At 43.8% G+C, this 144,179-nt stretch overlaps 4 protein-coding genes and 1 pseudogene across 11 annotated transcripts; 2 read left to right on the forward strand and 3 right to left on the reverse strand.

The window, feature by feature from the left end:
• Positions 1-1,386: 1,386 nt before the first annotated feature.
• Positions 1,387-18,960, reverse strand: elac2 (elaC ribonuclease Z 2). The gene is made up of 24 exons (XM_015977262.3): positions 18,475-18,960; positions 16,996-17,046; positions 16,845-16,915; positions 16,477-16,541; positions 16,325-16,382; positions 16,183-16,251; positions 15,978-16,088; positions 15,600-15,658; positions 15,460-15,518; positions 15,300-15,372; positions 15,108-15,220; positions 14,265-14,363; positions 14,034-14,172; positions 5,120-5,205; positions 4,850-4,971; positions 4,660-4,756; positions 4,138-4,276; positions 4,036-4,074; positions 3,841-3,950; positions 3,345-3,444; positions 3,117-3,237; positions 2,652-2,730; positions 2,425-2,569; positions 1,387-2,120 (listed from the first exon to the last, which is right to left on the reverse strand). Exons 1-24 carry the CDS (start codon positions 18,804-18,806, stop codon positions 1,878-1,880), a joined length of 2,580 nt encoding a protein of 859 aa, XP_015832748.1. The 5' UTR covers positions 18,807-18,960; the 3' UTR covers positions 1,387-1,877.
• Positions 18,961-36,007: 17,047 nt separating this feature from the next.
• Positions 36,008-47,871, reverse strand: map2k4a (mitogen-activated protein kinase kinase 4a). 5 transcript variants are annotated; one of them, XM_015977257.3, is made up of 13 exons: positions 47,511-47,871; positions 46,363-46,398; positions 45,618-45,650; positions 42,681-42,783; positions 42,433-42,607; positions 42,242-42,361; positions 42,045-42,164; positions 41,903-41,954; positions 41,689-41,816; positions 37,801-37,878; positions 36,522-36,670; positions 36,334-36,379; positions 36,008-36,251 (listed from the first exon to the last, which is right to left on the reverse strand). In XM_015977257.3, exons 1-13 carry the CDS (start codon positions 47,638-47,640, stop codon positions 36,138-36,140), a joined length of 1,284 nt encoding a protein of 427 aa, XP_015832743.1. In that variant the 5' UTR covers positions 47,641-47,871; the 3' UTR covers positions 36,008-36,137. The 5 variants fall into 5 exon arrangements, with proteins under 5 accessions (XP_015832743.1, XP_015832745.1, XP_015832744.1 ...); XM_015977259.3 differs by lacking the exon at positions 45,618-45,650 and having other exon boundaries at positions 42,681-42,771; XM_015977258.3 differs by lacking the exon at positions 45,618-45,650.
• A 6,514-nt stretch (positions 47,872-54,385) lies between these two features.
• Positions 54,386-56,230, forward strand: tmem220 (transmembrane protein 220). The gene is made up of 6 exons (XM_054734664.2): positions 54,386-54,584; positions 54,666-54,695; positions 54,768-54,828; positions 55,051-55,174; positions 55,735-55,794; positions 55,882-56,230. Exons 1-6 carry the CDS (start codon positions 54,477-54,479, stop codon positions 56,012-56,014), a joined length of 516 nt encoding a protein of 171 aa, XP_054590639.2. The 5' UTR covers positions 54,386-54,476; the 3' UTR covers positions 56,015-56,230.
• sco1 (synthesis of cytochrome C oxidase 1) lies at positions 56,028-62,891 on the forward strand. 4 transcript variants are annotated; one of them, XM_070551515.1, is made up of 8 exons: positions 56,449-56,768; positions 57,012-57,122; positions 59,229-59,319; positions 59,403-59,600; positions 59,697-59,789; positions 61,444-61,559; positions 61,644-61,811; positions 61,951-62,891. In XM_070551515.1, the coding sequence occupies exons 1-7, from the start codon at positions 56,553-56,555 to the stop codon at positions 61,776-61,778; spliced, it is 960 nt and encodes a 319-aa protein (XP_070407616.1). In that variant the 5' UTR covers positions 56,449-56,552; the 3' UTR covers positions 61,779-61,811; positions 61,951-62,891. The 4 variants fall into 4 exon arrangements, with proteins under 4 accessions (XP_054590642.1, XP_015832750.1, XP_070407616.1 ...); XM_054734668.2 differs by having other exon boundaries at positions 62,095-62,891; XM_054734667.2 differs by having other exon boundaries at positions 56,028-56,768; positions 61,644-62,891.
• Positions 62,892-79,019: 16,128 nt separating this feature from the next.
• Positions 79,020-106,835, reverse strand: LOC107397306 (myosin heavy chain, fast skeletal muscle-like; annotated as a pseudogene).
• Positions 106,836-144,179: the final 37,344 nt, after the last annotated feature.

The raw sequence follows: 144,179 nt of genomic DNA on the forward strand, positions 1-144,179 counted from the left end.
TTAAAGCTAAACTTTACACCTATTTTATTACATTTGTTGTTGCCCTGTCTGTTGTTTTCTGGGGGTAAAACGGCTCCAGTGCGTTTATTTGAGGTCAGCCGGAGGAGAAAGTCACAGAACATGACCGGATTCTGAGCCTTATTTCCTGATATTTGGACATCTCACCTTTGATTGGCTAACCGCAACGTACCACTGACTCTGTTTGCTCTGCAACACTGATGTTTTATCTCCACAACTAACACAAGTCTGGAGGAGTTCTACTGTGTGGTGGAGTTGCTCATGCTAACAGTTAGCTTCTACTAGTCAAGATGTTCTCTGCTGTTTCCTGGACCCTAAACCAACAACAGCCTTCCCCGTCGTGAGTCAAGATGGGCGAGTCCATGAATGCTAAATGACCATGTGAAGTAGATCTGTCTGGATTTTTAAATCCTTGAGTTTCACCGTTCATTTTCTATCAGAAGCTCATGCAGAAGGTAGGTGTAGGAGACTATGTTCATGTTCAGCCTGCATGAAAAACCCAAGTGACTAATCATTTAAAAAACAAGACATTGTTTTTCAGTGAACCTCCTCTTTACCATGTTTACATGATACTTTTATATTTTTGCACCTTAAACTGGCTGTGTGTAAGCGTGTGTGTGTGTGAGTGTGCATGACTTCTATTTTAGCCTTATTTTATGTTCCTCATATTTTACTACCTCTTACATTAGCTGTCTTTAACGAGTGCTAAGTCAATGTCGTTTTACACCTGTGCAACGACAAATTATCTAGAATATTCGAGCTGCTTCAATATGAAAAAAATCATGATCAAGATACTTTAAAGTTAAAAATCTAAAATATTTAACATTGTTGAGAAACCCACATTTATATTTTTTTCAGACAAAAACACACCAGACTGTAAAGCGGCTCATCAAAATAAAAGCCTCAAAGGCTACCCAGAGCACCAATTTTATTCTGACCCGTTTACCAAAGTGTTTCATTCCCATAGATACGATGAATAGAGACCTTCAAACTTTGATCACAGCTTTTGCCTTGAAGGTTTAATGTTTTGTGAGAGAAATCTTCTATAATGTCCAGAGTTCACATTTTAAGAAACTGACATTACCAACATACACCCATGGGTGGTAGAGAAGAGCTGGTTAGTGGTGAACAAACGGTTTTATTAAATCAGAGAAAAGATGTTGCTGAAGCTGAACTTTTCAGCCTTTGGAGGGGAGGAAGTAGAGGGGCAGGAAGTGGAGGGGAGGAAGTGGGTGTTGTTTGGAAAGAAATGATTGAGCAAAATGGTTCTTGCAAAGATAAATGATGAAATCTTGTCAGGGTTTTTGTCCATTACGTTTTTTCATTTATCTGCAGTATTCTTAAGAATAATCACAAATCCCATTGAGGCACATTTTAAAAAGTTTAATTTTAAAAAGTGTAGCAGACTGTTAGTAAAGGAGAGGTTGAAATTTGTGTCCATCTCCACTTCATATTCCCAACAACTGTTTTCCACTTTATCTTTAGTCTTCAATATGGCTGAACGCTATTGGTTTGTTGTAGCTGCTTTAGTCGATCGCAACCACCAACAGGAAGTAGAGGCTTCACATGTCAAACAGCATCACTTAGTTTTATCCGAGTAGATTTCTGTTTAAATCAGATTCCTACAGATATTTAAAATGATGCTTAACGAGTTTATGTGAATCATGTTTATACAGCACAGTGTGATGTTGCTTTAGTCTGTTTAATCAAGAAGAAAAACCATAATCTTTTTTTTTTGCACTTAAGAAAAACTCTTCTTTCAAACCAAACAAGCCAAAATAAAAACCAGTGCTTGATTTAAATAAAATAACTAAGAATGCTGAAAGTCTCTGAACTGATCTTGACAACTTCCTGTGGAATCAGCTGGTTTTCCGCCTCTTCATGTTGACGTTGTGCGTCGCTGCCTCCTCCTGGTCTCTCTTGAAACCTCGCTCAGAACCAGCAGCTGGGGTCTGATCACTGCCCAGCTCAGTGAAGCCTCCTCTTGGATTTCTCAGCTCCCTCTTCTCCTTTCTCTCCTCCATCTCCTCCAGCACCTCAGCAAAGAGGCTCTTCAGTGCAGGAAAGAGTTTGGGGATCATTTTAAAGTCTCTGAAGCGAACCTGGAAGAAGAGATATTTTTGTTGAGTTGTTTTTATGTCTTAATTTAACAAGTTTTAACTTCAGTTCCCATCAAAACTGTCATTAGGTGCTGCAGAAAAATGAACGATAGGCTAATCAATGAGTTGGGTTTCCTTCTTCAGTTTCAGGCAACAGTGACCCAGACGTGCAGCTGTAGTGATGATGTTGTCCAGGTGGTTTGCTCCTGCTTGGCCCAACTGTTGCAGTGTGAAAATGAACCTAACCAAATGAAAGGACTCCCAGCCCCATCACACAGGCACTATCCTGGTCTTGAAGAGCTCTTACCTTCATGTGGTCAAAGGATATGCCCACTCTGTCGTTGAAGTCTTCACTGAAGAGAGGGACTTTAGCGTAACGTTGGCTGAAATGATTCAACATGATGAAGTCGGCGTTCATCTTCATGCCGATGCCAATGGCCTGAGAAGTTGTGCTGTCAGGAGACAAATGATCCAACTGCTGATTAAAGAAAAGACAAGCTGCCACCCTAAAACAGGACAAACTCGTTCCCTCACCTGTGTCTCTTCTCCAAAGCTTCCTCCTCCAGCTCATCCTCCAGCGTGGCCTCGTGGATCAGCAAAGTCGAGTTCTTTCCTAAAAGAAAAAAGTTCCCCTGAATTACAAACACTTCCAGCTTCTTCCTGTTCCACAGGAAATCGATGGAGTCATAATCAACAGTCAGCATGACTGCAGATGCATCCATAAAGAACGGGTCTGGGATTCGGCTGGATTTGGACCGAGTCCAGCCGAGCACTTTTAGAAGAGCCAATAAAGCTGGACCTCACGGGGATCATTAGAAGGCAGCCGGCCACAACAGTGAATCTGATCAATTATTCAGAGCGGCCCGCGCAGCAAAGCTACAGTTAAGGTTCTGACCTGTTATGAGTCACTAAAATATTGAAACTGTGCGTTTAGTTTAAGTGGTGCACACGCCTCGTCTGACTGATGTTTGGGCTTTAATCTAAGAGAGTGGTGCTTACCGATGTTCACGAAAGCATCGCAGGGCATGGTGTCCCCCGAAAAGGCCAGCTTCCAGCCTGATTGGTGTGTGATGCTGCAGGCGAAGGCGTTCTTACAGTGACGCACCAAGCATGTTCGGAACTGACACACACACACACACACACACACACACACACACACACACACACACACACACACATAAGAAAAACTTTAACTCTACTTCAGATGAAGCTCAGCATGAGGCAGACCTTCTGCAGATCACTCTTCTTCAGCATTTCTTGGATGAAGGAGCTGGTCTTGGGGTTTTGCTCCTCAGCATCATCACACAAACTTCTGTTTGGGATGAGGCTGAAAAACAGAAAAAGACCCATCACCAAAGAAAACCATCCCGCTCAAACCTTCAAAACCTGTTTAGTGGAAGCTGAGGATAACATTTAAGAGTCTGTTTATTTTGTCACAACAAATTAGTTGATGTGAAATTCAAAATCATTAATATTGTGCAGATTGTTATCAGTTATGTTGCTCTGGTCATTATTATCAATACATCACCTGAAGACGCAGTATTTGGTGAAAGAGCAGAACAAGGTGCTCTGATATTAAACTAATAAAATATTTAGCACAGTTTAATTGTGTTATTCAGGGTGGAGGTCAAGGTGGGGTCATGGGTAACTGCTGTGTTTGTATTCAAACCAACCATGTCTGATGCAGAGCCCTTATTCACAGAGCTGAGGTGCTTTTACATACTTGAAGTGACCGAGGATCTCCTCACAGTGGTCGTGATACTGCCCGAGCCAGGTCATGATCTGGACCGGAGCCACCAGGGAAACGGGGCTGAAAGCTTTACCTAAACTGGTCTGGAAACATGAAGTTAAAGAAGCTTTTTTTAAGTCTTCGAAACAAACACTCAGCATTCAAACGTAGAGGTTTCCTTTGACGTACCAGCGCTCGTTGCCTCTGATACAGCAGCTTTAACAACCCCTAAAACAAACAGCCAGTCAGGATTCTGTGGGAGCTGGTTTTTGGTTCTGCACGGCTGCTTACCGTGTGATGGTCAGCATGCAGGTGTGAGATGAACACCGCTGAGATTTTAGACAGAGCTTCTTCTACATCGTTCCCATAGTGTCTGCAGAGCTGTCCAAAGGTTCCCTCTCCACAGTCCAACAGCACCGACTGACTCGGACTTCAGGCAGGAAGAAACAAAACAATAAAAAAAGAAACTGAAAGAAGAATGTTTCTTTAACAGCTGCAAAGGAAAATAATTCAAATGCCACCTTCTGCTGTTAAACACTAGTGCCAAGCAGTTCTCTGCTTTGTCACTGGGACACATTTTTAGCACAACACCCCTGATGTGATGCAACACTGCTGACCGTCCTGGTTTTATTTGAAATAATTACTTGTAATTTAGTTCATATGACTTATGACATATCATTTGACTTTAAATGTTTTCCTTTAACAAAAAGTGGTTGTGATCTTATGTCTTTAGTGTTTCTCTACTCTTAAGATACTGAGCAAATATATTTGTTACCACCAAGGTGAAAGAACAAGCATAACCATCCGACGTACCTGATGTTAACCAAAGTGCCGCTAACGTTTCTGATCTTCATGGGCAGAGCTGATCCCGTTCCCAGAAACACCACCTCTGGGTAGCTTTCCTTTGGACCTGCAGGAAAAAAAACAAAAGTTGCATTGTTTAAACCATTGTTTAACATGACTGATCCTCTAAATGTTACAGGACTACCAGAACAGAACCGACCAGAACGTTCTGCAGCTTCAGCCGAGCAAACCTTCCTGCACTTATCCACTTCTTCCAGAAAGTTTGGCACCTCCGAAGCTTCTTTAAGGAACTCCTCAGTGTTGCAGGAGGGGATGGCGTCCCTAACAAAGGAAGCAGACAAACACCGCTGCTCATCAAGCTGCACGCACTCACTCACTCACCTGTGACGGGGTCAGAGAGAAGGAAATAGACCGTTTCTGTCACCAGGCAGAGCATGGAGCTGCTCACTGATGTCAAGGACAAACTAACCTTTGCCACTCTATTACAGGTCTGAGTTGGAACTTCAGCAAACACTCGGCTCTGACATTTGGGACATGCAGCGTTGCCGGAGTCTCCTGAAGACAGAACAAGAGGAGCTTTGGTGTTCGGTTCACACACACGGAGTTCTTAGTCAGGTTTCTTGTTGCCACAATCATACATGATGATCTTCTCCCTTTAATTCAATTTTACTCTGGCTGAACTGACCGGGTTTAGCTTCTTTTCACAGAGGAGTTTACACTAACCCTTTAGCTGACAGGTCAAAAGCTTTGAAGATCCCATATTTGTAATACACTAAATGCTAAACTGAAAAAAATTATAAAAATAGGGAGAAGTTTCTATGAAAGTTACACATTAGCAATAATTATTATTAAATTAATATTAATTTCATTTAACTTCCTGTCTGTCTACTAACTAATACATTTACCGTCAGTGAAGGAGACAGTCAGGTGAGTGGTTACCATGGTGACCCCAATGAGCCACTGGCAACAGCTTTAACATTCATGTCGTTCTTGTTACTCTTATGCAATTGTTACATCATAGTTATGTACTTTATTTCAGTTTGAATTATTAAAAAAGTTGATGTTTCGACTTCCGGTTTGTACGTCACCAAGATGGCAGCGCAGTAGACCTGAGAATATAATAACCTTTACCCCGTTAAAACCGTGCAAACTCGTCCTCGAAGATGGAATAATGCTGGGACAAGAGGACTACAGTGCAGTAGGAGCAAAAGGGAGGGCGCTATCGCTAGCTGCTCGGCTACAGCTAACTAGCTTAGCTGCTTTACATGAAGCTCCGCACTGAGCGATTTAATTCCACCGAGAAGAAAATATGACCGATATGGAAGTGATACTCAAGGAACTGAGGGATTTTCGACAAAGAAAGTAGGGCGAGTTTGGGGGTGATTAAGGAAGAAATGGTTAAGATGAGCTCTAGAATGCACGAGGCGGAAGTAATAATAATAATAATAATAATGCATTGAACTTATATAGCGCTTTTCTAGACACCCAAAGACGCTTTCACACACTCTCACATTCACACACTGCTAGTGATGGTGAGCTACTTGTAGCCACAGCCGCCCTGGGGAGGTCTGACAGAGGCGAGGCTGCCATTTGGCGCCGTCGGCCCCTCTGACCACCACTAACACAGGCAAGTTGGGTGAAGTGTCTTGCCCAAGGACACAACAGCAGGATACCCCTGGCGGGAGCTGGAATCGAACCCATGACCCTCCGATCATGAGGCAACCCGCTCTACCACCTGAGCTGCTGCTGCCCCAATATAATAATAACAATAGATTTTATTTGTAACGCACTTTATATTTCAATGCAATCTCAAAGTGCTACAGTAGGAAATCAGAATGTAAGGAATAATTAAAAACTATGAATAAAAACAAATTTAAAAAAATACATGAAGCCATACAATGCTAAGTTAACACACAGTAAAACAACAGCAATACCAATCAGTTTGGAAAAGCTTGTGTAAATAAAAATGTCTTCAGATGTTTTTAGAACATTCAACACTCTGAGGTGCTCTCAATGTTTCAGGGAGTGTGTTCCACAGGGGTGGGGCTGCTGCTTGAAAAGCTCGATCTCCCATGGTACGAAGTTTTGTTCTGGGCTGTTGCAGGAACTGAGAAATTCTAGAGCACAAGTACGCATTGAGAAGGCAGACAGAGAATTCAGAATGCTGAGGAGGCCGTGACAGAAATGCTAAAGCTACAAGTGAAGCTGGAGGACAAACTACTGGACCTGGAAAGTCGGTCGAGGGATAACGTTCATATCTACGGTGCGCCAGAGATGGCGGAGAAGGACTCCTCCACAATGAGTGAGTTTGTGCAGGGTATCTGCACGTTTAAGGGAGCCAAATTTAAGACTTCTAAGACATTTTTTAAGGCCACTTTAACCAAATTTAAGCTATTTTTAAAATTAAATTTAAGCTACAATTTCCAGCTATTGCCTGGAACCGGTGTAAACCACGTCGCGAACGTGGGATTAGCCATCCAGTTACCATTAAACTTGCACTTCCCCATGGCGCATGCTCCCGCTAGCTTAACCAGCTAATGTGCCAGGGTTTTTCCTGCATTCTAATTTGCGTGGCGGCCGCCTCCAGCTAATTTTGTGCTGCCCCAGCCTGATTTCACTCTGCCCCAAGCTATATGGTTTTTATTTTAACAGCAGATGCAGCATTGCGCCACTAGGGAGCTGTATCAGCAGCGGTGCACCGAAAAGCGCCAAGACCGCAGCAGACAAAGATCAAAACTTGCTTTTCTCGCTGGTTGGTACAGATCTATGGTTGGTGCTATTGACGTCCTGATGTCCCCCCAGGCTCTTTCATATCAGAGCAGGGCTGTAACTGTCTGTGAGTGTCTGTCTATTTTTAAACGTAGCGCTGTTGCAACATCTTTGAATTTCTATTTTCCCCAGAACTTTATTGAGCAAAAGTAAGTTACGTGTAAGAAAAATGCTTTTTACTGGCGCACAGTGTGGAAATCTGGATGCAGTGGAGGAAAATAAAGGAACCAGCAAAGGCACAAAGGCAGAAGCGGTCCAAAGTTTGGGATCAAAAATGCAGCTACACGCAGACTGGCAAATGCTAAAGCTAATGGGTGGCAGTCTCGCGATCAACTGGCATACAGAAAAATATATGATGATCGTAAAACTAAGAAAAATTAAACTCTACAAGCGGATGAAAAGTCCCCACCATCCTGTTTATTCTGCATCCTGCAGCGCTACGGATCAGAACCGCTGCAGGTACGAGTCACTTTACTGCTACAAGTCTGCTCCACACACAGGAGTAGGAAGTACGGCAAGCCGTTGTAGTATATAACTCACAAACGCTTCTATCTTTGAACATAATTTGAACTGGTTTATTGCCAACCCGTACATAATAGACATGCTACCGTTACATTGTTAGCAGCAGAAATTAAATGTTATTATCATTTCCAACACAAATGCATGTTAATGAAATGCATTATATTTTACTGGATATATGTATGTGTTATTTTGACTAAGATGAGTTATTAATACAAACCTAAAATGTTACTGAAATGTAGGTCAAACATTTAAAAATATTTTAACTATAAATATCAGATGGGAAAAAGGAACTAAACACCAATCTAATGCATATTTTAGAGCCTTTCATAATAAGAGTCTGTTATTTCAGACTGACAATTTTGTTGTTTTATTTAATAATTTTTAGCAGCAAACCAGTTTTGTTTCACTTGAAACTTTATCAAATGGAATATTCAATAATCAACAGAAGCGTAGATTAGAACACCTAACGAAAACATATTTGGCCTTTAAAAAGGTAAGGCAGTTGAATGCACAGAGTGTGCATGTGCTGGCGCATGGTCACGAAGGTACCACCTCTGCCTTAATTTGGGCCAGAAAAAAACCCTGAATGTGCTCATCTAAAAATAGCCCCCTTTCACAACAGACTGAATGTGTACGGTTCCGCTTACGCCAACATCATACACAAAAAATGCTGAACACTAACTAGAAATTCATGATTTTTTTATAGAAATAAAAGAATCTTTTTTATTGGGTCTTTGGTAATTTAAGACCTTTGGAAACTGTATTTAAGGATTATTTGTAATTTTTAAGGATTTTTAAGGGCTTAAATTTGGAAAAGCTAATTTAGGACTTTTTAAGGACCCGCGGATACCCTGTTGTGGAGAAGTTGTTACATGAAGGGTTGGAGATTCCCCAGAGCGAGCTAGTTATGGGTATTGAGCGGGCCCACCGCTCACTGGGTCCACAACCACGGGATGAGACACCCCCTCGCTCGATTGTTGTGAAATCCCTCAGCTTCAGGAGAGGGGCTGCATGACTTAATTTTTTTTAAAGTCGACAGTCAAGTAATGAAAATCGAGTCGACGTTGTCTAGTCATTGATGACGTCATACACCTGAAGCGGCGTGGGGGGCTGGGGGTCGGTTGGTTCGCTGGAGTTTGACAATTAAAATTGCACCCATATTTTCAAAGTTAAACACATCTCCTTTTAACAGCGGTAGTTTCTGCATTTATACTGCTCCACTTCAGCCCTCTCCCCCCTCCCCCTGCGCAGCGGCCGCAAACTCACTGATGCGCCTGCAGCCTCTCAGAGTTCCTGCTGCTCTAAACATTAAAATAATTATTTCATTTTCTGTTCCTCACTTCTGATTACCTTCAGTGGTATTTGTTGCAACCAGCAGGTACAAAAACTAACTTGTTTTTATTTGACTATTTTTCTGTCCTGCCAGTTTATTATCTTCCTGCATCTCCTCTCAATCCTAAAGAAAAACTGCTACCTGGGTTCATATATATTCACCTCATGAGTTACCTTTGAACTGCAGTTCTAAAAGATCTACCGACCGCAGAAACAGCGGAGTGCTCGCTGCTCGCCGGCCGCATCAGTGAGGTGCGTCACCGGTGGACAAAACAGGTAATATGCCCCGCTCCACAGCAGCGAAAAGCATCAGGCACAAATAAAAGACAGAAAACATAAAAAGGAAATGAGGCGACATGAACGATCGCGTGTTAAATTAGTTTTTGAGGTGGCGACACCTGATTTGATAATGTTACTGTGGCCGTGCTCAGGACGCAGATGTCTGGAGCGCGTCAACAATCAGAGCTTTGCATGCACAAGCTGGTTAAAGTTAGGATGGGGTGAGAGGAAGGTTAAATTGCAAGAGGGTAAAGGTCACAATTTGGTTAAATGTCCGTTTTACCGCAGGTGTCAGTACTGAGCTCTGGCACAGCGCATCGCCTCCACCTCCCGACGCGCAGGTGCTCGTCACCTGCTGGCTTTTCCGAGGACTGCGTCTTGTCGCTCATTATCACGTGACAGCGACTAGTCGATGACAGGCATAAAAAGTCACTATAGAGCAGTGAAGTCGACTAGTTCATACAACCCCTACTTCAGGACCAAAGAACTCTTGCTCAGTAAAGCATGGCAGAAAAAAGGTTTTCCCTGGAAGGGCAACCGAGTAAATCTACACTATGATTACCCACCTCTCATTCTAAAGAAACGTAGGGAATACGCAGAGGTGCGGAAGATCCTGAAGGAACAACACATCACATTCAAAACTCTCTTTCCAGCCAGACTGAAAGTAAAATATGCCGAAGGAACCAAAATCTACAACACTGTGGTAGAAGCTACGGCAGACATGGCCAGGATGGGATACCCGGTGAAGGTCGTCAAATCCCCCGAAACAGTGCTGAGCACCTGAAGCAGCTGTCGTGGACTAAAGTTGGTAAAGGAGCAGCAAACAAAGCAGCGACCGACAGATGAGATCCCGGTTACAAGGAGAAACTCAGAGCTTTCAGGACGACCTCACCAGCGTCTCCTGAAAATTTAGGTTTAACCCGCCATGTTCCTTGCTCTTTAAGAATAATTTTATTGAGACTTCTGTATTAAGTAAACAACTTAGGCTTAGGAAGATGTTCTCGGCAACGCCATAACCAGTGAGGACCTCCATCAAAGACTGATGAAGAAGCCGCCCCTACAGGTGAAACAAGGTCCACTTTGAGGACCTCTACCTTGGGAGTTAGATTTAGGTTGGTTCGATTTAGATTTATGTTATTTTTTTCTTCTTTTCTCTTTTTCTCTTCTTTTTTGCACGTTATTTGTTCAGAGTTCACAGTGGTGTGTGGGGAGCCTGGGAAAACCGGTATGTATGCTCTGTAATTTGAATGAGTAGTGGATTAACAAAATTGGTATTGATCAACATTAATGGCTTAAATAAACCGGTAAAGAGATGGAGAGTCCTATCTAAACTTAAAAAGGACAAAGCGCAAATAGTTTTCATGCAAGAAACACACCTGTTAGATACTGAATGTGTTAAACTAAACAAGCTTGGCTATAAACACGTGTATTATTCTTCACACAGAACGGGGAGGTGGAGGCGAGTGACGATTTTGGTGAATGGGAGCCTGAATTATGAATATTTGTCAGAGTATAAAGATGAGGCAGGAAGATTTATAATGGTAACTGGCAAGATTGATGGAATTACTTTCAGTTTTTTTAAAGTGTACGTACCACCAGGAAGTGGCTGGTTTCTCTACAAGCGAATTCTAGAATTGACAACCACATAGAGTGAGGGAATTTTAATATGCGGGGGCGATTTCAACCACACGTTGAATGGGGCTCTCGACTACCCCACCGGGAAGGGAGATAGAAGAAAAATCGGGAAAAGATTGGTGCACCTTATGGGGGAGCTGGGTCTGGTCGATGTGTGGAGGGATAGCCACCCAACAGACAGGGAATTTACTCATTACTCATGGGCACATAATGTGTAATCAAGATTAGATTAGATTTTCATGTTTAAAAATTATTTATTTAGGTCGAGAGACTGTGAAATAGGCCCTTGTACCATGTCTGACCACAACCCAATAAACATGAATATTTGCCGGCTTAGCAAGGAAAGATCCACACTATGGAGGTTGAATTCTAACATTCTTAATGACCCAAATATTAAACATCGATTGAAAATGGAAATAGTGGAATACTTACAATATAACGGCAAGAATGAGGTGCCTCCGGCGATAGTATGGGATACATTAAAAGCTGTGATTAGAGGTAAGATAATTAGTATTTCCTCTTTTCTGAAAAAAGAAGGCCAGCAAAAGCCCCAGCTCCTAGAGGACAGGTTGCCGGACCTACAACTATTCACAATCTCTTTCCGGTGATATCAAATCCGAAATACAAAGAGTGAAAAAAGAAATAGAGGACCTGAACACTAAAGATGTACAGAAAAAATTACTCTTCACAAAACGTTACTATGACGCAGGAGGGAAATCACTGAAATATTTGTCATATAAGCTTAGGAAACAACAAGCAGAGAGGACCACTCACAAGATTAAAAAAAAAAACATAAATGGACAAATGGAAGTTGAACAGGATAAGATCCAATCGTGTTTTTTGGACTACTATAGACGACTATACTCCCAGCCCTACCGAGATGATAATCAGGGACAGAATGCGCTTCTATCAGAGCTCGAGTTACCAAGGGTGACAGAGGGACAAAACAAAAAGTTCATATCCCCCATAACGAAGGAAGAAATTAATTCGGCAATTAAAAGATTGAAAGGAGGGAAAATGGCGGGGACAAGGTTAATGCAAACAAAACACAAGTACTAACTTTGAACTATGACCCACCAAAAGAAATAAAGGACAGATATGATTGGAAATGGGACAGGGATAGTATTAGATATTTAGGGGTGACCCTGCACCGAGAATTTTTTAAAATGTATGAAGTTAATTATGGCCCCCTGAATTTAGCGCTAAAAGCAGATATACAGAGATGGAACATCATACCTTTCTTGGAACTACATTCCAGAATTGATTCAATCAGATTAAATATTCTCCCCAGACTGCAGTACTTATTTCAGTGTCTACCAATCTCCATACCCAAAAACAGTTTGTGGAATGGGATAGAATGTTATCGAAATATATCTGGAAAGGGAAAAAGCCCAGAATCAGATACAAGACCCTACAATTGAAGAAATATATCGGTGGTCATGGTCTTCCCTGTTTGCAAGAATATTACTGCGCGGCTCAGTTGAGACCTCTGATATGTTTATGCTCTCCACCCTACTCTGCTGGAAGGAAGGACGTGGAAGGGACAAGCATCAAAAATGTTCCTGTAAAGGCACTCTTGGCGGGCCATAAATTGCAGAATAAGGTCAACTTGAATGAAGAACCCATCCCAAACGTAAATAACGACATGGAACGAAACAATTCAGATCTGTGGTTTGGAAAACGCTATAAAAATCCTAAGATGGTGTGCATACGATTCAGATTTTATCCCTAACCAACACCATGACAGATTTATGAAATGGATAGCGATGGGGTTGTCTGTTAACTCTCTTTTCCACAAGGGGGCATTACAATCTTTCGAAAATCTACAAAGACAACAAGGACTAGGCCCAGCAGCTTTCTTCCGATATTTACAGGTCAGACACTGTATTTACCAGGATCTGAAAGTGGTGATAGACAATCAAGGACTCATAGAGACATTTGTGTCACTAACTAGGAAATCAGGAACCCACGACAAAATTATTTCAAAGTTATATAACTGCATCTCGGAAAGCAAACAAGGTCGCACACTTTACATTAAAACAAAGTGGGAAAAGGAAGGTAATCTGACGATTACGGATGACAACTGGAGAAATATACGTGAAATACAATGGGCTACAACAAGATCTAATGGGTGGCGTGAATTCTGTTGGAAAAACATAACGCGATTTTTCATCACCCCAGAGAAGAATAAGTATAGGGGCCTCGGCGACTCCTGCTGGAGATGCGGAGTAGATGGTGCCAACCACTTTCACATCTTTTGGAACTGCCCAGCGCTGTCTCAGTACTGGTCGAGAATACACGAACATGTACATAATGTCTTTGCATTGGTTTTCCACTGTACATTTGAAGCCCTGTATTTGTGTAATGTACCAATGGACAGTCTGGATTCAAAGGATAAGAAACTTTTATACATTTTGGTGGCAGCAAGCAAGAAGGCTCTAACAAGGAAATGGCTCAAATCTGAGCCTCCAACGATTGAAAACTGGATAAGCATCATCCAAGAGATCTACACTAACCTTGCAAAGAGACGAACCCTAACCCTTCAGGATATGGTCCAAATGGACAGAATATATTAAGCCTGTAACATCTGAATTGTAGCTGTAAAGGTGTATTAAAAGCACAAATAATATGGCAATGACTTGGCTGCCCCGCCACCCATACAGTTCCGATGTTCATGCAACAAGTTAAAAATGGTAAAGCGACAGAACATATTCAATGTCATGAGTAAATGTACAACCCTATGTGCTTTTTTTCAATAAAAGATAATAAAAAAAATACAAATAAAAAGTTTGTTTCCTCAGCACCCATCAGAGCTTGTTTACAGATGTTCTGGTACGATTTGTTACCTCTGACTCATAGGTTTTAAGCTGTGGAAAGATCTCTGGGTGAATCATGTTGAGCTGCGTCTGGATCTTGTGACTCCTGATGTTATGAACTGTGCAGGCATTTTCATTAAGAATCAGGTGTTCTGTTGTGGACGGAAACCTGCAGAAACATCACATAGGCTCAGACGTAGACTACATGAGAAACAGGGTGAAAGTGCTCCAAGGTAGGTTTAAAAGTGGAACAATGCAAACCTCTCCATCCACTCTTTGTACTGGTTTGTTTTCAGGACAGACTCCGGAGTCATGTGGACCACCAGTGCAACTGAGTCTTCTGTCCCTTCAGCCTGGTACCTGAGACACAAGACAGACAAACTAACTGAAGCAGAGTCTCTCCCATCATTTTAAGTACTGATAGTAGGAATGGGAGATATAGCCTAAAATCTATATCGCTTTAAAGCACATGCTGTAACGATATATTCTTTTCTTCTGTTTATACATGTAAAAATGTCTGACGCAGGCACATTGACCCTCCTGAATCCGTCCTTCGGGAGTATGGGGTACCAGGCCCTTTGATACAGTCCCTGTATGTCAGAGCTTGGTCCGCATTGGCGGCAGTGTCGAGCTTGTGTGCAGTGTGAGTCGGACTCCGTCGAGGATGCTCTTTGTCATCGATTCTGTTCATAACTTTTATGGACAGGATTTATAGGTGCAGCCAAGGTGTTGAGGGGATCTGTTTTGGTGGTCTGAGGATCGGGTCTCTGTGTTTTGCAGATGATGTGGTCCTGTTGGCTTCATCAGAACGTGATCTCCGCTCTCACTGGAGCTGTTCACAGCAGAGTGTGAAGCAGCTGAGCATCTAGTAGGATGCACGTCCAACCGGAAGAAGACCTAAAGAAAGACTCACAACACACTGGCAGAATTATGTCTCACGGCTGGTCAGGGAGCCGGCCCAAGCGGCTGGGGAGAGGGAAGTCTGGGCCTCCCTGTTTAGGCTACTGCCCCCACGACCCGACCTGGATAATCAGCTGAAAATGGATGGGTGGATAGATAATACGGGTTTTATCTTCCACTGTGCATTACTATGCGATAATTTACCTTTGGAGCTGCAGATTGGTGCAAACAGCTTCAACAAACTCCTCAGATGGACACTCCACTACAATGAAGACTGGCCCTGGGTCAGTGGGGGTGCACACCTGCTCAGGTCGGATCTGTGAGACAACAGCAAACCGTTTCAGCTGATGCAGTCTGGAGCTGCAACCCGATTCCTCTCAGGGACAAACACAGCACCTCTTTTCCTTCATAGATGATACTTTTTCCATTTTTTAAATTGGAGATGAGAGGACCGATGGCTGCTGTGCCTCTGTGAAGTGAGATTTGATCAAAATCAGAGCGGCAGGGGATTTTAAATCTTTATGGAAATTGTTTTTGTACAGAAAAGCAGGCTTACACCGGCAGTCCGAGCTCTTTGGCTTGAGCAACTAAAAAGTTTCCTTTCTTGGGGTGAAGCTGTAAAGGTGTTTAAAATGAAGAAAAGGTCAGAGAGTTTACAAAATAAATTCTCACAAAGATATTTTTACGGTGTGTTACCTTGCAAACAAAGGCAACCACCAGCGACGGATCTCTAAAGGCTGCTCCTGCTTCACCAACTACAGAGTTGAAACAAATAACTGAACGCTTTACAGCAAACGTCTCGTTTTGACGGAGGAAATGATCAGATCACAGCTTTGCTAACAGTCGGATTAGTGTGCAGATGTCAACCTCTAATGGAGGTTAATAACACATCCTTTTGTTAAACAACAATTATGAAGACCAACCTTACCAAAAAAACTCTTTTGAACAACAAAATAAAGAAATAACAGAAATTATTTAGAAAAAATGTCTCCTCTTAATATTTTCTAATTATTTATTAATAACATATTTTCTGGCTTGTTTTCCATTCGTGGTCTGCAGCCCAAGTTAACTCACCTGGATCAAATCTGCTACTACTGTGAAAATGGTCTTTTCTTGGATAACTCTGGGTGGGGCTGCTCCTGCCGGGTCTGGGGGAGCGTTTTCCTCCATCAGCCTTGGACTGTGCTACAGATGCACAAAAAATAAAAGTCTGATATTTTTTATCCCTCCAGAAGATAAAGTAGAGCTTTAACAACAGGTAAAAATCATTTAAACTCACCAAATATTGGCACCTGATAGACCTTCATGGTTTCATCTTGGTACGTCTCCTCGGAGTAAGGACGCACCGCTGTGGTCGCATCAAACATTTATTATCACACAAACACACACGAAGCTAATCCAGAACAAAAAACCCAACCTACACAGCTTGATGTCCTCCAGAGGGCCAGAAAATGACTTGATGGCATGCAGATAGTTCTTCTGTAGAATGAAAAAAAAACAGGAAACATTCAGTGAATTTGTGTTAAAGGTGTTGAACACAAATGTGTTTTAAACCTTTAATCTGGATTCTCACCAGCTGTGGAGGCCCAGAGAGGACACATTCAGGTACACCCGTGTCTTTTAAAGTCAGTATCATTCCTGAAACAGAGAAAGAATGCACATATATTTTTAAAAGGAAAATGTTAAAGAGGAAAATGGGATTTAAACCCAAACCAACACTAAAGAAATGTTTCAATTCAATAAAAAGAAAAATCACTAAATGAACAAGACTAAAATTGTTTTTTGCTGCAAATTCTTGTAGGAAGTACTTCCTGATCTCCTGTAGCTACTACGACGTGTTAAACTCCAGACACGGTCCAAGAGAAACTGGGAGGCTTTTGACAATATCAGTAAAGTTACCACCGTTCTAAAACATCTAAATGTCAAAATGATTCCTCTGACCTGATAAACCTCCCACATTCTCCCAGCTCAGCCGGGTCAGGAAGATGTTGTCCAACCGGGAAGCTTTCAACCTGCCACATGGAGACACGTTACTGGTGTTCGCCTGTCCAGCAGACCCACTGAGAAGGCAGCAGAGTCAAAACCAGCTTACTTGTGCTCCTGCATGAGTCTCTGAGTGCCTTCGCCACAGTTGAACAGGTACCTGAAAGCAGAGACAGGAAGTGTTTCGTGTTCACACAAACCGACAGGCTGATGCTGGGTCGCATGTAAATCATTTTATGTTTTTGTTTCATATTCTGTTTAGGAGTCTAATCAGAAGAGTTTTCAAAAACGTGGGACATGATTCGGCTAGAGTTTGGTAATAAACCCGCTGAAAACAAATCCCACGTCTGTTGGTAGAGTCTGACTCAGTACACTGAACTTAGAATGTCCATCTGCAACTTACTGTAGTCTACTAACCCAGCGGTTCCCAACGTGGTGTCCCTATGCTAAAGTTGTGAGGTTACAAATATTACATTTGTAAAAATTACATTCATAAAATCATAGTAGCATACCCAAACTGTAGAAATAGAGTGAATAGAGGGTGTAGTACCAGGGAATCGTGAGAGAGGGCAAGTGTGTTTAGGTGTTCAATTGTCTAAATGATGACACGGCTGATCAGTTTTTTCTTGCAACAGAAAATCAGATCTGAATTTTAAATTTACATTTTTAGATTTTATGTTTGACTGGGTCCCATTTTCTTCTGATGGATAAAATGAAAATATGTTTATTCAATCCAAAGATTTTTCACCGTCATGCCGCAACAGGACCTCAGGAAGAATAGCTCCACACTATGGTGGGAGCTAATGAGGCTCTCAATAAATAAAATAAAATAAAAATAAACAGGAACAGCAGGTAATGGAGTCAAATAAGCCTAAAATCAGAAATAAAAAACAAACTCTAGAATGACAATAGGTAGTTCTGGTGAGAGTTAAAGAATTTATAAAACCGTGAGTCAAACGTACAGAGATGATGTAAGAAATAAAGACAATTAATGTGGGTTGGAAAACAAACGTACAGCAATGGAGGAATGAGATGTGAAAATAAAAGCCATGGCATAAATGATGTTTGTAAATCTGGAATGCAAAAGAAAAACGCAGTACAGTAAGTGCAAACTCACTGGTGAAAATTAAACATTCGTGTTTAAAGTTTACAGTCTACTAAAAATGTTCACGAGTATTTCATTTAGTACTTTTAAATGATTCCACGTAAAGTCGACTTATATCAGTTAAACACTGAGCGAAAAGCGAGTTATTAGATCATTTCTGTAGCTATGAACAGAAGCAGACGATGGTGCGCTAACATGGACGTAATTTTCACTTTAGAAGTGGGGGGACACGGGGGTGGGGGGGTGGGGGGTATCTTTACAGTATGCTCTAATGGGAAACAGGCTTCAACACAAACGGTTGTTTTCTGCTTGGTCCTAGGGCTCAACTAGTGTCAATTTAATATAGCGTAATATTGTTTTTGGATGGTAAAAAGTGCAGGGGTCAAACCTTGACTTTGGAAAAAGTGGGGGGGACATGTCCCCCCTGTCTTCCCCCCCCCCCCCCCCCCACCCCCAAAATTACGTCCATGTGCGCTAATGTACCTGTTAAAGTCGGAAAACACGTAGATTCCCGCAGCGTTGTCTCTGCTTCCAGCACCGATCACCTGAACGTACACGGACGCTGGTCCATGAACGTCTCCCCGTTTACCCCGGTTCTCTTTGGTTTTGACCCTGCGCAGTGGCTCCTTCGGTTTCTTCGAGCCCAGCGGCGGCCTCTTTACTGGCAACTGGTTGCTAACCGTCGCCATTGACCGGACAAACTGAGCGAGAGTCCGGCGGAAACAAGTGTCACGAAGTGGGACCCTCGGAGCAGCGGAGAGAGCTCTGCCTTTGACAACCAGCAGCGTAAGTAGCCTCACGTGGACGCTGTTCATACTAAACACATCGGCTGTCTTTAAATACCAGAACCCGGCGGTAACTACATCCAAAAATGGGATCGGTTTATGTTCAAAAGCACTTGTGATCGGTTAACTAGCCTACATTTGCTCCGTGTTCTCACCACTCAGGACATTCACCGCACGCGACTCTTTTTCCGGCATCTAAAGATGACGCATTTTTCAGCTCTTCACGCTGATTGGACGCTTGGCACGATAACTCATAAACTAACCAATCCCAGCGATGAACTCCAATGAATGCGGGGATTGGGAGTGTGTTGGTTACCTCTGTCAAAAAACAGCCCGGATGCAGTTAAAACTCTGTAACAGATCACGTTTAGACCGTTGAGCACCTCTTCTGGATCTGTTCACATGCTACAACGTTTTGGAGAGACTTCGGACAGCTCTGCAAGGACTTCATTTTAAAATTGGAAAATGTTGTATTTTGTTTTTTCGCAAGCACAGAAAGGAAGATGTATACTTTGTTATGAATTTGTTAATTATTCTAGCTAAATTCTATCTCCACAAATGCAAGTATAGTAACCAAAACCTAATTTCAAGCACTATTACAGTGACACTCTATCTTTCATAAAATTGATTAGTGGACCACTAAACAAAAAAGCTTTAAAAACTATATTTGCACCACCTATAATTTATTTGGATGTGTGTAACATTTCTGTAGTGCACCCCCTGGCATGTTTCATCTTCTTTGTTCAATTTTGTATGCAATGTGTTTGTATCCTTATCACCTTGTTCAATGAAGTTTTGAAAAAAAAACAGATCACGTTTAGCGATTTTAACACCAGATACGATCACTCAGAGTGTTGAATAACTTTATTTAACAAAGTGCAAGCATACATCAAGAGAACAAGTGAATACATTTAAAGAGCAAGTAACGCCTAAATTAACTTTTTCTTGCTGATAAGCTGCATAGATGAGTGTCTAATGGTGTTGTACACATGTGTAATCATTAGTGTGGCAGTTTATCCTTTTGATGCATGAATTATGAAATCTTCAACCATGACATTTTAACAATTTTTTCATTCATCTTTAGGTGTGAATGAAACAACTTTCAACAAATATTTTTGTAACATTTAATAATTTACTAATAATTTACTACATGTCCACCTCAGTGGACAGCGTGCATTCTGAACATGAAACATGTTGGCTTGACTTACTGAAGTTCAAATGGAGGGGCTCAAATGCAATAAAGTCTTCAACAGTTGTGCTTAATAGCAAAAAATAAAAATAACAATTTTGAGTGACCATTATGCATCAAAGGGTTACGTGCAACTTACTCTAAATGTAATATTTCAGCCCAAAATCATAATTACATCTCCATCTTCGGGTTAAAAACTCTGCTCCACATTTATGTAGAACCAGCTGTGGTTGGTGGCTAAGCTGAAAAACGTGACGTTATCTGCAGATTACTACGTTGCTGCACCGCACTGGTCTCCAGGTGAGGCAGCCGCACCTCCACCTGGCTCAGCCACTCACCTGCTGAAATGACACATTAGTGCTGGGAGCCGCTCTCCTCCTTGAAAAAAATGCCCTCCTCCCCTTTTCATCTAATGATCGTGGTTAACAGGAAATCCTCCAGAATGCTGCAGAATCTTAGCCTGGCAAGCCAGACTAAATAAATGTATTATTTGACTGTATGTATCAAACTTTGCAAAGCAAGAATTTGGTTTAGTTCACTAGGCTAGCAGAATCTGTGTTTGCTTTAATCCTGAGGGGTAAGTCTTGTGTGAGTGCGTACTTGCGTGCACGCGTGAGTATGCATGCACTCGTTAGCAGCTAGTTTTTAGATTGAGAAACTCCGACAGCGCACGCGGGGGGGTTGAGGGGGGTGCGGTCTACCACTGCCTCAGTGCCGCTCTGTCAGTCCGCCAGGAGCATAGACTGTACATACCTAACCGCCTCTCTCAGAAGCGTTTTCCTAACAGGAAGTGTGGATGAAATACGTCTCCACCCAGGCCTTGACCCTCACTTTAAATGAACATTCGGCCAGGGGGGATTAATTATACAAATATCTGTAAAAAGCCACAAACATCAGTTGTTTTGAGAGTCTTTTTGGTAGAAGAGTGAGAAATTGCATTTATACATCGTTCTACATCTTTTTAAAAATATGGAAAAAGTGGCTTCTTATTAGCAAATTTACATTTATGGATATGGAATTTAGCCAAGAGAAAAAACAAGTTTATTACAAAAAATATCTTATCATACATCTTGATGGTTTATAAAAACAAAGTCAAACACTTTGTCATCTTCAAGAAAAATCCTTAAACATATGCTGAATAATAAACCAGCTGAACTCCTGAAACCTTTCCGTATAAGAACAGTGCCAAAACAGTTGAGTAACAGTTTCTGGATGACCTTCACAAAAACTGCAGTTAACATTAATATCTCTTTCAAATTTCACCATGTAGTGCTTTGCAGGGTAAATTATTTGAATAATTTTAAATGACACTTCTTTTACTTTATTTATTGACAAATATTTATGGGGGACCATCCATATTCCAGTTGATCTCTGGAACATAGTGATCCCAGCATGATGGGACATATCGGTGCGAAACAATATCTTTTTGAAACAAACTGCAACTTCGTTTATTGCTGTTACCATGTCTTTGTAAAAAGCTAATTTTCCCCACTGCTGATTCAGTTGGACCTGGTTGTGTAAATTGAGTAGATGGTAAATTATCACAATTTTTAAACAGCATTAAAGTTCCTGAGAGTACAGCATTCAGCACCACTGATAATTCCTGGGGACTGCAGGAAAGCTATATCTTGAAAAGAATTTGTTGTAGCTGAGAAGCTGCCCATCCTTATTGAGTAGTTGTGCCACCAGCTGGACCCCGTTGTGCACCACAATGGACAGTGGTGCGCTGCCAGGTCTTTTTTGCCACTGCAGAAGTTTCCCGTGCTGCATTCCCAGGGAAGCTGCACAGATCATCACTTCTTTCACTGCAAAATAAATAGTAATTGTATCAGACATTTGTCTAAGCATCGATAAGATTATCCTTTGTTACTTTCTGTACAAGAGAGTAGCAATATAAAAAGTATTTGGAAGAAAAATATCATGATTAAATTGTATTTCCAACCTAAATATTACTAATAATAACATAGCTATTTATAATACTAATGCTTTCATTTAGTTGTTTTTGTTTTAAAAGGGGTTTTGATTTAATGTGATTTAGTTCTGTGCTTAAACGCTGCTGGAAAAACAACAATAATTACATAAATGGCAATTTGTTAGTTAGCATTGTTTCTGATAAAGTTATTGTTGTTTCAATTTTAGCTACCCCAGCTTTTTAATTACTGTAAACAAGGCACATCTGTGCAAATAGTTCAGCATGAGATACGTTTAACCTTGTGGATCTAACGTTATTATAAAGAGCATGCTTTCATTTGAACATATCACAGTTTAAAGAAATAGTTTATGTTAGCACGCATTGCCATGGGTGGAGGAAAACATTTGAGGAACAAAAGGAGCATGGTGTGAAGGTAAACATGGATTTACTTACTTGGAATTTGGATTTGCTCAGAGATATCTCTCCAATCTTTCACCTTTTTGGAGCGATCGTGGTACTTCTTGTCATTTGTGTCAAACAGACATGGTCTTTGCTGCCAGAGCTCCCCAGACAGACTCACTCAAAAAAAGCTGTGGCCAATTGTTCAAGAAGCCAGGAGCTGGGGTGAGTGTGCTTATCTGAAGGAAGGGTAGACGCTGGCGGATAACAAAAGAGTGGACCCTGACTAATTGCTCCTCTCTGTTCGGCTCTACGATGTTGTTTTTGTTCTGATCTATAGGGCTGTTGCATTTTGCCATGACTGTTATCGGCTAAGTTAGTTTTCTCATTCCTGCGCATCATTCCTGAGGTTTTTGCGCATTTATTTTATTATTTCATGCAATCCTTGCTATCTTTAAACTCTAGGGGACTGAAGGATATTGTAAAACATATGGCTATTTTTCTATATTGTAAAGAGCAAAAGGCAAACTGTTATTTTTTGCAAGAAACAGCTAAGGAGGATGAGAAATTTTGAAAACTTCAATGGGGAGACGCTATTTTTTCAGCCATGGTAGCCTACTTCTCGTTCTGCGAGGGCTATGATTATGTTTCATAGGTTTCCTGGAGATGTTTTGGGTCATTCAAGTGATTCTAATGGTCATTGGTTAATGGTGGCTGTGGAAATTGATGGAGTTAAAATCATTTTTGTTTGTGTCTATGGTTGTAACAGCAAAGCAGTTAACAGAATCTTTTTTGCAGATCTTTGTGACAAGATAAGACAGCGGAAAGTCACATTTTCGACAGATCAGGTTATTTTAGGAGGATATATGAATATGGTTCCAGACAGCTCTGTTGATCGTCTTCCCACTAGAGGGCAGTATCACCTCTTTGACTATATTTTCAATGATTTAGTCACCAAAACTAATCTGACTGCTGGAGGGTTAGAAACCCCAGAGTTAGACAGTATACCAGGTTTAACGCTTCTAATAATGGTCAATGTTCTCGACTTGACTACTGGTTAATTCCCAAAAATATGCTAAATAATATCTCAAATTGTGAAATTTCAATTGCACCGTTAACAGATCATTGTTCAGTCAATTTGCTCCTCTCCTTTCATCATTGCAAATCACAAATGTAATAGTAACCTTTTACTGAACTCGGATTTTTGCACAGAAATCAGGAAACTTATTGAAGAGGTTTCATTACTTGAACTTTCACCTTTGAATAAAAGGGAATGGTTTAAATTTAATGTTAGGATAACAGCAATTAGAACTGGTAAACATCTGTCTAATCTGATGAAGGCCAGACAGTAATATCAATCATTTGTGCTCAAACGCAGTGTTATCAAAAGAAAAAGGCCAATTGGAAATTTTTAAATGTCAATGAGACAAGTTATTTTTAGACAAAGCACAGGGAGGATTTATCCGCTCCCGGGATCGTTGGATTGAGGAAGGCGAGAAAAATTCCTCATATTTTTTTTATCTTGAAAAACAGACAATCCAGAAAGAAAATCTCTAAACTGAACATTAATGGGTGTGTTACTGAGGACGCTGATTTAATAAGTCAAACAATTAAAGATTTTTACTGCAAACTTTATTCTTCCAACTATTGACTCTCACTGTAAGTACTTTTTTAGTGAAATCGGCAATTAAATTGAAACAATTGACTTGGATTTTAAGACTGAGTTGGATGGCAACCTAACACATGAGGAGTTAGATAAAGCTATCCAACTAATGGCTAAAGGGAAGTCACCAGGCCTCTATGGCTTAACTGTTGAGTTTTATGTTTTCTTATGGAAAGATACGAAATATGCTTTTTGAAGCTCTTTTGGAATGTATCTCAAACAACAATCTCTCACCTACTGTCATGTTCCTGGGAAGGTGTTTAACCCACGACATGAAGAACCATCACAGGACAAAGGCAGAAAGTTCAAACAATGATTTATTAACCCTAACTAAAAGTGTCCTGGAGATATCCAAGTGTGAAGTAGTCGGCAAGAGTCCAAAAGCCAGCAGGGAGGGCAAACAGTGTGACGGGGTACGTCCAGGAGAGGGAGCCAGATGATGGCGGCAGAGGGCAAGTGAAGCTGGAGGAGAGGTGAACCTTGAGTGTAATCCAGGCGGGTTATGGTGACTTCCAGGTAGGTACATCCATCTGTGGTTCAGCAATTCCAAGTATCCTGAAGATGAAACAGACTTGAGTCCAAACACCAAAAAATCCAAGCACAAAAAACCAGATAAATCCAAAAACTGTGACAGCACAAATGTCTGAGCAGAGACCAAGTAAAACCTAGTACTGAGTGGCAAGATTCTACCGTGAGTAGTTAATCATCCAGCGATGTAAAGTGGTTCCCTCTCCTCTTAAATAGAGCTCTGCTGCGGTTGATTAGAGGATCTGCAGCTGCCGCTGATCGATAATGCCCCACAGCTGGTGAATGCCCTCTCCTGGAATGACAGTCTTACAAAGATGTTGTGGAGAAGAGGGAATACTCACCCCGTCACACAACACCTACTATCCATGCTTTCGTTCTTTTTTAAACACAGAAACAGTTTTGTTTACCTGTTTGTAGCTACGGTTTCGCCGACAGCTGCCGGCTTCTTCAGGCTGACGCTGATGGTGGCGCGTCACTTCCTTCTCCGTTTATCTGCGGGCAGCAGAGGACGTTGTCGCCCTCTACTGCCCGCTCTCCCCTCTCCGACGATGCAGAATGGAGACCCTATGGCTTTGGCGATTTTCCCCTTTATATAACCTACATGTGATTTCCACGTGAGACTCTCATCGAACATGACTCCAAGAAATTTGGTTTCTTTTACCCTTTGAATTTCCATTCCATCTATCATTAAAGATACATCACAGCTTCTTCTGTTATTAAACAGTATATAGTTTGTTTTGTTCAGGTTCAGTGACAGTCTATTTATATCAAACCATTTTTTAACTTTAATCAATTCACTGTTTATCACTTGAGTTACTTCATGTATATTTAATCCTGAATAAAACAATGTAGTATCATCCGCAAATAAAACTGTGCCAAGTAAATTTGACACATTTACCAGGTCATTAATAAACAATATGAACAGTTTAGGTCCGAGGACTGACCCTTGTGGCACACCATAATAAATATCTTTTAATTCAGATTTAGCATTATTTATTTGAACAAACTGTTTTCTATTGCGTAAATAACTAGTAACCCAATGATGTGCCACCCCTCCTATTCCATAGCGTTGTAATTTAAGAAGTAACCTTGAATGATCAATTACATCAAATGCCTTTTTTAAGTCAATAAAAACACTAATGAAATGGTTTTTATTGTCAATTGCTGATGAAATTTTATCTACTAAATCCATAACTGCCATTGCTGTTGAATGTTTGGTCCTAAAGCCATACTGTTCATGATTTAAAATTGAATTTTCGTCAATGAATTTGTCCAACCTTAATGCAAACACTTTTTCTAATATTTTGGAAAACTGTGGAAGCAATGACACTGGCCTGTAATTAGTGAAACTCTGTTTATCACCGCTCTTAAATAATGGAACCACCTTGGCAATTTATCAGGGAAGACTCCTGTAGATAGTGACAGATTACAGATGTAAGTGAATGGTTCAATAACAGATACAATTATAGCTTTTACAGTCACCATGTCCAGATCATCACAATCAGTTGATCTTTTGCTTCCCCAGTTTTTTACAATGTTTCTTATTTCTTGTTGATCTACTTTGTCAAGGAGAATACTATTGACATTTCTAGGTATTGTATTCATTGTATCGTGAATTATTGGTTTGCTTTCCACCAGACTCCTTCCTACATTTATAAAAAAATCATTGAATTCATTAGAAATTTCTTTAACTTCATAAATGTCTTTATTGTCCTTTACAAAGTAGTTTGGGAGTCTTGCATTTGTATTATCTCTGTTAATCACATTATTTATTATTCCCCATGTAGTCTTGATGTTGTCTTTGTCCTTATTCAATAGCTCACCATAGTACTCTTTCTTCTGTTTTCTAATTATTGTTACTAATTTATTTTTATATTTTTTATATCTGTCTTCGACTTCCTTTGTTTGTAACTTTAAGAATCTCGTATACAGACTATTTTTTTGGCACATGCATTTTTAATTCCATTAGTCATCCATGGTTGGTTGTCCCTTTTACCTGTTATTTTAATTAATTTACAACTACTGTTAAACGATTTCAGCAGTATTTTCATGAAGGATGTATGTGCATTGTTCACATCACTGACATAGACTTCTGTCCAGTTCTGCATTTTAAGATCTTTATTTAGGTCCTCCAGGGCTTTAACTGATTTATTTCTTTTATAATTAATAAAATTATGTTTTATGATATTTTTATTGTTATTGTGATATTTAGACACTACGAAAATAGGTAAATGATCACTAATATCTGTCATCAATATCCCAGTTTTAACAACGTCCTCCTTTCTATTAGTGAATATATGATCAATTATTGTTGGACTTTGGGTTGTGATCCTGGTAGGTTTGTTTATCAAAGGCACCAAACCTAAACTATATATCATATCAAAAAAATCACTTGATGTTCTCAGAGCCACAGGATGTTCTAAGTTAATGTTAAAGTCCCCACACATAAACAATGTTTTGTTTTTAATATGATCCACAAACTCATTTATTTTATCTGTAAATGACCTGATGCAAGAACCGGGTGCTCTATATACACAACTGATTATTATATTTTTTGATGCGTCATTGATAATTTCCACTGTTACCATTTCCATAACATTATCTTCCATCATAGTCATTTTCTTATCTAATTTACATTTTAAATCATTGTTAATGTACAGGGCAACACCACCACCCCTTTTATTTATTCTATTTACAAAATGAAGTTCATACCCTTCTATTTGTACTTCAGTCATCCTTTCATCATAAAGCCAAGTCTCAGTAATGGCAATGACTTTGAATTTACTTTTAAATTTACCTAAATAGTCCTTTATTGTTGACAACTTGGAAACTAAACTTCTACTGTTTATGTGTATGATTGATAATGAATCATTGTTAGTTAACCCACTATTTAGCTGATCTTCTGCATAATAATTACTATTTATATTTAACTCAAATAAACTTTCGTCTATTTTACTGTCAAGTTCATATATTTTCTCATGGGAATCCATTTATTCTTTATGAATTCATTTGTACTTCCATATCCATTGTTAAACTGTTTCCACTATCCATTATTTAGTCAGTGCTACACAATAAATCATCTTTTACCCTGCAACACTTCCAGATCTTTCAACTCTTTGATCATTTTTGCATTTAGACCTTCTTGCTCTCTGATCCATACAACACAATTTCTTGTCCACGTGGCTGTGATTTTTTTTTGTTTTCTCAGCACCCTTGCTTCTTTGGCTATTGTTTCATTCTTTTTCGTCAGGTGTTCATTTATGTACACATTTGTACCTTTCAGTTTTTTTGCTTGCCTCAACAACTCATTTCTGTACTTCCTACTGGTAAATCGCACTATGATGACTGGTTTTAATTTGTCTGCCTTTCTCGGAAGGGTATGACAGATTGATATTGCATCACTTTGGATATGAATGTTCTTACTGTGCAAGAAGCTCAACACTTGTTGTTCGACTGGAGTTCTTCCTGTGGAGCATCCTCATTTCAATTCTCTATTCAACTCTAACAGGTACCAGTCAACAAAAGGGGTCCCCAATAACCATGGATACACAACAGGAAAGACTATTACAGGTGTTATGAACCCAGAGGTTTCTGCTCTCTGCTCTCCCCCTGGTGACCTCCTGCTGCAGGCCTCAGTTCCTGCAGTTCTGCCATACAGCACCAGAGGCCAGTGGAGTGATGTGGAGCAGCTGCATCAAATCAGCAATCAGCTGCTCCTGAAGCCTTTTAAGCCTCCTCACTCCATTATTCAGGGAGACACAGTGACAGAGGAGACAGTTTTAGAGCTGAGTATCCAGACACCATCCCTCTGTATTCATCCCTTTTTATTTCCCATTATTTTATTTTTCCTCTGTCCCCCTCCCCCCACTACTCCTAGATGCCAGAGGGGGCGTAACAACAAAACATACTTTAATGGCATATACCTGACACTCTTTAGCAATTGTGGCAGTGTGAGCGTCCTGTCACAGTGTCCCAATTGATCATGCGCCCTGGCTACTTGGCAAAGGGGTTGTCTTTTTGACTGACTGGTAAGCGCTTGACTCTCACCCGGGAGTCTGGAGATTGAATCCCGCCTGGGCCCTCGTTTCTCTCCCTTGCCACACAATGATTCCCCTCTTTACCAAAATGATTCTTCTGACTTTTTCCATATTCCCAGAATTCCAAAAGTACCTCCTTTGTGGGATGTGTGTCATTGTGACTACTAAGATGCACCCAGTAATTCAACGATAATTGTTTCCTTCTAAGATCCAGAGGCAATTCTACCATCTCCACCTGTAGTGCACTGACTGGGGAGGTCTTAAATGCTCCGCAGCACACTCTTAAGAGCCTGTGACTGCAGAACATCCAGACACCTCAACAGCGACGCAGCTGCTGTCCCATATGCCACACATCCAAAATCATAGACAGATCTAATTAATGCCTGGTAAAGTCTCTTCAAAGCAGAACAGCTCGCACCCCATTCCCTCCCAGCTACACATTTCATAACGCTGATAACTTTCTTGCATTTTGTTTCTATCCTTTCAATATGCTCCCTCCATGTCAGGCGTGCATCAAATGCAACACCTAAATACTTAAAATAACTCACTTTTTCAATTCCCACATCAAAAATACGCAGTTTCAACATGTCACTCACTACGTTTTTAGTGAAAAACATCATTTTTGTTTTCTACGGCAAACCGGAATCCCCATTCAAGCCCCCATTCAACCACAATGTTTATAGCATCTTGAACCTTACCCATTAAATGCTTTATACTCCTTCCATTTTTCCATAAAGCACCATCATCCATGAACAAAGACCTTCCAATTCCCTCAGGAACTTTAGAAAAAAACATCATTAATCATAATGACAAATAGCAGAGGGCTAACCACAATTCCCTGAGGTGTACCATTTTCAACCACATACTGACTAGAAGTCGTAGTCCCAATACGCACCTGTATCTTTCTGTCAGATAAGAAATCTCAAATTCAGTTGAACATCCTTCCACCAATACCCAGTCTGTGCAACTTAATAAAAAGTCCATCCCTCCACAACATATCATGCGCCTTTCCTATATAAAAAAAAACACTGCTAAAACTGACTATTGACCTGTGCCCTCCTGATGACATTTTCAAGTCTAACAATAGCATCAGTTGTATTTCGAGCTTTTCTGAAACCAATTTGACAGTTTGCCAAAACCCCTCGCCTTTCCAAGTCAAATGGCAATCTTTCCTTATTCATACATTCCATCAGTTTACACAAAGTCGACGTTAGAGCAATTGGCCTATAACTACCAGGATCAGATGGATGCTTTCATGGCTTTCTTATTGGAACAATAACAGCCTGGTCTAGATTCTCCCCCAGTACATTTATTTCAAATGAGGAAGCTGTTTACCAAATAAAAAACAACAGCTTTAATTATGCATATCACAAAATCATAAATATGGCATGGCATGATAAAAAATACAACTAATTAAACAAGGTGAAAAAATATAAAATGTCAACAGGTAGGCTAGAAAAGTCAATATTAATCCCACATGATCGGTTTTCAATAGTGCGACGGTTTTTTGCCCCTACGCCCCCATGATTGCAATGAAATTGAAGCCAATAAGGAAGTGACTAAAATTGCAGTTCCAGTCTCATCCAGTAGGGGCTGCTACCAGAAGTGAGCAAATCCTCATTGACCCATGTTAAAAGCGCTAATTTCACAGCAGAAATAAACATGTTTACAGCTTGGTTAAAAATATATAATTTTATGTGTTTGTAGGTCTAGTTTATGACCACTCTTAGGGAGGTGAATTTTTGTGTAACTCTTCTGTTCAAGTGGAAATTAATGCTTAAATTTCTGAATAATTAATGTGCATCAGAGCCATGTGACTTCAGAGCTAGCTCAGGGAAAAGGCCTCGGCCTAACGTTAAGAGATCTTTGGCCATTTGGACTCTGAACTTTAGTTTTGTCTGTGTGTTTGTGTTTGAATGTTAATCATGGAATTATTTGGACACAGAGGCCAAACACGTCGTCGTCGTCTTCCTCCGCTTATCCGGGTCCGGGTTGCAAGGGCAGCATCCCAACTAGGGAGCTCCAGACCGCCCTCTTCCCGGCCACCTCCACCAGCTCCTCCGGCAGGACCCCCAAGGCGTTCCCGGACCAGATTGGAGATGTAACCTCTCCAACGTGTCCTGGGTCGACCCGGGGGCCTCCTGCCAACAGGACATGCCCGAAACACCTCCCCAGGGAGGCGTCCAGGAGGCATCCTGACCAGATGCCCAAACCACCTCAACTGACTCCTTTCGATCCAGAGGAGCAGCGGTTCTACTCCGAGTCCCTCCCGAATGTCCGAGCTCCTCACCCTATCTCTGAGGCTGAGCCCGGCCACCCTACAGAGGAAACTCATTTCGGCCACTTGTATCCGCGATCTCAATCTTTCGGTCATTACCCAAAGCTCATGACCATAGGTGAGGATTGGGACGTAGATCGACCGGTAAATCGAGAGCCTGGCTTTCTGGCTCAGCTCCCTCTTCACCACGACAGATCGGCTAAGCGTCCGCATCACTGCAGATGCTGAACCAATCCGCCTGTCGATCTCCCGATCCCTCCTACCCTCACTCGTGAACAAGACCCCGAGATACTTAAACTCCTCCACTTGAGGTAGGACCTCTCTCCTGACCCAGAGTTGGCAAGCCACCCTTTTCCGGTCGAGAACCATGGTCTCAGATTTGGAGGTGCTGATCCTCATCCCAGCCGCTTCACACTCGGCCACGAACCTACCCAGCAAGAGCTGAAGGTCAGAGCTGGATGAAGCTAGGAGGACCACATCATCCGCAAAAAGCAGAGACGAGATTCTCCTACCACCAAACTCGACACACTCCACACCACGGCTGCACCTAGAAATTCTGTCCATAAAAGTGATGAACAGAACCGGTGACGAAGGGCAGCCCTGGCGGAGTCCAACCCTCACTGGGAACAGGTCCGACTTACTACCGGCTATGCGGACCAAACTCACGCTCCTCTGGTAAAGGGACTGAGTGGCCCTTAACAGAAAGCCACCCACCCCATACTCCTGGAGCGTCCCCCACAGGGTGCCCCTGGGGACACGGTCATAAGCCTTCTCCAAATCCACAAAACACACGTGGATTTGTTGGGCAAACTCCCATGCCCCCTCCATCACCCTTGCAAGGGTATAGAGCTGGTCCACAGTTCCACGGCCAGGACGAAAACCACATTGCTCCTCCTCAAGATGAGATTTGTAGCATAGTAAATCTACATGACTAGGATTTAACGCTGTTTGCTGTGCAGCTTTGTTAGATCCTGAGAAAGATCAAACAATTTGGCCTATGAACTTGTATTTACATAGATATCCACGGATATTTATATAATTGATAGTTCATACACCAACTGGCTTGGTCTATATTTAATCCAAAGATTAATATTTAATTTATTTATTTAGAGATTTAAATTAACAGCAAAAGTTTATTTATTAAATCAGAAGATTTAAAGAAATCTTTGCTCGTTCAATAACCAAATATACACCACTCTGTGTTTCATTTCAAAGAAGAGTCAGGTTTAAAAAGTTAAGAATTCATTATTAACAATTTAAAGACTATTAATGACTATTTAAAAGACAATTTATAAGTGACAATTTAAAACTTGGTATTAAAAGCAACCTGTGTCTGGATGAGAACTAAAATGAAATGTGTGTGTGTTGGATGTGTGAATGGAACCTCAGAAGGTTTCTATCAGAGAGAGAAAATGCATTCTGGGTGAAAGAGTTGTTTTGCAGCTGAGCTGTTATTTCTTAAAGAAACAGGCATACGGACGCAATCTGTCGGAAGTGTCTACCTCACCCAGTTAGGAGACCCCCTTTTTGGATCTGAGATGTCAGGAGGAGATGATGACCCCCAAGCACGAGGTGGGTAGAAAAACCATATTGCGACCAAATCGGTCCTGAGATGTCTCCGGGTCACAACGACCGATGAAGTTGGTTGCGTCTCAAAAATCAATAACTCTGAAGGAGTTTTGTGTCAGCTGGTTGCAGGTGGCGTTTGTCGGAGCAGTTCTATCAGCGTGACAGAACAGCTTAGTGGAGGCTTCGAGTGGCCGTCTCGATCGTCTGGGACTCTCGTGCCACAGAGAGATTTTTGGTGAGCTCAAGAAAACTGAACTTGAACCGAGGAGTTTAGGTTTTAACAAACCTCGGGACATGCCCTCTCAGAGATAGAAAGCTTTGGTTATGGAGCAAAGACATGAGAGAGCAGTTCCCTTTAACCCTGATGTCCTGCATGGTCTGTATAAGTGCACATGACCTTCTGTTACTGATCAACATTACTGATTATCATAAATAATAATTATTATTAACCAAAGAATAATAATTCATTTCAGTAATTAAATACATTTATAATGAACCATGATGATTATTTATGAATGTAGGAGCCATATATGTCATTTCTTTTTATGCACTTGAGAGGAGGCTTTGCCTCATGTTATTGGTTAATTGCTTGTGGAAGCACCAGCCTACTTAAGCCAACACAGATTGGACTCAGGGTGGCTGGATGGGACAAACAATTTTTTACTGTGTGGCGAGGACTGTGGCTGTGTGTAATGGACTCTGCGGACTGTCATTGGGGCAAGTAACGCATTCACTGCAAACCACTTTAACTGCTGTAAATGGATCATCATGGACATTTTGGAACCAGACAAAATAATAAACATCGGAAATAAACTCAAGCTGCATTTCTTTAAGCACACGTAAAGACCACCCGCAACAGCAACCAGGTAGTGCCAGTGTATAGGGCACTGGTGCTACAATGAACCTTGTACTAGACAGTTAAAAGAGTTTATTAAAAATGATTCTTTTAAATCTTGAAGTGTCCTTCATCTTGCAGATGGAACAGCAGTCAGATTAAAGATGGTTTACAGCAGACTTTGTGTCTCCTGTGATGGATAATCTGTGAATAGAAGTGCACCCAGGACAGCGTGACCTAGCTGAGGAAGTGTGACCTTTGGGTCACAAATGAGGGCATTCATGTCGCTACAGACTCAACTATCGATCGGACCCTCCTCTCCAGTACCTTGGAGTAAACCTTTCCAGGGAGGCTGAGGAGTGTGATCCCCCTATAGTTGGAACACACTCTCAGGTCACCCTTCGGTCTACACTTCACAGGAACTGCCCCCGATGACCACGCAATGTTGCAGAGACGTGTCAACCATGACAGCCCTACAACATCCATAGCCTTGAGATACTCAGGACGAATCTCATCCGCCCCTGGGGCTCCGCCGCTGTGTAGTTGTTTGACTACCTCAGCAACTTCTGCCCCCAAGATTGGACAGTCCATCCCCAGGTCTCCCGGCTCTGGTTCCTCCTCGGAATGCGCGTAGGTGGGATTGAGGAGCTCCTCAAAGTATTCCTTCCACCGTCCGACTATTGCCCCAGTTGACGTCAGCAGCTCCCCATCCCCACTGTAAACAGTGTGAGCGAGTTGCTGCTGTGGTTCTTTTCCTTGTCAAAACACAGAGACCACAGAAACACAGCAGCTCTTTTAATTGACACTGCTTCAAATTTTAGTCGCTCAACCGCATTTTTCTCACTGATAGTTTGCTGGTTGAATGGGGGAAATTTTGTGTGTTTACACTGCTTGGTCTAAGATGGGTTGAAACAGATTGTGTTAATGTGGCTGCTGGGTAACAAAAAGCTAGAGCTACATATCTGACAGAGGATAGTGGAGGCTATTGGGCTTTACTGTTCCACCACGGTCGTTGTCGACTCAGCTCTCGGCTCCGTGGGGTGTCGACACAGCTGCGGACTTGCAGATCTTTGACCGCGGTGGACCAGTGAAGCTCGATATCCTCGATCAGCTTATCTAGTTCTGATTTTGTTACTAAGCAGGCCGGAGGTGCCTTCTCTTTGGAGTCGCTCTACTGCATCACAGTCTGATGAAGCCAACAGGACCACATCATCTGCTAAGAGCAGACACTCCATAGGCCACCAAAGCTGATCCCCTCACACCTTGGCTGCGTCTAGAAATTCTGTCCATAAAAGTTATGAATAGAAATGGTGATTAAAGGCAACCTTGGAGGAGTCCAACTCTCACCAGAAATGAGCATGACTTACTGCTGGCAATGCGGACCAAGCTCTGTCACTGATCTTACAAGGACCTTAAGGAGTCCGGATCTCCATACTCCTGTTGCACTCCCCACAGGACTCCTGGAGGGACGCGGTCAAACGCCTTCTCCAAGTCCACAAAAACAGATTTGATTGTCAAGCTTCTACACATCCTCTAGGCCTCTTCTAGGGCTCTAGATTGTTCCTCCTGAACCCAATGTTCAACAATCTGATGGACCCACTTCTGCAGAGCCCCTGAATGCAGGGAGGCTTAGGAGTGTGATCCCCCTGTAGTTGGAGCACACCCTGCGCCCCCTCTTTTTAAACAGGGGGATCACCACCTCAGCTGACCAACCACGTGCCTGCAAATCTGGTCAGCCATGTTGACAATGGAGGCATAAAACGTGGCCTACTCTGACTCAACGTCCCCTCCTCACTCAGCACGTTTGAAGTTCTGCATTTTGTTTTTAATGATATTCATTTGTTTTTATCTTTTTTTTGTATTTTAATCATGTTATAATTTTGATATTTTTGTGAAGAACTCAAGTGTTTTTTCTTTTATTCCTGTTTAAATAAAGACCAAATAAAATATCGACATCAATCTACATATCGAGATATTGCAATACACCTGAGCAGTGTCACAGGCTAATGGACTCCACGCCACGCCGTGTTGCTGCAGTAATCCAGGCCAAAGGAGCCCCAACTAAATATAGTGGTGTTCATGCTCATTCTTTTCATGTTCAAACGTTTCAGTTGGCCAACATTTCTAAAATTCCTTTTTATTTTTTGCTTTGGTCTTAATTGATTTCTAATTTGGGATTTTCATTATTTGTCAGTTATAATCATCAACATTTAAAGAAATAACATTTCAAATATGTCAGTACGTGTGTAATGAATTAATCTAATATACAAGTCTCACTTTTTGAATGGCATTACTCAAATTAACCAACTCTGTCATAATATTCTAATTTTATGACCAACACCTGCATACTGCTTCAGTGCTAAACTGGTCAGAAGTAAGGAGACAAAACACACCGTGCTCCTTCTCTTTCTCTCTCTTTATTCATCCATCAGCAGGAAGTCCACTGCAGAAGTGACTGGTATGACCACCAACACTTTAGACCTGCTTACACCAAGAGAAGCACAGCTCGATTAAAATACCACGATGCTTTCATTCACGTACATGTAAGAAGTGGAACAATTCACAAATAGGATGATTCCAGTATGCAGAAGTCTCCAAACCACACACGCAACATGGTTTTGGTTCTATAAATAGAAGATCCAGGTTATTTTCTTTAGGTTTCTGTCACTAAAACACAGATGCATCCTGATCACGATGAATCACGACTGAATGATTGAGGTTCTATTATGCTGAAGTGTCTGTGCGTTTGGGAACGAGAAAAACTGAAACGTGTTATTATTATTTACAGACTGAAATTAAACCACTCTGACACAAGTGGTGCTTTCCTTTCAGACTTTACAACTGTCTTTAAACACTGCGATAAGGGGACCAAGCAAATGTACACAAGAACTTGTCTTTTTTTTCTTCTTTTTGCAGATTTGTGGAGATTATGTTTTGGTTTTGTCCTGCCATCAGTCCATGTAAGTGGGGGAGCTGGGAGAAGCTGGCATCTGATCCAAGATCCTGCAGACATAACCGGCTACGTCAACGGAGCGCTCCTCGTACATCTGGATGAACGGATCTCTCTGGTGTGAACAAAGAGGTTAAAACGTGAGTAAAAACATATAAAGTATTCAAATGTGACACGATGGTTCAGGAGAAACTCACCAGTAGCTCTTTGTACTTTGGCCTCTTCGATTCATCCTTTGTAAGGCTGCAAATGACAAGAGAAGCTTAATGTTGGATGCTGCTCACCAGTTTGTCCACTAGATGGCAGAAGTTCACAACACTGACATTAAAACGCTTGAAGTCAACTGAACACCAAGTGAAAAACCTTAAAGAAAGATGTTTCTTACCACACGTTGACAAAGGAGATGAATTTTGGGGAGAAGCGCCTCTCCTCGGAGTTGCTGAGCTGTGGTGGGTCACCTCGGACCACTTGGGTCAACTGGTCAAACACACTGTTCCACCTGGGGTAGGGGAACCGCCCCGTAGCCAGTTCATACTGAGACAAAAATGAAACGTTCTAGTTTAAAGGAATGACTACAAATGGACTAATTTATGCTTTAAAATCCCAGCAAAGAACATGAGCACAGTTTGGATTTGAACTACCCTTTTTTACCTCGGTATCGGCTGATGTTAGACATTTTTTAACATATCGGTCCAGTAAAAAAAAAAATTAGGCTGATATTATCAACCAATATTTTTTCCATCTTGTCACCATTTGTCTGCCAGTTTCAGAGGGTGAGGGAGGCGATGTGTAATCGTTTAGTCATGTGAACAGTGATTGTAATCATCTCAGAGGTGTAAATGTGTGTGGTGTGTGTACATAATGTCATTTCAGTTCTAATCATTTTTATTCTATACAAAATCTGCTGGTTTTAGAAGCATTAATGTCAGTATATCTGTAACAGCAAATATCGGTTATCGGCCATAACAGCGATCTTAATATCGGATATCGGTATCGGCCCAAAAATTTCATTACGGTGCATCCCTAAAATATAATCAACTTTTTGGCTGATAAAATGTATAAATGAGTGTCTAATAGTGCTGTAGACATGTGTAGTTATTAATTTTGGGCATTTTATTAAATGTCAAATAAATACAAATATTCTGCCTAAAACCATCGTCTTAAACGTCTGTCCTACCTAGGCAGAACAGTGTGACATTGGTGCATTTCCGCTGTGGAAGAAGCAGCCGAGCCACGGCCACGCCTCCAGCTGGCTCAGCCAATCATGTGGGGATACGAAGTGATTTGACTCAGAGCCGCTCGCCTCCTCCATAGAACCTTCCTCCCTTTCGTCTGGTGAAGGCGGTGGAGAGAAATCCTCCAGATTAGGACGTGTGCTGCCATTCCTCCGTCTGAGCGAGTTGTGTGTTGGGATGTGATTGCTAGTGGCTCGTCTCTTCAATGGAGAGAACTGCTATAGATGCGTAGGTGTGTGTGTGTGTGTGTGTGTGTGTGTGTGTGTGTGTGTGTATAATCACTTTTCTCCAACCTGGTTGAATGTTTGCATTTTCTTCCAACATATCTTTTATTGTTTAATTCCCAATAATTTGGGTTTTTGACACAACTCAGGGATTTCATGTGGTTTTTTCAATGACTAAAGAGAATGACGCAAACTTCAGACCCACCAGTGTGATTCCCAAACTCCAAACGTCTGATCGGACATCGTATCCCTGCCTGGAAGCACTGGGGTCTATTCTCTCCGGCTGGAAGAAAAACAAGATTTTAAATTTCCACTTCTGAAATGAGGAAAAAACATTTTATTGAAAATGTATGCTGCAAAATGTAAACTAAGTGTTTTTCCCCAGCTCTAGGTATCAGACTGGACTCTAAGACAGAATGAGGTGTTCTGAAATCCAAACTTGGTCTCCTTTGAGACCATTAAACTCGTTTTTTGATCAAGACAACAAGATGCCATCAGCTCTCCAGCTCACACCAATGTGCAGCTTCCCTCCCCGTCCCCATTCTTCAGCTTCAGCACCAAACACGAAGCAGACGTAGTAATGAAAGCGTGTTGGAGGGCTGCAGTGCGGAGCAAGGAGGCACCTCGCTGGCCCATTTACTGGCCTGAATTAGATGCTGATGTCATCCAGAGGAGCAGGACGGTCTGAGATGCAGCTCAGGGCTGCAGACCTGATCACATCTGCAGACAACAGAAACCTCCACAGTAAAAACTTCTGTTTAAGGAGAAGATAACTATTCCAATGAGAGAGGCATTAATAAAAACTAATAATCTACAACTTTTGAATCCTCGTCATATAAAGAAAATTAATTTCCCAGCAGCTGTGACACAAAATAAGCAAATAAAAGGCTGTAGAACAATAATGGTTACAAAACACCACTTTAGCTAAAATAGAATAATCCCCTTTTTTATCCATGTTGAAGCGTCTATTGTTATTTATGTTTGTAGTTATTCAAAGGTTTTTAAATCAAATTAGTCCAAGAATCAGGTTAGAACGTTCTATTTATTTATTTAACTGTCTGCTATGCTGTTGTGGATCATTGTTCTTCTAAAGAGTTTAGCGTCAGACACGGATCTCCAGAGCTGCTGATATTCAGATTCTGTTAAACCCCTCCAGAACCAGATACCGTAGAAAAACCTCACCATAATACAGCCTCCTCCATTCTTCACTATAGTCTACAACTATGGTGAAGTAGTTTTTGGGGTTGCTTTTAAATTAGTGATGAACCGATCTTGCAGACACTAAGGAAGGCTGGGAGACATTTCAGCTGATAGGTGTTAAGACCAATGCACAGCGAGGAGGTGGTTTTGGTTTCGGTTCTACAAACGAACACCAGGGGGTGCTAAAAGCAAGTCAAAAACTGCCTAGCCTCTAGCCAAGGGGTTGCAGGTTCACATCCTGCTTGGTCTGTCACAATCGTGTCCTTAAGCAAGACACATCACCCATCCTGCCTGCTGGTGGTGGTCGAAGGGACCGGCTGTGTACGGCAGCCTCTCTTCTGTCAGTGTGTCCTAGGGCAGCTGTGGCTACATCATAGCTCATCACCCGTATGTGAATGACTGGTGTGTTGTAAAGTGACTTGGGGGGTTCTAGGACTCTAGAAGGCACTATATAAACACTGTCATTTACCATGTCGGACTTTGACCGGCAGAGTAAGTAGTATGTAAGTTTTATTTATATCGCACTTATTACAGACGTAGAATCACAAAGTGCTTCACATAGATCAAAACTACATCAAACTAAGTCATCAAATTATAATAATCTCAAAACAGAAATAGATTAACATCAGATAAAATAGCTATAAAATTATAACATTTCATAAACAGAAGAAAGATTACATTTTTTTAGTTAAAAATAAGAAAATATAAGAAAACTAAAAGTTTAGGTAAAAGCAGCTGTAAATAAAAGGGTCTTTAGCTGTTTTTTTAAAAGGGTCCAGACTGTCAACGCTACATAAGGATAAAGGAAGTTCATTCAAAAGTCCGGTGCAACAGTCTGGAAGGAGCGACCACCTCGACTTTTATATCTGGTCTTTGGAACTTCTAGAAGGTTCTGGTGTGTGGACCTGAGGGCTCGGGTTGGCAGGTAAAGTTATAGTCAGGACTCTAAAATGAACTCTAAAGTTAACGGGTAACCAGTGCAGAGACGTCAGAATGGTCTCAGTCAGAGGCTCAGCATTCAGAGGAAACAAAGAAATCAAGTTTGAGGTTGCTTTATATTGAAGCACCACATGTCCTGTGAACCAACCAACATATTCTAAACCTACAAACAGGCTGCCCTCACAACCTCAGTGATTACAGGATGAAACCAAGAAAAGGGTCATCGGAAAAAAACTACCAAACAATACTTACATAATACTTACATAAACCACAGACAATATCATGGTACCAATAAATATTTACATAATTACAAATCATTCATCTTAAATCTAAGGTAAATCAACAGAATAAATCAAATTTAACATAACTTCTCTAAGCATCATCTTCTCCAAATGGTGAGCTCCAAGAGCCTTAAAGCAGCACTCTGACCACGTAGATGCAACGTGGACTGACAGTGCCTATTGGAGCTGGTGTGGCAGCAGCGCCATCTTGGGTGGGTCTCTATTAGCCCTCAGTGCATTTATTTCTACTAAGGAAGGTGCTTACCCAACTAAAATACACATTTCATCATGCTTTATCACAAAATCAGACGTACGGTTTACCATTAAAATGTAAGTATAACTACATTTAATAAATTACATTTTAAAATCACAACAGCTAGACTACAGAAGTCAATGGTAATCCCACATGATCACATCTCAATAGTAGGCTGGTTGTTGTAACCATTATATATATATATATATATGTTATATTATTTCATTACTATTTTTGTTGAAATTTACTTTCAGAAACATTCTCATGAGACTAAATCAGTTTGTGTGCAACTTTAAAAAACTTAGTCAGGGCCTTTGATCGAGCAGGGCCGTTGACAAGTTGTTTCAAACATTTAAGTTATTCATTACCGTCCCAATTTACAAACACAGAGAATATATATGAAAACATGAAACACACTCCAAACCAGAACCACAGCTCCTGTAGAGTCTAACTTGCAGAAAGATCAACACCTTCTTCCAGCCCAAGGCAAAGACAATAAATCAGCCTTCCCACATGCACCAAGATCAGCTGCTGAAGCCTGCAGAATAACCAGCAGCACCGTCCGCCACACACACACACACACACACACACACACGCGGTGTGTGTGCCAGCTGGAAAGAAGAAACTGGAGCTGAATTCCTGCAGCCTGAGCTCACAGGTGCTGGGAGCTGTAGAGTGACTCAGTTTAAGTCATGAATGGAGCGTCGTGCGAGCGTAGGTGTCGTACCGCTGGATTCAGATATCACCAAATTTAGATAGGAAATTGCTGTAAGAAAGGGAGGAGCCAGCGGCTGACGGAACCCGCACCAAAAAATAACCTCAGGTGATGCTGACACGGTGAGGTCACCTTTAAATGTTGAGGAAGATGCTGGATGATCCAGCCGTCCTGACTCATGGGCAACATTAAACAACAGCTAATGTTGTAAGTCAGTAGATGAGTGGTCTGTGACTGTCTGAGGAGTCTCAGAAATAATCAGGTCTTTATCTGAGGTGAATTAAAATGTCAGCGATGACTCGTTCGTTTCCAGTGACGCTACAAGCCTGTGGCTTCCATGTGTGGTCCAGCTCTGGGAAACTCCTCAGACCATAAACCCAAAGAGAACTTGTCAAACTAGATGAACATGAAATAAAAAACTAAAATTTGACTAATTTCAAGCACTGATGACAACGAATGAGCTCCATCAGTCAGGATTTGGGCCAGATTGTGATTGATAACACATCTGTGTGAACTAAGGAAGCAGCACTGCAGATATTGACTTCCTTTTCATCAGATGTTGTAAATCTGCAGAAGTAACCACAGAAATGTCTGACTGAAAGATGCAAGAACACTGAAGAAAGAAAGGTTTTGGCCACAAGTGTAAATCCCCAACAGTGTTAATAAAATTAGCAGAAATCAAACTCTCCCAGCTTTAAAACTCACCGCCATGTACGGCCTGCAGCCTGCGTCTCTGGTTTTGGCGATGGAGTCCACCAGCTGGCCGCTGATACCAAAGTCACACAGCTTTATGTTGCTGTTCCGGTCCAGGAGGATGTTAGAAGGCTTAATGTCTGGGTGAAGACAGAAACAAAAAGACAAATGAAGGAGAGAAAAAAAAAACACAAAATAAAAACCTAAAACTCTGGAATCCATTTACCTCGGTGGATTATCTTCAGGTTTTCCTTTAAGTGGTTAAGAGCCTTCACAGTCTGCAGAATGCAAACAGGTTCGGAGACGATTATTAAAAAATAACTACAGGTAGTTCAGAAATTAGTTTAAAAGAATGTCTAAAAACTTACAGCTAAAGTTATTTTTCCTAATATCTCTTCTGGAATCACGTCGTCTAATGTGCAATATACAAACTTGTAAAACTTGTCTAAGGAGGTAGCCATGAGCTCCATGCAGATCCAACAGTCCCCCTGAAACACGACAGCAGCTTCAGTCACGTCTGTCAGACTCCCTTCAGACGTTTGAGGGAAAGCTGGAGGACTCTCACCTCTCTGAACAGAGCGCCATAAAACTGGACGATGTAGGGACAATCGCTGCTTCTCATGACCACGTCCAGGTCCATCAGCAGCTGCTTCTGCTCCTTTTCATCCACCGTTGATCGAATCCTCTGAAAAACACACAAAATGATTCGGCTTGTGCGTTTGTGCTTTTGCCGTGAGCTCGGGTACGACGGATCACCTTGACTGCCATGATGGTGTTGCTTGGCTTGTGCACCATCTTGTTGACGGAGCCGTAAGCCCCGCGGCCGATCTCACCCAGATCTTTGAGATCTTCGGCTGTAAAGTCCCAGTGCTGCTCCGGGGAGATCTTCAGCTTTCCTGACGACTCGATGCTGTGAGTCCTCAGTCTCTCGCTGATGGAAACAAATTAATTTAGAGACTGAAACCAGACTCGGAATGACCAGAGTCAGAAGGGATCTCACTCACATGTGCGGGTTCTGAAACGGAGGCCCGGCCGTGTTTAGCGAGAATCTGGTCGATGGTTTGATGGAAGGGTTGGACAAGTTCAGCTTAAGGGCTTTACGTTTGCCTGAATGGGAGGAAACAACCAAAATGAGATTTTACCAACGCAGCGCAGCCTGAAAATCAGGCAAAGCCAAAGAAGAGCTAATCTACGGTGAAAAGTGGGTGAAAATGACCAAAGACAGAAAATAAGATGAGTAAATGAGTCCAAAGGAACTGAAACAAAAGTAAAAAAGAGATGATGCTTTTTGAGAGGAAAGAAGTGCAAAAATCTGCATCACTGCTGAAACAAATATCCACCTAAACTCTGCTAATAAGGAAGTAGCCAGGATGCACGATCACCCAGATGTCTAAAACACGTGAACTGCTCCGCTCACCTGACCCAATACTGAATGTTTCACCCTTTTTCTCTGCAATAACAGAATCAAAGCACTGGTGTCTAGTGGGCGTTAAAAGTTAATAAAACAAGTCCACTCCATGCAGTCGCCGGTATTTTACGCTACCTTAAATATAAATGAGGAAAATAACAGGAAGTCAGCCAGAGAAAGTAGAGAATACTGGCTGTAGAAGCAACAGAAAGACATTTCTGCTGCAGAACTGTGCAGCTTTCTAACTGGGATTCAGAACATTTTATGGCACAGTTTAGAATAACAATGTGCTTCAACTCCAAACGCCAACACATCTGCTTCTCAAGGCCACTGAAAAGTCCGATGCATATTTTACATCAGACATCTCAGCTACATGCAAACAGCTGAATAAACTCAGTTACTTTGAATAATTAAATAATGGAGCAAAATAAAAGATTCTGTTGTCTTTTGTGTCCCTGCAGCTCAGGGACACGTGAAAAATCTATATTATATTGATCAGTATTAAAGTTGTAGCGTTTGTGTGTTCTTGTTTTGGATATTATTTGTGCAATTGCTGGACAAAATGACTTGCTGTGGCATTAATTGCACTAATAGAGCGTCCAAGGAGTCTCCACTTCATTTTTTTCGGTAAGTAAAATTATATTTATGTATTTTAGGTCACTGCCGAGCTGAGCTTAGATTTTAACATGTACTGTTTAACCATGACATTTAAATGTAATAGGGTAAAACCCAGTGCATTTAACTTAATGCTGCACTTTAGAAAATGGGTTGAAATATAACATGTTGGTGGAGCTGGGTTTCCACTGTCGGTACGGTCCCCTCCCCTCAGCTCGGCGCATCTCAGATCGCAGCGGCGCTTGTCTGCTGTGCGGCTGCCGGCTTGTGGAGCTCTCGGAGACCTCTGTGTTCCACCCGGTTTTACCCAGCGGTCAGCCCGGCGTATCTCTGACTCAGAAGCTCTGGTGTTGTGCACAAACTCCGGTTGTAGCTAGGTTGCTATCTCCGTTAGCTTAGCTCCCACCTCTGCGTTAGCTTTGGGTTAGCTTCAGGTTAGCTTGTAGCTACATTAGCTTCAGTTTGACCGGGTGTCTTGATTCCAGCCTTACAGCCCCACCCTCAGCTCCACCTCTCTTCCCATTTGTGGAATTGTCTGGGCTTGACGGAACCTGTGGCACGGTCAAAATGGCGGTGGTGACCACCTCCTATTTTAACTCAAAAACGTAATATTGGAGTCTTTGGAAACCCATTGTCCACATATATGCATGTCGATGGTTTTAACACACATTATATTGTTCTGTGCATCAAAATGACCTTATTTTCCAATTTTCTTTTCATATTTAAGAGTTTTCTTCATGTTATTTAAGCAAAATTACAAATTATATAGTAAAAAGTCTCACTTTAGTCTATGAAGGTGAATCATGGAGGTGACAAAAACATTAAATCCAATTCAATATGTTGGTTTTCTACCAAGTTTCTTAGAAACCCTCGTAAAGAACTGTTTAAAACTAATAAATAAGAATAATAAGAGCTATAGAACTTCACACAGCAGCCATCTTTAAAGAAATGTGAAAAGTTGAAGCTTTGAAGACAGCTTTCAGCTTTCTCTGTGAAATTACTAATAATCATTATTAGCACCTTGTATTTTTATCTTGAAATAAAACCTTTTCGTCAGTAACGCTGGAGGATTACTGAAGAACTTCGGTCACATAACTGTACTTATTATGATTACTGTGCATAACTCATAATAATAATAATAATGATTAAATGTTACAGTTAATACCCAAACATGGAGGTATTTATCTGTATGGAGTACCAGTTTTAACCCACAGAAGACAAAATCACTCATTTCATTTAGCTAGAAGGCTTTGGCTACATTAGCTTTCATTTTAATGTGATTTCTATATTTTAAAGTATAAAACAAACAAAAAAATCCATCAAAAACAAATTAAAACTTTCACTCAGATTTGACTTTCTACAGAGATTCTGATTAATGAACAACGTGACGATGCATGCCACAAAAAATCCCTTATAAAATAAAAACATGCTTTTTCAGGCGGGGCTGCTTTGAGATTTCATCTCAGATCATCCAACATGCCACAAGAATCTATAGTTTAAACAACAAATTCACCAACTGGTTTGTTAGTTCCACACTGAAAAAGCACAGAGTTAGAGCATCCAAACGGACGGGTGGAGGACATCAGAGCTTCCATCACACCCAGACAAGACGGATGTAGAAATATGTTGAGAAGAGACAAGACGGATGTAGAAATATGTTGAGAAGATCTCGTGCCAGAATATCATTGGAAGGTTTGAATGAAGAACATTGTACTAAAACTCTGCCTTTTCTTTCTCTGTTCTCAATAACAAAGTTTTAGCATGTGATGGATCAGCATCAGCATTAAGCACAATCCTACTGAGATGTTTAGACTGAGATTAGTGGAGAACAGCAGGACAGACTCCCCCATACCAGACTGTCAGGCAGAAAGAAAAGGATGGGAGCTGTTGGTGCTGAAGCAAAAGAGGTTTGGCTTACTTGGGGGAGCTCCAGACAGGTTTATCTGAAACCCTAGAGGTGAAAAAGAGCTTTTACTATCATTATTCTTCATAAAAACCCGCTTTGGTGGTTTGACTTCAACAATCCTGAATTTAAAGATCAGCTTTTTTCGTCTTCCAACAAATGTAAGACATTAGATAGATTTAGAATTTGCAGAGTTGCATCGTTTGGCAGGTTGAATGTCTTTTATGGAGGATAACGCACAGGCATGCAGCTAAAAACGTGATAGAATGATGGTAAATTAGGGGTTAAAATGACCTGCAGGTAAAAAAATGGAGGGAAGGATCAAGAAGCAAGGATGAATAAACCATTATGAGATGGTTTCAACAGGAAGAGTGTCAAACTTTTATTTGGGGGGGGGGGGGCTCACCGTCAACCAGCATCACATCAGGAGTTTTAGGAATCAATAATTAGCAGCATTAAAGTAAAAGATTAAATAGTCAGAGACATGAAAAGTCAAACAGGAAACATCTAAATATCTGATTGTTAGAAAATTCTGTAAAACAACATTTAATGGTTGTTTTTGCAACAGTAAAGCTCAGATCACGTCACTGTGATTAAAAACATGCAAAATTAATAAAATAAATAAAACTGTAAAATAACATCCCTAAAAGAATCTAAATCTATACAAGAAATAATTTTGCTTTCTGAAGAAAATGAAAACATGTTTTATGTTTTCTGTATTCTTGTTCTGCATTAGTACATTTAAAATGTGTGTGGCTACCTGTTTCACTCTGACACCTCCAGCAGGTGTTGGACTCTGAAAGTTCAAATGAGACTGTTTTCAGAAAAACATTAACCTTAAATGAAAAATGTATGAATTGTTCTAACAGCTGCAAACAACTTCAAGTCCCAAAACAAACTGTGATTCCAAACAACCCATTTGTAATAATAACTCATCTAAATCAGATTTATGGTCATTATAATGCCACAATGTTTATCACATATCAAGCATATTTTAAATTGAGTAACATAATCAATTTGGCACCTTTGATTTCAACAGAAGAATAATGTCAACTAAGTTTATTGTGAAGGAATAAGGATGTATTAGAATTCAACAATATTTATTGTTTTCTTTGTCTGGACATTTTGAATTAAATTGCCATTTCAGGAAAAAAGTTTTGGATTAAATTAAATTAGACTTGATTTGAAACTATTCTACTGGAAGGAAATAACTGAAATCTACAGTATGAAACGTGACTGAAATTACACGTTCTCTATCACCTTATGCACCATTCTGCTGTGAATAACAAGATCAGAGAATATGGTTCAGTCCAACTCTTACATGTCAAATTGGTTAACAAATAGTCACATTTTTTATTAAAAGGAATTAATGTACAGTCTAGACTAATCTTGCTAAGTATAAGAGTTCTAATATTTCCATGCAAGATCCACAAACAATCTAACTATATACTTAAATGATAAATGACCCGCACTTGTATAGCGCCACTCAGAGTAAGGCTCCAAAGCGCTTTACACTACAGTGTATCATTCATCCATTCATTCATACACACATTCACACACTGATGGCGATGAGCTACGATGTAGCCACAGCTGCCCTGGGGCGCACTGACAGTTGTAAATCATATACTTACATCATCTACTTCAACTCCTATATTACATATGATCAGATTTCCTAATTTCAGAGCTTTATTTTGGTAGAAAATAATATATTATAATATTAAATATACTTTTAGAAACAAAAAACAAGATAATTATAAAATAATAGTACAACAGCAAGTAACAAGATGATGCATTTAATAATAATAATAGCTCTAACAGTTAGCTAACTGTTAGGGAGTAGCCTCCCGCGGCTAGCCGTGCTAACATTAACCTTCAGCGGCAGAGAGCTGCTCCTCGCCCCGCTCTTACCCATGCTGCTCATTGTTGTAATGTGCTGGGTCTGCTGCTGCTGGTACTGGTGTGTGGCGGAGCCTGCGTTACTGGGGGCTGATGAGTTGTTAGAACTGGGAGTCGCCATCGCTGTGTGCTTGAATTCCATCAGCAGCGCCCTGGGCTGCAATGCAGAGACTCGGAGAGCAACTTCACTCCTTCCCTTCCGGAAATGAAAATTGCTGCTAAGCTAACGGCAGCCTCGCCCTGCAAAACAACCAGCCGGCAACCAAAGGAGCGACGGAGTATTGCAAATTATTAGATACGTGTTGAAGATTGACGTTAGGGTAATGGCCACCTATGTCATGACAAAAACAAACATCCAACTAAGCTAAGCTAGCTAACCAAGAGGCTTTACGACCCGCAATCAGCTGACATGTCAACACCCACTAGCCGTATCAAGCAAGCTAGCAACAGCTAGCAAATACGGGACCGGATGTACGTCTGATTGTTTCAAAATAAAAGAAGCGTTTGTCTGCGCCAGCATGGCTCTACCCTCGCGAGACTCCGTCAACGTCTGTTATATTTTCTTTTTCTTCTACTTATACTTATACATAGATACTTTGTTTGTAACTACTTTAATTCACTTTAACATTTTAATGGCATGTTATCAAGAACCTAGAGTGGTTCCCAATTATTTTCTACAAGGACCTCCCTTGCCGGTGTTGAAAACAAACCAGGACTCCACAACTTCATCTCCTACCCACATACACACATCAAAAGTGATTTAGTACAAATGCTACACAGACATAAGGTGCAACTCCTAAACAGATTTTTGATTACACCATTGGGCATGTTATTAATATTTTAGAAATGTAATTTTTACAATATAATCTTTGTAACCTAACAATCTCAGCACAGACAAAGTTCCTGAGACTGCCTGCAAATCTTGTGGGGACCCACTTTGGAGGTCACGGACACCAGAGTGGAAGCCGCTGCTCTAGAGTGCTAGAACCCCCCCAAGGCGCCTAACACAGTCTCTCTCTCTCTCTCTCTCTCTCTCTCTCTCTCTCTCTCTCTCTCTCTCTCTCTCTCTCTCTCTCTCTCTCTCTCTCTCTCTCTCACACACACACACACACACACACACACACATTCACAAGCTGATGGAAAGCTACATTGTAGCAACAGCTGCTCTGGGGCACACTGACAGAGTGGAGGTTGCCGATGATGGCAGCAGGTCTCAACAAGCCTGACTTAAAATGAGGCTCTGTGTTTCCATTCAAAAATAAAGCGTGAATGCATTAACGAAGAGTCTAATAAAATGAGTAGACAGTTGTTGTACATGCATTCTGTCATGAACTCCTCCTCTTAACCTCCTCCGCGGGCCTGGCTGGTACTGCACTCCATTTCCCAGCATCCCTGTCACCGACGCTGACGTCATCTCACTGAGCCTATTTAAGGACCTGTCACAGCTGAGCCGGCACTCAGTCATCATCTCACGATAGACGCCAACCCATTCTAAAAACGACAAGCCAAATCTACCAACTCTAAAGACCATCCGGGAAGAGAATTTCCCACGCTGTAAAGATTAGTCCCGACCAAACACCAGTCTCTCCGCGCCTGGGTCTCACAGCCACGCTACACCTACCTTAGCCACACTCCAGCTCAGCCCATCGAACCTGACAGGATGACTGAGTCCCGAGTAGACCCAGCGGAGATCGCACAGCTGCGAGCAGACGTTGCACAGTTGCTCAGCCATGTAGAACGCCAGGAGGCGGAAAACGCCCAACTTCGAATAGAGAACAACCAACTTCGTGCTGTTACGGATCGCCAAGCATCCAAACTCGATTCTGTCACTGAACTGGTCGTCCAGCTCTCCTCGACACTCCAACGTCAGTCATCTGCCACTCCTAACTTTGTGGAGCCGTGTCTAAGTCGCCCCGACAAATGGGAAGGGACTAAAGGATCCCCGGAGGGCATGTTGGCCATCCTGTTAATGATTTTTGAGTGTCAGCTGGCACGCTACCCGACTTCCTGCTCTCGCGTTGCCCTGTAAACCTCCCTGCTGACGGGGCAAGCCGGTGAATGGGCGGCTGCTCTGTACAACCAGAAGTCTCCCATGTGCAACGATTATGAAACCTTCATGAAGGAACTGAAGAAGGCATTTGTGCATCCCAGCAGCCAGGTCGCAGACGAGACACGCCTGCTCCAGCTTCGGCAGGGCTCTGAGACCGTGGCCGAGTACACTTCACGCTTCCGGACCACCGCTGCCCGTCTGGCCTGGGGTGATGCCGCGGTGAAGGCTGTGTACCTGGAGGGATTGTCACCCCACATCCGTGAGGGCATGATCGGACACGAGGCCCCGACCTCCTTGGACCAGGCGGTGGACCTGGCTCTCCAGCTGGATCGCTGCCTTCTCACCTGACCAGGAGTGAGGGCGGTTCCCGTACAATCCAGAACGTTCCCCCGCCGTCAGAGGAACCAACCCACGGAGGAACCCATGCAACTGGGTCATTTGCGATGACGATGCACCTATTGTGGGGATCTGGGCCATCCCCGGGCAACATGCCCCATACGCCCGGGAAACGGTTCCTCCGTGTCGGTGTAGGAGCTGTCTCACCCAGAGTTTCCACTCATGCAGCTCCTCATCACACCACCCTCCCGGTCTCCTTCCAGTTGAACCAAGGACCGGTCCCCCTGGTGGCCCTCCTCGACACCGGAGCTGCGGAAAGCTTTATCGACCAGGGGTTGGTCAACCGGCTCAAGATTCCACTCACTCTCCTCGACCACCCCGTTCCCATCACCTCAGTGGACGGTCGCCCTCTCATGCCATACACGATCACGCACCGAACCCAGAACCTCCGGATGACCATCGAGGAACACGTGGAGGCCCTTCATTTCCTGGTCATTCACGCCCCCACGACTCCTCTCATTCTGGGTCATTCCTGGTTCCGCCTCCACGACCCTCACATCTCCTGGTCCACCAGTAAAGTCATGGCGTGGGGTGTTAACTGTCGCCTTCACCGTCCGTCTCCAGGATCACAGCCTAGGGTGACCCCGCCCAAGGATGTGGATTTAACACTCCTTCCACCCCAACACCACGATCTGGCTCGGGTCTTTGCAAAGGAGCCCACCACCAGGCTGCCTCCTCATTGACCCTACGATCTGGAGATCAGGCTCCAGCCCGGAACCACCCCGCCTCGGGGTCGGCTGTTCTCGCTCTCCCCGGCAGAGACCCAGGTGATGGACGCTTATATCAACGAGGCTCTCCAGAAGGGGTTTATCCGCCATTCCACGTCTCCTGGAGTGGCAGGGTTCTTCTTTGTGAAGAAGAAGGAGGGAGACCTCCGACCCTGTATAGACTATCGTGGGTTAAATAAGATCACCATCAGGGACCGCCATCCTCTTCCTTTAATGAGCACGGCTTTGGACGCCACCGCCCAAGCCACACTGTTTACAAAGTGGACCTCCGCAGTGCATACAACCTCATCCGCATAAAGGAAGGAGAGGAGTGGAAAACCGCTTTTATTACACCCACTGGACATTATGAGTACCTGGTCATGCCCTTCGGCCTCTGCAACAGCCCTGCCGTTTTTCAGCATTTCATCACTGATGTCCTCCGTGACATGCTGGGCCATTGGGTTTTTGTTTATTTAGACGACATCCTCATCTACTCCCGCACTGCCGAGGAACACACCCAGCATGTTCGAGCCGTTCTGTCACGCCTCCTGGAGCACGACTTATTCTGTAAACTGGAAAAGTGTGCCTTTCATCAGGAGTCCACCTCGTTTCTGGGGTTCATCATCACCTCCCAGGGCCTACGCATGGACCCACAGAAGGTTCAGGTGGTAGCGCAGTGGCCACTACCTAAGACCCTGAAGCAGCTGCAGAGTTTCCTGGGGTTCTGCAACTTCTACCGCCGGTTTATCCGCAATTTCAGTGCCCTGGCATCACCGTTAACTTCCCTGACCAAGACAACCAATCAGCCTCGCCCTTTCCGCCTCCCCCCGGAGGCTGTTGCCGCCTTCCATGATCTGGTCTGCCGCTTTGTAAGCGAACCCATCCTCCTCCACCCGGACCTAACACGGCCTTTCGTTGTGGAGGTGGACGCCTCTGAGACGGGCACGGGAGCCGTACTATCACAACGGGGCCTGGACTCCAAACTCCACCCCTGCGCATACTTTTCACGGAAGTTCTCTCCTACTCAGCAGAACTATGGGGTCGGGGACCGGAAACTGTTGGCGATAAAGTGGGCCCTGGAAGAGTGGAGACAGTGGCTCCTGGGTACTCCTACTCCTTTTCTAATCTGGACTGATCATCAGAACCTCATCCATATTCAGACCGCTCGCCAACTCAACCCTCGTCAGGCCCGGTGGGCCCTCTTTTTCGAGCCTTATAACTTTCACATCGCCTACCGCCCCGGCTCAAAAAACCTCAAGACGGACGCCCTTTCCCGTCAGCACACCCAGGACCCCCAGGCCTCCTGAACCGTTGTCCATCCTCCTGACCGAACGGTTCTTGGCCGCCCTGCAATGGCCCCTGGAAGCCTCCATCCGGGCAGCCCTCCCGGCTGACCCGGCGCCCCCAGAGACGCCTCCTAACCGCCTTTACGTTCCGGCCGTGTGCCGACAGGAGGCCTTGAGGTGGGGGCATAGTTCACGGCTCGCGGGACACCAAGGCCAGGCTCGTACCCTCCAGTTCCTCCGCCGGGCCCTGTGGTGGCCCTCTATGAGAAAGGACGTGCGTGAGTACACTGCTGCATGCGACACCTGCGCCCGGTCTAAGTTCTCCACCCAACCTGGAGCCGGGGAATTGCAACCGCTCCCTGTGCCCAAACGGCCGTGGTCGCACATAGGTGTGGACTTTGTCATGGGGCTCCCCGCTGCCGATCACCTGGACACCATCCTCACCATCACCGACCGCTTTTCGAAAGCTGTGCACTTAGTGGCTATGGCAGGGCTCCCCACGGCTAAGAAAACAGCGGAACTCCTCCTCGATCATGTGGTGAGGCTCCATGGATTTCCCCAGGACGTGGTGTCTGACAGAGGACCCCAGTTCATCTCACGGTTCTGGAAGGCTTTCTGTCGGTTGGTGGGCGCTTCCGCCAGTCTGTCGTCAGGTTATCATCCCCAGACTAATGGTCAAACGGGGAGGGCAAACCAGCAGCTCGGGCGCTACTTACGCTGCTTCGCCTCGTCTCAACCATCCACCTGGCCCCGTTACCTCCTGTGGGCGGACCTCTCTCACAACCTCCAGACGTCCTCTGCCACGGGTCTATCTCCCTTTGAGACCTGTTATGGATACCAGCCCCCTCTTTTCGACCATCAGGTGCCGGAGGTGGAGGTTCCGGCGGCTCAGGATATGGTCCGCCGCTGCCGTCTCGCTTGGGTCAGAGCTCGCGCCGCCATCACCCGGGCTAATACGGAATACTCCCGACAACATCGTCACCGGCCCGGTCCTGTGTTCCAGCCTGGTGACCGGGTTTGGCTCTCTACCTCTAATCTACGGTTGCTGGCTGGTTCCAGGAAGTTGTCTCCCCGGTTTTTGGGACCCTTCCAAGTCCGAGATGTCCTCGGTCCGGTCGCTTACCGGCTGCGCCCTCCTTCCACTCTTAGGGTGCATCCTGTATTCCACGTCTCTCAGCTCAAGCCGGTGGTGTCGTCTCCCCTCCATCTGCCTCCGGTCCGGGTGCCGACGCCCCGAGGTGTCGATGGGGACCCCGTTTACACCGTCCGCAAGATTCTGGATGCCCGCCGCCGGGGCCGTGGATGGCAGTATTTGGTGGACTGGGAGGGTTACGATCCGGAGGAGCGTAGCTGGGAGCCTGCCCGCTTGTTCCTGGATTCGTCCCTGTTGACTGATTTCTGGTCTCGTCGCCCTGGGCCGTCCCTCGCGCGCGGGGGGGGGGGGGGGGGTCCTGTCATGAACTCCTCATCTTAACCTCCTCCGCGGGCCTGGCTGGTACTGCACTCCATTTCCCAGCATCCCTGTCACCGACCCTACCCGGTGACGTCATCCTGCTGAGCCTATTTAAGGACCTGTCACTGTTGAGCCGGCACTCAGTCATCATCTCACGATAGACGCCAACCCATTCTAAAAACGACAAGCCAAATCTGCCAACTCTAAAGACCATCCGGGAAGAGAATTTCCCACGCTGTAAAGATCAGTCCCAACCAAACACCAGTCTCTCCGCGCCTGGGTCTCACAGCCATGCTACACCTACCTTAGCCACACTCCAGCTCAGCCTATTGAACCTGACACATTCGCACTTTGACCTAATAATGTGAAATTAAAATAATTTAATCAGCATGGGAACCATGTCTGAATGTAGATTCCACTGCATCTAATATTGTGCTGCAAAGATTCTCTTGAATGTCAATACTGCACATTATTACTGTGACCTGATCAGTTTTACTTGTTGTCTTTATTAAATATCTATACATTTGGTATTTATTTTGGTTTATTTGCTTTGTTTTGTTCTTTTATTTGTAATCCATATACCAAGTTATAATTTGTAATGGGGACAAGACCAGGAATTGCATATTGTGCTGCCTTTTCTTAAATTAGTAATAACAACAACAATAAATAAATAAATAAATAAATAAATAAATAAACTATAATTTTTAATTTGTAACGTGGTTTCATTTTGAAAACAGATACCAGATGTCAAATTTCCAATGTCTTATTTGCTCGTTTTCTAGACCTAGGCCCTCAGGTTGGGAAATACGTTCAAAATTAAACCCTTAATAGTTTAATATTTCAGACCATTCTGTGCCAACTTTACACTCCACGAGGTTTCACTTTCTTGTTTGTAAAATACATCACTTTCGGCGTGTCTTTTTGACTCCTATGAACGCAAATTATTTTGTCCTCGTTCAGACAGGTCACTTGATCTTTCCGCTGTGGAAGTGAATATCGAACGAACCCCGCCGGTACTGGTGTGCGTCTGCTGTCTAAAGTCTGTACGTGCCGCGGGCCCGGGCGGAAAGTAAACGGTTCCTAACAATGGGAGAAGTTAATAACGTGAAGAACTCAAAGCCACGGCTTCTGACTGTCTGGAAAACCTGCAACGCTGTTATGTCTTTATTCTTCACCCTCGCATCATACGTCCAGGTTGGCCAGTTTTTACTTACGTGTTTTTCTTTCCACCCAGTTAAACTGTGATTTATAACACTTTATTCACCCCCGTTACAGATAAATGACCCGGATGCAGGTCTATGGATGGTAGGATTTTGAAAATCTTTTTTCTGAGTCCAGACTTTACGTGAATTGTTGTTGACGTGTTAAGTGTTCCAGGTGGGTTATGGTGTTCCTGCAGTCCTGTGTGCGTTAATTGGCTTCAGACCGCACGTGACAGGTAGGGAGAAGCTTGGGTCTAAACATGTTTAAGGCTTTATTAATAATAAATGTTAAAAATCTAAACGAAGCAATAGAAACAAATCATGCTTCCTGTTTTGTCACGTTATGATCAACCTCATGAACTCTGGACCACTACGCTACGTTTCCCGTTGCTGTTTTGCGCCACCTCGTGGGACATTACAGCTAGAGTCATCTTGCATCTTCGGGTTTTTGTCTGCAGAGTCTTTGCCCTGGAGGCGCGTTGCTGACCTTCATGTGATGATCTCTAGTGCAGTTATCTCCATGTTAGGGTGGAAACTTTACACAGGCCCAGTCACTCACATCTTCCACCAGGAGGAGGGCAGGTACACAAAAAAAATCTTAATTTTTCACATGAAGCGTTCAAAGTTTTTGACATGCAGATCAAAGTCACCATGCAGGCCACACAAATGTGCAGATCCTTTTAATGATCAAAAGTGGCATTTTTAAAATCTTAATATTATAAAGAAAACAACAAATGATTTGTAGAAAATGATTCATAGATCATTGTAGATAAATGCAACACAAATACCTAATAAAAGGAAGCATCCATTTGAATTTGATGCGCTGATAGTTTTTTTTAGTTTCCTGGTCTTGAAAATAAATTTGATGCCATCATCAGCAACAAGAACAAGATGTGGGTCACTCTTTCTTCAGAAATAATCATTTTTCTGCAACAACAGGTGAATAAAGTGTTAAATGTTTTCAAGGTTAATGCTTTTTAGTAAGTCAGAAAGTGTTTGTGGTCCGATTAGTCATGAAACTTAAGTAGGTGAGTTGTGTCTACTACACAACAGATTTGTGTTGATATAAATAACTTTGGTTACAAAACAGAAAGATGAAGCTTTTATTATTAAACGGTTTGAGATATATTTTTCCTCTTCAGAGAATTTTCTGGTCTCATGCTGATGGCTGTTTGGCTCCTCCTGTGTCGCCACTCTGGAAGGTAACTATACATTTTTCTTAAACTTTTATTTATTATGCAGCCAGCCTGATCACATCAGATCTTTGTCCTCACTTGTTTGTCTTTTAGAGCTCCTGTTGGGATGCTGCGTGTGTCTACAGCTGTTGCCATCACAGTTTTTCCTATTGTAGCCTGGCTGTATTACTACACCAATAAGGAGCTGAGATCAAACTGGCCTTCACATTGTAAAACTGCTATTTAGGACAGCTACTTCTCCCTTTGATTACAAAAGTTAAATAGACTGAAAACTGTACTTTGAAAATGCTGCTTTGTATGATTAATTCACTATAAATATAAAAGTTTAATCAATGGCACTAAAATTCAATTCAAATTCAATTCAAAATGTTAATCTTTGTAATCCAGTGATTATTGGAGAGGTGTTTCATTAGTTGGGGAGATTAAATTTTAATTAACATGATATTATGTTTGTAATTTTTTTATTTGATAATTTGCTAGATGAAGTATGTGAATGAATAAAACATGTTTCAGTAGTGACAGGTTTTCTACACTAGATGGTAGCAGAGAGCTCAAACACTAGACCCACCAAAGAAGAAGAAGTTCGTCACACGTTATGGCCGATCTCAGAACAGTGTGGTTAATTTTTTGAAGGACCCGTGTACATGATAACGAATGTAAATGACTGACCAGAGAACAGTAGTTCTCCCCCGCCCTGTGTCGTTTTATCTAACGCGCAGCCGCTTCCGGATCGCTGCCGCGGTTCTGTCAAGGTCCAAACAACCATGAGTGTGTTAAATCAGAGCATGTGCTGCCGGTTATTCCACAGTAGAGTCCTACAGAACCGAGCTGTCAGGCTTGCATACACTTTTATCCAGAGACCAACTGGACGGAACTACTTTCTGTCAACGCGAAGAGCTCATTGCTACCTGGTAGGTCAACGGTCAAGCACCAAAACTCCGCCAAGAACTTGGAGGATTTTAGGTTTTCATCTGAAAAATGTGGGTCGAGCCCCTTTTTAAGATTTTGTTGTCGTTCACTTTCATTAGATAATGATTACATTATATCCGGCGCCATTGTTCTTAGTCAAACATCATTTAGATATGGGTTTTCCCCCAAACATCTGTAATTTTTAATCTATGTCCTCCATATCGCCACCATCAACTAGCAAATACATGTGGTAGTTTTTTTTAAACTTAAAATTTTTAAAAGAACTCTATTACCCCCTGATCTCATTTTGACAGGTGGGTGCAAGCCAGTGGCACACCTGCAGATCAACACACCTGTGCTTCTCCAGGGCATTCTCCTCAATGCCACCACCACCTTCCTCAGGCGACCAGTCCAAGAAGTCTGGGGTGAGTTTCAGAAGTTGGATCAGACTAATAAAGCTCTCTTTGCAGGTTTTGAAATACTTACATTTGTAAGGTTCATGTTATTATTCTTAACAAGCACAGCAATCATCATTTGTTTAGAATTCTTCATGATTCATGTTTGTCCTGTAATTAGACAGATCCTGTCCACAGCAGAAGCGTCTTTTCTGATTTAAATGGTTGAATTTTGCTGATGAATGTGTTTGTCAGACTGTGACCGTGATCTCCGGCTTTCACTGGAGTGGTTCGCAGCCGAGTGTGAAGCAGTTAGGATGAGAATCAGCTCCTCTAAATAGACCCGCTGCTCCTCCACATCGAGAGGAGCCAGTTGAGGTGGCTCTGGCATCTAGTTAGGATGCCTCCTGGATGCCACCCTGATGAGGTTTTCAGGGCACGTCCAACCAGGAGAAGACCCAGAGGAAGACCCAGGATGCGTTACCATACCAGTTTATTTATCAAGCACATTTACAAACAGCATGGGAGCTGACCAAAGCGCTTTACATGTTGGTACAGGAAAAGGAGAGATAAAAGAAAGCATCAAAGCATAAAACAGCAGCAAAAGATAATAACTAATAAACCAACAAAGTGGCTGTTGTACAGTCAATAACACCTAATAAAATACAAATAAGAGCACCTAAAAATTATTTCACATAAACCAATTCAGGGTTTATAAGCCAAGTCATGAAAATTGTGGTCAATCGGGACTTCAAGCTTCTTTCTGGAGTATTTCTCTTATCCGCTGGCACCATCTATTGGCTGACAAGCATATCACGCAAAACTCTGTTGCTTTGTTTAAGATGGCGACTTCACGTTTCTGTTTATAAATGTAGCCGACAAACGGCTAAAACACGTTGTTTTACGAGTATTATTCTCATGTTATGTTGTGTTCTCATATATTTATAATTTAGAGACTATCTTATCCGTGACAAGTTCATCAACTCTGCATCAGCCGAGGTGTTCCTTACATTTGAAGCATCGAAGCGGTAGTCTACCGCTATTGGTTAGTCCTGGTCGACGCTCAGTTTCCTATTGCACGGAGCTCTGCGGGGCAGGGGGCGTGCTTAGCAAAAAAAAAAAAAAAAGATGTATGTTTACATTATATCACAGTACATGATGAGACCATCGCTTTTATGGATTTCTGAAAAATCATACATCATTTCTGAAAGGGGAAAACTCCGGAGAGCTGCTTTAAAGGCAACAATGGATGCTGACTGATGGATTGTAACAGGCACGGCATGCACAAAAACACGCTCCCCCTCATTTTATAGTTCCTTAAAGGGGTGCAGAGCAACAGGCATTCAGCCGATCTCAGCGAGTGCGTCGGTACATCAAGCCTCAGACAGGTGCATTGGTGCAAGGCCATTCAGTGCTTTAATAACAGAGAGCAAGATCTATCCTAAGTCCAGCTGGAGGGACTATGTCTCTTGGCGTGCCAGGGAACGCCCCCCAGGAGGAGCTGGCCCAAGTGGCCGGAGAGAGGGAAGTCTGGGCCTCTCTGCTTAGGCTGCTGCCACCGCGACTCGACCCCGGATTAGCAGATGATGATGGATAGTTGTGTTTATCAGAAACAATTTAATAAAACAAGAATGAATTGGCTTCAGAAGGTTTTTCAACCAGAGAGGGTGGCTCTGAAGGTCTGTGTCTGATTCTTACACAGATCCAAGCTGACTTTGACTGTAAAAGTTATCTCAGGCCACTATAACAACACATTTCCCCCAATCTCTTTTAACGTGAAAATTCTGATTCTGTAAGCAAAAGCTTCCTATAAGATCTATTGTGCGTGACTTGCTGCTGAGGTCGTTACCAGAAAGCATGTTTTATTTTTAGCATGCTTAGCCATGTGTTGGTAAATAAAAACAAACAAGTCCAACCTGTGACTTTCAGATCAGCTGATAACCAAACACCTTGCTGAATGTTAGCTAACCAGCAGCTTTGGTTTTGTTTCCATCTGTAAAATACTGCAGTCTCTCACTTAAATGTGTTTTTCAGAATAAAGTCTTTGTAAAGCAACACCAGGCAACATTTTCTGAAGTCATTTCTAAAATGTGCATAAGCGTGTCTCATCTCTGTCGTTGTTTTCCTTTCTTAAAGCCCGTGACGTGGAAGTCGTTAGCGGTAACTTTTGCTATTGGCGGTGCTTTACTGGCAGGGATGAAGTACCTCAAGAAAGAGAAGGAGGAGTGTGAGTATTGTACTGGTGAGGATGCTTGTGTTGTTGGTGCATCGTGATAACAGTGTCATCATAATTATCTATTTAATATGCAGTGATTGAAAAAGAGCGAAACAAATCGATTGGAAGGCCGGCGCTGGGCGGCCCCTTCTCACTCGTGGATCACAACCATAAGCCGTGCAAGAGTGAGGACTTCTTTGGACGTTGGGTCCTGATCTACTTTGGGTTCACGCACTGCCCCGACATCTGCCCAGACGAAATAGAAAAAATGATGGAAGTGGTGGATGAGTTGGGTAATGTTCTTTATTATATCACAAAAAAGAAATACATGTTAGAAGAGTAAATAAGTTATTTTACCCAATGTTTTGTTTTTGTTTGTTCCTCTGCAGACAATATCAAGTCTCTTCCAAACCTGACTCCCATCATCATCACCATCGATCCTGACAGGGACACTCCAGAGGCCATGGCTGCGTATGTGAAAGGTACCAAAACATCACAGGATTCTGTTTGATGTCAGTCAGGAACACACGTATGTCATTACAACAGGGACAGGGCACAGTAGTAGGACAGCATTGCCACTGACACACTAGCATCAGCTCCGCCCACCTCAGCCCGGCCGTGTTTATTCCACACTGCCTTAGGAATGCAGCTGTGATTGAGCACGTGGGCACTCTGTGATGTCATTAGCACATCCCTGAGCACATGGGCGGGGCAAAAGAGCGCAGAGAAGTCCCAGACTCTGAGGTGTCTCCATTATTAAACAAAAGCGACCTGAGCAGTCTTGCTTTGGTGTGTGTGTGTGTGTGTGTGTGCGCATGCGCCTCTCCACAGTAGTGAGGAACAGAGAAAACTGCTCCAGTCAGAGGCCCGTTACCTTCCCCGCATCCAGAATGATAATAAATCATGCATACGGGAACGCCCCTGTGAGCTGATTTTATCTGCCAATCGGAGGCTCCCTCTATCGGTAGGCGTGATTTTGAGCCAGCCAATCAGTCAGCAGTGGGCGTGTTGGACCAGTTCGGCTCCAGGCAGGCCGCCTCGGGATGGACTGAAAGACGTCTGATTGTTCGCGAGAAAATCCAAGGCTACCATAATGAGAACACTCCCAACCTGGTCCAGACAGAGGGGAGCTGATGCTCGTGTGTAAGAGCCATAAGAGAGGACCGGTCAGGTCTAGAGGACTAGACCTGGACGTAACACGCACACACACAAAGAAACACATTAGTGCAGTTGATGTTGTTAGAAAAAGTCATCCAAGGTAACTACATCTGGAAAATAATAACAGTTCAGTCACAGAATCTGATGGTCACAAAAATGCTTTAACACCAGATGCAAAAGCTACTGTTAAATAACCACAATGTTATCTGGTGTTTTTCACCTGTTGTTGGCAACTTTTCTGCCATAATTCCTAACATAATGCACCTTCGTTACTGCATGACCGTTTATAGCTAACGTAGTGGCCAAACGAGTCCGTTTTCAGCTTTCTAAACTTCAGAGTCACAGCAGCTCAGCACCACCAACAATCTGGGAAAACCTCACAAACGATAGGGCAAAACACCTCGAACTGGAAAATCTTCTCTCTTCTCTGCCAGCTCATGGCACACACACACTCACACACACTCACCCTCTCTCACACACGCTTTGCTGGCCGACAGTGGACAGCAGCGTTCAGACGATCACTCATCACCTAAAGATTTCCCAACAAGAACAGAAAATGTAAAACAACTCTTCAACATTTTGGCGAGACTGCATTATAATTGTAGAAATTCAGTGTAACTGCATTTTACATCTATAAAAAAATCAGCTAGGTTCCAGTTTTCATTTTGTGAAGCAATTTAGTCATAAATCCTTATAAAAACTACAAATTCTCTCCTCTAAACACCGAAGAACTGTGCTGTGCATACGTCGCTGAAAGACGTCATAAGAGATGTAGCTACAGGTGCCCAACCCTAACCCCAGACTTCAGAACTAAATCTTTAAATCATCACTACATTTGGTTTTATGCACATTTCTCTTATTCAGGAACGATAAACATGAGAGATATCAAACTTCCATCCTCAGACCAGGGTGCGATTACCCTCCTAACCCTCGTTTTCATGTGACTTTGAGGTTTTGACCAGCTGATATTTGTGTCAGAATTTTCCCCAAAGCTGATTGGTCTGACGGGGACGAAGGCGCAGATCGAGGAGGTCTCCAGAGCGTACAGGGTTTACTACAGCCAGGGCCCAAAGGACGAGGACAACGACTACATCGTGAGTCTCAGCCTGCTTCCCTCGTCTTTAGTGATGAAAACCTGGTGAAAGAAAACAAGGATTGTGTTTTTGTGCCATCTTTAGGTGGATCACACCATTATCATGTACCTGGTGGGGCCACATGGGGAGTTTGTTGAGTTTTATGGACAAAACAAAAGAAGTGTGGAGATCATCAGCTCCATAGCTGCACAGATGAGGAGATATAAGACGGGGAAATGAGCTGTGATGGCGTTGCTGCTTGCTGCTGCTCTGGTTTGTTCTGTTTTATTTTCTGCACATTATCAGATTAGGGCGTGTGAGTGCTGTGATTTTATTTTATTTGATGCAGATCGATGCTTTTCTATATCATTTTTCTACAGAAACATTAAACAGTGTTTTGTTGTTAAAACAGAAGCAAGAATGTCTTATTTTGTGACACAAGTTAGGACTCAACATCTCACCGACGAGACGAAGCGACACGTCGAGAGAGGAATTTAAGAGATTATCAGTTTCTGCTGCTGAGTGAACCAAATGAGTCCTTCCTGTTTCCTTTCAGATGGATGTGTGAGGTGTTAATGAGCAGACTGTGGACAATCTGGGTTGTCTGATAATAAATAACACAATGGGTTGGTTCTCTGTATTTTTCTCATGCATGCATAGAAAAAGTAAGGAGGGCGAGGATGTTGAGCTTTATCTCAAAATGTTGAGAATAAAGTTCAGTTTATTTATTTTACAGTGCCACAACACAACAAGAGTCGTCTCAAGGCTCTTCACACAGTAAACATTTCAATACGGTTCAGTTCATTAAGCCAATCAGTAAAATGTTTCCTATATAAGGAACCCAGCAGGTTGTACCGAGTCACTGACTAGTGTCAGTCTTTACAGCAATCCTCAGAAGGCATGCAGCGACAGTGGAGAGGAAAACTATGGGACTAGATTTGGGCCAATAATTTCAAGAAAAACTCTTAGAAGGTCAAACAAAAATTAAGAATGTGCGAGAAAAAAAATAAATTGCAAAAAAAAAAAATCGTTTCAAAAGTGAAACTTACTTTTGAAACGATTTTTTTTTTGCAATTAATTTTTTTTCTCGCACATTCTTAATTTTTGTTTGACCTTCTAAGAGTTTTTCTTGAAATTATTGGTCCAAATCTAGTCCCATAGAAACTGACCAAAGTTACTAATAAAAGTTCATTCACATTTTACAAAGCCTGGTTTTTGGTTACAAATTGGTTGTTTGTATGTGAAAATAAGTCATGTGTTGTATGTAAAAAATTCTATCACAGTTTTTTGATATTAATCATTTATATGTCATTACACAGCTGTATTAAATGCTAATAAATTATCCTCATCTCATCTATTGGGAGTGTCATTGTCAAGCCAGTAGTACCAGTAAATAACCACTAGGTGTCATTAAACTATGTAAACAGTGCAAAATTTTTTATCTTATTTGCTCTGTTTGTATTTAATCAACACATTTAATTAAAAAGATTTTCTGCTAAATACAATAGCTGACAACATTTATAAATGTTGACAAAGTAATCACATGATGGTGGAAAGACATTCAAGAATAAATAGATGAATTTGAATGACCGAAGCATGTTTTAAAGGCACAAAAACAAACTATAAACACGCAGCCTAAATTATTACAATATAAATTTAATACAATCTATAATCTTAAAAGAAATTATTTTAATAAAATGAAAACATTACCTTAAGTTTTGATCTTGCTTTATGCTCATTCAGGCTGTTTTCTGAGTGTGAACTTATTGTTTTGCTATTTGAACATTAATAAAAATATTTGAAAAATAATTAATAAAACCAGCAACACTTACCAAGGAAACCATTTAGCATGCTCCACTCCGGGATAATCTTCAGCCTTCCAGCATCACAGGCCTCAGTCGCAGCAGAAACACGTCTAAAGAAATGTTCCTTGGTTAAGCTTCAGTTTATGTCTCCAGATTTCCTCTGTGATGCCGAGGAATATCCAATATTTTGAGAGGGATGATTTAGTGCTAAGTACTCACGCATCCTGTCATCAGTTTGGCACCACTTTGCAGGATCAGATGGGTAGCTAGTTAACACCCTTTCTGGGTCTAGAGGCTCCTGTAAGACTATATTGGGGCTCACTTCTGGTTGGCTGCTGTTCTTCCAGTTCGTCCTTCTGTGACGGCGTTGATGTTGACGGCGCTACAGCGTCTTCCGCCATATTTCCCACCGCATCTTCCATCGCGTCTTCGGGTTGTGTCTCCTCCGGGTCTGGCTCGGGCCCGGCCTCTGGCTCTGCTGACTCGAGCAGGTTCACAGCTGTCGGACAGCTGCCCAAGCAGCCCGACAGAAGCTTCTGTAAAGCCCCCCGCTGTTTCTTCTTTTGTTCCTCTTCATTTTTTTACGTTTTGCCCATGGTTTTGCCGCACCCGAAAGCATCGTGAACGTTAGCCTACTCAAAAACACCTGCTAGCTTTGTTGTGTCCCGCTGACTCTGACGTCCTTAATTGGGTGGCGCCCAAGTTGTAGGCTACAGTCATGGGCTGGCGTTAATGTGACGTAGCCAATGTAACGTCTATGGTTAAGATAAACTTTAAGATAAATTTTGTCCCTCTGTCTGGGCCCCATCCAGCCAATCAGGCCCTAGGCACGTGCCTACTTTGCCTTTGCGTTGATCCGGCTCTGGTTGTGAGTGGGATTTTTATAGAGTAAACTTTAAAAATATGAGACGTTTTATTATTTGAAGGGGATCTCTAATGGCTCCTTCAGTGGCAGTGCCAAGTAACAGAAATCAGAAGATTTTACCCTTCACAATAAGAGTCTCAAACACACGCATCTCAAGCTCATAAAACATTGTATTAACATTGTTCTCTGAGTTTCACCACACACCGGCATAAATAAGTTGTTTTTCATCTTCAGATGTTTTGAGGTTTTACGCACTAAAGCTCCTTTATTTTGTATGAGGATTGTTTCTACTGCCTCTATTCCAAATGAAAGCCTTTTAAAAAATATTTTTTAAGTTAAAATAGAAAAATTTATTATAAAACACCTAAACAAGCTGCTGCTTTTGAGACAAAAAATTGATTGAAACAACTGTTTGATTTTACTTTGCACATTTGGAATGAGGTGAAAGTTATCAGAAGTGGTAAGACCTGGACACGTCACTTTAAAATGATAAAATTAATAAAAGTGAACAATTATTGGGTCTGATTTTGTTAATATTCAAAAAAACGTTCATAAATGCACTGGAGCCAAGTCAAAAATCTGCTTATATACAAGAAAAACTCCTAGAGACTTTCATCACACACACACACACACACACACACACACACACACACACACACACACACACACACACACGCACGCACGCACGCACGCACACACACACACACACACACAGTGTTTATTAAACTGGTTCCTATAGAGCTCCGGACGTCACATGACTCTCAGAGAGTAGACGCCATGTTGGCAGGCAACAAATGTAAACAAAATGAACGGGATCAGCTTGGATTTTACTTCGTTGGAGTTTACTTCACACTTTAAAACCGAAGAAATCGTTTTATATAGTCAGAAATTAAATAGACTAAACATCTCTGGCCCTTACCGTGCCCTTGGGATACTTTTTAAAAATGCCAGAAGCTGTCAGAGCGGACTTCTTACCGGACCTGGCCGGGGAACCCCTTGGGATTACCCCGGAGGAGCTGGCACAAGTGTCTGGGGAGAGGGAAGTCTGGGCCTCTCGACGCTACTGCCCCCGCAACCCAACTCCAGATAAGCGTATGAAAATGGATGGATGGACAAATAACATAGATTTACAGTGGGGCAAAAAAGTATTTAGTCAGCCACCGATTGTGCAAGTTCTTCCACTTAAAACGATGACAGAGGTCAGTAATTTACATCATAGGTACACTTCAACTGTGAGAGACAGAATGTGAAAAATAATCCATGAATTCACACGGCAGAATTTTTAAAGAATTTAGTTGTAAATCAGGGTGGAAAATAAGTATTTGGTCACTTCAAACAAGGAAAATCTCTGGCTCTCACAGACCTGTAACGTCTTCTTTAAGAAGCTTTTCTGTCCTCCACTCGTTACCTGTATTAATGGCACCTGTTTGAACTCATTATCTGTAAAAAAGACACCTGTCCACAGCCTTAAACAGTCAGACTCCAAACTCCACTATGGCCAAGACCAAAGAGTTTTCGAAGGACACCAGGAAAAGAATTGTAGACCTGCACCAGACTGGGAAGAGTGAATCTACAATAGCCAAGCAGCTTGGTGTGAAAAAATCAACTGTGGGAGCAATTATCAGAAAATGGAAGACATACAAGACCACTGATAATCTCCCTCGATCTGGGGCTCCACACAAGATCTCATCCCGTGGGGTCAAAATGATCATGAGAACGGTGAGCAAGAATCCCAGAACCACACGGGGGGACCTGGTGAATGACCTGCAGAGAGCTGGGACCACAGTAACAAAGGTCACCATCAGTAACACACTACAACGGCAGGGAATCAAATCCTGCAGTGCCAGACGTGTTCCGCTGCTGAAGCCAGTGCATGTCTAGGCCCGTCTGAAGTTTGCCAAAGAGCACATGGATGATACAGCAGAGGATTGGGAGAATGTCATGTGGTCAGATGAAACCAAAGTAGAACTTTTTGGTATAAACTCAACTCGTCGTGTTTGGAGGAAGAAGAATACTGAGTTGCATCCCAAGAACACCATACTTACTGTGAAGCATGGGGGTGGGAACATCATGCTTTGGGGCTGTTTTTCTGCTAAGGGGACAGGACGACTGATCCGTGTTAAGGACAGAATGAATGGGGCCATGTATCGTGAGATTCTGAGCCAAAACCTCCTTCCATCAGTGAGAGCTTTGAAGATGAAATGTGGCTGGGTCTTCCAACACGACAGTGATCCCAAACACACCGCCCGGGCAACAAAGGAGTGGCTCCGTAAGAAGCATTTGAAAGTCCTGGAGTGGACTAGCCAGTCTCCAGACCTCAACCCCATAGAAAATCTGTGGAGGGAGTTGAAAGTCCGTGTTGCTCGGCGACAGCCCCAAAACATCACTGCTCTCGAGAAGATCTGCATGGAGGAATGGGCCAAAATACCAGCTACTGTGTGTGCAAACCTGGTAAAGACCTATAGTAATCGTTTAACCTCTGTTATTGCCAACAAAGGTTATGTTACAAAGTACTGAATTGAAGTTTTGTTATTGACCAAATACTTATTTTCCACCCTGATTTACAAATAAATTCTTTAAAAATCCTGCCATGTGAATTCATGGATTTTTTTCACATTCTGTCTCTCACAGTTGAAGTGTACCTATGATGAAAATTACTGACCTCTGTCATCATTTTAAGTGGGAGAACTTGCACAATCGGTGGCTGACTAAATACTTTTTTGCCCCACTGTACTTGTAAGTAGTTTAAATAGAGTGCTGTGCTGTTTGAATGTATAAACTGAACGCCAAGAGAAATCACTAGTTAGATTTTTTTCCGTGAATAAAATAAATATGTCGGGCAGGAGCGTCTCAGGATCTGTCTGAGATCTGTCTCGGTGAGACAGATAATAGCAATCCAAAGTGCTTTTTATGTGTGATCTGACAATTTATCAACCATTGCTTAAAAATTAAATACAGCTTAGCCGGTTAATTGCTGTGATCATAAAACACGTAAACGGCAGCACGCAGAACTCACGAGGCAACGTTTTACGTGATGTTTACTTGTTACTATGAGTAATAAGACAGAAAAAGCCACGCCAAAATAAGTTTAGGAAGCCCACTAAGAATCATAATAAAAGCATTTAAAATAAATACCATACACAGTTGAGGAAACGTTGGTTTAAGTACCTGATATGAAGTGGTCGCTGCATAAGTGAAATCCTTTACTCCCGGGATCCCACAGCTTCATTTAAGCCCGGTCACTAGCGCGTTTTATTACAATGATCCAACGTTTGCGGCGCTCCGGATCTTGGGGAATCCTGTAGATGGCTCATTCCTTATGTCATCCGCGTCTGTTCTGCATCCTGGGGCACAACAGGAATCTACCATATTTCCCTTTTGATTGAGTTTTCTGACAATAACAAATAGTCCAGCTGCGGCCTTCTGCCTGCCAATATGGCGCCGTTTCGATTTGAACTGTTGCATGCCGGGAGAAGTGACGTCAACTATTTTAAAAGTGCTGCTTTTGGAGGATCCACTTATAAAGATGTGGTTTTTCTTTTATTCTTTGGATTAAATCAGATTTCCAGATCAAACTTGAGAAAGTTTCTACATATGAAACAGCCTCCTGCTGCCACTGGTGTTTGATTCATTATGTGCTCTTGTGTTTTAGCTGGAATGTTGTTTTGTTTCTTCCAAGCTGTTTATTTTGTTTTTATTGATTTCACCTGCTGTGTTTTCCTGTTGCTAGGCAGCTCTTGGTTTGCTTTATTTGATTGTTCAGAGGCTTTATAAATAAACTGAGTTTGACAGAGAGAAAAGGAACGTGGATTTAATTCTCTCCTTTTAGAAACGGCATCTTTTTATATCTGAACTAAAGATGAGTCTCATGTGGAAATCTCAGGATGATAATCTGACAGAAAACCTGCTTACTGAAGGATACTGGTGACTTATTTAACATAACATCCATCTAATTCTTTCATTGCACGACTATTGACAACAAAAGAAAACTTTGATCCTCCCACCCGCTGGTATTGATTTATTATTACCGTTTCCACCTACCTGCTCAACAGAACGTTTAGGGGTTCTGTTGAGCTTCCTCTTTTAGAAACAGGACTAGAAGGGCAAACGCAGCAGTCGTCTGCTCCACGTCCAGACATCCCGCTTATTCTTGGAGGAGACATTGGAGCTCTGACCGCTGCTGTATGGAGCTCCCAAAGTGGAACAAATTGATTTCCTGTTTTAATGATTACTTCAAAAACCCATTAGCTTTCATTCTGTTCTTTTCAAAGCAGTTCAGCTGCTTGATTGGATTTTCTGTGATCTATACAAACACACACGCCTGTTCATCATGACAAAAATAAGACACTTTTTTAGACTTTGTTTACTATTACCTAAATATAAATCAGTTCCAGGAAGAGTTGATGACTTTTTTCATTCAGATTAATCTGGTTGGCAAACACATTTAAATACCAGACCATATTATTGTGGTGGCTCAGTTAGAGAACTCTCCTTTTATTCTGGCAACGTTTCAGTCTAGGCCACATCGTCCTGCATTTAATCAAAACAACCATTCTAACACAACAGGTCTTAATCACATAAACAATGCCTCAGGGGTTAGGGAGGGGGTATTCATAGGTAGTTTCAGCTCATTAATAAACAACAAACGACTACAGTTTATAAGCTTGGCCCCGATATTCCAGTCAGAACTGACAAAGCTCCTCCTACTGGATCTCATTTTATTGTTTATTTGTTTATTGTAAACCCTAAACCATGACAATAAATGACTATAAAGTTCTAAATTTTCTTTCTAAATATAAAATGCTGTTTTCAAACTAACCTAACCCATTGTTGAATTAATTAAGAGAACAAAACCGGCAAACCTACCTGGTGCTGTGTAAAAAAAGTAATTGGCTCTCTTGTTCCATCCATCCATCCATTTTTCAGCAGCTTATCGGGGGTCGGGTTGCGGGGGCTGCAACCTAAAGCCGGGCGTACACTGTGCGACTTTTTCACTCGCAGCGTTCAGCTTCAGCTCAAACTGTACAACTTCCTCGCAGAGCAGATCTCACGAGTCATGTGCTCACACTGCACGACCCAGTTCTCGCATGCGACCTGACTGCTCACACTGTACGTCTGGTAGCAACATGTCGGACCTAAAAATATGCTAAAAATAGCAGTTTTTACACAACACGTCAGACTTTTTTGTCTTGTCTTGCCTGTTGTCCTTCGGGAGTGCTGCAGGACGACACACAGCGATTTATGGGGTTGGATGAGGAAAATGAAATAAAGAAAGTAAATCTGTGTTTAGTGGTCAGTTTAATTTGACATGAACACGACAAACACGCTTTCTTGACAATCTTTGTGACTAAAAAAACGTGTAGAAACAAAAACGAACAGCGTGTGTTATTAGGGAAATAGCGAGTGGCGTTGATGCAGGATTGCGCATGCGCCGTGAGCGGTTCTGATACTTTTTGGGTCGCAGCTGCTCGCAGCGCCGCTTCAACAGTACGATACCCTCACGAGGGACGAGCGAAATTTCAACCACGCCAGAAGTCCGTGCGACCTCACGACTGCTGATCGGCAGCTGGTCACATGGTGTTAATTGCCTCTCGTAACCCCCTGTACACTACACGACCGCTCGGCGCAAAACTCGCCCCGATGTCGTGGATTCTCGCACGAGTGGAAAATCGGCTCAAAAAAGTGAAAAAGTCGCACAGTGTACGCCCGGCTTAAGCAGACTTCCCTCTCCCCCAGCCACTTGGGCCAGCTCCTCCGGGGGGATCCTAAGGCATTCCCTGGCCCTCTTGTTGAATCATTAATTTATGTTTATTATTGTTATGTTTATTTATTTGGCAGGCGCTTTTATCCAAAGCGACTACCAATTTATAACCTATAGGGCGTGTTGTGATCTGTGGGGGAAACCGGAGTACCTGGAGGAAACCCACGCATGCATGGGGAGAACACGCAACTCCACGCAGAAAGGCCACAGCCGAGTTTCAAACCTGCAACCTTTGTGCTGTGGGGCAACAGCGCTAACAACTACGCCACCATCTGCCTGTGTGTTGGGGTTTACCCTGGGGGACGAGAGGGTAGCTTCCCTGCGCCTTCGGGTCGGGGAACGGGTCCTGACTGTTGTTTGTGCTTATGGGCCAAATATCAGTTCAGAGTACCCACTCTTTTTGGAGTCCCTGGGACGAGTGCTAGATAGTACTCCATCAGGGGATTCCATTGTCCTGCTGGGGGACTTCAATGCTCACATGGGCGATGACAGCATGGCCTGGAGGGGTGTGATTGGGAGGAACGGCCCGCCTGATCTGAACTTGAGTGGTGTTTTGTTATTGGACTTGTGTGCAAGCCGCAGTTTGGCCATAACGAACACCATGTTCGAACATAAGGATGCCCACCGGTACACTTGGTACCAGGGCAGCCTAGGTCACAGGTCGATGATAGATTTTGTAGTCGTATCATCTGACCTGCGGCCGTATGTTTTGGACACCCGAGTGAAGAGAGGAGCGGAGCTGTCAACTGATCACCACCTGGTGGTGAGTTGGATCAGATGGCAGGGGAAGATGCCACGTAGACATGGCAGACCCAAATGCATAGTGAGGGTCTGCTGGGAACACCTGGCAGAAGAACCTGTCAAGACGGTCTTCAACTCCCACCTCCGGCAGAGCTTTGACCGCGTCCCGAGAGCAGTGGGGGACATTGACTTCGAGTGGGCCTTGTTCCACTCTGCGATTGTTGAGGCGGTTGTTGCTAGCTGTGGTCGCAAGGTGGCCGGTGCCAGTCGTGGTGGCAAGCTCCGCACCCGCTGGTGGACACCAGAGGTTCGGGGGGCCATCAGGCTGAAGAAGGAGGCCTACAGGGCGTGGCTGGTCTGTGGGTCTCCAGGGGTAGCCAAGCGGGGTGCAGTAGTGGCAGTTGCCGAGGCAAAATCTCAGGCGTGGGAGGAGTTTGGTGAGGCCATGGAGAAAGACTATCGATCGGCTCCAAAGAGGTTCTGGCAAACTACCCGCGCCTCAGGAGAGGAAGGCAGCAACTCACTCACACTGTTTACAGTGGGGATGGGGAGCTGCTGACGTCAACTGGGGCTATAGTCGGACGGTGGAAGGAATACTTTGAGGAGCTCCTCAATCCCACTTACGCACATTACGAGGAGGAACCAGAGACCTGGGGATGGACTGTCCAATCTCGGGGGCAGAAGTTGCTGAGGTAGTCAAACAACTACACAGTCCTGGGTATCTCAAGGCTATGGATGTTGTAGGGCTGTCATGGTTGACACGTCTCTGCAACATTGCGTGGTCATCGGGGCAGTTCCTGTGGAGTGGCAGACCGGGGTGGTGGTCCCCATCTTTAAGAAGGGTGACCTGAGGGTGTGTTCCAACTATAGGGGGATCACACTCCTCAGCCTCCCTGGAAAGGTCTACTTCAAGGTACTGGAGAGGAGGGTCCGATCGATAGTTGGATCTCAGATTGAGGAGGAGCAATGTGGTTTTTGTCCTGGCCGTGGAACTGTGGACCAGCTCTATACTAGAGCTGAAACGATTCCTCGAGTACCTCGAATAATTCGAGTACAAAAAATCCTCGAGTCAAATTCTCTGCCTCGAGGATTCGTTTAATTCATATTTAATTAATTCATGGCTTTGCAATCGCCCGGGGTCATGTTTCACCCGGACCGAAATAAGTGACGCACATGCCCACTGGACTGAATGCACACGCGAGTAGCGAATATAACTTAACTTTCTCTTAAGCCATGGCGGACAACTTGAACCCCGGTGGAGTGCGAAAAAGACAGAAAATGTCAAAGTTGTGGAACCATTTTTCACGTCGTAAGGTGGAAAACGTAGTCCAGTATAAATACAGTAAAATGGATTTAGCCTAGCACAACACCACATCCTCCATGCTGCAGCACCTGTAAATGTCACTTCTGCAAGCGGACTCGGAGCCTCTACAAGATAATGCATTTTAGCCTGTTTTTCTATATATTCTGCAGACTCTGCGACTTTTTCGTTTGTAGCGCTCAGTTTCAGCTCACACCTTACATCTGGTAGCAACACGTCGGACTTAAAATGTGCTAAAAATAGCAGTTTTTACACAACACGTCGGACTTTTTATTGTGTTATTGATGTCTGTTGTCCCTCGGGGTTTCTGCAGGAGGACACGGGTATTTATGAGTGGCGGAGGAAAACGAAAGAAAGTAAATACATGTTTTGTGATCAGTATAATTTGACAAAACCACAGCAAACTTGCTTTTGGCAATCCTTGTTAGTGTGAGAAAAAAAGTGTGTAAATTAAAACGGACGTGTGTTAATAGGGAAACAGCCGGCGAGCTGTTTGCGCCGTGAGCGGTTCTGGTTCTGTTTGGGCCGCAGCCGCTCGCAGCGTTATCCTCCTAGTTTTTGTCTGACTTGCAGGCTAGCATATTCTTGCACGAGAGGAAAATCGGCTCAGGTTTACCTATTTTTTGCACAGGCATTTGTTTACTGTGAAGTAAAGTTGAAGTGCTGAAGTTATGCAAACTAATTTTGAATAAAACTTGAATAACTGGCAATTGCTTGCTCATTTTAAGAGGTCTTTCATAATTATAACATGCTATTTGATATCAAATCACTTTTATTGTCACGTCACATGTGCAGGTACACTGGTACAGTACATGCGAGTGAAATTCTTGTGTGCGAGTTTCACAGCAATAGAGTTGTGCAAAAATACAGTAATGTAAAAACAAGTAAAATATAAAAATGGCTAATCTAAGTATACAAATGAATAAAGTAAACAATAAGATAAGAGATATAAAATGTACAGAGGTTGGTATGTGCAAAACAGTGGCATTAATGTACAGTATGGAGCGTGTAATGGAACTTGGTGGAGCTCGCGACGAGGCAGCCATACTCGGCGCCATCTTGGCTCATCAATATATGATATAAAGGTTTACAAACACAAAAGGGTAATTTATTAGAGTACTCGATTAATCGAAAAAAGGATTCGATAGAGTACTCGATTACAAAAATATTCGATAGCTGCAGCCCTACTCTATACCCTTGCAAGGGTGATGGAGGGGGCATGGGAGTTTGCCCAACCAATCCACATGTGTTTTGTGGATTTGGAGAAGGCTTATGACCGTGTCCCCAGGGGCACCCTGTGGGGGACGTTCCAGGAGTATGGGGTGGGTGGCTTTCTGTTAAGGGCCATTCAGTCCCTTTACCAGAGGAGCGTGAGTTTGGTCCGCATAGCCAGTAGTAAGTCATACCTGTTCCCGGTGAGAGTTGGACTCCACCAGGGCTGCCCTTTGTCATCGGTTCTGTTCATTACCTTTATGGACAGAATTTCTAGGTGCAGCCGTGGTGTGGAGTGTGTCGAGTTTGGTGGCAGGAGAATCTCGTCTCTGCTTTTTGCGGATGATGTGGTCCTCCTAGCTTCATCCAGCTCTGACCTTCAGCTCTTGCTGGGTAGGTTCGTGGCCGAGTGTGAAGCGGCTGGGATGAGGATCAGCACCTCCAAATCGGAGACCATGGTTCTCGACCGGAAAAGGGTGGCTTGCCAACTCCGGGTCGGGAGAGAGGTCCTACCTCAAGTGGAGGAGTTTAAGTATCTCGGGGTCTTGTTCACGAGTGAGGGTAGGAGGGATCGGGAGATCGACAAGCAGATTGGTTCGGCATCTGCAGTGATGCGGATGCTGAGCCGATCTGTCGTGGTGAAGAGGGAGCTGAGCCAGAAAGCCAGGCTCTCGTCCCAGTCTGTGAAGTCTCCACACAGACGGTGCTTTCCATGGGTGCGGATCGCCCTCCAATCGCTCCCGTCTTCCCAAATTTCCAGAAAAACAGATATCCTCTCACTCCAATCAGGAGAAATCCAGTGATCTTCAGGCCGAATATCCACACGTTAAACAGATCAATCATACAGCAAATATAGGGACAGCGGTAGCGCAGAGGTAGAGTGGGTTGTCCAGTAATCGGAATGTGGAAGGTTAAATCCCGGCTCTGACCAGAGAATGCTGCTGTTGTATTCTTGGGCAAGACACATTGCCTGCTGGTGGTGCTCTGAGGGACTGGTGGTGCCAGTGTATGGCAGTCTCGCCTCTGTCAGTGCGCCCCAGGGCAGCTGTGGCTACACCGTAGCTCATCACCACCAGCGTGTGAATGTGTGTGTGAATGGGTGAATGACTGCTTGTGTTGTGAAGCACCTTGGCGGGTTGTAGCAGAGATGGGTAATTGTGGCATTAACAAGTCATCTCCATGCCATGCACACCAAGCTGTTGTACACTCGGCTGAGAAGGTCATTGGCTGCAAACTCCCTTCCAAACAGGACCTGTACACCTCCAGGACATTGAGGCATGCAGGTCTGATAACAGCTGACCTGCCTCACCCTGGACAGTCTCTTTGACTAGCTCCAATCTGGCAGGAGGCTCCCATCCACAAGAACAGTTTCTTCCCCCCTGCTGTCGAACTCATGAACGACAATCCTAGGCCTGTCCACTCCAGTGGCTTGGACCCAGTCACATGACCCTGTGTTGTGTTTGTACTTGAACTGACTTGTTTATGGTAGCCATTTCTTTAATTATTGCCACTTTATATTATTATTTTATCATGAGTATATTCTTACTTCCTATAAATTCCCGTAATAAATTATTATGGCCATTAGTTATGGTTAGGGTCAGTGTATGGGTGAGGCATAGTGGAGTCACTAAAACAAATGGAAGTCAAAGGAGGTCCACACAAGCATATGCATACAAGTGTGTGTGTGTGTGTGTGTGTGTGTGTGTGTGTGTGTGTGTGTGTGTGTGTGTGTAGAGGGGGTATTTTTTAACACCTGAGTACGTATTTAAATCTTTAACCCGGTTAGATGAACACAAATGGGGATCAGAGGACAAATGGCTCAACACTTTCAAAGCTCACTAAGTGGTGCATTTTCTCTCCCAGATGTAAAAATGTGCACATTAACTCAAACCCCTCCCCTTTCAGCCTGTTTCTTTTCTACCTGTAACAACTGAACAGGATCTTAACTGCATTTGGTCTGACATCCTGATGGATCTGCCCTGCCTCCATGCTCCACTAACTCCTCCTACAATCAGCTAACTTGTGGGCGGCTCAATGATGCTGTCAGTCTGAATGCACTGCATCAAATGCTTTCGTTGTTTTAGCAGCTTTGGTGCACAAATGATAAATGAGTCTGTTTGCAGTGTTGGATTTAATTCCCATCTAGAGAGGCGTCCCACGAGAGCCAAACAGCACTATAAAACATTACAACAGATCGTTTTCTAAATGCTCTCCTCTGCTTTGTGGACACAGGATTTGATGCTGACTTTCTGAGGATTTCCCTTGCCTGTTTGCTCTGACTTTACTCTGAGATAGACGACTGTCTGAGTTAAATAAACTGAGAAGTGAAAGATTGTCTATAGAATCTCATCATCTATGGAAAAGAAGACTTGTGAAAAGTCTAAATGTTTAATGCACAAGAAAGAGGGTATGAATGGAAGCAAAAAGATAAAGGTAGGATGGATTTCTTCAACATCTGCATTAAAGCTGAACAAGCAAGCTGAGTCAGAAAACCCACAGTCAGCATCTTTTCTGATAATATCCTTCATCAGTTGTCGTTAATTTAATCCTTTAGCTCCTGGTGATTCCTTATTCTCTTGTTAGACATTTTTAAATATGACCTGTGTGGCCTCTGCTCTATGCAGATGATGTGGTTATGTTGGCATCATAAAACCACTACCTTCAGCATGCCGTCTTCTGGAAGGGAAGTCAACTCCATTTCTGAGGTCAAGGTTCTTGAAAAAGCTGGAATGTTTCTCCAGTGGGTCTCTGGCTTAAGGGTTCTGGATTTTCCTGAGTGATGGTAGGATAAAGAAGAGATGGACCAGTGGATCAGATCCATCCATTGTTGTAATGTTAGGAAGGAATCGACTTGAAATGAGTGTTGTGATTATTGGTGTACGAATAATTTGTAAGCTTTTACTTACTTTTTGGATTCTTCAATGAGATTTGTAAATATGGAAATATTTACCGATTTTATTACGTAATTAGGATATCCGGAGATACCCTCGGGGCACCACCCTTTTTAACAATGGGAAATGAATCCAAACCTCTTATCAATCTTGTCTAAACGTTCTGTGAATCTTAACGAGCTGCAGTTAATTAATTCATATCACACAAACAATCTCAATCTGAGACAAAAATCTTAATTGCCAATACATTTATTAACTAATAATCACTTCAGCTCCTTCTGAAGCGTTTAGCCAATCAATATTAACCAATTTATTTTATCACACAAATAACAAGTAATTATGAAATAATAATGATAATGTAAAACAATCTGAGGTGGTGTAATGAGATTAAAGGGGTTCTTTGTTCTGCTGACCACCAGATCGGCTCTGTGGAATGTGTGGGAGTGTGTGTGTGTGTGTGTGTGTGTGTGTGGGTGTGTAAGCTGAGACCCTCAGGGATGTGACTTTTCTTCTCAGATACAGACACAAAGGGTTTAGCTTTTACCTTAACTCAATCACAATAAAACTTAACACTTCAAAACCGCTTCACAACAAATCAAGAAACAACACAACAGATCAATCATAAATGAATATCTAATAGTTGTTAATGCTGTGGCCACAGCTTAACAACTTCAGACATTAAACTGAAAGAAAAGATCTTACTTCAGTTGTTCCGATGGCGTTTTTGGTACGAAGGAGAGACCGTTTTCTATTTTGAAGCAAATCGCGCGGTGTGATTGCTTATTCTGGCTTATTAGAGAGAAAACGGGAAGAGAAAGATCGATAGAAAAAAACTTTGAATGAACGAAACAGCGAGGCGTCCCTCAGATGTTCAATCGGCGTTCTCCGTTGATTTGATGGTTTTCCGCTGCTTTTCCGCGGGTCGGCTTCAGCCGCCAGGCCTCGTGCACAATCTGTCTGTAGCCGTAGCCAACGGGTGCGTCTTTCAACGCCAGTTGAACTGGACAAAAGACAAGATAAGTTTTGTTTCGCTGGGATTTATAGCTTTTCAGCTGTCCGGCGGGAGAAACTCTGTGTGGTTCCAGCACATGCGCCAAACTTGTTTCCGGTATTCGACGCCGCTTCCGGGAGCAGGGAATCCTGGGAAATGAAGTCACTGCTGGCGCTGGAATATATTCTGCTTTTCAGAGCGCAGATGACACCGTTTTTGGAGAAATTACTGCATAGCAATTTCTCATGAGGGCAGAACCTCAACATGAGACATTGCAAATTTAATAGTCTGTCGGTGGCCAGGCTCAACCTTCAGAGGTTAGGTGAGCTCAGGGGGGTTTGAACATCTGATCAGGAGACCTCCTAGTTCACCCCCTCATCAGGTTTTCCAGGCACATCCTGCTGGGTGAAAATGCTGAGGAAGACTCAGATCTCTGTGGGGATTCCTCTCTGCTCTGGGAACACGTTGCAATCCCCCCATAAGAATTTGGCAGTTGTTTATTTTCCCTCCGAGGCTTATCTCCATAATCCAACCCTGGTTGAGCACATGGTTTGGTTTGTGGATTTGGCTCCAGATCAGTTTATATGGACAATGCCACAAAGTCCACAGGTGTTTTCTGTGTTTTCCACATATACCAAGGCTGTCTGTGTCGGGAAGAGGGTTCCCGAGATTGCATCGATTTCTCCTCAGAGTTACCCTGGTTTCACACTGCAAGCATCAGCGGAACGGAACGGCAGCCAAGCTGCACCGCTTCAAATAGAATCCATTTGTAGTCTATGGAGTGTTTCAAACCAACCACAACGCGGCAATTTCCAGGCGCGTTCCAGAAGCAGCATACCGCGCCACTAAAGATAGGATCGAGTTCTATTATTTCAGCCGCTTCTGGGACATGTCAATTTCTGCAGTTCACATAGTGCAAGACAGGAAACCACACACGGTTTCAGGGTAAAATCCCTGGTTCTTTTTTTTTTTTTTTTTTTTTTACCGTGTCTTGTCTGGCTGTGAAGCAAGCAGAATTGATGTCTGAATGCTGGAGCCTTACAGATTTACTCTCAGGTGGAGCATCAAAGCGTTTGCTTTTAATGTCACGCCTGATACTTAAAACTTTATTGTTATTGTTTTTGAATGCTTTGTAATTCCGACCAGACACGGAGTCAGAGGTGAAAGAGAAAGGGAAAAAAAAGGTGGGGAGAGGTGGGGGGGTGGGGTGGGGGGGTTGCACAAAAATAAACAATAATGAACAAGAGTCTGCTTCTAGACCTGCAGAAAAAGACAAAAAAAAGCAAAAGGGCAAAAAAAAAGGGACACAACAACAATACAACAAGATCAAGCTATCACTGCGTCAACTTGATGAGGAAATATATAATCAACATTGCTTAACTGAACAATCACACAATAATAAATCACAGTGCATTAAGTGCCCACCATAGCCTTGAGACATGTGTTTAACGTGCCCAAGCCCATACTTTTGAGAGCACCATGTGAGCACCTGTGTGTGTACACGCGCTTGTTTATGTAAGGTTTCTCTATAGGAGCGTCCAACAGAGAGTGTGAGGGGCCACAGATCTGCCCCCCAAAGATGCGCAGGAGACGGGGGGAGCTCCAAGTCTCAGAGATCCAGGCGCTGCCCCAGAACACAGGAACCCCAAGGAGACTGCAACCAGAAAGGCCCCCGCCCCCCTCGAGAGGCACAGAGGATCGCCCCGGGGGGCCACAACCAGCAGCCGGCAGAGTCCCGGGAGACATCAGCGGCAAGCCCACAGGCCCGCCCGCAGCCTCCCACCTCCTAGCTGACTGAGCCCGGGACTCAGCGACCCGGGACCCAGGGGCTACCACCCCCGCCGGGGACCCAGCAGAGCCCAGGGACCCAGACCCCACCAGGCAGCCACCGGGATCTATCAGGCAGTCGCCAAAAATCTTAAACCCCCAGACCCGGTTGCCACGAACACTCAGGCAGACCGAGGCACAACCCCTCACACCAGGTGTGGCAGGGGGAGGGGGGACGAAGATCTATATCATCAAGAGAAGTTCCCGGAGAGGGGAGGAGTCAAAGGCCCCACCTGACACATACAGTCATACACAAACACAGTCACACACTCCCTCCCTCATGCTCACACATCCCTGGTTATTTTCTAAATAAAATGCAACGTTGCGATGTCATATATAACTTACGTCAGCACGTGAGACCGAACGGCTTTGTTTACCACCATTTTCTGTCGAGAAGTGCAATGGTATGATGCCTCGCGGGGGTTGTGATCTCTCGATGAGGAAGGATGTTTTAAGCTGCTTTATTGAATTAAGGTAACATACATCCACTTCAACACACAATGCTAATGAGTCTAGGAGATAACTGTGTCCCCTTTTAGTAAGAGTCACATTGTGTAAAATACTGAAAAATACCATGACGATGATGATGATGATGATGATGATGAAACCAGTATCTGACTGGACAATGATTGTGGGGTTAGGGATACAGAACTATTATACAATCAGTACATTTTTATGTACGAGCCAGACTGATTTTGAAAATAAAAGACTCATGTGTGTAAAATCTGAAAATCATTTATAAAATGTATTGGAAAAACAGATTTTTTTTGTGTGTGTGTTTGTTCAGAAAACCCAATTTTTTTAACCACTCCTTCCAAAGTGAACGTTTTTATAAATGTCAGCGTTCCATGTGGACATTTCCAGCACCCTCCAACACGAGAGTGAGGAATCACGACTCCGACGGGATTTTGAGAACCTGGCAAACATCTGGAGAGGTTGTAAATGACTCTGTTGGTTTGTCATAAACAGCCCAGTGAGATGTTGGAACAGCTGATGATGTGAGAATCTCAGTCACTATCATAAATCAAACACAAGGTTACTTTAAATGAAGAAGAAACAGATTAGTTTAAGATTATGTTGCAAACTATCTCAGACTGAAACGCAGCAGGTATCTTGTCTCTGTGGACATCCGTCCTGACTATTCCCCGCTGTCTTTGGCCTGTAAGGTAAAAAATACAGTTTTTACTGTACCCTCAGATAGGAAGTATTTAAAGACATTAGACGAATGACACACCTTGCCTATGTCTCGATTCTTTACTTTCATTTTATTGATCTGGGACTCGGCGAAGTCAGCTCGCTCCTCAGCCTCCTCCAACTCATGCTGCACCTTCCTGAGTTTAGCCAGGTGGGTGTTGGTGTGCTCCTCCTGTCAGGTTTCAGATAAACCATCGTTTGTTCACCAGCTCCTGCAGCCTCATCTGGTTTTTCTGGTCCTCCTCAGACTGGTTACAAGCACCAACAAGCATCTTCTTCTCTTTTATCTTTGGAACAGATGAAAAAAAACTCCTGGGGATTTCCTTACCTGATAAGTGAGCTCTTTAATCCTCCGCTCAAGCTTACGCACACCTTTCACCGACTCAGACCCGTGTCTTTGCTCTGCTTCCAGCTCATTCTCCAGCTCCCGCACCTGCAGAAGGATGCCATCAGTTTCCAAAAGGGGTTGATGGACACGTTCTGCATGATCCATGCAGAATATTTTACCCTCGATTCCAACTTCTGAAGCTGCTTCTTCCCGCCTTTCAAGGCCAAGTTCTCGGCCTCATCGAGGCGCTGCTGCAGGTCTTTCACCGTGACCTCCAGGTTTCTCTTCATCCCCTCCAGGTGAGCGCGGGTGCCTTGCTCTTTCTTCAGCTCCTCTGTCATCATGGCAGCCTGTTGAATGGAGTCAGGTGTGTGATTGGTTCTTGTTTTTCCAGCATGAGGCAAAAATGAACTTTCATACACCAGTGATGGCCTTTTTAGCTTTCTCCTCGGCGTTCCTCACACCTTGGACTCCATCATCCATCTCACAGATCAGCCTCCAGCTTCTTCCGGCTGTTCAGCAGGCTGGTGTTCTGTGAAGTTTGACATGAAAGGACAGAAAGCAAAGGTTTCACTGGTTCAGAAAAGTATTAAATGTGTACAAATGTTCAATGCAGGCTCCAAATTTTGTTCATTACTGCTTCTTCCATCAACTTTAGTGATGAAAATGTTTCTTTCATTTGATATGTGAGCTGTATCTGAGGATTTTACTGTTAGAAGGCATTCATAGACATACTTATCCACATAGTTGATGCTGAAACTGGTATGTTTTAGTTCTTGTAGTGAGTTAAAATCAAAACTTCCCTGTTCTGTTTGGTCTCTGATCTTCAGCTATGTTACACCCCTCCCGGCCTAGGAGTACCAGGAGGGGCAACACAAGTGTGGTGGGAGCAAACACGAAGACAATAAAAAGTTCAAAATGAGTTTATTAACTAAAATTGTCCCAGGCGGGTGTAAATAAAGTCTTTGGAAATAATAATGTCAATAATAACTGAAGACAAGGGCAAAGCCCCCCTCAAGCTCGGATAATACCCTCCTGTTTTGTGTACTGGTCCTCCTTTTAGTCCTGTGCTGCTCCTAACGTGGCCAGCGTCTCACGCTCTCCCGTTCTCTCAGTCTCTCTCTCTCTCAGGGGATGGGTTTCCTCCAGAAAAGATCCTTGTGTCCTCTGTAGTCTTTAGTTCACTCGTCTCCACGATCTCCGGCTGCAACTCTCCATTTCTTTACACTGCTTTCCTTCGCAGCTCAGCTCGGCACTCCTTCAGCAGCTCGAAACTCCCGAACTCGGTGATTGGAATCCTCTTCCTTTACACGACTCTGTCAAGCTCTCCTTCACTTCTCTCTCAAACTTCTTTTCTTTCAGGCAGACCCAAACTCCGTCCTTTCTCCACAAGCGCGCTGTCTGCAACCTCTCATCGAACTCCCACTGAAAACTCATCGATGACCTTTCACCGCTCTCTTTCTCAACCCCCGTTCTTTCCGCCTCGTCTTCCTTTATAAGAAGCCCTGATGAGCGCGGATTGTCTCCAGCTGGTGGCCGCGGGCCGGCAGGAAGGGTGCGTCTCAGCGTGCCTCTCTCCATGGTGCTGATCCTGTCTCAGCGGGGCCGGAGCAAGGAGCTGTCCTTGGTGCGGTGGTTAAAATGGAGCCCAGGAACACAGAGGTCATAACACCCCCCTCCTAAAAAGGAAAAAGAGGCGGGATTGAATCAATAAAATCCGAAAGCCTCTTTTGACCAAAAAAAAAACAACAAAGAAATGACCGGCTGAGTTCCGAGTCTGGGCGACGGATCTGTCTTCTACGGCACACTAATATCACTGCGGAGCCCGGTTCTGTACGTAGTGATTCCCGCTATCTGCCTAGTAAAAACTGGCTAACCGTCCTGTCTTCATGAGGTGCAAAGGCGGGCAGATTAAGCACATGTGCGATCACATTAACCAGCAACAAGGAAGGGTGGCCCATTGACAAGCCCGTCCTTCCTCATCCTGGGGTACTCCCGAGATGGTAGGACGTACCAACACTAACCTTTATGACCCCAACACTAACAAACAAAACAGGAACATCCCAAGGGGATATTCCTCTAAAACCTACAAGGGAACCACAATGCACACTGTAAAACCGGATGATGCCAAAAATAACTCGAAAACTCTAACTCCTGTTAGGATTTACACATTAAAAGGCCCTAGACAGACTATCTGCCACTAATGTTATCTGTGCCTTTCTTGTGCTGTATGTGTAAGTTATAATCTTGCACTAATAGTGCCCAACGCATCAGCCGCTGGTTTTTATTATACATCCGTGACAAAAAGACCAAGGGGTTGTGATCCGTGTACACCAATATGGGGTTACTTCCAGGGTAGAGATAAACTTCAAAATGTTGGATAGCCAGTACTAAAGCTAAGGTTTCTTTCTCAACTGTGGAATAATGAAGCTGGTACTTAGCGAATTTCTTGGAGAAATAGGAGACAGGATGGTCCAAAGCGACCTCATCTTCTTGAAGTAATACTGCTCCCATCCTGACATCGCTGGCATCTATTTCCAGTTTAAAAGGGCGTGTGAGGTCTGGTGCCTTTAAAACTGGAGCCGAACATAGAAGTAGTTTGCAGTTCTCGAAGGCTCCTTGGGCGGCTGCTGTCCATTTAAACGAGACCTGTGGACTCAACAGATCAGTCAGGGGTGAAGCAACTACCGCAAAGTTTTTACAAAAGCATCTGTAGTATCCCACCATTCCTATAAACCATCTGAGCTCACGCCGGGTCTTGGGAACAGGAAACTCAGTTATAGCCTGAATTTTATCTTGCAACATGCGGACAGAACCTTGTCCGACTTCCTTCCCGAGGTAAGTTACAGTAGCCTTCACAAAATCGCTTTTAGCTAGGTTTATGGTAAGATTAGCAGTGTCTAACCGGCTAAACAACTCTCTTAACGTGGCAATATGTCCCTCCCAGGTTGACGTGTGCACAACAATATCATCTAGATAAGCATTACAATGCTCCATACCAGAAAGTAGAACTGACAACCCAGTAAAACTATTTTCATCCAAGGGTAATGTTCCCTGTAATATTAAAGATTGGGAAGCTCCGGTGTCACGGAGTATTTTTACAGGAACATGTGTACCATTTTCGTTTTCAGCCACAACTCCTTGGGACAGAAAAGGCTTAAAACATGAACTTTCAGTCTCGGTTGTTTCTTTCATTTCCGACTGAGAAGGCTGATGAGTCAGCAACCCGATCTCCCGTGGGGGGGGATCGTTTTTGTTCATTACGACGTTTCAAAATCAAACAGTCTTTCACTATGTGGCCAGGGCGGTGGCAGTAAAAACAATGCGTTTGTCGCCCCGGAGGTTGAGTTACTCCAGGAGGCCTCAAGGGAACGGGGCGCTTGTGCTCCGGTCGCGGCACATCACCACTAAAGCGATGAGTCAGAGCATACTCATCAGCTAATAGAGCCGCGTCAGCCAGACGAGTTGCCTTTTGTTCAGTTATATATAAAACCACACGTTCAGGCGAGCATCGCTTCATTTCCTCCATTAGTATTAATTATTTAAGTTCCTCAGCTTTGTCAGCTTTGGAGGCAGACAACCATTTCTCAAACAAACACACCTTTTCTCTAGCAAACTCCACATAAGTTTGTCCAGGAGCTTTATACTTGAGTGCCCGAAATTTCTGCCTATATGCTTCAGGGACCAGTTCATAAGAGTTCAAAACCGCAGACTTCACCTTTTCATAATCCATGCTATCTGTTATAGATAAAGAAGCCATTACCTCTTGTGCTTTTCCTGACAGCTTGCACTGGAGAACAAGTGACCACACCTCCCGGGGCCAATCGAGAGCGGCCGCAAGTCGCTCAAATGCGGAGAAGAAGCTATCCACCTCCGTCTCCCGAAAGGTCGGCACCAAAGCAATGCGTTTGCCCACGTCGAATTTCCTTCTATCTGTGGTGTCAGGGTTTCTTTCATCCGCAGGAGGTTCCACTTCTCTTCTATCGGCATCAGGCGGTGAATCAGTCTTTATCGTGTCAGCCGATCTCGCTTCCACTCCACTGGTGGAAGTGTTTTCACGAAGCATCTGCAGTTCATGATCCAGTTCCATTCTTCATAATCGCAGCTTTGTCTCAGCTTCGAGCTCAAGTCTTTTTAGTTCCAGAGAAATGTCTTGTTGACGAGCCTTTTCCTGGGCCTCATATTTTACCCGGGCCAACCGCGCTTGTAGGCGTGCAGCCTCAAGGGAACTCAGAGCAGACGTAGGAGAAGGAGGTTCATATCGAGGCAGGGTGACAGGCAGAGGAGTAATCTTACGCTCCTCCAGTGTAGTCGGCATCTCACTGGGGGAATCCCCAGGTGGTTTGGCCGGTTCGGACTCCTCCGAATGTTCCACCACCTGCAGTAAATCAGTCTTACTGATGGCAGGAGGAATCAAACCACATCTCTCCATTTCTTGGATCACAGCTGTTCTCAAGTCTGGTTTCAGCATTGCTCAAGCGCCACGGAGGCCAAGGTGTGCAGCCAATTCCTCGAGAACGCTTTTCCGACATCCCTCGATCGCCTCCCGCGAGGGAGCCTCCAATATCTCCGCCAAACTAGTCATGATAACACAAGAGGTGAGAACACCACGTTAGTACAATAACTTCAATGAGCCTTCAAAACACGAGTTCCAAACTCCACACAACTGTAGGTAATAATAAAATTTGTCTCGGGAATATTAAATAGTATTAATGCAACGATCCCGGACGAGCCCCGGCCTAGGAGTACCAGGAGGGGCAACACAAGTGTGGTGGGAGCAAACACGAAGACAATAAAAAGTTCAAAAGGAGTTTATTAACTAAAATTGTCCCAGGCGGGTGTAAATAAAGTCTTTGGAAATAATAATGTCAATAATAACTGAAGACAAGGGCAAAGCCCCCCTCAAGCTCAGATAATACCCTCCTGTTTTGTGTACTGGTCCTCCTTTTAGTCCTGTGCTGCTCCTAACGTGGCCAGCGTCTCACGCTCTCCCGTTCTCTCAGTCTCTCTCTCTCTCAGGGGATGGGTTTCCTCCAGAAAAGATCCTTGTGTCCTCTGTAGTCTTTAGTTCACTCGTCTCCACGATCTCCGGCTGCAACTCTCCGTTTCTTTACACTGCTTTCCTTCGCAGCTCAGCTCGGCACTCCTTCAGCAGCTCGAAACTCCCGAACTCGGTGATTGGAATCCTTTTCCTTTACACGACTCTGTCAAGCTCTCCTTCACTTCTCTCTCAAACTTCTTTTCTTTCAGGCAGATCCAAACTCCGTCCTTTCTCCACAAGCGCGCTGTCTGCAACCTCTCATCGAACTCCCACTGAAAACTCATCGACGACCTTTCACCGCTCTCTTTCTCAACCCCCGTTCTTTCCGCCTCGTCTTCCTTTATAAGAAGCCCTGATGAGCGCGGATTGTCTCCAGCTGGTGGCCGCGGGCCGGCAGGAAGGGTGCGTCTCAGCGTGCCTCTCTCGCTGGTGCTGATCCTGTCTCAGCGGGGCCGGAGCAAGGAGCTGTCCTTGGTGCGGTGGTTAAAATGGAGCCCAGGAACACAGAGGTCATAACAAGCTAGAAGGCTGGAGTGTCCACGGGTTAGAGCGTGGATCACACAGTAAATCCAGGTTTAGGGAATTGGCTCCCTCTTCACCAAAACCCTGGGAAAGATGTTTATATAAACAATTTACATGTGAAGTCTTTCTGCATTATATGTTCTTGTTAAATCTAAATCTTTATTTTATGTTTTCCTCTTTGCTCCTGTTGTGAATGTGATTGGTGTTGTGGCATCAAAACATCCTCACTGAGGGACAACAGAGGCACTTTCTATTCTATTCTTGTCACGTTGATTGCAGGAGGTTTTGACCCAACAAGCAGAATGCCAGAACAACTCGAGGCAGGAGCGGTTGTAAAAAGTAAAATTCCTCTTATGCTGCTCAAAACTCGACAGGTGCAGGACTCTAAGCCTGTCACTAAAACTCAGAAAGACAAAAACCAAAAGCTCACTTATGAGCAAGACAGGATTATATACACAGGGGCGGGGGGGGGGGGGGGGGGGGGGATTAGGGGAATTGGGCACAGGCGAGACTAATGAAGTGAGAGGAGGAGCAGAAACAAGCAGGGGAGAAACCCATGTCTAAATCCCGTAAAACAAAAGCTACGAGACTAAACTAAACTAAACTTAAACACCGTAGAACAAAGACACAGGGGAATCTAAAAATAAGTAAACGAATGATCTACGTGGGGAAGGAAACACACTAAAGGAGACTAAAGAACAGAAAATCTGAACCTATAGAAAACGGCAGTGGGGTGACTAGGAGAAATATGAGGGAAACCAGGAGGGAGCTGGGGACTAAAGGGGCACAGAACATGACTATTCTATTCTATTCTATTCTATTCTATTCTAGTCATGATGCAACATGTTTGATGGACATCAGCCTGATACTCAAATTCAGTTATTTACTGTAACTGTCCATGTTAAGTTAACTGTTTCTCCTTTGTTCTGTTGTTACTGGTGTGTTATTGTATTTGTAGCTCATTGTGTATTTTATCATTATCTAGTTTTACCTCTATTCCTCACAGGAACACTGAAACCCAACGATCTGAACATCTTCCAAGGGAACAAGTGGAACACCAAAAGGTCTGGGTGATGTGATCCAATGTAAAGAGTCAGATCAGTGTTTTGTTTCCTTGGTAACAGAGTAATCCCCTGTTTTATGATCTCTGACATTCTAGATGTGCTGTGATACACCTGGCCTGTTTCCCTACGGTAGATTAAATTAGAAAATGAGATGTGAAGTTCTGCAGATGCTGGGAAGAAAAAGAAGAAATGATTTCCTCTCAAGATAAAATCACAAGACACTTCACAGGAAGAACAATTCAAAATCAAAAGTAACAAGATTTAAGAATGCCATAAGTAAAATTAAATGTGATTAAAAAATGTGAAAGGGAATTAGAAAGACATAATCATGGGAAAGGCAGGATTGCTAGAATCTGAATGAGGAGAAGGTAGTGATGAAGAATCAACAGAAGGTCACACAAAAGCCAGCCTAAACAGAAGCTAGAAGTTTAAGAACTGCAGTTAGAAGTTTGAGGATTATTTTATTAACAGTCGTATGTTTTTAGATCCTTCACGGTTGAATAATGGGTCTGAACCTGTGAGTGAAGCAGCTGGACTCTCTCGCTGGCATCCAGCAGTTCTTGTTCTGCTAGTTTCCGGCTCCTCTCAGTCTGCTCTAGAGCTGATCGGATCTCCTCCATCTCAGCCTGCATGAGGTTGTTCCTGCGCTCAGAAACAGCAACCTGCTCCTTCAGGTCATCACTGCTTCTCAAGGCATCGTGGAGGTGGATCTGGATCTCCTGAAGAGATGCATCAGTGTTAGACAGCATAAAGCCAACATGTGTGCGCTGAAGAGTTGGCCCACCTTGAGCTGAACCTGAAAGTTCCTCAGCTGTTTCTGAGCCTCGGCTGCCTGCCTGTTGGCGTGGCTAAGCTGGACCTCCATCTCATTGAGGTCTCCTTCCATCTTCTTCTTCACTCTGAGAGAATTGTTTCTGCTTCGGACTTCAGCATCCAGATTACTCTGCATGGTGCTGATGACACATTGGCTGTTTCTTTTCAGTTGTTCGATCTCTTCATCCTTCTCTGCCACCTTCTTGTCCGCTTCAGACTTCACCTGGTTCAGCTCCAGCTGGACTCGGAGGATTTTGGATTCCTCATGCTCCAGAGAGGCCTGAGTTCAAAGACAAAGCCTCATCGAGGATGGACGTGAAATTAATAACCATTTATGTCTGAGATCTTTATTCTACAAACTTCTGCTTCTTCCAAAGCTGCCTGAGACTCTACCTTCTCCTGCTCAGCCTGTTTCTTTGATTTCTCAAGCTCATGGATGGTTTTACCTGCCTCTCCCAGCTGCTCAGTCACATCCATTATTTCCTCTGCAATCAAAAGAAGCTGATAATTCATCCACAAATGAAACCTTGAAGTTAAAAAAAGTTTCAACCCACGTTGGAGATTTTTATTCTCTCGCTTTAGGGTCTCGAGTTGCTCCATACATTCTTCAAAAGCATTCTTCATCTTGAAGTTCTCAGTCCCCAAAGAGCGAACGTCTTTCTGCGCCGACTCCAGCTCTGCCTGACCCTCCTCGTATTTCTGTTTCCACTCTGAAAAAACCTGCATGCAGGGAGGGCTCGGTAAAACCAAAAGACAAAGACAATTCTTTCATTGGTGCATGACACTGCTAAGTTAGGGTTCCACCTCAGTTCCACTGCGAGGTTTGCTTTTCTGTCCGTCCCGATTCTATAACTGGTCCATAAAACTGACCCAAACCATGTCATTCATGGGCTCTTTCTGTTCTAGGTCCATAGGCCAATGGAGCGGTATGGCTAGGGTGGTGCGGCAGCGTCAAAACAACATGGTCCACTGACCGGGGAATTAGATCACTACTTGCAACAAGCAAAAACAACCAAACAAGTGTTTGTATTATAATTAGATGTACTCAGATGTAAGAAAATGCCATCAAGTAGCAGCAAAGTTTGGTCAGCTTCAGAGCTCCAAACATTCCTCATCATCGTCAGCAATAGCCATCCATGACGAGCTAGACAGGTTGGTACAAATGAAAATGTTTTTAAAGAAGTTTCTCAACAGCCAAAGGATCTGGACGGATGTCAGAACAGTGTCGGGACAACCTGAAGAAATAAAATGCACTGGTAGGTGCAAAGGTATGCATTTAAGTTCAACTCCGCCTGCCAAGCGAGAGTCCAAACTGCAACTGAAATTCTCCTGCAACTGCAGACCCATACCAGTCCATACTGGCCAACGATGACCCATCCTGACCCATCCCAAAGCTCGAAATGGAGCCAGGCTATAAAGGTCAAAGAAAAAAAGAAAGAAAGAAATCTTTTATATAGCGCCTCAATGCAATCTAGCAGATGGACGTAGAGTAGGGGTTGTATGAACTAGTCGACTTCACTGCTCTGTAGTGACTTTTTATGCCTGTCATAGACTAGTCGCTGTCACGTGATAATGAGCGACAAGATGCAGTCCTCGGAAATGACAGCAGGTGACGAGCTCCTGCGCGTCGGGAGGCGGAGGCGACGCGCTGTGCCAGAGCGTCGGTACTGACACCCGCGGTAAAACGGACATTTAACCAAATTGTGACCTTTACCCTCTTGCAATTTAACCTTCCCCTCACCCCCATCCTAACCTTAACCAGCCTGCGCATACAAAGCTCTGATTGTTGACGCGCTCCAGACATCTGCGTCCTGAACACGGCCACAGTAACATTATCAAATCAGGTGTCGCCACCTCAAAAACTAATTTAACACGCGATCGTTCATGTCGGCTCATTTCTTTTTATGTTCTCTATCTTTTATTTGTGCCTGATGCGTTTCGCTGCTGTGGATTGGGGCGCATCACCTGTATTGTCCACCCTGTGACGCACCTCACTGATGCGGCCGGCGAGCAGCGTGCACTCCGCTGTTTTTGCGGTCGGTAGATCTTTTAGAACTGCAGTTCAAAGGTAACTCATGAGATTAATATATATGAACCCAGGTAGTAGTTTTTCTTTAGGATTGAGAGGAGATGCAGGAAGATAATAAACAGGCAGGACAGAAAAATAGTCAAATAAAAACAAGTTAGTTTTTGTACCTGCTGGTTGCAACAAACAGACACCATTGAAGGTAATCAGAAGTGAGGAACAAAAAATGAAATAATTATTTTAATGTTTAGAGCAGCAGGGACTCTGAGAGGCTGCAGGCGCATCAGTGAGTTTGCGGCCGCTGCGCAGGGGGAGGGGGAGAGGGCTGAAGCGGAGCAGTATAAATGCAGAAACTACCGCTGTTAAACGAGATGTGTGTAACTTAGAAAATATGGGTGCAATTTTAATTGTCAAAAACTCCAGCGAACCAACCGACCGACCCCCAGCCCCCCACCCCCCACCGCTTCAGGTGTATGACGTCATCAACAACTGGTCAAAGTCGACTCGATTTTCATTACTTGACTGTCGACTTTAAAAAAAATTAAGTCATGCAGCCCCTAACGTGGAGACAGGTTTTCTTTCACAAGCGTTAAATTTTTATGCATTGGTGCTTCAGGTGGCAAATGCTGTTGTTAAACCAGGGAGTAGGGTTCACTGCAGGAACTGATCTGGTTCTGACAGGACAGATGTTGTCCAGAATGGAGAGGCAGTGCTCGTTAAACTGAGAAGGTAAGGAATATGGGTCGTTATCAGAAGAACAGGGTGGATCAAAAGCAGCAGAAAAATTGCTAGCTGTGCTCTCATTAAGGAAACGAGAACTAAGCATACGGCGAGCAGGAGGTGGGGACGCAGAAACTCACAAGTTAAAGAAAATGCAATGGTGATCTGAAATATAAACGTCCTCAGGACAAACACTGTCAGCATTTAGACTCAGGGTAAAAACAAGGTCCAGAGTGTGCCCCCTGGTGTGTGTGGGGCCAGAGACATGCTGGGTAAAGCTGAAGGAGTCCATAAGGCTGGAGAAATTCATGGCAAAGAGATCAGAGGGATCATCAACGTGGATGTTAAAGTCACCAACAATCACCAGTCTGGACAGCTTCACAGTGGAGGATAGAAAGTCACTAAACTCCTGAAGGAAAGAACTGTTTGGACCAGGTGGACGATAGACCACAGCACAGTAGAACGGGCCCTTACGCCCGACTTTAATCAGCTGCAGTTCAAAGGAAGCAAAGTGACCAGAGGTTGTAGAGCTACATGGAAGATGGTCTCTGAAAACAACAGCTAGACCTCCACCACGACCAGAACCCCGGGGCTGGCTAAGAAAAGAATAACCACTCGGTTAGAGTTCAATCAGAGCAGAATAATCAGATGTTTGCTGCCAAACTTCAGTCAGAAACAGAAAATCCAGGTTTTTAGAGAGAATTAGATCATTGAGCAGGAAGGACTTATTGTTAACAGAGCGGGTATTTAATAGAGCCATGCTGAGTGAGGTGGAGGAATCAGAAACTACAGAAACAGCTGGAGTTAGTGGACGTAAATTAGTAGGGTTAGCAAAGGTTGTTCACACAGAGCCTATTGTTGGAAAGTTCCTAACTCATTGGTGTTTGTCCAAAAACACTAAAGGTGATACTAAAGATGTTAAATGTGTCTCAGCTCTTTGCACCAGAATGCTTCCTCGAACGTTGTCAAAGTTTCTCTGTTTCTTGTCTAAGACTGCTGCAGCAGCATTGGACCTGACCACATCCATCATCAAGTCCTCCACCTCTCCCTGCAGCCTCTGCTTGGTTTTCTCCAGAGAGGAACATTTAGAGTTGACAGCCTCCACACTTTCCTCTGCATCCTGGAGACGGAGCACCAACTTCTTCCTGTAGGATAACTTCGTGTCGTTAGTTCCTCCAACAATCCTCCTGTTCTGAAATGACGTGACAGTTGTACCTACTTGGCCTCCTCAAGCTCCTCTGTTCGTTGGATGGCATCGGACTCGTATTTGGTCCTCCACTGAGCCACCTCGCTGTTGGTCTTGGACAGGCAGCGCAGCAGCTCTGCCTTGGCCTCCTGTTCCTCCTCATTCTGCTCCCTCAGGAGTTCACAGTCGTGACGAGATGACTGCAAACTGTGAGCCAAGGCGTTTTTAGCCTTAACAGAAAGACACAAACTGCTCAGCAGTCTTATTGTCTCTGAGATGTGTTTGTGTTTTCTCTGAGCTCACCTTCACCTCCTCTTCGTGAAGTCGTTTCAGCTCCTCAATCTGCTGAATGAAGGCTTGCTTTGCACGTGTCAGCTGCGACATTAAGGACTCCTTTTCCTCCAGCTGATGAGATATTTCCGCTGAAAGGTTAAGAATGAAATATCATACATATATCTGTGAAAATTGACTTTCTGCTGTATGATTCAGGTGGAACAAGGAGGTTTCTCACCGTTTTCTGTTGTCATTCGGGCTTTCTGGCTAGACAAGTCATTAATGAGTCTCAGATGATCCTCTTCTTTACTCTTGATCTCATTCAGCTGATCTTCAAGTGAATGGCAAATTTTTTCTAAATTAATCTGAAATTTGAAAAAGCATGAATGTTATTTATCTGCAGATGCAGTAGAAGACAACGCTGTGGCTGCTGACCAACCTTTGCTTTGGCCACGGCCTCCATTTTGCTGGACACATCATCCAGCTCCTGCCTCAGCTCACTCTTCTCCTTCTCCAGTTTCTGACAGACTCTCTGGATGTTATCCAGCTGCTCTCCCATCTCAGCCACGCTGTCTGCATGCTTCTAGCGCAGAGAAGCGGATGTAGCGTCGTGCTGCAGTGAAAACTCCTCCAGCTCTCGACGAAGTTTCAGGAACTCAGATTCACGTTTTCTGTTCATCTCAACCTGAGCGGCAGTGGTGCCTCCAGCCTCTCGGTGACCTCCTCCAGCTCCCTGGACAAGTCGGACCTCTGCTTCTCCACTTTGGCTCGAGCAGAGCGCTCAGACTCCATTTCTTCCTCCAGCTCCTCAGTTTGCGCCTGTTTTGATTTTGTAAGTGGAGTCAGAATTAGGATTTGACCTGAGAGAAGCTGCTGAGATAAGAGCTGGTTAAATTAGATGGAATTCTGAAGGAAATTAGCTTCTTTTCCTCCTGAATTTACTGCAAATAATAATAATAATAATAATAATAATAATAATAATTATTATTATTATTATTATTATTATTATTATTATTATGATAATAATAATAATGATAATGATAATAATACATTTTATTTGAGGGCGCCTTTCTCAAACCCGAGGTCACCTCACAATTAAACCAAGATAAAAACAATAAAAACAACAGAGGTTGATAGAACAATAAGAACAAATGAGACACATAAAAATTTGAAACCGCGGAGCAACTGAACGCTCTGCTCCCCGTGGTGGTAAGGCGAGCTCGAGGTTGAGCCAGATGAAGTGCAGATGAGGATCTAAGAGATCGGGAAGTGGCTGCAATAGTTAGTAAGTTACACAGATAAAGTGGGGTCCTGCAGAGGTGAAAAGTAACGAATTACATTTACTCACGTTACTGTAATTGAGTAGCTTTTTTGTAAATTTATACTTTTTAAGTCGTTTTTAATATCTGTACTTTAACTTTTACTTGAGTAAGTTTTTAAAAAAGAATTGTAATTCGCTACATTTTAAATCATATCCATTACTGAGTAAAAATAAATTGTAGGCTTAATAAATTAAAAATATTACGTGTAGCAGCGTCGGAACAGGAAGAGACACCTGCATGAGCGCCGCGTCTAAACCGGGGAGGGGGGGCTACACGCTTTATGATGAGGACGCGCACCGGGCAGAGAAGATGGGAAGCCGCCTTCTCCTCAGAATTATGGGGAGGAGGAAAAAGTCCAGCCAATGAAATTGACCTGGATTTGAAGGAAGCATTAATGTTTTTTGGGCACAAAGGCTGGGTTGGGGCAGAAAACAGCAGACCCGCCATCTGCCCGGATCCTGAGGCATGCGGGAGCCACTGAGAGGGCGGTTTGGTCGCTCACTCTCTTGACTAATGCCGTGCCAGCAGCAAGGCAGTTGTAAGTGACAGGAACTTGAGTGAGACCTGGTCCAAAGGTTCAAATGGGGCTTCAGATAAGCCACGCAGAACCACCGTTAGTCACTGGGGAATTAGCGGGCGGGACACAGGTCTGTTCCTTCTGACACCTTTTAGAAAACGTTTTGTGAGGGGATGATTGAAAACAGACCTATCACCAAAACCCTGGTGACAGGATGAGATAGCTGCAGCATATGTTTTAATAGTGCTGAATGCGAGACCTCTGTCCATCAGCATCTGCAGAAACGATAGGACAACCGCCAGCTGGCAGGAGAGCGCTTGAACATTCCGCTCTGTGCCCCAGTTCTGGAAAGCTGCCCATTAAGCAGCGTAAGATGCAACGGTAGAGGGCGCCCGCGCACTCTGAATCGTGGTGACCACATCATGCGGCAGCCCAGAAACCCCTAATCGAAACCGCTCAGCGGCCAGACCCACAGCCGATGGCTTATTTCCGGAGGATGTCTGATTATCCCATCCGCCTGGGGAGGGGCGTCCTCCCTTCGCGGGAGTCTCCACGGGGAGCCGGACAGTAGCGCTTGCTGGTCCGGAAGCCATGACGCGGACAAGCGTCTGGGAGCCACCAGAATTACCGAGAGCTGTTCTGACCGAACTCGGTCCAGGAGACGGGGAATCAGAGGGACTGGTGGAAACGCATAAAGGAGCGTTCGAAGCCCGGGCTGGTGTGAGAAGGCGTCCGCTTCGAGCAAGGTTTGGTCCCGGAGACTCAGGGAAAACCACAGGCAACACTGAGCGTTTTCGCGAGCCGTGAACAGATCCACACGGTTCCCCGAACCTTATCCAGATCTGTGATATCAGCGCGGGATGCAGACGCCAGTCGGAGTCGCGGGGACCCCCTCTCGACAGGATGTCTGCCGCTACATTCAGGATCCCCGGAATGTAGGTGGCACAGCAGGTGGACATGTGCCCAACACAGTAAATCTGTGGCTATGCGCAATAGAGGGGGGGGGATCGAACTCCCCCTTGGCGATTTATGTAGGCTGCCGCCACCTGGCTGTCTGTGTGAACTTCGACATGACAGCCTTGGAGAAGAGCAGCGAAGTGCATGAACACAGTCCTCACTGTCATAAGCTCCAACACATTTATGTGCTCGTGCGTGTGGGAGGGCCAGCGATCTGCCGCCGTATGGGACAAGCACGTGCCCTCCATCCCAGACAGTGACGCATCCGTAAACACAGATACGTGTGACGCAGGACGTCCGATGGGAACCCCGTGTGAGAGGATGCAGGGATTCCCCAGTGAGCGAGGTCCCCGCCCACTGAGGGGGGAACCCTCAACATACTGTAATAAAAGTAGCCGTGGGCAGCACGGGCAGAATATCTTGCTCTCCAGTCAGAACCTGAACACACCACCAGTAGGCACTGATTTATAAAAGGATATACTTTATTACACAATCTGCTAAAACACACAAATCAACCCCAATCATAAAACCTATACTAAAATACTGTGGCCAAAGTCTCCCCTCCTAAAATCACAGTCTGGCATGCGTCACTCAAGCAGCGGTACTTAGCTGTCTCAGATGTGGTGACCCCCCTTCCCGGGGTCTGAGCTTCCAGCACCGTCCAACGCCCCGGGATGTAGCTTGCGAGGACGGCGGGTAAATCCACAAGTAAATCCACTGCCAGAGTCCGTAGCGGCAGATGTCGGCGTGGTCTTGGCACCACCTAAGCCCAGCCCTATAGCTGCCTAAAGAAGGCGACCAGCCTTCCCTCCTGACGCTGGAACTCTAACCACCTGTTTAGCTATCTTTGTCGCCGGCAGCCCTAACCAGCTGCGAACGACCCCACCCCCCAAAGTCCGATGCCTCAATGACAGGTCGACCACGCACACCTCTCAGTAGGTCTGTCACCCTTTTATCCTCCCTGGCCTCGTTATCCATAACGAGGACCAGCTGGTGTCCAATCACCACACCCTCGGAGCTCGGCAGCCTCCGTCTTCTGTCCATCACAATACGTCTCTTCTGACGTATCGGGTGTACCCGGAGGCAGATGAACCAACTTTGCAGGCGCCTCGAGTGCAACAACCCTAGCAGCACCACCGAGTGGGCTGCAGCCATCATGCCCAGAAGTCTCATGACTAACAGGGCTCTCACGATCTCGCGGGGTTGCACGCGGGAGATCACCGTGGTGAGATCTGCTGCTCTCACCGGCGACGAACGTGCTCTCATTAGAGAGGCGTTCAGCTCCACCCCGAGAAACATAATCGACTGGGATGGAAGAACGGAGTTCTTCCCCCAGTTTATAGAAAACCCCAGGGTTGACAGATGCTCTGTTAACCTCCTGGTTTGCACTGACGCCCCGTCCTCGGACCGGGCGCATCGGAGCAGATCGTCCCGGTAAAATAAAACCCTCGTTTCCACCGTGCGCAGTGGCTGCAGCGCGGTCTCCAGACATTTGGAGAAAGTGCGCTGGGCTAGCGAGTAGCCGAAAGGGAGGCATTCGTGCGCGCGTTCCGACAGTGGACGTGTGCTCGAGGTCACGTGAGCAACGTCTGAGGATTGGTTTCGTGCCCTTACCGCCGTCGCTCGTACCAGAGAACTGGGAGCGACCCATGGAGGGCTATGTTCGAAAGGGCGAGTGTGAAACAGCTGGAAGAGGCTGATCTGCACCGCAGAGCGTGGAGTCCATGAAGGACGAGTGGGAGCCGGGCCCGTGCACGGGAACGTCAAATTGCCAGCAGATGAAGCCGCGCAATGTGCGAGCTTTGCGCGTGGTCGCGACAGCGCCATGACATCCCGTCCCACCCAACGTTGTGGGGGAAGCAGGATGAGTCGGGCCTGGCCGTAGGCTGGGGGCGGTGCGCAAATGGAGTGCATTGCAGCCATAAGCACACACATTGCCCCCAACGAGTCGTTTTCGTGGTTGTTTTCGGCGAGGTTCCTGTGACTGCCAACTGCCAAGGCTGCGTCTGCTGGCTCGTTCGGAACCGATGGCCGCCAACTCCCTGCTCCCGCCTCAGCGGGAGGCCGGCTCCGCGGGGCGGGCCGTGCAGCTGGGCGCATGGAGTTTCCGCGCCGTTCGCCCCATCCTCTGGGGGAACGGCCGGAGTGCGAGGCTGACCGAGAGTGGACCAGGTCTCGCACCGTGGCTGAAAGTTCAGCCGCTGAGCCCTCTAGATGACGCTCGTAAGATGGGGACCAAACAGAACGTCAGAGGTGATGTGGCCTTCCAGCATCTCTCTGTGCAGGTGTTCAGGAATGGAGGGCAGGGCCGTGAGCCACAAGGCCGCTGGATAAGGGTCTGCCAGGCAGCAATGCGAGCAGAACCGGTGAGTACAGCAGCGCACAGATTGAGGATGGCATCAGCAGTTTTAGTAATGATGGTTTTTGACTCGAAAGGAGAGTCAAGCTCCTCCACCATTTTGGAAACGCCAAAGGCGAGAAGGCGATGTTATTTCCTGCAGCGCCGGTCTGGAAGGCGCACTGGTGTGCGCGATGGGCGAGCCGCCTCAGCAGCTGGTCATGCTTAGCGGGAACTGCTCGCGGTCCAGTGAGGTGGTTCTTGACGCCACACAGCGAGGCCAAGTCCGGCTCCAGTGGAGGAACGGATGGCCAGCCCTGGTCGGAGAAGCCCTCGACCTTGGTAATGGGCACATATGTGGAAATTGGCGCCTCGAGCCTGGCAGGCTCGGAGAAGGCGGCGGACCAGCAGCTCATGGCAGCGGGGAAGCGCGGCCAGACGGGGTCTGGACAGCGCGTCTGTGTTGCCCCGAAAATTCCCGCCAATTCATCTGCCTCAGGGGAGCCGGTTCTGGAACGGCTAGCCCCCTGCGGGTCGCAGCCGCGGAGATGATGGCGGGCAGCTCCTGGAGCAGCGCTCTAACTGCTGGCAGGGAGGAGCGAGAAACCACTGGGGCAGAAGGACCCGCTGAGCGAGGCTCGTCGACCTCCGTGTTGTACAGGAGGGAATAATGGCTGCGGCAGCCAGCCTCGTCGTACTCCTCACAAGGCTCGTTGACCTCCGTGTTGTACAGGAGGGAAAAAGGGCTATGGCAGCCAGCCTCGTGGTCGACCTCCGTGTTGTACAGGAGGGAAAAAGGGCCTATGGCAGCCAGCCTCGTCGTGCTCCTCACGAGGCTCGTCGACCTCCGTGTTGTACTGGAGGGAAAAAGGGCTATGGCAGCCAGCCTCGTAGTCGACCTCTGTGTTGTACAGGAGGGAATAATGGCTGCGGCAGCCAGCCTCGTCGTACTCCTCACGAGGCTTCTCGACCTCCGTGTTGCACAGGAGGGAAAAAGGGTTATGGCAGCCAGCCTCGTGGTCGACCTCCGTGTTGTACAGGAGGGAAGAAGGGCTATGGCAGCCAGCTTCGTCGTACTCCTCGCTGTCGATGACATCGTCCAATCGGTAGGAGCCAGCCGGCTCCTGGCCGACGTTGAAGAACCGTAACGCCTTGTCCAGCGAGTACGTGCCAGCCACCGGAATTTCCTCGTCGGTGGAGGGGGTGAAGTACTCGACCCGGCGGACCTTTTCAGCCACGGGCAGAGCGGTACAAAACGGGCACGAGGCCTGGGGGTCAAGGCCAGGCCAGCGTGGTGAGCCCCGAGACAGACCTTACACTTGGCGTGCAGGTCGCCGCTGGAGATGGAGCCCGTCTGGCAGGCCGGGCAGGTCCTGGCGTCGCTGGACATGGTCGGTGAGTAGGTTTTTCTTGTATAATTGCTCTTAAAGGAACCTCTTAAGCTTGGCGTGAAGAGAAAACGGAGGCGAGCAGTGGAGTCGCTCCACTTATATAACCCACAAGGGGTGCCCACGTGGTGGGCGTACATTTAAGCTCTTCATGATTGGCTGATGCTGAGATCACCCTTCCAATAGCAGCTCGCTTAAGGGCTAAGACTAGACGAAATAGAACAGAAGACCTGCAGGCCTCTGTGAGTTTGTGCTTCATCCCTGTGTTTGAACTCAGAAGTTGCTTCTTGATGCTACAGATATGTGATGATTTAGCTTGTTTCTTTATTTTTTTCTCCAGAATAAGAGATTAAATTATTACTAAAGCAGTTCAGTGTAGTTAAATTAGTCATTCAAATGATTCTAACATGCTGCTGCTGCTGTGTGTGTGTGTGTGTGTGTGTGTGTGTGTGTGTGTGTGTGTGTGTGTGTGTGTGTGTTACACATATAGGACTGCATGAGACAGCATGGCTTCATCAAATCCATGCATCCTGTATCTTGGCTGAAGTACTGGCTCAGGAAAATAACTTGTATTTAATAAACAATGATGTCTCTGCAGTGTTTATGATCATGTTTTATCTTATATTGGACCTATCTTTGGTCTGGGAGGTGTAACATATCATGATACATGCCTTTTAAAACACGTTAAAGTTTTACAAGAGGAGATAAATGCATGAATTTGAAGTTCATATTTGGAGACCAACCTTCACAGTTTGGAGGCTCACGCTGGTGAGGAGACACCATTAGTTCTAGTAACACCTGGGCTCCCAAGGGCTGTTCTGACAGGATGGACGTTACGGGACCCTTAAGGATTCCAGTTGGATGATTGGAGGATTATTTAGGAGGATTGGGATGAACATAGGGCTGGGGGTAAACGATTATTTTTAAAACGATTATTCTGACGATTATTTTATCGAATAGTCGACTATTCTAATGACTATTTAGAAAATTAATCTAATGATTATTTTTCTATTGCACAATTAACAAAAACCAGAAAATCTCAAATAAATTCCTCAAAAAAATTGATAAATTATTACTGTAAGAGAATAAACGCTACGGGCCTTCCATTTTGTATAACACTGCTTTTATTGTGTTGCGGTTGGTTATGTTCTGGTGACGTGTAGATCTTTGGAGTGCAGGCTGCTGCCTGAGAGGTGGTAGAAGATGGAGTGTCTCCATGCTGCTTTGTTTTGGTCACTTATGTGCGGGAGGGGAGTGGTGTTACGACCCTTCCTGGGGAGTTTGGCTCGTGTGCAAAAAGGAAGGGACAATAACGGGATTTAAAAGTTAAAATGATGATCAGGTTTATTTACAACAACAAAAATCATAAATCTTTCCATCCACAGGTTGGGAATAATAAAACTAATTCTGCCTGTGGGGAATTAAAACAAAAGTACAAATAAGTAGGGATCCAAACTCTAAATTGGGTGGTTAAACCAAACTCAAGGTGATATTTTCAACTAAACCGAAAACCCACAACACTCTAAATGTAATAAAAGGGAGATCTGCACCACAGAAAAGATGAACTCTAAACCAAAACGTAACAGCTTATCCCAACGCAAGAAGCTGTTAGCGAAGATGCTAACAGTAGCTTTACCAACGTTAAGTTCAAGTTACCAAGTTTAAATAAAACAAAAACACCCAGCAGCAAACAGACCAGCACGGAGGAGAGACTGCTACCACCAAAACAGCTCTCCTAGTGTCTGAAAGAAGCTCCTTTATGAAGGGAGAAACGTTCCCGGTGATTTTCTACATCTGCGGTAGACACGAAGCAGCGCATCTGACCCCGGAAGTTGTTGTCCGTTGCCGGGAGACGAAGGCGGGCAAAACAGGAAAATAATCTAGTAGTGGACGGACATTGTTCCGGGTCTTCGGTATTTGGCGGAGATGTTAGTGAAGGCGGAGAAGAGGGCGAACTAGAGGAAAAATAGGCAGATTCCTCCTCTATTTACAAACTCCTGGGGATGCAACAAGTGGGCGCGGTGCGTCGACTTCCGGATCTGACGTCGACATATTTTTAGAATCGAGCCGTCGACGTCGTCGAGGCTTCGCTACAGCTCTAGATGAACAAACTGATTTCAGTGGTGAAGGGTTAAAGGTATTGGCTCGGCATTAAAATTGTAGAAATGCAAAATAACTACACTTTACCATCTATATAAACATGTACTGGGTCCAGTTTTTTATTTTATTAAGGACTTTTGTCATAAATCATTACAGAAAACCCAAATCCTCTCCTCCAGACAGTAAAGAACTGTGTTTTGCATACGTCACTCCAGCACGTAAAACAAGCTAGCTGCTGATGCTAATATTGTGAATCACTGTTATTTGTTTACTTTGATGCTCCTAATTATTACGTAAAATTGCGTTAACAGCTGCAGCAAAAGGTCTGAGCCATGTGTCTGTGTCCTACACGCATTTTTAAATAACAGGTCTGATCTAAAATAATAACCTACATCTATAAATCCATCTAGAACCGCACCGCTACTTCTGGACTCCAGACGAGTCCCGTTAGCATGACTGCAGCAAAACTAACCGTGTTCGCTCCGGTAAGGAAAGAACAAGTCCTTTGGGAAAACTACGACACACACACGCACGCACTCACACACACACACACACACACACACACACACACACACACACACACACACACACACACACACACACACACACACACACACACACACACACACACACACACACACACACACACAGATATAATCTAAAAGATGATCTCTATATTTCAACATTAGAACCTCCATGACATCCTGGATTAGTGCAAACAACGAGTTGAACTAAGGAGTTACTCCAGCAGCAGGAAGATTTATTCTGGTAAATTGTAGGTTAAATATTTTCCAGAGTTATGTCAATAAATACACACAGCAGTAAAACTGTAGATTACTGAACTATATTGGGACACATGATGGAGCTAAGACCAGCTTAGAGCTCCCAGTGGAGCACAGAAATGAAATATTTGAAGAAAAGTAAACAAACTGTACCGATTTTGGTTCTGAAGATGAACAGAATCCTCCTCTATGTCCAAATCAGGTCGCAGGTCTTCTGAGTCAAACGGTCTAAAACATGTCTGCACCTCTGGTAGTGATATCCAGCTGGCGGGGTCGGAGTTCGGTTGAACTTCTCCAGTAATCTAATATCCGTTCTCGTCGCCGTTTCCCAGAGAAAAAACAAATCTGATGGACTAGTAGAGGCTTCAGAAGCTACATCTGATTGATGACACATTGTTCTCTGCTATAACGCTAACGCAGAAACACCGGAGCCAGGCGTTGTTTACTACAGCTGTTTAGCAGAGCTCCATGTGAAACGTCACCAGCTGCCCAGGGCTTAGACTGGAAGTTAGTTTCTGTTTTTCCTGCGCCGGTCACAAACATCAGATTTTCTTACAATTCCAGCCGTCAAAATCCAAAAACCTTTTTCATCTGAGGTTTTAATACACATTTACACATGCTGTTCAAACAAATTTTGCCTCTGGCCGATATCTTTAAATGAGTGAGTGAACCCACTACCAAGGAGGAACTCTGCTAACTTTAAAAATCAGCTGCTCTAAATAAGCATTCAGGGAAAAGTCATGGGCTTGTGACTATAACCTAATTTATGTTACTAGTTTGCAGTGTAACTGCCTTTGTACTTCAATATGCATATTTGTTCATTTAATTAAAAAAACGGCCACTTTGACATTTATACCCCATTGTCTTTTTTTTAACTATTCAGAAGAGCCCGTCCTTGCACAGTCAAAAAAGTAACTAAGTAACTTTTACTCTGACTACATTTGAAATAAGCTACTTTTTACTTTTACTTGAGTACATTTTGAGGCAGGTAATTTTACTTGTAATTGAGTAAAATTTCATGAAAGTAATTATACTTGTACTTAAGTACAACATTTTAGTACTCTTTCCACCTCTGGGGCCCTGGTATAGATAGATTTAAATGTGAGTAGTAGGATCTTGTATGTGATCCTGGTTTCTATTGGCAACCAGTGTAGGATTTTAAGAACAGGAGTGATGTGATTTCTTGAGGGGGTCCCAGTAATGATGCGTGCTGCAGAGTTCTGAGAAGTTGGAGTTTATGAAGTTGGGAGACCAAACAGAAGGGAGTTACAGTAGTCGATGCGAGAGGTGACGAGACTATGAACGAGGATTGCAGCAGCGTGAGGCGTGAGAAAAGGACGGAGTCTGTTGATATTGCGACGATGGAAATATGCGACCTGAGTAAGACGGTTAATGTGAGATTGGAATGAAAGTGCACCGTCTAGTAAGACACCAAGACTTTTTACCTGTGAAGATGGTGAACTTTGGAGTCAATACTGATAGAGAAGCTGGGAGAATTTTTTAAAACAGAAGCGGTGCCGATGAGTAGTTCAGTTTTATTGCTGTTTAGTTTAAGTACGACCCTGAACAATGTTTAAAAACAAAGATGGTTCCATCCCATAATTATTTACAGCTGCATCTTTCAAAGCAATGCTGATGCAGTCATGCTAGTCAGTGGTTATGTAAGCAGGAGAGTGTAAAATCATGTTCTCTTTAAAGGGTGTTTAGTAAATCATCTAATCATCACCTGCAGCTCCTTGATTTTCTTCTGCAGCTGAGCACGGAGAGCTTGATCACCCTCCACCTTTGCCTGCTGCTGAGATGACTCAAAGTCTTTCCTGTAAAATGAAGCAACGCTTGCTTAACTTGTAAAAATGTTGTCCAGTCAGGAGGTCTGAGAGCAGCTGTTTCCCTGCAGGTCTCCACTTTGAGATGAAAATCGTATTACACATCTTACTTTTTCAGTTTTTCATCCAGCTGCTGCTTCTCGTTCTCTAGATCCATTATTGACTCCTGGGCGAGTTTCTGATCCCCCTCTAGCTTCCTCTTGGCTCTCTCCAGATCCATTCGGACCTTCTTCTCTTGTTCCAGAGAACCTTCCAGCTGAGGTTTTGAACAGCCATTAATCAGACCATAAACACGGTTGCCAGATGTTAATGCTGACTCACCTCATCCACCTGCTGCTCCAGTTTGGTTCTAGCTTTGGTTAGAGAGTTGATTTTGTCCTCCTCTGACTGAAGGTCATCCAGCAGCTGCTGATGAGCTTCCTGCAGAGCTTTCTTCTCTTTGGAGAGCTTGGAGATACTTTCATCCTGACTCAGGATTTCTTCAGTGAGGTTTTTCACCTAAAGTCAGCAAAGAGATGCTATAACCACCTTCCTCCAACGACCTGAAACAGCTGCAGTGTTTTAGCTCACCTTGTTCTCCACAGCATGTTTGTCCTTCTCTACTTTGGCCAAGGTCAGCTCCAAGTCATCAATGTCTCTCTTCAGCTCAGCACACTCACCCTCAAGCTTCCTCTTCTTGGCCGTCAGCTCAGCGTTCACCTCCTCCTCATCTTCCAGTCTCTCTGTAATCTCCTTCAGTTTGGCCTCTAGCTGGATTTTGCTTTTGATGAGTCCTTCACATCGCTCTTCTGCATCCGCCAGGTTGTCGCCTTCCTAAAATCAAATTTGGGTTTCCTTATTGTAAGCATCCACTTATACTAACCATGTAAATTGTGATTGACTCTTTCTTTGGTGTAACTCACAGCCTGGACTTGAAGCAGAAGGTCGTTCTTTTCCTGTACAATTGAGACCATCTTCTCCTCTAGCTCCTTTCTCCGGTTCTCAGATTTAACCAGGTCCTCCTTGAGTTTTGAGAAGTCCTCCTTCATCTGCACCATCTCCTTTTCAGCCTCTGCACTCTTCAGGAGAGGCTTCAGCTTGAAATACAGCCTCATCCAAGGCCAGTGTTTGACATTCATGAAGGAGCGGAGGTTATACTGAAGTGTGTAGATGGCCTCCCTGTTCATATGGGAAACACCTGTCAGAACCACGTTTGCATGCTACATGCTAGCACTGGTTAGGACTAGCTAAAGTTCTGTGAGAGGGTTAATGGGGTTAAAAGTAGGCTTCTACTTTTTAAAGTGGCTTAGAAGTGAAACAAAGTTTATAGGATTTACAGAGAATGTAATAATTGTTTAAACAAAAATGGGCGGGTGCACATGTGGGCTCTGTTGTCATTTCATTGATTCTAAAACCTTTAGAATTGTTTGTTGGAATTGAAAATGTGTTTGGTAAGCTCAGTGACCCTTGACCTCCATACACAGGTGAGTCTAACTATGAGAGAGTATTTAAGGACCACTTGTAAGTTTCCCTCCTCTTTAATATTCTCTGAAGAGCAGCAACATGGCGTCTCACAACAACTCTCACATGAGCTGAAAACAAATATGGTTCACCATCATGGTTTAGGGGAAGGATCCAGAAAGCTGTCTCAGAGATTTCAGCTTCTGTTTCCACAGTTAGGAACATATGGAGGAAATGGAAGACCACAGGCTCAGTTCAAGTTAAGGCTCCAAGTGGCAGAGCAAGAACAATCTGGGATAAACAGAAGTGAAGAATGGTGAGAACAGTCAGAGTCAACCCACAGACCAGCACCAAAGACCTACAACATCATGTTGCTGCAGATGGAGTCACTGTGCATCGTTCACCTATTTGGTGCACTTTACACAAGGAGATGCTGCATGTGAGAGTGATGTAGAGGAAGCCTTTTCTCCACCCGCAGCACAAACAGAGCAGCTTGAGGTCTGCTAAAGCACATCTGGACAAGCCAGCTTCATCTGGAATAAGGTGCTGTGGACTGATGAAACTAAAACTGAGTTATTTGGGCGTAACAAGGAGCGTTATGCATGGAGGAACAAGAACACAGCATTCCAAGAGAAACACCTGCTACCTACAGTAAAACACGGTGGTAGTTCCATCATGCTGTGGGCTGTGTGGCCAGTGCAGGGACCGGTAATCTTGTTAAAGTTGAGGGACGCATGGATTCCACTCATCAGCATATTCTGGAGACCAAAATCCAGGAATGAGTTACAAAGCTGAAGCTGCACCAGGGCTGGATTTTTCAACAAGACAACAACCCTAAACACTGCTCAACATCCACTAAGGCACTCATGCAGAGGAACAAGTAGAACATTCTGGAATGGCCATCTCCATCCCCAGACCTGAATACTCCTGAACATCTGTGGTGTGAGTTAAAAAGAGCTGTCCATGCTCAGAAGCCATCAGACCTGAATGAACTAGAGATGTTTTGTAAAGAAGAATGGTCCAGAATAGACCCTTTTACTGTTTGTAAACAATATGTCGTCAGCGAGAATGCGCGTACAGCTTGGCAACAGAGCTTTGCATTTTAGGTAAATCTGTAAAATGACCCAGTTTATACTTAAATTTCAATATTTAGAGGTGAACTTCAAAGTTAGACTTGCATGTTAGTTTTAGATTGAAATTTAAATAACTGGATTTGAAAAATTGCTGTTTACTATGTGGTGAAAAAGTAACTTATTATTTACTTGTTATGGGTTCGACACACGGGAGGCGACAAACGACCACGATCAGCGAAATTTGTTGCCGTCGCTTTTATTACCTGACACACGGGAGGCGATCCACGGCAGCGGCCAGCGGTAAAGCCGTCTACGTGTTCTGTTCCATGGCGAAATCGAAACTTCCGTTGTTTTGATTGGCTGTGTCAGGTTGGAGGGAATTAAGGTTATTTAAGCGGTTCAGAGTTAAAAAAGCGGTAGATATGATGTTTCACAAGGTGCTGCTAGAGTTATGTGAAATCTTACTTCTGATTTTACTATAAAACATAATAATAATCAACTTCTCCTCCATGTTTGCTCGGAGATGTGCGGAGCATCCTGTCCGCTCATTGGTCAGTGAATGAAACCTCCGTTGATTGGTCCTCGTCCGAGCGACAGCGAGGAAAAGTTGAAAATGTTTCAACTTTCTGGGATCGCGTCGCTGGGTCGCCTGTGCACGACACGTGCACAAGCGCAAAATTTCACACGCACGTTTTTCGCGTTTCGCTTGGTAGGAGGGAGACCCGCGATTCTCGCTTTGTCGCGCATGTCTCATTGAAAATGAATGGAGGAGAGGCGATGTCGCCTCCCGTGTGTCGAGCCCATTATGATGAACTAAAAGAGACATAAAGAATCTCCTTTAAACTTACGTGATAAGAATAGACTGATTCTCTCCATCTGGACATAGGAAACAGATGTGTTCACTGGAGATAAAACATTTCAGTGTATCTGTGATGGTTCTTCTGCTGCAGTACCAGTGAGCATGGACTGGTAGGCATTATCAGACAGGGCAAAGATGGGGGGGACCTCCATCCTCTTCTTCCCTCTGTAGGCCTTGACCACCTCTTGATTGTAGACAGGCAGGGGCGTCGGACTGGGGGGGGAAAGGGTACCGATTACCCAGGGCCCACTGCAGGGAGGGGCCCTGAGACAGCTTTGAATAAAAATGTTTTATTGTTGTTGTTTTTCCCCCCAACTTACTTAATGTCTTAATAAACTTCCCTTTACCTGGATAAAGAGGTTAAGAAACAGAATTTTGCCTTAAAAATAATGACTGAATAATCTCTGAGGCATCTATCACCCCTTAAAAATGTGCAAAGTGGTTTAGTCCACACCAGCGGCCAGGGGCTGCACGGCCGCATGTACAGCTAATAAGACATCGCAGATGCCAACAGCCAGAGCTGGAGGCAGGAGAGTCAGTTATGTCTTTTCCCAAGAAAGGGAAATCTGGCTTCCAGAAAATAAAAGAAGGAGAAGGAGGAAAAGTTAATTGAACAGAAGCAAGTATTGACTAGGTTTTTCAAGAAGGACAGTGAGCAGCAGCAGCAGAACACAGTTTTAGCTGATAATAGCTAGCTCTCAGAAGCTGCATTCATGTTAGGTGTTCAGTGTTAAACGCCTTTAGTTTCACCATCAAGATCAAATATAAATTAATTAGTGTTATCAGTGAAAACACTAATTAATATATATATATTAATCAGAATTATTATCGCGGGCGGCCGCTGCCAATTGATTCACGGACCTCGCAGTAAAAACAGGTTCACTCTGTGTGGATATTTCAGCTCCTTCCCAGTCATGGACCAGGTCACCAGGACAAACTTGGTATCGATGGATTCGTGGTAATCTCAGGAATGAGAAGCTACCACTGTTTTTCGTATAGCATGATGACACTGGTGTTAGGATTGTTATTGACTTGGTTAGATATTTTAAGCCTATTTTAAATTTCTTTATATTTGATCTTGAAAACGGACAATCTTATAATTTGGCTGATAATGCAGGGATTATAAAATTTAGAGTACATTACATTCACAGAGAGAACCTGGTTTATTTCATGTCATATGTATTTAATATATCAATACATATCAGCAAAGCTTAACATCATGAACCATGACAGACATGACTGAAGAGCAGATGAAGATATCATGCCAGGCACTGATGAGAAAATATTACAAGGATCTCACAGCTGAATTTGAGAATGAGATGCTACACCTGAGAACAATATATGGTGCCACATTTCCACACATACGGTCTCCTCTTGAGCTGCTTAATGCCATCTATACAGGATGCAATTACAGAGCATTTTTGGAGAAGTTTGTATTGGACTGAGGATATTTTGCACACTACCTGTGACTGTTGCTGGGGGTGAACGGGCTTTTAGCAAACTGAAACTGGTGAAAAATTATTTGAGATCAACAATGTCCCAGGATAGACTGAACAGCCTAGCTCTTCTTTCTATTGAAAGCCAATTAGCCAAAGGATTGGACTTTAAAGATCTCATAAGTGATTTTGCTAACACGAAGACCCGTCAGTGGGCATTTACTGGAAAATAAATTCCAGGATTTTTGTTTGAACACATTGTTGGCAAATAAAAATAATTATATGTGAAGTCTGGGCATTTCACTTTTATTATGCTGGCATTTGTATTTTCTCAATATAGAGGTTAAACTAAGATCATATTTATTATCTTGTCTTATAGCATGACAAAAAATGTGTAAGAGAGATATTAAGTAATTGAGCATGGGGGCCCATCTAGAAGACTTGTACCTAGGGCCCAGAATTTGGTGCTATGCCCCTGTAGACAGGCAGCCATTTGTAAGGGTTCACAGTGACGCAGAAGAGTCCAGAGTAGGTCTGCACAGACAACAGCTGTTCATTCATCCCTTCGACTGGCTGACCAGCTGCTGAGTGGAGATGAATTTAGTTGCAATATTTGAGTGAAAACTGAATAACTGAATATAACTGAAAAAGAAAGACCATCAAGTCTGCTCAAACCAGATGTTTGAGCTTCCACAATGGCCGTGGGTTCCCTGTAGTACAAGAACCCGCTAGGACTTAGCAGATATTTAGCAAACATAATTTGGCCACTGGACTGTGTGAAGCAGATGGGGATACACATCTCGACAGCAGAACCAATGGGAATTCCAAAAGTTTCCCCTTTCAGGATTGATTATTTAGAAATCTGTGAAAGTAGTCGTGTCATGTACTGTGACATAATGTAGGCAGTAGGTCTTTTTTATGGTTTTGCTGTGTTGTTTTTGTACAAAACTCATTTACTGATTTATAACAAATGGTTACAAAACATTCACCATTCATAAATGTTTGTACATATGTACTCCTTCACTGTTGCCAGTGATGAAAGGGAGTCTGATGTGCTGTCCTTTTGCTGGAGGGGATTTTTGGCCCTGATGACGTCTGTTGGTAAGGTCTTACTTGAACAAAAAAATATATACAGCTTGCTTGCAGTATAGGTATGTGCTGCCCCTATCGGCAGGACAAATACACATTATCACTTGAAAATATACACATACAACTAGAGATGGGTACCGAATTTGGTACTTTTTAAGGTACCGACCGAATTCCATAGTACCGGCCGAGCACCGATTCACGTCATTTCAAACGGTGCCTCGTTTCGGTACCCGTCCTTCATAACGAGAACTTGCCAAGACAGCTGCGCATGCACAAAAGCGTTATGTCATCGGTCGCTGCGAGCCAGTTGTAAACAGAGCAGCATGGTAGAAAGAACGCACGCTAACGCTTGGGTCCACTTCACTAAATGTGATGGGTAACTGGGTGAAGATGAAACCAGCAACAACGATCTAAGTGAGACATCCTCATCTTAATCTGCTCCGGTAGGTGAATATAATTAGCTTGATTTGATAGCTTCCATTTCACTAATGGTGCGTTCGCTTTCTCCTCGGAACTCCAAATTCCCGACTAGAAGAACTTGAACGCGCTCTAAAGTTTGGCTTCACTTTACTAAATGTGACGGCAGTGGCGGCTGGTGAAAAATATTTTTGGTGGGGCTGTGCTATTTTTTTTTAAACAAACTTGTGCTTTCTGAGCTTTGTGCACAACTTCACTATTTCCTGAATTAAGCACAGCTCTTTTATTTCCTGTCTTACATCATTGGACAAAGGGATTAATCCACGTGTGTCTGACTATTGGCAAACTGCCTTGCGGACCAAGGTTGAAAAATACTGCATTAAATTGCACATAAAATAACATGACCATATATGGTCCACATCCACATTACTGTTTGTGAAACTAACATAATGGAGAATTTCATCACAATAATATTAAGTAAACAAGTATGTACCTGATCTTTTGCATGCTGTTGGTGAAGCTCTGGATGACCCCTGTGATGTAGACAGAGTCAATGTTCCTCTTCTGCAGCTGGTTGAACAGCATGTCCACATGTGGCATGATCTTGTGACACAATGCCAGCAGAAAGCCGAAATCTTCTTCCTCCAGCATTCTCACAAAGCCTCCTGCCTCTCTCTCAGTGACTGGATCAAAGTCATTCGAGTCTCTGATCATCTGGAAAAATCTGAGGAGGTCATCCTTGTGCTCATACACTGTGTTGACATCTCTCTCTTGGACAAAATGTGCCGGTTCTGATCCACTTCTTCATTGTGTTTATTCACTGCAAGCCTGCGTCCCTCGTCTCTAGCTGCATGGCAATGTTAGCTCTGCCTAGCATAGCTAGCTTCACCGTGTTGTCCATGTGCGCCCGGGATAACTCATGTTTCTTCACCTTCTCAGAAAAATGTTTCATGTCCGTAACTCCTGACTCAATCCATGCCTCATCTGTCACAGTCGTTTGGAAAGCAAAATAACGCATTAGCGTGATTGCATCCAGCTAGCCAAGCCTTCCCAGAAGCCTCGTGTGTACAGTTTACCTCTCTCCTCCTCCTGCTGGCTTATCTTTACGCCGGGCTGATCTGGTCCAAGCTCTTTGACATTAAGTTTTTCCACCATAGTTCTCCTCTCGAATGGATACTGGAGAAGAGACCGAACTGAATTCAGTGGCTGCTGAGATCCGGTATCCATGCTGCTGCTGGTTGTAGGCGCACTGGCGTCCATGTCTATTACGTCTGCGTCACGACCGTCACGAGTCACGACCAAAAACGTGCTGGAGTCGAGAATCTCCGAGTTCTACCGAGCACTAACGAAAGCCTTTGGCGGTAGCTCTATCGCCCATCATGCTTCTGAAACAACGTCGACGCTGATTGGATACATTCCCATTCCTACCCTTTGATTTTCTTGTCAGCAATTGGACGACTGGTCTCGCCCCGTTTGGGCGATTCAAAAAAAGCCCACAGCCTCCACCGCTCGGCAGAGACCGGCAGAGACCAATATAGAAATATATAATTAGGCCCGAGCAGTGAAGCTGCGAAGGCCTATTGTATCTGCTCCGTTTATTATTACGCTTTCTTTCTTTCTTTTTTCTTCCGCGTCTTTTACTGGCCTTTAGGGGGTCTTAGCATATCCAAAAAGTCACCAAATTCTGGCCCAATATAGAAAGTGCGTGAAATTTACGTATTTCACTGGCGATGTGAAAGTTCATAAAAAAATGGCTGAACAGCGCCCCCTAGAAAGTGAAAAATACCCCTCTCCATAAAGCTTAGTTTATCGTACAGTTATGAAATTTGGTACACTTGTAGAACTCAACAATATGCACAGAAAAGCCTCTTGCATCCATGGTCAATATCAAACAGGAAGTCGGCCATTTTGGACTAAAGTGGCCATTTTGACCCTGTTTCGGCCATTTCTTGGGTCTATATTTGGTTGAACAGTTTGGTCATTTTTCGCACGATCGTCTCAAAAATAGTGTGCGATCGAACAGAAGCGACGGACGATTAAAATGAGACAATAAAATTGACTTTTCGTAAATACTGAAGGGGCGGGACCAGGCCTCAAAGTTCGAGCACTCGCCAAAAAAATTCAAATTGCTATAATTTCATAAATGAAAGAATTACAGATAAAGTAACTTTCTATGGACAATCATCATCGCCCCCCGAAGACAAATGAATGGTCGATTGATGATGTCACATAAGCCCCGCCCCTTCAGGACTTAAAAGGTCAAGTTTTACTAGGAAATTTTCCAAAATTCGCCCTTTCGAATAATCATCCTAAATTTGTATCAGGTAACTGAAGACAAGTTGGGGTTGCTTGGCGTCACTTTATGGGAGTTTTCTGGAGAAGGCGGGGCTGTGGCGGCGCGGCGAACTCAGGCGTACCGCTTAGGCCTTACGTTTGCCTCCCATTTCGTCATTTCTAGAGATATCGCCACGAAACTTCTTGTGAGTGATCCTAGTCCGGCCCCCAAAAAAATCTGATGTGAAATTCCGGTGGGCGTGGTCTATTTTCTGAAATAGCGCCCCCTAGGACCATTAAAACTGACAGCCCCAAGCCATGCTTTGACTGAGGATTACGAAATGTGGTACACTAATGTGGTGTCTCAGGACCTACAAAAAAGTCTCTTGGAGCCAAGTGCAAAGTCGCACAGGAAGTCGGCCATTTTGGTCCAAGTGCGCGATTTAGTGGTTTTCGCACACGTTGTTTGGAGAGTGATGCTCCATCGCCCTTTTCACCAATCGCCTTCACACTTCTGCTATATACTCTTAAGACATAGATGAAAAAATTCAACCGTCGGATTTTAAATAAGTATAGAGGTGTGGGCGTGGCTAAGCCTCAAACTCTGACCTGTCGCCACGCCACTCTTTTTTTCACAGCTCCCTATTGGACTCCTTTTATCCAATCACCACCAAACAGTGGCAAATAGCAGCAGACAAGTTAAGGTCACTTGGTCTATAGTACTGGCAGGTTTCGAATAAAGGCGGAGCTTTGGGAGCATGGCGAAATTCACCATCACGCCATGGAAATACGTTTGTCTCTCATTTCTTCAATCATTGTGACATTGCCACACAATTTCTGATGAGTGATCCTACTCTGACCCCTAATATAACTGGACAGCTGAAGTTTGTGGGCGTGGCCTATTTTCCGAAACAGTGCCCCCTAGGACCATTAAAACAGTCAGCCCCAAGCCATGCTTTGACTGAGGATCACAAAATTTGGCACACTAATGTAGTGTCTCAGGACCTACAAAAAAGTCTCTTGGAGCCAAGCGCAATGTCGCACAGGAGGTCGGCCATTTTGGTGCAATTACTCAATTTAGTGGTTTTCGCACACGTTATTAGGAGAATTATATCTCCTCGCCCTTTCCACCGATCACCTTCAAACTTCTGCTATATACTCTTAAGACATAGAGGAAAAAATTCAACCGTCGGATTTTAAATAAGTATAAAGGTATGGGCGTGGCTAAGCCTCAAACTTTGACCAGTCGCCATTACTTTATTTGACTTAACAACTCCCATGTGCATGATCACATCAATTTCATACTTTGTCTGTGTGATCACTGACCACATCTGAAGACAGTGACAATGTGGACAGCTGACATCACCTAAGCCCCGCCCCCTGACTACAGGAAGTCTATTGTTTTATGGTGAACTTCCCATATTTGTCCCCTCTAATTTAGTCAAGATGACACTAAGGTCATGCACTGTCTTCATGATGTTGTAATGACCATTCAGATCTGATAGCTTTTCAGAAAGTGAGGGGCTTTGATGCCATGGCGATTTCTGGCGTGACGCTGTGACCTTACGTTTGACTGTAACTTCCACAAACAGCCTCCGATTTGCCCGAGACTGAACATCACATCACCAGTGTGGTAAAGATAGAGTATCTCCTAGGGGTGAGACATGTAATGGTGGGCTCAGAAGGGATGCTGAGTCAGGGTGAGGTGTGGACGAGGAGGCCTTTCACGGTTTCCGGTGTTGGGGTGGCTGACTTTCTGTTCCGCCAGGCATGCCCTGGTGCCCTCGGCTGCCGGCCAGGATGGAAAAGCGCGGAGCCGGGTTTGGAGAGCGTCGGGGATGGAGCGGAGGGGGTGCGGACAGAGGGCGAGCAGCTTCGCTGCGAGGGCCGAACGACGCTGCTTGCAGCTTTAATATGATTTATTTTTGTTACAAAACACACAATTAACTTAGAATATGTGATTATTGTTAATTTTATTTATTTTAATAAAAATTAAAAACACTGGGGAAACTGGGAGGGTGGCGCCCTCTACTGGCCAGCCACCACTGTGTGACAGGTGAAGACAAAACCAGTGACAATGATCTAAGTGTGAGGCATCATCGTTTTAATCTGCTCCAGCAGCTAAGTAAACTGTTTAAGATAATGTTAGCTTGGTATGTTAGCTTCCATTGCTACCATTGTTATCAGCTAATGGTGCATTCGCTTTCTCCTCGGAAATTCTAACTTCCCAGTAGGAAAAATCTAATGAAAAAAGACGGCAAAAGGAATGAAGATACACAGTAAATTTAGTTCACAGTAAAGCTGTTTGCTTCAGTTTAATTATCAGCTTATAAAACTACAAGGACGATGTTAAAATACAAACAGTTGTATGTCATTTATTGTGATATATATCAAATATTGTTATATATTGAGAAAATATATATATTTAATTATAAAAGAGAATTAAAATAATAATCACTGAAAAGTATCGAAAATTGGTACCGTTAAGTACCGGTATCAATTCCTAGGTACCTGAAATTAGTACCAAATCGATTCAAATGTCAAAGGTACCCATCCCTACATACAACACAACATGAGAATAGTAATTGTAAAACGTGTATTTTATAGCTTTGTTGGCTATAGGGGCGCGTTCACGAGTATAATCAGACTTGTTAATGTATGGAATTAAGTCTGGATTATGTCTCTCATTATGTGAAATCAATTCTAGGCTCTACAAGGTGTATCCGTGTGTGTGAGAAACCAAGCTAAAGGCCTGTTACATTTTCTTAGCATGTGTGTGTGTGTGTGTGTGTGTGTGTGTGTGTGTGTGTCCAGGCAGCCTTTTAGCCCCCTGAACCGTGATGCCGTAAATTAGTGATGTGCCTTCACTCTGCTAATATGGCCTAATGATTCATGTTGTGGATATAACCTTTTTTGACCTTGAAAGGTGTTGGGAGTTGAGTGTATGTTATCTTTTATCCTCTGTGGAGTTGGTCCAGATGCTATAAGCAAATACATAAGACATCTTGTCCGACAACAAGGGGATGCCCATTTGACCCTGGGCAGAAGAAGAGGAAGATCATGTGACCAGACGTGGAGCCCCAGAAGCAGGGGTGTTGCCATGGAGATGCAACCCCTGAAGAATGCAGAGGGGAGGAGGACAGAGTGAATAAAAGAGAGTTGCTGAGTCTGTGAAGGGAATTGCCTTTGATGGGAAGAGTGTGTGAGGTAGAGAGATGGAAAGAAGGAAGCTTTTGCTTTGAGCTTTTTGTCTGTGATAATCTGACCTAGTGTCATTCTTGGAGAGCTTATTCAGCTCAACTTTGCTATAACTCGGTTTATTGGTAAAGAGTTGTTTCACTTTTTAACCCGCTGTGTCAGGGTTTCGTTTGGATTATTACTCTGTTTTCATCTGTGTGAAATAAAACCTAGTTCCTCGGATTCGTGGAACGAAAAAAGGATTTACGAGTGGGGTCTCCTCCTGCCGGTAACCGAGCAACGGTGAGATGCTGGTTATAAATGCCATCCCTAGGTGTCATTGATATGTTTTTCCTCCATCCTAGGCTACAGGTAAAGTCAGTTGTCTCCTCGACATAAAAGGAAGAGCTGGCAAGGGTCTTAACCTGAAGTGTACATAAGCCTCATGGACTGAGGGTGTGTGTAGGTGTGTTTGAGCCTCCTAATTTCTACATCAAGGTAACTTTGTCAGAATTAGAAGCCCTGGATATTTTGGTGATTGCTAATCAACTCTCCACAGAGTAAAGGTGTTTGTTGGTAATTAATGTCATGCTCACTATACCGATTACAAGTCAAACCCTGAGATTTTAAAACATCTACACTAAGAGTGGGAGCTAGCCCGGTAAATTGACTTGTAACAAAGATGAAGAAAGAAATAAGGAAGAAATAATGAGAATAAAATTAAAAAAATATATATTAAGAATAACAATCAATGTAGAAGAGCCTGAGGAGGAGGTTTAAAGCACCCCAGAACTGCCGTTGACATAAACAACAATAAACAAAACAGAACAAACATAGTTGGGATGTTTCTGGATAAGAATGTGTTCCACTTTAACATCATCTTCACCGCAGCACCGATACTTATTACAGCTGTTTTCTGCATCTCTAGGAATGACCTAACATTTACAACATTCTATTGTTGATGTTTGACCACTGCGGATCTGTTCCATACGACTGAATTAGGTTGTGAGGAGCTGAACTAAGAACAGAGAGGAGACAGAACTGTTGTGAGACTCCTGCATTTACACAAGCTCAGATTAAAAAAATATCTAAATAATAAAAGTAATACAGCAGCAGGCAGCATCCACCTCACAGGACTTTGTTTCATCAGCGCCAGATCTTTAGTGACAGATCCAGGCTTAGCTTTCAATAATATATTACTATAATAATTATCATATAATGAACAATTACATTAATCCACCAGGATTACATGACTGTTGCACACACGACGGCTCGATTTCTATTTTATGTTTCTGCTTCCATTTAATTATCTTAGAGATTATAATAAAGTAAACAACAGTGTGTGTGTGTGTGTGTGTGTGTGTGTGTGTGTGTGTGTGTGTGTGTGTGTGTGTATGTTTAACTTTTTATTCAGCTTTTAGCAACTTTTGAGGTTTGTCATCTTATATCATTTTTTATTTTTATAATGGAAGCTTTACTAATATCGATTCCAGCTAAACTAAACAAATCGAGCATTTGACTCCTCAGATGTTGAGCTTCTTTGGAAACTCAAATAATAAACACTTTCTTTTTTATAATGAAAGTTTTTATGATTCTAGCTCCCATAACAGCCAGTCTCCTGTAGGACTTACGTAGATCATCCATGCTGCGTATCTCTCCTTCAGGTTGAACAGCACTGCAGGTTCATGGAGGTGAGTCATCATCACCATGTCTTCTATCTTATCAAACTTTGGAGGGTTCGTCAGAAACACTTGGTCCCCCTTGATGATTAAAGTCTGGTGATCAAGCAGAAATGTTAGCTAGAAATATTTCTCTAAGCAGTTTATTAAAGAAGGAGATGTCAAAGGGTGAATATTCACCCAGTGGAAAATAAACATGCTCTCATGTATTTCAAATGTATTCCATCCTGCCAATATATCCTCCTGGGACCCCTTAGACAACACGACGTTTCATTCTGTTCAAGTTACACCTGTGTTTATTATTATTATTATTATTATTATTATTATTATTATTTGCTATTGGTTTAAATTTAACATTTTTCTTTTAACTTTTATATTTTTTATTCTGACTTACTCAAAACTAAGATTTTTATCTTCATGAATAGCAACAGAAAATAAAAAGACACAGAAAAACAAAAGAGCTTGAATCTCAGGCAGATAATTAAAGCATTCCTTGTTTTTTATCCCATCAGTACAGTTTTTTTTTATGTATTAAATTGCCTATATTCATACATTTTATGCACATTTCCTAAAGGCTGTTTACTTTAAAAAAGGTTATTTTGTTTAATCAATGGCAAAATTGAGGGGAGAATGCATTAAATTGATACTCTGAAAAGCAGAATTAATCATGTAGAGTTTATTTTACATTACATAAATTACATAGATTTAAAAAATCCGATTCAAGTAGAAATAAGCTAATAGTCAAAACAATCATTGACTTGTTATCTAGTGTTTTAAATAAATTAATAATTAATAAATACATTACAATAATGGTTTAAAGTTAAATACTTTGAAGATCAAAATCAAAATTTTTGAATAATTTTTAAAAATCTGACAAATTTTCCTTCAGATTTCCCTACTGATTCACTTTAAAGTTTATTCTCTGGGTCTGTTTCTTTGAGTGTAACCCTCTCATCCACTTACTCTGTCATCAGCAGTCTTCACAGTTACTTGGCCGATGTCTCGGTTCTGGATCTCGGCCTTGACATACAGCTCTTTCTCATCACTGATGAAGCACGCTGTCCTGCTGTCAAACGGCATTTATTTTTAAATGTTGATACAATGACACATTAGAAAATCGTCAATGAATTTTAAACACATTTATAACATTTATAATATAGTAAAAACTGTTTAAAGCACTCCTTACAATATTAACTTAAATATAATAAAGAATATTCCAAAAGTGCCCTAAAAACCACATGGACCTGACACTCAAGTAGCACACTGTCATGTTCCTGGGCAGAGGTGAGTCACACCTTCTCCTCTCACCAGACTCTGAGCTAATTCTCCACAGGTGAGGAGCAGGGGGAGCGGCAGCTGCAGGAGATTTCCCAATCAGGGACGCGGGTTGAAAAGGAGGATGGAGACACATCACTTTGCCGGATGATTGCACCAGTTTAGGTAGCACCAGCCACTCGACTCTGAACTTTGATCTTGTTAATTCGTGTTTTGACTCGCCTTCGACTAGTGGATTTATGACCTTGGATTGTATTTTGGATTTGGAATTGGATTATCCCTTACGCCTGTTTTTGTCTCGCTCAGGATCATCTCATCATCTACTCACCCTCGCTGTCTTCGTTTTCTGGAACATACTCATCACGTCCCATCCTCCTCCGCCGTTCCTGTTTGGCCTTCCCTCTGCTACCTCACCCCTCCTGGATCTCTCATCCTCTGCCCAGCGTCCTCCCCGGCTTCCCCTCCTCTACTGATTAACCTGAGCACCTCAGAGACTCGAGCCGTATTGCTCATCCCACAGGACTTCCCTGTGCGGTTTCAGTTCCCGTTTTTATAATAAAGACATTTTACTTTACTGCTTTGGACTACGTGTGCTGATTCTGCATGTCTTGGGTTAGACACTTACCTCGAGCCATGACAGAATCATCCGGCCACACATCTAATCCAGCGGAGTCAGCACTCGCGGATCTGGCTAGCCGGATGTCCCAACAAGAGCAGACACTTCCCGTCCTCATGGAGCAGCTGAATATCACCAACCAACGTTATCAACGTTTGGAGACCGTCCTGCAGCAGCTTCAGGAGCAGCTCTCCTCTACAGCCTCGGGTTCCGTCCCCGCTCCAGCGACAGCCGCCGCTCCGGCGTTCGGAACAGAACCACACGCACACGCCTCGGGAGGTGTGGTTTCACCTGGACCGGAGGCGCTCGGCTCTCCGGAAATCACCCACTTCCGTTCGGCTCCTCCTCGGCAATGTCCGACCTTCTCCGGTGAATTCGAGGATTGCTTTGGGTTTCTGCTACAGTGCCGCCTAGCGTTTGAAGACTCCCCGAGGTCTTTTCCTACTGACTCAATGAAGATCTCGTTTATTGTTGGACTACTTAGAGGCAAGGCGCTTCGGTGGGCGGAGGCTAAGAGCAGAAATCCTAATTTCCTGTCTGGTTCTTAACCAGATTTTCTGGAGGATTTTAAACTGACTTTTTGCAGTTCAGAGACCACCACTGACATCAGAAAAAGACTGTTGCACCTCTCGCAGGGAAGAAGGTCAGTGGCCGACATGTCTCTGGAGTTTAGGACCTTGGCTGCAATGACATCATGGGGAGACGATGCCCTTAAAGCAGCATTCATCGAAGCGCTGAACGATCGGGTAAGGAACCAGCTGGCTCTGTGCCCCGAGCCATCAACCCTGGACGGACTGATCTCATTATGCATCTCTATCGACAAGAGACACAGGGAGCTTCAGAAGACACCATTCAGGGATCTGTCACCACCTGTAGCACATCGTCCATCCCATAGGTCTCCTCCTCTGGACTCACCCGAGGAGCCCATGCAGGTGGGACGTACCCACCTTACTCCAGAGGAGCGCCAACATCGTTACAGTAAAGGGTTGTGCCTTTACTGTGGAAAACCAGGACACATGGTGCACACTTGCCCTGCGGCGTCAAAAGGGGCGTGCCCACCAGTAGTTCCGGGAGTTCTGGTGGGCAGTCATTCAGGTAAAGAGACCTCCCGTTTTCTTATTGACTGTGCTTTGACTGTTAACAGTCGTCGCCACCGGACGACTGCTCTAGTAGACTCAGGATGTGAACAGTCTTTGGTGGACCCTCAACTGGTGCGGGATTGGGGACTGTCTACTGTTCCACTGCCGGAACCTTTAACAGTGTCCTCCCTGGATGGGAGGCCCCTGGCCACAATCACCCACCGGACCCAACCACTCCAGCTCCAGGTCTCAGGTAACCACACGGAGATATCTCATTATTTGTGTTTCCCTCCCCGCAGAACCAAGTAGTTCTAGGTCATTCCTGGCTTAGGGTACACAACCCGTGTTTGGACTGGAGAACAAGCCGTGTGGGGACCTGGAGTCCGGAGTGTCATCTTACCTGCCTGACCTCTGCTTCCTCTGGATCCAAGGACTCTGAAAAGACTCTTGTGGAGCCGCCCGATCTCACCCAGGTACCAAGTGAGTACCATGACTTGCAGCAAGTGTTCAGTAGAGATCAAGCAGCCACATTGCCACCTCACCGTCCATTTGACATTGGAATAGACCTGTTGCCAGGAGCTCCGCTCCCAACCAGCCGCCTCTACAGTCTGTCCAAACCTGAACAGGACAGTATGAGGAAATACATTACAGAGGCCCTGGCCAATGGCATAATCAGGCCATCCACCTCGCCTCTGGGAGCTGGGTTTTTCTTCGTGGCCAAGAAGGACGGGTCGCTTCGCCCTTGTATTGATTACAGGGGTTCAAATCAAATAACGGTGAAGGACAAGTACCCACTCCCCCTACTCTCATCAACCTTTGAACCTGTGCAAGATGCCACTGTTTTTACGCGGTTGGATCTCCGCAATGAATATCACCTGGTCAGAGTCCGCCAAGGTGACGAATGGAAGACAGCTTTTAAGACACCCCTGGGGCACTTTGAATATTTGGTGATGCCCTTTGGCCTCACTAATGCTCCAGCGGTGTTTCAGAGACTCGTGAACTCAGTGTTGGGGGACTACATTAATGACTTTGTATCTGTATATCTTGATGATATTTTGATTTTTTCTAGGTCCATTGATCAACACCAGAAACATGTTCGAATGGTACTCCAACGGCTGTTGGAGAACAGACTATTTGTAAAAGCCGAGAAATGTGAATTTCATGTTTCAGTAGTTAAGTTTCTTGGTTTTGTTTTAGAAAGTGGACGGCTGAGGGCGGACCCAGACAAGGTCCAAGCAGTGACTGAGTGGCCTACCCCTGCCACCAGGAAACAACTGCAGCGGTTTCTTGGCTTTGCAAACTTTTACAGACGGTTTATCCGCAATTACAGCCAGACCGCAGCCCCTCTGACAGCTCTAACCTCTGTTGTTAAGCCCTTTTCCTGGTCTCCAGAAGCCGAAGCTGCATTTAGGACTCTGAAGAGGAGGTTCACCGAGGCCCCAGTCCTCTCCAGACCAGACCCCAAGCAGCAGTTCACTGTGGAGGTGGACGCCTCTGACACCGGGGTTGGCGCAGTCCTCTCTCAGGTATCCCCAGAAGACCACAAACTTCATCCGTGTGCCTTCTTCTCACGGCGCTTGACACCCACCGAGAGCAGGTATGACGTGGGGGACAGGGAGTTACTGGCAGTAAAACTGGCTTTGGAGGAGTGGAGACATTGGCTGGAGGGGGCTGAACTACCATTTATCATTTGGACTGATCATAAAAACCTGATCTATCTCAAGGAGGCAAAGAGACTGAACCCTCGACAGTATAGGTGGTCTTTGTTCTTCTCCCGCTTTAACTTTGTTTTGTCCTATAGACCAGGATCAAAGAACACAAAGCCTGACGCTCTGTCTCACCAGCACTCCTCTGAAGATGAGACGGCTCCTAGCACCATCTTGCCTGCCTCCTGCATCGTTGCTGGAGTAACATGGCCCATAAGAGACCAGGTCCTGGAGGGCCTTAAGGTGGATCCTGGGCCAGGTAACGGACCCTCCAACAGACTGTTTGTTCCCCAGGCACTACGAGGAAAGGTTATTCACTGGGCTCACACCGGGAGGTTTTCAATCCACCCTGGAGTAGGACGTACTGTTGCTCTGATCAGGCGATCTTTCTGGTGGCCCTCCCTCTACAGAGACGTGAAGGAGTATGTGTCGGCCTGCCACGTCTGTGCCCAACAAAAAGGTACCAATCAGTCTCCAGCAGGCCTACTCTGTTCCCTACCAGTGCCGTCCCGTCCTTGGTCCCATATTGCCTTGGACTTTGTTTGTGGGTTGCCACCTTCGCATGGTTTTAGTGTCATTTTAACTGTTGTCGACAGGTTCTCCAAAGCCTGTCATCTAGTGCCGTTAAAGGCTCTCCCTACATCTGCCGTCACGGCCCAGCTTTTAATTAAACATGTCTTTCGTCTGCATGGGATCCCAACAGAGATCCTCTCTGACCGAGGCCCCCAGTTCGTGTCTCGTGTCTGGAGGGAGTTTGCCACCGCCTTGGGAGCCCAGGTGGCTCTGACCTCGGGGTTTCATCCGCAGACCAATGGACAATGCGAGCGGATGAACCAAGAGTTGGGTGCCATGCTTCGCTGCGTCTGCGCCACCAACCCATCCACCTGGAGTGAGCATTTGGCTTGGGTCGAATATGCCCATAATAGCCATGTCTCCTCCGCCACAGGTCAGTCTCCCTTCGAGTCCTCCCTCGGATATCAGCCCTCTCTGTTCCCCCTTCATACAGATGCCACCATCACCACTCCTCAGTTCCTTCGTCGGGCCCGCTGCACTTGGATCACCACGAGGTCGGCTCTTCAGCGGACCGCGGAAAGGAATCAGCGACTGGCTGACCGACACCGTCGTCCTGCTCCCACCTACTCTCCCGGTCAAATGGTCTGGTTGTCGTCCAAGGATGTCCCGCTGAAGGCGACCACCAGGAAGTTCTCTCCTAGGTTCCTTGGTCTCTTCAAGGTCACGGCGGTCCCTAGTCCGACGACCGTGCGGTTGGAACTCCCGTCGTCTCTTCGGATCCATCCTGTGTTCCATGTCTCCCTGATCAAACCCGTCGTTTCCAGCCCTCTGTGCCCGGTTCCGGCTCCGCCTCCTCCTGCTCAGCTCTACAAAGGGGGGCTGGTATACAAGGTGCGGCGCATCCTCGACTCTCGCCCCCGTGGTCGGGGTCTTTAATATTTGGTGGACTGGGAGGGGTACGGCCCGGAGGAACGCTCCTGGATTCCCCGGTCCAACATCGAGGACCCCTCTCTCATCTCGGACTTCGAGGCCTCCAGATCCGGTGCTAGGACGCCGGGGGGCGTCCGTTGAGGGGGGGGCACTGTCATGTTCCTGGGCAGAGGTGAGTCACACCTTCTCCTCTCACCAGACTCTGAGCTAATTCTCCACAGGTGAGGAGCAGGGGGAGCGGCAGCTGCAGGAGATTTCCCAATCAGGGACGCGGGTTCAAAAGGAGGATGGAGACACATCACTTTGCCGGATGATTGCACCAGTTTAGGTAGCACCAGCCACTCGACTCTGAACTTTGATCTTGTTAATTCGTGTTTTGACTCGCCTTCGACTAGTGGATTTATGACCTTGGATTGTATTTTGGATTTGGAATTGGATTATCCCTTACGCCTGTTTTTGTCTCGCTCAGGATCATCTCATCATCTACTCACCCTCGCTGTCTTCGTTTTCTGGAACATACTCATCACGTCCCATCCTCCTCCGCCGTTCCTGTTTGGCCTTCCCTCTGCTACCTCACCCCTCCTGGATCTCTCATCCTCTGCCCAGCGTCCTCCCCGGCTTCCCCTCCTCTACTGATTAACCTGAGCACCTCAGAGACTCGAGCCGTATTGCTCATCCCACAGGACTTCCCTGTGCGGTTTCAGTTCCCGTTTTTATAATAAAGACATTTTACTTTACTGCTTTGGACTACGTGTGCTGATTCTGCATGTCTTGGGTTAGACACTTACCTCGAGCCATGACACACACATCAGAAAACACGTGATGTGCATCATGAAGCCTCATCTCCAACACCAACAGGAAGCTTCATACTAAAGAGAACCAGGGTTTGCATAGAAATACATTTTAATACCACAGGTATTAATATTTGAAAATGACTCAAATTATATTTTTAATAAATGAAATATAGTTGAAAGCAAAAAATGAAATGTACTTGACTGTTGGTAATTATCTGTGACCTATCTGGAACCAGACTGAAACACATCTTGAACCCATCTCAGTTTAGCATCTGTGAATCATAAAGAAGACGCATGTAAAGCGACTTTAGGAATGAGGAAAAACTGAAACATAATCAGCACACTTTCTTGCCAAAATTACACAAATCTGAGAACTCCATCTTTCAGTTCTTTTTAAAACACAGAAAAGGTTTAATTACCTGCAACGTAAAAAGAACTGAAAGATGGAATTTGAAACCAAACACAACAAGAACACACCAAAGAAATCTGAAAACTCTTTACCTCCGGACGCTCAGATAGAGACATCCATTTTGTCGTAGCATCTTCATGCCCAGTGTGACTAAAAATCAAAACTTGCCCAATTTCCTCAAAAAGGCTCAAAAGAGTTGTCTCAAAGTATTTTACAATAGGGGTACATCTTTTTTTTTTTGCCTCCACCTTCAGACCATTTCTTTCTCTCCAACACAAATCTCTGAAGGACTCACAGCATTGACGGCTTCAGCAACGCTGTGCCACCCCGTGGATTTTCTCTTATTTGTTTTGCAAAAGCACTTCCTTTCATTTCTCCACCTCACCCACAGGTACCTCAATTTCTGCTTGGGAAATTGCGCTTCCTTAATCTGTGGTCACGAGCGAAACGCTGCAACAAGCCCTTCTTGTGTATATGCATGAGATCCACAAGGCACTTTGCATTGACCATTTATAGCAGTAAGTGGGCGTGGTGAGGGCGGGATGTGACTAAAATGCAGCTGAGCACATTCCAAGGTAGTTTCTGATTCATAAAGCGGAGATTGCCTGAAGCTGTGCATACTCCATGTTTGATAGGTCACAAGCCTACTTGGCATAAGTACATTTTTGTTGCTGAGCTTAAGTACGGTTTTAGTAAGGATTCTACGAAACGTTTTATGGATGAAACCCCAGTTCCTTAGGCCACCAAAACAGATCCCCTCAACACCTTGGCTGTGCCTAGAAATCCTGTCCATAAAAGTTATGAACAAATTGACAGACGGCAGTAGCTCAGGAGGTAGAGCGGGTTGTCCAGTAATCAAAAGGTTGCAGGTTCGATCCCAGCTCCCACCAGAAATTGCTGCTGTTCTGTCCTCGGGCAAGATACTTAAACCAGTTGGCCTGCTGCTGGTGATTACCAGCATTTGGCAGGCCTCGCATCTGTCAGAGCACCCCAGGGCAGCTGTGGCTACATCCTAATTTATCCCCACTAGCATGGGAATGTGGGTGTGATTGGGGGAATCACTGATTGTGTTGTGTAAAGCACCTTGGGGAGTTGAAGCAGAGTTGGGGAATTGTGGAATCAACATGTCATCTCCTTGTTGTGTTTTTTTTCACTACTTTGCTATCTGTCTGAGATGTAACACACAAATTTTCCCACTGTGGGATCAATAAACTCTCATCTCAACGGCATTAAATTAGCCTCTGAGAACAAAGTTAGTAACCTTGGTGTTATCTTTGACCAGGACATGTCATTCAAATCCCAAAGTTAAACAGGTTTGTAGGATTTTCTTCTTCCACCTCCAGAATATTGCTAAAATTAGAAGCATTCTTTCCAGGAGAGAGTCTGAAAAATTAGTTCATGCATTTGCTACCTCAAGACTGAATTGCTGTAATTCATTACTATATGAAGTCCACAGAATGTAGTTAACTCATTAGCTGCCATTTGTGACAAAAGTCATCATTTGCATTTTTTATCGAGTGGGCGTCGGAACGAGCCCCCACATCATAAGAATAAACATCTCAGCTCTAAAGCCGATCTTCTTCAATGTACGTCACACGTCACGTGATCAGGAAGCCAAGGGCATCAGTTTGTTTTCAGAATTGCTGGGGACAATAACCATACACTTGAGTGGGGTTTAAAAATTGCTGGGGACAATAAAGTAGGCTAGCACAGGGGTCGGCGGCTCTGGAACCGCATGCGGCTCTTCCATCCATCTGATGCGGCTCTCTGTGCTTGTGAAATAATGAATGGATATTTAAATAAAAAGCTTTATATTTTACTGCATTAATTTTACATCTGTAAGCTAATTCTAAATGTAAAGATTGTCTGCGTAAACCTGAACAGTTCCGACCCGGTCTTACTGTGAGACCGGGTTGACGCGTCACGCTTGTGCGTAATCATATCGGCGCTTCTGAGCTGCTTTCTGACCTTCCCCACCTACAAAGTTTAATTACAACAATCAAACGTGACAGAGCCTGGATTTGTATTCTGAACAGTCTAAACATGTTTTAAAAAGAAACGTAGGACAAAAATGGCACCTGCTCAATAAAACCACCAACAGGGTGAAAAATACCAAAAATTGTCGGCAGAGACGGGCTACTACTTCTGGATCCACTTTATATAAATCGTTTTATTGATTATCGTCTAATGAAAGATAATTAACACGTACATGAGCGATCAGGCGCGTTGCAAGCTTTTCAAAAGTGTGGGGGATGTTGTCTGTGCCTAAAATAATTTCATGTTATTCATCTTGTTAGTTTAATTTCCGTAATAGCGGAGCAGGTGCGAATTTTAGACGCGTCACGCATGTCTCCATTTCAAACATGTTTAAACTGTTCAGAATACAAATCTAGGCTCTGTCTCGTTAGATTGATGTAACTAAAGTTTGTACTGAAAGAAACTTTACATTAAACCATGTTGAAAAGTAAAGGATCCGATTAAATAGTTTCCCCCTCATTTACAGTCAGTACAGTGCAGTGCGCACGGCTCTGGGGTTAATCAAGTTTAATTGTAACATTAATGTGTTACTGGACACGCTGGTCTGGTTGGTTAGACCAGTGTTTGAAGTGGAAAACACACACACACACACACACACACACACACACACACACACACACACACACACACACACGCACACACACACACACACACACACACACACCAATTAAAATAATGCTGATAGCGTGGACTAGAAGACAGGTGATGGTTTATGTATTCAAATGATGATCAGGCTGCTGTAAAATGTAATCTCCATCCACATCCAGAAACAATCATCCTCTATTCTTTCTCTAGTTGCTCTGCTCTTGTCTGGGCTGATCAGCTGATGGTGCGCGCGGCACGCCTAACTAGCGGCTGATGCACATTTTACGCATTTGGAGAGGTGGACTGGATGCTTTGCGTTTACTGGAAGATGGTTCACTTAATGCACGGTTGTAGACTAAATATTAATGACAAATGAATGAAAATTAAATTGTGAGTTTTTACTTCATATTTTAGAAATAAAAATGACGGGGGAACACATTTATGACGTCTTTTTAAACTAAATTTTCTAGCGCGACCTGCCTGCTTCACTTAAGTCACTGCTTATTAAGGTCCGTCCAAAATTACCGTGGCCCATCCAAAAATGAAAACCTGGCGCCGCGCCAGTTATAAACCTCTGCAAATTGTTGTTCTTCACTTTATCAAACTCAGACTTTGTACAGCTAATGTCAAGATGTAAAATTATGAATTCAGTCGAGCTCTTCCATTGAGAGAGAGAGAGAGAGAAGTTTAATGAGAAATTAAAATCAATAGTACAATATAATATAACAAAGAAACATTTGCAGGTTTACAAGCAAACACACAACTTACACAATGCTAAGAATGGGCGCAGGCAGAAGCATAAGCTTATAAGCCCAGCCCCCCAAACCCTTTGAACTTAAACAAAATTTTAGAATAGCATACCGATTCCATAATTTTTACATCATGTTTGAAATGTATGGGAATATATTCAAATCCCCATTCTAGCTTCATAAAAAAAAAAGACCTTTAATGTTTTATGCATTTTTTCATTGACTTGATTCATAATATTTAATCACATTTGATTTAAACATACCCTTAAACTTTACCATTGTTGAACAATCTTTTTGCTCCTGGTCTAATTTATTCCACACATCAACCTCAACACAAGAAATACAAAGTTGTTTCATTTTAGTTCTTACTTTAGGCTTTCTAAACATTTTATACCCTCTGAGATCATAAACACTCTCTCTGATTCCGTCCCTCCCTCTCCTGCTCTCCTGGAAACCCGACATCGGCTGGGAGGTGAAGAAGGAGATGAGGCAAACAGAGTGAGTGCGACGTAAAGAAACCAGACTGGTATGGAGGTGAGCAAAACAGCTGGAAAAGTGTGGGTGTTGAATCCCCCACGGGTGCGATGCCCCCGGCTGCTGTCACCTGTTGTGAGCAGCGCTCTGCTGTCTGAGGGTAGGCCCCGCCCGCAACGCTGCGGCTGCTGCGGTGTTTTCTTTACCGTGGGAAATGGGTAATAATGGCTCTTTGATGGGAACAGGTTACCGACCCCTGGTATAAGATCTGAGCTGGTAAAACAAAAATCCTCATCAGCAGGCTTTTTTGAAAGTGGGGGGGGCACAGCTGCCAATCACGAATTTTGCCGGGGACACGTTAAAATGACGCCTATGTACACATCTGACGGTCTGTCATTTTTGAGAGACCTTTTCATCACGATTCACAGCTCTGCTGTTGAATTTCTGCCTCTGAATGAAAAGTGAACTTACCTCAGGCGAATGACACGCCTTTGTTTGACCTTAACCAATCAGAGTGAGTCATGGTAATATATTAGTGCCCCACTTGTTTTCACCTGTGTGTGAGCAAACATGGCATCGGCCGCGGCTGAGAGCGACAACGAGGTTTTCGTTCCGAAGAGAAATGCCTCGTCCATTATATGGAACTGGTTTGGTTTTTCACCAGACGACAAAGAGCAATGAAACGTCATTTGCAAAGTTTGCAAGGAGTGTGTCAAGGCAAGTGATGGCAACACCACAAACTGTTAAATCGAAGCAGGACCTCTTCCCTGACCTGGAAAAAAAATTATACACTTTTCCTTTTCAAATCAAAATCAAATCATGTTTATTTGTATAGCATATTTAAACGCAACAATGTTGCCCAAAGTGCTGAACATAGACATATAAAAACCTTAAAAAATAAAAGCAGTCAAGTAAAAACACAATAAAACATAAAAAACAATACATAAAAAATCAGGCATAAGAAATGATAAAACACAGGACCACCAAGTCATCAAGGAATAGTGAAAGCTGTTGAGTAAAAGTAAGTTTTCAGTAGCTTTTTAAAAATGGCAACAGATGACGCCTGCCTAATGGAGATAGGCAACATATTCCACAGAGTTTGTGCTGCCACAGAGAAAGATCTAAAACCTCTTTTCTGTAGTCTTACCCTAGGCACACTCAACCTACTCTGGTCAGCCGAACGCAATCCACGAGATGGAACAAATGGCACGAGGAGTTCACATCAATAACCAGGAGCAAGTTCATTCAAACATTTGTAAGCTAAAACCAAAATCTTTAACTGCACACAGAACTTAACTGGGATCCAATGCAGAGGGGCAAGAACTGGAGTAATATGATCAAACCTACATGTGCCAGTCAGTGCGGGAATTGCAACAGGTCCTGGATGTGGTCACACAGGAAATAAATAAATTTAAAAAATGTTTTGATGTAAATAAACTGTCAATAAATTTAGAGAAAACAAAATTTATGTTGTTTGGTAATGAAAGTAGATACAATGAATTAGATATAGTAATTAATAATGTAAAAATTGAGAGAGTATATTAAATAAAATTTCTTGGGGTGGTCATAGACAGCAGGATCTGTTGGAAGCCACACATCAAATATGTTAGGGGGAAGCTTGCACGGGGCATTGCTATATTGGGGAAAGCTAAGTATATTTTTAATCAGAAAGCACTTTATATATTATACAATACGATGCTACTGCCATATTTGAGCTATTGTGTAGAGGTCTGGGGAAACACGTACAAAAGTAATTTACAAATAATAACGACAATGCAGAAAAGAGCTATCAGATTAATAACAAATGCAGGATATTTGGATCACACAAATGAACTTTTTATTAAAACACGGACAATGAAGTTCCAGGACTTGGTTAAATACAAAACAGCACAAATAATGTATAAAGTAAGAAATAAATTAATGCCTGATAAAATACAGAAACTGTTCACAGAGAGAGAAGGAGGATATAACCTGAGAGGGACACTAAACTTAAAGCTACATAAGTTTAGAACAACATTAAAACAGATGTGTATCACAATAATAGGGGTTAAATTATGGAACAATTTAGAAGAAGAAATCAAAGTAAGTACAAATATAAATGTGTTTAAAATGAATTATAAAAAACATATTCTGAACAAGTATATAGTGGAAAATAGATGATTTATGTGGGTGTCCTTTATTCCAAGGAAAAGTAAATTGTATCAATTGTAAAAAGATGTTTTTTTTCTTTTTTGTTTTTTTTTTCCATATAATTTGGTGGTTTTTTGGTGACTTGTACCATTTTGTTTGTTTTAATGTAGGTTTTGTTAGATTTAAGTAAACAAGTAAAAATTACTTGTATAAAGGGGTAGGGATATATAAGTTTCCACTTCAGCCTACTCCTTTTCAAACACAGAAGGGATGATATGTATTTTTTCTGTTTGTGGTACTTTTTAAAAAATTATGTATGTTTTCTTTGTTTGAAATAAACTAAACTAAAGGAGACAGGCTGCAGCCTAGCAATACATCCATGATTAATACCCAAGAAAAGACTATTGCAGTAGTCTAAATGAGATGTTATAAATGCACGGATAAGCTTCTCAAAGCCATTCCTAGTCAATAAGGATTTAACCAGTGTTGTGCCCAAATGCGTTCATTGAACGATCGTTTGTGAATTTGTTCGTTTTTTTCGTGAAAGCGAACTAAACTCTTTCGTATTTTGCCTGACGAACGTAAAAGTGAGTGCGTTCATCCTGGCGTGCGTGAACGGGTATATGAACAAGTTCTACAGTAGAGCCCTGTGGGACCCCATATTTCAGGAGAGCATCACTCGAGCAAAAGCTACTAATCTTAACAGTCACATACCTGTCAGACAGGTAGGAACTCATCCATGAGAGGGCTGAACCAGAGAGACCGACAAACTTCTCCAGAGAATCGAGAAGTATGACATGATCAAGAGTATCAAAAGTGGCGATCAGATCTAAGAGTAATAAATAGACTGTGTCACCCGCATCAGTATACTAATAAATATCATTGAGCACTCTCACTAGTGCAGTTTCAGTTCTATGCTTTGCTCTAAAACCTGATTGAAAAACTTCTAAAATGTGGTTATCATCTAGAGAGGGTCAGACAATCGCTTAAAAACGACGTTCTCAAGAACCTTGGAAAGAAATGGCAGGGTAGAAATGGGTCAATAATTGGATAATATCGAGACATCAAGACCGGGTTTCTTGAGAAGGGGTTTGATTACAGCTCTTTTCAGACTCTTTGGAACGTCCCCAGACTGCAGACTAGAACTGATTACACTATGAACCATAATAGAAATTGCTGGCCAAACATCCTATACAATAGAGGATGAAAAAATGTCAAGCACAGAGCTAGATGGTTTCATGCTCCCAACTATTTCATCCAACATAACTCGGGATACAGACTGATATGTCCTAGTGTGCTTGTTCAGGTGGACCAACAGGAGTCTCTCCAGGACCTTCATGATGTGGGATGTCAGGGCAACCGGTCTGTAGTCGTCACTGACTGATGGGCGAGTTTTCTTTGGAACTGGAACAAGGCAGGATGTCTTCCACAGGACTGGAACCTTCTCCTGGGCCAGGCAGAGGTTGAAGAGGTGCTGCAGAATCCCACAGAGCTGCTCTATACAGGCCTTCAGTAGCCTGGGGCTGACACCATCTGGACCTGCAGCCTTGCTCCTGTTCAGTCTCTCCAGCTGCCTCTTCGCCTGACTTCTAGAGACAGATAGGTGGGAGGGGGAGGTAACTGGGGCAGCAGCATCTCCTGACTTGGTTGAAGACGTATTTATAGAACCAGAAGAGTCCATGACTGTGTTAAGCTTGGTTTATGCTTGACGCATTTACTTTCCGCTTGGTGATGCGGCTCGCGGATGGAACGCGCTTCAAAACTTCCAGCGTTTATTGTTCATGCAGCTTGTCTCTGCGGTGAGCCAATATTCTCCCAAACTGTAGGGGGCAGCATGGAGCTCTACTACATGCATCCAACACTACACCATAGTAGAAGTAAAAATTACTGTTGTTTACAACATGGCATTCCAGCATTTTTTAACAGCGTCCTCGTCTTTTCTGACAGTGCGGGCTATTTCTCTCCAAGAATTATTAACAACATGTTGATCACGGTGATTTTTGAGAGCTGAATCATACAAATGTCTGTATTTATGAACCTCTGCCATACTAGTTCTTGCCAGTCCGCCATGTTTTTCCGTGTTCGACCGTCCGTGTGGATAGAAAATTTCCTAGGTGCGCAGTGCGGAAATATTGGGCCGTGCGGAGGCCAGGTGGAGGGGCGTGGTTGTTAAAATGATGCAAGTTTACCGCACGGAGCAGTGCGAACCTCGCGGACGCGTCAAGCATAAACCAACCTTTAGAGGACAAAAGAGCTGGCGTGTGACAGGAAAATGTTGGATCAGAGGAGGATAGGATGTCTGATTGGCTGGGGACAGGCGAGGAGGATGCTGGGTTTGTTCCTGAACTGAACCTATTGAAGAACTTGTTCAGTTCATTGACTGTGTCCAGGCTGTCATCTGTGCAATCCTTCCTCTGGTTGAAGCCTGAAAGAAAATCATGTTTCTTTTGTGAAAATCTACTGACTGATGCACAGATCTGCACAATAAATTATATACTATATAGTGATTATTAATTACGTGAAAAAACATGATACCAGTCTGGGGGATTGTTGTTTTACTGGACCAAATCTGGGGCAGCTAAGATTGTGTCACGTGTCTTTTATCCCTAAAATAAATGACATTGGTATAAAACTCGCTCTAGTAGCTAAGAGTACATGTCTGACCTATCAATTCATTTGTTTAAAACTAATAGTCTGTTTTTTTTGTAAAAGGACAAAGAAAAAACCTTTTGAGATTTAGTCAGCTAAAACTAATAGTAAAAAGCATTGTCGTCCTTAAGACCAAGACTAAAATTAAGATGCCCGCCAAAAACAACACTACCATCTATCCTCCCAACCTCCCTCCCCACCCCTTAATTACTTCGACTTACATAGAAGTCGACCAATGTTGGTTTTCCTTTTGCAGATGCTAATGCTGACATGTAGAGGTCACCGACATCCGAAGGTTGATACGTGCTACCACGTTTTTTTGAGCCAATTTTCATGGCTGATATCTAAACCTTTTCTACCTTATATCACTAATACTAACAGCTAACATACAAAATGTTTGAATCTGAATTTATTTTCAAAATCTGAACATAACCAACTGGTAAATCTGAATTTATGGCACTGCTCAGTGTTAAAATCAGATTTCTAACTAAAGTTAATCAAACAAACAAATTAACTAAGATTAAATATTCTAAGCTGGTTTGTTAAAAAAAAGTTGAAAATAATTTTTCAAGCACCAGCTTGGGACTAGAAACATCTAGACTAAATGAAGAGAAACTGGCAGGCCGAGATATGATTTTGAACTACAATAGAGGAATCAGGAACAATACGACTAATGCACACATGCAAGCGACTGGGAGACAAAAGAGACAGGCTGAGGCAGATGTTTTGGAAAAAAGCCTTCGAAACCAGTTCTTCTTTTTCTTTTTTGTCTTTTTTTCTTTAGTTTCCTTAAGAATTTCCTCCATTTAATGGAGTGTACCGCCTAAGACGCTTTCCAAAGTTTTTGTCTTCTCGATGTTCTCTTTTATGCCTTTAAGTGAATTTTCGTCAAATAGGACTGTCTTTTTAAGTGCATCCACAATACGTTCTGTGGACTGTTCTTGAAAGACAGTTTCTGCTATCGTCTCTGGTCTAAAATCCGATAATTGTATCTCAAAGACAGTTTCTTCAACCATCTCCACAACACAATCTTGGGTTTGTTCTTGAAAGACAGTTTCTGCTACTGTCTCTGTGCTACAGTCTGAAATTTGATCATCGAAGACAGTTTCTGCTATCGTCTCTGGTCTAAAATCCGATAATTGTATCTCAAAGACAGTTTCTTCAACCATCTCCACAACACAATCTTGGGTTTGTTCTTGAACACAGTCTTGGGTTTGTTCTTGAAAGACAGTTTCTGCTACTGTCTCTGGTATAAAATCTGATAATTGGTTTCTAAAATCTTCATTTTGGTTTTCAAAGTGTTGATTTCTGTTAGAATTGAACCTCATTTTGTGATCATTTCTAAGGGGCAATGGTTGTGAATTATGATTCCTCAGATACCTATGGTTTTGTGCCAAAGGCGGTCTCTGAAGAAAGTTTTGGGGACCAAAATGTTGATTTCTGTTAGGATTTACCCTCATTTCATGATGATTTGGGTGAGGTAATGGCTGCCATTTAGGATCCCTTGGACCTGCGTATATTCGTGTCTGAGGGGATCTGCGATGATATGGTCCCTGCCATGGCTGGACTCTGTTGTACTCACGCCATGGGCCAGGGTGAGGCCCAGAACGAACGTTTTCCATCTTCCAATGACGAATTGAATCGTGGTTCCTATTTTGTTGAGGAGAGTGATTTCCGTTGTAATAAAATTGTTCCTCATTATGATATGATCCCTGCCATGGCTGGACTCTGTTGTACTCACGCCATGGGCCAGGGTGAGGTCCAGAAGGAACGTTTTCCATCTTCCAATGACGAATTGAATTGTGGTTCCTATTTTGTGGAGGACAGTGATTTCCGTTGTAATAAAATCGTTCCTCATTATGATATGGTCCCTGCCATGACTGGACTCTGTTGTACTCACGCCATGGGCCAGGGTGAGGCCCAGAACGAACGTTTTCCATCTTCCAATGACGAATTGAATCGTGGTTCCTATTTTGTTGAGGAGAGTGATTTCCGTTGTAATAAAATTGTTCCTCATTATGATATGATCCCTGCCATGGCTGGACTCTGTTGTACTCACGCCATGGGCCAGGGTGAGGTCCAGAAGGAACGTTTTCCATCTTCCAATGACGAATTGAATTGTGGTTCCTATTTTGTGGAGGACAGTGATTTCCGTTGTAATAAAATCGTTCCTCATTATGATATGGTCCCTGCCATGACTGGACTCTGTTGTACTCACGCCATGGGCCAGGGTGAGGCCCAGAACGAACGTTTTCCATCTTCCAATGACGAATTGAATTGTGGTTCCTATTTTGTGGAGGACAGTGATTTCCGTTGTAATAAAATCGTTCCTCATTATGATATGGTCCCTGCCATGACTGGACTCTGTTGTACTCACGCCATGGGCCAGGGTGAGGTCCAGAACGAACGTTTTCCATCTTCCAACGATGAATTGAATTGTGTTTCATATTTTGTGGAGGACAGTGATTTCCGTTGTAATAAAATCGTTCCTCATTATGATATGGTCCATGCTGTGGTGTAAATCTGACACCTTGACTGCCAGAATAGTTCATCATACTTGGTCTGGGATTTTGGTTGAAATTCCTTTGAATTTTTCTGTCAGTGTAGTAATGGCTGTTTTTTTCCCAACAGGGGTTGATGGCACTGAATGCGTTGTGTCTTTGTTACAGTTCTGTGAAATTGTATGAAAATCGGTTAGCCCCTCTAGAGGTGTTGACAGGACCGCTGACTGGCTGCAACTGCTGTGCTCAGACCTATATGGAATGATGATGTCACAAAGGGACACTAGATCCAATTTGAATAGAATGTGTCCTTTCAAAATAAAATGAAGCTGAAATATTATCAAAGAATGCTTTTATTTTGAAATCCTTTTAAATGAAAATTCTAAAAACCATAGAAACCATGAATTTCTTTTAGGCTCTTTTAATTTAAACTAATATTAGCAAGGCAAGGAAAGGCAGCTTTATTTATATAGCACATTTCACACACAGAGGCAATTTAATTTGCTTTCCTCGAGCAAGAACATTAAAATCAACGTGACTGAAACTACAGTTTAAAAATTAAAAAGAAACAAAGGTTAAGGGTGAGCAAATACAGTGTAGAAGGAGCAGCATAAGAACATATTCAAAAGCTGAGGAAAACATGAAGGTTTTCAAGATTGATTTAAAGGTTTCTAGAGTTGGGGCACCTTTGAGGTCACGAGAAAGCTGATTCCCTGTGTGCAGACCTCAGAGCCCAGCTGGATGTGTACACCTGAAGGAGATCTGACGTGTATTCTGGCCCCATGCCACTTAAAATTGATTTCATTTTAGTTAATCACAGTTTATTTATTAAGGAACCTGCTGCAGCAGCAGCAAGCAGGGTTCTTACTGTTATGCACCTGGGGAGTTTTCAACATTAATGTCCTTTATTTTTCTCTATGGACCTTAATGCGGCTCGAACGGCAGCGTGCACCCCCACAAATTATACATCAAAACGAACGGCTCGGCCTTGGGAGGTGTGCTATTACTTTATAAGCGATTCGATTTAAATTGGTGAAATTATTAACAAAAAAGTTAGAAATAATTCTCATTTTGAGTGTGTGCATGTGTCAATCTGCCTAGCCAGTAAAAACTCCCACGTTTGTGTGCAGCTACTTCCTCTTCACTGAAGAAAATGATCACTTAATTAGGAACGTGCACCCACACAAGTGTTGCGTCAAAACGACTGGCTCGGTTGTGGGAAGAGTGGAATGTCATGATTTTGGGGTGCTTACCCCAACATCACCCAAATATCGTGATTTAGGCCTTTTCACCCCAACGTCACCCTAATATCATTCTTTGGCCTCTAATGCATGTGGCCACTGTCTTTTGCCAGCGGGCAGGCCCCTTTTAAAATTTCTTCAGGAATTTTCTGCTTAAACGGATTTATATCTAAAGAAGGTGGGTATCTGTATAAAATTACTACTTAAAAGGTGAATGTATTGAAATACAGTTCTACTACTTTCTGTTAGTTTTTTTTCCCAAAACCTTTTTTGGCAGTGCTGCTTCCTTTTCCTGAGTTCTCATCTTCATCAGGAGGCAGCAGAACAAACAAGAGAGAAGCAAAGTAGCTGAAGAGTTTGATGTATAATGTGTGTAAGAATGTAAATGTTGTGTCATTAAAAGACTTTAAACCGATACCAATATTTTCTTATGTTAAATTTAGTGCCGATATCGGCCAATATTAATAGTAGATTGATTATAGCGGACAGTTCATGTGTTATTTATTTATTATTCTATTGGAGGTTTCTTCCTGTTAAGGGGAGTTTTCCTTTCCACTGTCGCTACATGCTTGCTCAGTATGAGGATAGCTGTAAAGTCTTAGCCTGGCTAGCCTTCCTGTAAATGCAGAGCAACATCATTTCGCTTCAGCAAATGACTCTCCAGATTCTACGCTAGTAAAGTCTCCCAACACAAGTGACTCGATGCAATCTGTTGGGCTTCCTAACATAGCAAACGTAACTACTTGGAATATTGTACAGAACTCAGTGCACTGATCAGTAGGTTGAATTGGAATTTTTACCTTGTGAAGTGCCTTAACGTGATTCTTTTTGTGATTTGGCTCTATATAAATAAACTGAATGGAATTGAAACTAAACTGAACTAATAGGTACACGCTACACATGTCAGATGAAATAATAAATATAATTTCATTACAGTTAAAACAAGTATTGATGCCTGTTTGAGTTCAATTTTGTGTGATCTAAATTTTTATTCACAGGGAATATTTACTAAAGTTAAAGAAGTTGCTTTGTGCAGGTTTCTTAAAAATAAATCATAATAATCAAATTAGTCCGTTTTTTTTTTTTGGATGATTCTTTAAAAAGAGCAGATCCTCGAGATCCAGATCCCTTAAAAGAGCCATGAATCCCTCTCATTGCTTTTGATTCCTGTTTTCAACATTCACTAGAAAATGCATAAAACCAATGTTCTGGTAAAAATCAAACACACAAATACAATTTCCTTACTCTGTTGTTCTGGAAGGGCAATTTTCAGAAAGGTTGTTGATGCTGGCCTGAGATCTACTGGGTTTAATGTAATGGTGGCCGACCAGGCTGAAACACAGAGGATGCTGCTTCACTCACTTTATAAACTAGACTTGGCGCAACAAAACTTTTTTTCTTTGTTGTGCTCAGAATATTTTCGCTGAACTCCGGAGACCCACCAGTTCACGTGTGTCTTTTGTAGGGGACGTTATTGTCAGATCTCTGTTTCAAACATCATCTTTGAAATCTGCATTAGTCCCACAATTTAGAGTAAATGACATCTCAATCGTGGCAAAGGTCAATCAACCAGATTTTATTTATAAAGCGCTTTTCAAGCAAAGTGCTTTACATAATTAAAATTACCCCAAATTCCCATATCAGTTTGAAAACACACACACACACACACACACACACACACACACACACACACACACACACACACACAATCACATCAGTAAAAATTTATATTCGGCTGAGCCAAGTAAGGTAAGGCAAGGAAACGCCATCAGAGGAGCCGTCTGCCCCGGCAGCATCAGGTCGTCCACAGCAACCATCGACCAATAAATATTGGACAATGGGTTTCCATAGACTCCAATAAAACATTTTTGAAGATAAATGGGAGGTGGCCACCACCGCCATTTTGACCATGTCACAGGTTCCGTCAAGCCCGGACAATTCCACAAAAGGGAAGAGAGGTGGAGCTGAGGGTGGGGCTGTAAGGCTGGGATCAACTGACGACACCCGGTCGAACTAGCTACACGCTAAACCAAAGCTAACGCGGAGGTGGGAGCTAAGCTAACGGAGGTAGCAACCTAGCTACAACCGGAGTTAACTGTGCAGAACACCAGAGCTTATGAGTCAGAGATACGCCGGGCTGACCGCTGGGTAAAACCGGGTGGAACACAGAGGTCTCTGAGAGCTCCACAAGCCGGCAGCTGCACAGCAGACAAGCACCGCTGCGATCTGAGATGCGCAGAGCTGCCCCTGGGGAGAATCGGGTGGAAAGGTTTCCATCCCAGAGCTCCACAAGCCGGCAGCTTGCGCAGCAAACAGAAGCCGCGATCAGACAGAGATGCGCCGGGCTGCGGGAGAAACGGGTGGAAAACATCGGTCTCCCGAGAGCGCCACAAGCTGATAGTGGGAACCCAGCTCCACCAACATGTTATATTTCAACCCATTTTCTAAAGTGCAGCATTATGTTTAATGCAGTGGGTTTTACCCTATTACATTTAAATTTCATGGTTAAAGGGACTTTACGGAGTTTTGAATTTTTATGCTCGCGATTGCCCCTCAGGCCAAAAGCGTAACGGCAGCTTCAATAGTAGGCTCGTGCACGAAGCATGCATGCTGTAAGTGCACACTCCTTAACGAAAATAACAGCTGAGACAGTCCCGTGTGTGTGTGTGTGTGTGTGTGTGTGTGTGTGTGTGTGTGTGTGTGTGTGTGTGTGTGTGTGTGTGCGTGCTCCTCACAGCAGTGAGAGACAGAGAAAACAGCTTCAGTCAGAAGTTAAGCTCCACAGCATCCAGAGTGAAACTAAATTGCACATGTGGGAAGCCCCCCTGGCTGATTCTGTCCACCAATCGGAGGCTTCCCCAAATGATAGGTGTCAATTTTGAGCCGGCCAACCAGTCATCGGTGGACGTGTTGGACCTCTTCAGCTCCAGCCAGACCGCATTGGGAAAAGAGCTGAAAAGACGTCTGAAAAGGTTGCACGTGGAAAATGACTGGGGTACCCGTGTGTGCACCCTCGCTATGCTATCCAGACCAGGTAGAGCTGATGCTCATGTGTAACCCCCAAATTCCACTACCTCCGCTCCGCTCCCACACGAACGCCGGAGAAAAATCGGTCCCGTTGTAGTCAATCAGAGCAATTCCACTACTGCGGCCGTGCTCCGGCAGTGCGGCGCCGTGCGCCGCCCTCTGTTCCGGCGTCCGGCAAAAATAGAATCGATCCTATTTTTGCTGGACGCCGGAGCACCTCCGCAGTAAATGGACAGAAATCACAACCACCCAACAGGAAAAGGAGCAAGCACAGCTTCCGTTTTTCACAATAAATCGATAAACAAAAGGCGTTTTTTGTTTCATATGCACAGGTTTAACAACCTTTAACAACTATCAATGGCGGCTGAAGTTTAAATGCACAAAAGTAAGCCATAAATACAGTTTCCACTATCAAAGTAGTCACACTTTGTTGATCCAAACACTGCTGATCTCTCAACACAAATGATGGGCAGATTAAACAGTTCATGTCGATGCTTCTCCCACACAACGGGTGTTTGGATCTAACTTCCGCGTTTATTGCTCGGACTGTATCGCAAGATCTCGAAAATCCCGCGCATGCTTGTTTGCCCCCCTCAGGTCTCCGCACCGGAGCGGAGCCGTTGTAGAGCGGGTACCAGTAAAAATTGAGTTAGGAAGCGAGCGGCTGCGGAAGGCGGGGGCGGACCGGAGCGGAGGGGAGATAGTGGAATTTGGGGGTAAGTGCCATAAGTGGCTTGTACGAAAGGCAGTGGTTGATAAATGGTAAATGGCCTGTATTTGTATTGTGCCTTCTACAACCCACAAGGGGGTTCACAACACAATCACACACACATTCACACGCTGGTGGGGATGCGCTACGATGTAGCCCCAGCTGCCCTGGGAAGCACTGACAAAGGCAAGGCCTGCTGGATAGTGATGCCATCAGCACCTTCAACCACCACCAGCCGGTATGGAGGGTTAAAGAGCAAGTAACGCCTAAAGCCGGGTGTACACTGTGTGACTTTTTCACTTTTTTGAGCCAATTTTCCACTCGTGCGAGAATCCACGAGATCGGGGCGAGTTTTGCGCCGAGCTGTTGTGTAGTATACGGGGGTTCAGAGAGGCGATTAACACCATGTGACCAGCTACCGATCGGCAATCGTGAGCTCGCACGGACTTCTGGCGTGTTTAATATTTTGCTCGTCCCTCGTTAGGGTATCGCACTGTTGAAGTGGCGCTGCGAGCAGCTGCGACCCAAAATGTATCAGAACCGCTCACGGCGCATGCGCAATCCTGCATCAACACCGCTCGCCCGCTATTTCCCTAATAACACACGCTGTTCGTTTTTGTTTCTACACGTTTTTTTACTCACAAAGATTGTCAAGAAAGCGTGTTTGTCGTGTTCATGTCAAATTAAACTGACCACAAAACACACATTTACTTTCTTTATTTCGTTTTCCTCATCCAACCCCATAAATCCCTGTGTGTCCTCCTGCAGCACTCCTGAAGGACAACAGGCAAGACAAGACAAAAAAGTCTAACGTGTTGAGTAAAAACGTCTACATGTAGCATATTTTTAGGTCCGACGTGTTGCTACCAGACGTACAGTGTGAGCAGTCAGGTCGCATCCGAGAACTGGGTTGTGCAGTGTGAGCGCATGACTCGTGAGATCTGCCCTGCGAGGAAGTCGTTGAGCTGAAGCTGAGTGCTACGAGTGAAAAAGTCACACAGTGTCCGCCCGGCTTAAATCAATGTTTTTTGCTGATAACCTGTATAGATGAGTGTCTAATGGTGCTGTGTACACACGTGTAATCATTAGTGTGGCAGTTTAGTGCAACTTACTTTAAAGTTAATATTTCAGCCCAAAACCATAATTCTGTCTCCATCTTCAGGTCAAAACTCTGCTCCACATTTATGTAGAACCAGCTGTGGCTGGTGGCTACGCTGAAAAACGTGACGTTATCAGCAGATTACTACGTTGCTGCACCGTACTGGTCTCCAGGTGAGGCAGCCGCACCTCCACCTGTCTCAGCCACTCACCTGCCGACATGACACACTGGCTCTCTGAGCCACTCGCCTCCTTGAAAAAAATGCCCTCCTCCCCTTTTCACCTGATGATCGCATTTAACAGGAAATCCTGCAGAATGCTGCAGAATCTGTGTTTGCTTTAATCCTGAGGGGTAAGTCTTGTGTGAGTGCGGGCATGTGTGCACATGCGAGTGCGCACACCCTCGTTAACATTTCGTTTTTAGATTAAGAAACTCTGACAGCGCACGGGGGGGTGGGGGGTCTACCACTGCCTCAGTGCAACTCTCTCGGTCCGCCAGGAGACGCCTCTTTCAGAAGTGTTTTCCTAACAGGAAGTGTGGATGAAATACGTCTCCACCCAGGCCTTGACCCTCACTTTAAGTGACTTGCCCAAGAACACAACAGCAGAGTTCTCTGGTTGGAGCAGGGATCGAACCTGCAACCTTCTGATTACTGGACACCCTGCTCTACCTCCTGAGCCACTCCTTGATAAGGATTCCTTGTTCTAATTCAGCCATGGTTTAATCCTGTTGGTTTGCAGTCATGATGCAGCTAAATGATGTGTTTATATTGCAGTGAGACTCAACTCACAGGACTAAACCTCAACACCATTACTTCTAAGTGATTACTTGTGTCCACCCAACTGAGAGGATGCAGCATAAAATTTTAATTAGGTGGTAGTAATTTGCAGCAGAAATGACCTCCGTGTTTTTTTTTAGTTTTTTTTTTTTTTTTAGAAAATCAGTCTCTATATGGATCATCTGTCAGCACTCTCATTAATCCAGGCGGTGGTGTTCAGATTCCTTCAGAGTGAATAAAGCAGCTAAACCGCTGCAGAACACCAGTTATCTACTGCTGCCGCTGCAAACCCAGTCAGGAGGAAAGAGCCAGCGAACCCCTTTAATGTCACACATCAGTCGGCTCCTTCCACCCACTCTGCCCCGTTGCTCGTGCAAGCAAACAAACATGATACAACTCTTTTATCATTCTGGCAATAATATCTCGATTTTTATGCCTCTCCTCAGATGTCTGATTGGAGAGCTCCATCCTGAAGTTCAGCAGCCGCTCTGTCAGATTCAGCTGGCAGAGACGTGAGGGGGCCACGCTCTGCTGCAGCTGAAGATGAACAGCCAGTCAGCGATCCCTGCAGATTAAAAATGACTTTTCCCTTGTAGAGCACACTACAGTAATTTACAGCCCCGTGTCTTCGGAGCGCAGCCTGAATAACACAGCCCCATGGCTCCTGTAGGCCCCTGGGAATCGCTGATATGGTGGAGGGAACATTTATCAGGATTTATCCATTCACAGCATCATGTTTCAACGTATGAATAACACCATTATTTAGCAAGTGAGAGCTGCTAAAAAGGAAAATGGGGACTTGATGGTAATAACAGGAGGCTGTCACAACTCCAGCATGTATGTGATTTATCTGCAGCGTGTCTGCAGGCTTGTGGCGATGTTGTTGCTCCGCAGAAACCTTAATGACGCTGCAGCAGCATCACGTTTCCTCTGCTGTAGGCTCATCATCTGTTAATGAGAACTTCATTACTGCAGGATTTACCTTCTAACACACTGATAGGACCTGCTGCATGATTTCTGGACTATTCACTGATAAGAGCAGATTGTTACAGCACTAAATATCTACTGCTGCACTATCAGCATAATTAGAACGTAGAAGAGGAATCTGGTAACTATCAATGACATCGTTAACAAGCTGGAGACTATCTGATCCAGATGGTCAAAATGAAGGCAGCTGGACTTCTCTGGTTTCTTGAAGACTTTCACTTCTCTTCTGAGGAGGTTTGTCAGCTCTAACTGGTTTATGAGGAGAGTCAAGCTCTTACTGCTGATGTCCCATGAGAAGATGTAGGTGTTGTTAGTTCCTTTTGTGTTGGAATATTCCACTTGTTAGATGTTTTGTTTAGATACAGGAAATTAGACTGAAACCGTCGGTGGATCAGATCAGCGCTGAGGTGAACATCAACACTCTACATTTTCCAGGATGAGAAGTCACACAGTCTGTGGCTTTATGTGTGTCTGCTCTGTTGCTGGCTGTAGAGTGGGTCAGACCCCTAGCCCGCCTTTTCATTTCCAGGGAAGGGGCATCGAGAAGATTCTTTAACCTTTTTACTTTTAACTGTATTACAGCAATAATCCAAAAATCACTTAGTCAGTAGTTTCAGTTTAACTTGATTTTTGTAGCAAAACTGAGAAGTGGCACAGATGAGTCAATTAGATCCGGATACTTTGAAAACACCACAAAGATGGACATTCATCATTTTAAATACCCTATGATATGTATGTATATATATATATATATATATATATATATATATATATATAACCCTCTGCACTATCACCCATTGGTTTAATCACATCACATCACTCCTGTAAAATACAAAGAACTGAGCTGAGAGCAGGGCTGTGGGGGTGGGGCAGATGTCTGAGTCGATGTAGCTACGAGCTAACTGAGCTAGGCAAAACTAACAGTGGTTGGGGAGAGCTTTTAGTCAGAAAACCACGGTTGCTGCTCTCTGCCTTCTAGGCTGCAACTCCAGGCTGTAAACATTTTCATGTCTCCTGTGAAGTTGGCATTTGTTAAATGGGAGTCAATGGGACCTTGCTCCTCTCTAGGACCGGCCCCTAGAGAATGAGGGGGAGAAC

The sequence above is a fragment of the Nothobranchius furzeri genome, chromosome 5 (assembly GCF_043380555.1).
Source record: "Nothobranchius furzeri strain GRZ-AD chromosome 5, NfurGRZ-RIMD1, whole genome shotgun sequence".
In the NCBI taxonomy this organism is placed as follows: domain Eukaryota; kingdom Metazoa; phylum Chordata; class Actinopteri; order Cyprinodontiformes; family Nothobranchiidae; genus Nothobranchius; species Nothobranchius furzeri.

Bases quoted from the DNA above. Each gene is read 5' to 3' on its own strand.
- tmem220 (XM_054734664.2), top strand. From the start codon at position 54,477: ATGGGAGAAGTTAATAACGTGAAGAACTCAAAGCCACGGCTTCTGACT. The intron at 54,585-54,665 runs GTTGGCCAGTTT...CCCCCGTTACAG, and splicing joins CCCTCGCATCATACGTCCAG to ATAAATGACCCGGATGCAGG. The intron at 54,696-54,767 runs GTAGGATTTTGA...TAAGTGTTCCAG, and splicing joins CGGATGCAGGTCTATGGATG to GTGGGTTATGGTGTTCCTGC.
- sco1 (XM_054734667.2), top strand. From the start codon at position 56,553: ATGAGTGTGTTAAATCAGAGCATGTGCTGCCGGTTATTCCACAGTAGA. The intron at 59,790-61,443 runs GTACCAAAACAT...TATTTGTGTCAG, and splicing joins CATGGCTGCGTATGTGAAAG to AATTTTCCCCAAAGCTGATT. The intron at 61,560-61,643 runs GTGAGTCTCAGC...TGCCATCTTTAG, and splicing joins ACGAGGACAACGACTACATC to GTGGATCACACCATTATCAT.
- elac2 (XM_015977262.3), bottom strand. From the start codon at position 18,806: ATGAACAGCGTCCACGTGAGGCTACTTACGCTGCTGGTTGTCAAAGGC. The intron at 16,916-16,995 runs GTAAGCTGGTTT...TCCATGTGGCAG, and splicing joins AGACTCATGCAGGAGCACAA to GTTGAAAGCTTCCCGGTTGG. The intron at 14,364-15,107 runs GTAAATTATCGC...CTTGTGTCTCAG, and splicing joins ACCAATCTGCAGCTCCAAAG to GTACCAGGCTGAAGGGACAG.
- map2k4a (XM_015977257.3), bottom strand. From the start codon at position 47,640: ATGGAATTCAAGCACACAGCGATGGCGACTCCCAGTTCTAACAACTCA. The intron at 42,165-42,241 runs GTGAGAGTCCTC...GTCGTGTTTCAG, and splicing joins ATGGCGCTCTGTTCAGAGAG to GGGGACTGTTGGATCTGCAT. The intron at 41,955-42,044 runs GTAAGTTTTTAG...TGCATTCTGCAG, and splicing joins TAGGAAAAATAACTTTAGCT to ACTGTGAAGGCTCTTAACCA.